The 143,868-nt window shown below is 44.1% G+C and overlaps 2 protein-coding genes and 1 long non-coding RNA gene across 6 annotated transcripts; 2 read left to right on the top strand and 1 right to left on the bottom strand.

Moving 5' to 3' along the window:
• The first annotated feature begins 37,156 nt into the window (after nucleotides 1-37,156).
• On the top strand, nucleotides 37,157-53,637 carry ALDH7A1 (aldehyde dehydrogenase 7 family member A1). Its single transcript, XM_082074065.1, has 18 exons — nucleotides 37,157-37,376; nucleotides 37,553-37,606; nucleotides 38,548-38,613; nucleotides 40,280-40,360; nucleotides 42,446-42,569; nucleotides 43,256-43,388; nucleotides 43,986-44,030; nucleotides 45,032-45,109; nucleotides 45,966-46,063; nucleotides 46,958-46,999; nucleotides 48,350-48,444; nucleotides 49,311-49,395; nucleotides 49,687-49,793; nucleotides 50,431-50,547; nucleotides 50,960-51,057; nucleotides 51,219-51,292; nucleotides 52,277-52,352; nucleotides 53,147-53,637. The coding sequence occupies exons 1-18, from the start codon at nucleotides 37,209-37,211 to the stop codon at nucleotides 53,199-53,201; spliced, it is 1,596 nt and encodes a 531-aa protein (XP_081930191.1). The 5' UTR covers nucleotides 37,157-37,208; the 3' UTR covers nucleotides 53,202-53,637.
• A 14,531-nt stretch (nucleotides 53,638-68,168) lies between these two features.
• GRAMD2B (GRAM domain containing 2B) lies at nucleotides 68,169-100,175 on the bottom strand. Of its 4 annotated transcripts, none has more exons than XM_082075517.1 (14): nucleotides 99,977-100,172; nucleotides 87,308-87,430; nucleotides 85,093-85,180; nucleotides 84,713-84,779; nucleotides 83,661-83,764; nucleotides 79,462-79,557; nucleotides 78,420-78,491; nucleotides 78,219-78,299; nucleotides 77,414-77,525; nucleotides 75,614-75,736; nucleotides 75,335-75,422; nucleotides 74,829-74,930; nucleotides 72,962-73,055; nucleotides 68,169-69,628 (listed from the first exon to the last, which is right to left on the bottom strand). In XM_082075517.1, the coding sequence occupies exons 1-14, from the start codon at nucleotides 100,066-100,068 to the stop codon at nucleotides 69,500-69,502; spliced, it is 1,371 nt and encodes a 456-aa protein (XP_081931643.1). In that variant the 5' UTR covers nucleotides 100,069-100,172; the 3' UTR covers nucleotides 68,169-69,499. The 4 variants fall into 4 exon arrangements, with proteins under 4 accessions (XP_081931643.1, XP_081931645.1, XP_081931644.1 ...); XM_082075519.1 differs by having other exon boundaries at nucleotides 68,169-69,369; nucleotides 99,977-100,171; XM_082075518.1 differs by having other exon boundaries at nucleotides 68,169-69,375; nucleotides 99,977-100,169.
• Nucleotides 100,176-100,238: 63 nt separating this feature from the next.
• On the top strand, nucleotides 100,239-111,608 carry LOC309451631. Its single transcript, XR_014186285.1, has 3 exons — nucleotides 100,239-100,669; nucleotides 102,373-102,472; nucleotides 110,541-111,608. It is a non-coding gene; the product is annotated as an uncharacterized lncRNA (long non-coding RNA).
• Nucleotides 111,609-143,868: the final 32,260 nt, after the last annotated feature.

Genomic DNA, 143,868 nt, shown 5'->3' with positions numbered 1-143,868 from the left:
AACTCTGCTTCTTTCCCTTGCAGCCCTTCAGACCTTGGCAGGAGACCGCGAGCCCTCCATCCGCTCCCTGGTAGCTCAGACTGTCATCATCATCCGGGACTCTCCGAGGGAGCAGCCAAGGCCACGATGGACCCTGCGAGCCCTGTGCTGCCACTGATGCTGAGCCCTGTGGAGGAGCAGCTCTTCTCAGGAGAGCGGCAGGATTTTAATAAAGAGCCCTTCTTGAAGCTGGGTTTGACATCTGCCTTTTCCAAGGACCCCAGAACATCTCTGAGTGCAGTGGCACTTTTGAGAGCACAACCCAGAATCACAGGCAAGGGTGATGGAGCAGACAGGAGCACTGGCAATGAGCCTGTCCGAGGCAGCGGAGACGAAGCTCACTGGGCCCATGGGGTTTGTGGCTCGAGTCACACGTGGAAATAGCAGGCTTCTCTCAGGCGTCCACATCTGAGCTGGCCTCATGCACTCCTTATGCACCCAGGGATGCTCAGAGTCTGCCCCTTTTGCACACAGAGGCAGGAGTCACAGTGTCTCTCTCACCTGCTCTTGCCACTCCCAAAGGATGGGAGGCACCTCAGCCCTGCAGTGTGTCACCCTGCCTGCACTCATCTCCCACGTCCCACGTCATGAGGAATGGACACGGGGACCTCAGTCCAAGGAAGCACAACCCAGTGCTGCATTCAGGTGCTTTCCTCCTAACGTGAAGTGACCTCGAGACACTGTCTGTCTTTCCCACAGACCTTCAGGGAACCCCAAGGAATAGCTGATGACATTTGTGGTCTCTCGGGTTCGGCTCACCCCACCTCCCGTACATGATGTGCAGGCTTGCATCTCATCTGTGCCATGCAAACACGGCCTGCTCACGCTCATGCTCATGCTCATTCACCATCCTTCCTCGGAGGGACAAAGGGCCCCTCCAAGCTGCGCTGAGAGGCCGGGGCTGGAAACGGTGGTTGTGCGGGGCCAGCCCAGGACCATTGTCCTGGGGCAGCTTCCGCGGAGTGCCCAGTGCTCACGGGCACAGCCCAGACCCTGCAGCTCTGCTGCTCCGTCAGGTGTCTGGCAGGAGGCCGGGCTGTGAGGGGACACTGCTGCGTGCCCTCCTGCCTTCACACTCACAGTGTTTAGCTCTGTACTGGTGCGTACTGGTGTTTTGACCTGCTGGTCACGTTCTTGGGCATGTGCGGAGAGAAACCTTGGAAGAAGACCTCAACCTTCCAGCATTGTCCTCAGGAGATCACCTTTCTTCATGGAAGGCTGTTCTGAGGCCAGCTCTGTCACAGAAGTGCCCATTGCCTGTCCCCGCCTGCGGTCACAGGACTGCCACGCAGCAGGACACTGACCAAGCTGCCAGAGCACTCAGGCCTGGCACCAACACAAGGCATGAGAAGGAGAGTGTGGGAGCGGAAGGAGAACAGCTCTGGAAGACCAAGCGCTGCTGCTCCCTGCCAGTGCTGATGTGCTGGGACTGTTGTCCTCCACCCAATTATCAAGGTGAAACTTCAGCCGCCTTTACTACTAGAAAAAATGAGCTTCCAAGGAAATTTAATGAGATTTCATTTAGTAACTATTTATTAACCTATGAACTAACAGTACACTCTTCTGCTTTGCAATAACAGTATTTCTCAAAGGCATTCTTTCCCAGCCAATTTGAGCTCTGACCGAAGGACGGGGATGTAAATAGTGGGCCTCGCGGGCACGATAACCATTGGGCTTTCCTTGTTCTCTCGTGTGTCTCTGTATCAATTGAAAAGGAGCACAAAATAATCTTCTCATTCCTTACTATTAGGCAAGCTTTGTTGCATGGTGAAGATTTGTTTATTTGTCAGTCTGGTGCAAGGCTGATAATAAAGTCCAGAGTTTGCTGGGGCTTTTTTAAAAAAAAACAATCCCTGAGATCTTGAGTAAATATCCAGCTGAGCTGACGTTGATACTGTAAATCGGGTAATTGCAGAAAGAAAGTTGTACAACCAAAAAAAGATGCAAGGATGATGCCAAAGCAAATCTGGATTTCATATGTACAAGGGAGGGCGAGGGCAGCAAGATGATCTGACATGGTTTCCTTACAGTAAAAGAATAGACAGGGTGAACGTGGGCCTGCTGCTGCACTCTCTAAGATTAGAAGCAGACAGGACTGAAGGTACTTCATGGCTCCTCTGCCTCCGTCTTCAGCAAAAGATCTCCTGGGACACTGTTCCTGAAGGCAGGAGTCTGGAGACCACCCAGGAGTGGATGGGGCTCCGTTCAGGGGTTACCTGATCAAAATGAGACACCGTTACAGAAAAGGAGATGGGTCATTTGATGGGTCAGCTCCCTGAACACAAGTATCGCTGTGCTGTGGCACCTGAGATTCCCAGGAACACCCACCTCTTGGTTCAGAGGAGTGTGACTCCTCTTGAGGTGTCCTGGACTGTCTCCTCACTCAGCTGGGGCTTCAGGCACCCCCTTTTCTGACATATTGTGCCTGCATCAGGAGATGCTCCAGATCCGTAAGAACTGAAGGCTGCTGATACCACCTCTTCTGGAAATGGGGAGGAGGGAGAGGGGGAAGGAAATAGAAGAAATACTGCTTCATTGCTATTTATTAGGGAAATGCTCTCTGTTTGGCTATTCCTGAAATCTCTCTCATCATCCACACCAGGCCTGAAGCCTTGAGGAAAATGCTGCAGAGAGCCTTGGCTTGTAAGGGCATTTTGCATGTTAATGAGCCCTCTGCTGCCATGCTCCTAAACTGCAGATCCTGAAACAATGAACAAAGCCCCAGCAAAGGAAAAGGCAGAAACAAACTCAAGTTTCTGAAGGTGCTTGGGATCCCACAAAGGGGGGATCACTGACACAGCTCTGAAGGAAACAAGCAGTCCGTGTCCCTGGGGGATGGTGAAGCAAAAGCCTGCAGACACTGGTCACAGGTGGTAAAGGTGATGTGGAGGTGGTTCTGATGCCATGTCAGCCCTTCATGTTTGTTTCTCATCAGAATGGCCGAGCCCTGACCCCCAGGGCCTGGCAAAGGAGACCTTTTCTCTCAGATGTTTCTCGAGGCTCTGCCTGTGGTCACTGCGAGGGTATTTGTGTTTGCGATGGGGTTCGGTGACAAGTGCTGTTGCTTTAACAACAAAGCTGTGGTTTTCTGAGGATTTGGCAGTGCCTGTGAGGTCCCCCAAACCCATCCAGCTTCTTTCATAGGCCTGGCAAGGGTCCTCAATCACCTAAGCTGTCCCAGTCCCAAACTTGTTTGAATCCTCAATTTGGATCCGTGCCCCAGCACTCAAATGCACACCTTCCTTCTCCTGCCAACCCAAAGTAAAAAAGAAAAGCCAATCTATTCCACATTAGCATGACCAGCCCATGCTCCTCAGGTGTTCTTCTTGCCTTTAACACACTTACTGCTACGCATAGACCACTCTCTTCCTGCACTCCCATGTCTCTCACTAACCTTTCACTCTCGTCTTCCAGTAATGGGCCAACACTCCAGGAGGTTCATGCTTCCTCCAGGCTCACGGATGTTTCCTGAGATCCATCGCAGTGTGGGGAGTGTAAGAGAGGAGCAGAGCAGGGTCACCTCATTGGGCATGACCGAGCACAGCCGCCTCCAGCAGCAGCCATTTTGCATCTCCCAAGTGCAGCCATGCCCACAAGATGAAAATATCACTGCCATCTATGCTTAGCCCAAGAGAGGCCTTTCTTCCTTCCGTATTCCCAGGAAAATCTTCCTCTTCTTCCTCCTCCACTTGCGGACATCAACTGCTTTCCATTTCTGGGCTCAGACATTCACTAAATGTAAGGATTCACTAAAGCCATCAGCCATCCCATTGCTTCTCCCTGACACGCCCCAACCCTCTCCAGTCACTGCTGCTCAGGGCCTCCCACTCTTCAGAAGAGGCCTTGAGCTTCTTGGTTCTTCCTGGTGCCTACTGTAAGCTTCCTCGCTCTCTCCAGAGTGCATGGTGAGCTTTCTTGTCCGTAACAGCACCTTTATGACCGTGTCTTACTGAATGCTTGTCTTTTTATGACCATCCGTGCAGCAAGTGTAGTCACAGGAAAGCACCAAACACATAAAACCCGACGCCGAGCAAAATGCTGTAAAGACCTGATGAGTCGCCCTCCGTGGCTGTGTCCTTCCTGGAAGGTGTCTGTCCCGAGAAGGGGATCCAGCTTCTGCCCTGAGAGGCACATGAGAGTGTCCATGCGCCTGGGCAGGAAAAGGGTGGCTTTTGCCAGACCACCCTTCATCTGAACCACTTAGATATCTTCTTCTGGATGGGGAGAGGGGAGCAGGGTTTTTGTTAGTTTATTGGTGGGTTTGGTTTTTGCTTGTGGTTTTGGTTTGTTTGTGTGTTGTTTTTTTGTGCGTGTGGGGGGGTTCTGTTTTGTCTGTTTGTGTGCTTGCTTGTTTGTTTTTTGTAGATGCAAAAATGTGCCTGTATCTGAGTAGCTGGCAAAAGTTTTTCAAAAAGGTCTCCTCATAGACGTTATTTGATTGAAATAATTGTATTTCTTTTTCAGAGTAGGCAAGATTCCCTTTTTAGGAAGCATTATTATTTTTTCTTTTTTTCCACATTGCTTCCTTTGAGAGATGGTGTGAATTTTGGGGTTGTCCTGGGCAGGGACAGGAGTTGGACTCGACGATCCTTGTGGGTGCCTTCCAACTCTGGACATTCTGTGATTCTAAGAACATAGAGAGATGTCAACCGAAGAAACATTCTCATTGCTTCCTCCTTCCCACGACCTGATCCCTTGGGCATTTTCAGTATCTCTGGGGCAATGCAAAGCAAAAATAGAACCAGAGAATCATTTTGGTTGGAAGAGACCCTCAGGATCATTGAGTTCAACCAGCCCTCCTGACCGGCCACCAACTGGATTTGGCTCCGTTCACCACAACTCCCAAAGAGCCCAGCCCTCCAGCCAATTCTTTATCCATCGCAGAGTCTACCCACCCAGCCCGTGAGCTGCAGCTTCTCCAGGAGAATGCTGTGCGTTATGGTGTCCAAGGCCTTCCTGAAGTCTAAGTACACAACATCCACAGCCTTTCCCTCAGCTACTACTTGGGTCGTCTTCTTGTAGAACGACATCAGGTTGGTCAAACCTTTCATAAAGCCATGTTGACTAGGCCTGATCATAGAGTTCTCTTGTAAGTGACGAGTGATGTTACTCAAGATCTGGGTACCTGGAGCACAACTCTTCTGAGGATTAAAGACTGAGGCGAAGAAGGCGTTTAGTACCTCAGCCTTTCCACCTTTTTCACCCCCTCACCACCTGGATTTGTCCTTTTGTGCTCGGCCAGCTCCAACACTTTGTCACGTGGTTACATGGTTAGTTTATCCTCAAGCCACTGAGAGCTTCTGTAAGCGGTGAGACAGCAGACACCTGAAACAAAGCCCACCCTCTGTGCTACCCACCCTTGGAAATCCCTAGAAATCTCTACAGAGCCACCAAAGGAGCAGCTTCGCTGCTGTTCTGAGCAGCCAGCCAGCTGAACACGAGGCTCTGCGACACCGCGGAGGGCAACAGGGAGGTCCCGAGGGGACATGAGGGCAAAGGGGGGCCTGGAGGCACCCCAAGAACACCCAGGTGCCCAGGGCTGAGCCGGCCTGTGCCTCCCAACGGGACACCCTGCCCCTCCCTGCCCAGGTGCAGGGTCACAGTGGGGCCCGTTGTGACCTCACTTGGTGACACCCACTGCACCGCGTGTGCTCAGCGCAGCTGCGAGCCCCAGCCCACACTGTCCGGCAGGACGGTGACAGGAGAGGGTGTGCGAGCACGGAGACGGCGAGTAGCCCCCGAGCGCAGCCCACCTCTTTCAGAGAATTGGAGAATCAGAGACTTCTTTTGGTTGGAAGCGACCCCTAAGATCATCGCACCCAACCATATCCTAATCCTAGCTGCCCCCGGCAGACTCCCTTCTGCCCCCGGCAGACTCGTGGCGAGGACTCCTCGAGCACAACCCACGTCTTTGCCCGCTGCCCCCGGCAGACTCGTGGCGAGGACTCCTCGAGCACAACCCACGTCTTTGCCCGCTGCCCCTGGCAGACTCGTGGCAAGGACTCCTCGAGGACAACCCACGTCCTTGCCCTCTGCCCCAGGCAGGCTCGCGGCATCGCGCCAAAGCTTCCCCCTTCACCAGCCCAGCCTCTTTCCTCAAACGCGAAAGATGGCGGAGAAACTTCTCAGGGTGGCCCTGAAGGAGGACAGGGCTCCTCAGGAGAGCAGCTCTCCAGTGGAGTCCCATGAGCTATGCCTGGCCCAGCAACTGGAGATGGGTGAGTGAGGGGCCCTGATTTTCTGCAAAGAGCGGGGGCCAGCGAGCGCTCCCTGTTCAACGCCACGATCACGTTTCCCCGCACGCTGGCAGGGGCGTCCCACGGGTGCTGGCCATGATGCCACCTGAATGCCAGGGCTGCTCCGAGCTGGGAGCCGGCCCCAGCTCAGCCTCTGCGGGCTGAAGCGAGTTCCTCAGCCGCTGCGCTGGGGCTTCCCGCATCCTGCCTGGCTCCAGCATCGCAGCCCGTCTGCCGGGCACCCTCCAGCACTGGCACGCAGGGGAAGACTGTGCCAGGGCAGGGGGCACAGGGCTGGATGGGGGGCAGAGCTCCTTCCTCTGCTCTCTCCTGCCTGCGCACCCTCTCTGTAGCCCTCCCTGCTCTCCTCCTTTCTTAGACGCCAGCTGGTTACCAGCGTACCACCTGGAACCAGAACATGTGGACGTCATCAGGGCCTTTGTCAGCAGCCCAGAAAAGGTAAGTGCGGCCATTTGGAAGGCGGCTGAGCTGGCGTCTGCCGACAGGGGCTCTGCTGCGGGGCTGCTGGAGGGCGCTGGCTGGGCAGAGCTGCTTCTGCCAGCTCTCCATCCGGCACTGCACCCCCGGTGCTGCGGTGCCACTGACCGTGTGTCCCCGTCTCATGCTCCCTGTTTGTCTCTCTGTCCCCCGGCTGCCAGGACGAGGAACGGAAGCTGAAGTTCCTTAAAAGCATCGCTATGCTCTTCAGAGCCGCAACGTACAACGGCTCGTGCCAGGGCCTAGACCTGTTCTGCCAGAGATACAAACTGGCAGAGCATATCAAGGTGAGGGGATAGCCGGTGGCTCCGGGGAAGGGGACAAGGCCCCCAGCAGCGGCGCCCTGTGAGGACAGCGTTGGGCAGGGCAAGGGGCTGCTGGCACTGGGTGCTGGCAAGCTGCCAGGTCCCATCCTGGCTGTGCTCTGCAGGTGCTGCTGGACGAAGAGCCCAGGGACCAACTGCACACAGCGGTGTGGCGGAGCGCCATGTTTGCCGTGACCGAAATGAGGTACCTGCCCAACCCTCCCGGGGACTCGTGCCCCAGAGCCCCGTGTCCACCTGCACGAGGCCTCCAGGCACTGCTCCCCGCACCAGTGTCCGACCGGCCCCTCTCTCTTTGCAGCTTCGTGGAGGCGGTGCTGGAGGGCAAAGAGATAGGCCTCCTCCAAGTGTGCTTCTCCGGCATCTTCCTGCTTCCTCCAAAAGAGGAAATGCAGGACCTGAAACCTTTCCTGTACTTCACGGTAAGTGCTGGGTGACCTACAGGAGCTCCGGTCCCTCGGGGCTGCTCCCTGGTCTCCCTGTCCTGTGCTGTGACCAGAGATGCAAGGCAGGGCACGGTCTCGGCTTTGCTTTCCCACTCTCGTCCCGTCGTCCCATTCCTGTGGGCCTGGCCACGTCCAGTGCCGCAGGCTGCCCTGCCCACAGCACACTGTTTGCCCCGGGCCTCTCCCAGGCACAGCAAAGCAGCCCCCGAGTCCTACCTTGGTGCTGGGACTTCAGCTCAGTGTCCCAGGGGTGAGCGGGACAGCAGGAAACATGGCCACAACTCGTTGTCTTCCTTGCAGACCATGAAAGGCATGGACACCATGCTGGTTGCACTGGTGCTCAACTCTCCGACCTCCGGAGTCAACGAGAAGATGCAGCGTATCTTCCAGGTCTGGCATGTGCAAAGAGTGGGCTTGACAAGGGCTCTTCTTCTCCCTGGGGGACGGGGTGTCCACTGCTGAGTGGACAGTCCCACCCCGTGCCATGCAGAGAGCGCACTGCAGGGTGGTGCCCACCTCCCCGGGCGAACCAGGGGCTGCCCACCAGGCTCTTCCGCAGCACAGTGGCCAGCCACACAGGGAGGCATCTGCCTTCCTGCCTGGCTAGAGGGCTGGCCCTGGGCATCTGTCCCAAGCCTGCCAGGGACCCTAGGGCACGAAACCACTACAGGCTTTGCTCCAGATCAGAGCAAGCCTTCATGGACTGGGCGAGTCCCGCCCAGGACTTGAGCACTGCTGCTTCTGCTGGAGCGGTGGCTGCTCCCAGGGCTCACCAGCAGCTTCTCTCTCCCCAGATGCTCTTGACCTTCACCACCTCTGAGAGGGCATCTGTGCGCGAGAGGGCCGTGGGCAGGATGAGGGTGCTCAGCTTCTTGCTGGCCAACTACTCCTCACTGAAGGTAACGACCAGGCAGACCCCGCTCTGCCAGCAGCCAGCTCTGCCCCAGTCCTGTGTCGGCCGGGGCTGCCCAAGGAGCCCGGGCGGAGCACAGGTCTGGCAGCTTTCCCCGCATGGGGCTGTTGGGCAAGCCGGGTTCCGCAGGGCCACGCAAACCTCTGACCCACCTGCATGCAACCCTGGGCACACACGTGGGTTCAGGGCCTCGGCCCCAGGTGCCCTCAAGCCCTCTGCTCTTCCTCATCCCTTGCCCAGGCCGATCCCAACGAGGAGAGACACGCCTCCTGTGCAGAGATGCAAATGCCAATCATTGGACAGCTGCTGGGACATCTCCTGCTACTCCTCTCATTCAAGGAAGAAGAGACCAGCCGCTTGGCTTTGGACGCTCTTTGTCTCCTCTTCCAATTCAAGTACCAGCAACACTGTAAGAGAAGCTGTGGTGGGATGGATCCCCCTGCACACCAACATCACCCAGTAGCTCTGCTCGTCTTCCTGACGAGTTTGTAACAGACAGTTCTGCTGCTTGCTGGAGGCACCACCTTGTCACCAGCACTGCCCTTCCTCTGCTCCTGACCCCCACGCTCTCTCCCGGGCTCTTGATGGTCCCATGTAGCTCAGCTGCTCCTCAGGAGCGTGGGAGGCAGCCCCAGGCCGCATCTTCCCATCTCTCCCAGCTAGCCTGTATCCCTGCCCCGCAGCACTCCGGCCGTGCGAGCCATCCCCCACGTCACCGTTTTTCCAGGCACGGGGGACTCAACTGTGGGACTGCATGCAGAACTCTGGGACCTTGGAGTTTCCAGGGCCAGAACCATTCGCACACGTACGCTGGAGGCGGGTCAGCCTTTCCGTGGCACCGTTCTCCACTGCCTCCTCCCCTGATGGCGGTCACAACCTCCCTCCTCGGGCATTCCAAGTTCAAAGCTGTTTCCAGTATGGGGGAAGCTGCTGCGTCTTGTCGACTCTTCTGTGTTTGCCCCGCTCTTCAGGTGCGACACTGACAGAGGAGAACACGCAGCTCCAAGGGGACTGGGAAGCCAAGGCCACCTCCTTGCGCACTTCGCCCAGCGCCACTCACATTATGGAGGTAACGAGCTCCCTCCCCCCTTGCTGGCACTCTTGGCCGTGGCATCAGCAGGGGAATGGTGAGAGCGAAGGCGTCCACGATCAGCGGGCTGGCGTGGCCTCCCTGTCCCTGCTGAGAGGCTTCCTGCTGTCCCCGAGCGGGGACGATGCGAGGGCTGCGCTCCAGTGTCCCAGCAGCAGCCCCCGTCCTCCTGGCCACCAGCAAGCCCTGGCTGGCAGCAGGGTGCGCACCTTGTGCCCGTGACCCCAACAGTCACTGCCGCCCCTGCTGCCAGCGTTGCTGCGGGCACTGCCGCCAGCACTGCCGGGCGCCTCTGCAGGGCTGCTGGCACTGCCCAGCTAAGCAGCAGCTTCAGGGCCCTCAGTGTGACATGGCTGCGCTGCCTCCCTTCCTCCCTTAGTCCTTTGCGGAGTACCTCCAGCCTTCTGAGAGGTCAGACGTTGTCCGGGTGTTCATCGAGGCAACGAGCGACTCCAGCACCTTTGACAAGGAGGCGGCCAGAAGTGTGCTGGACATGGTCAGGGGAAACCCTGACTTGTGGCTGGCGGATGTAAGTGGCCTACGGCCTGTTGCTGGATTGCCCTGCCCTTCAGGCCTGTCAGGATCTTGTTCCTCCCTCCATCCCTCTCTTCCTCCCAAAGCCCGCTGTCTCGGGCACCTGAAGCCACCTCAAGGCGGCACAGAGGGATGGCAAGGGCAGCTGAGGAAATGGCCGCACTCCAGTGGCTGCGCCATCCTCACCTGTGTCCCCTCCAGGTGCCAAAGATCACCAGCTGCATCCACAAAACCCTGGGATGCATCAAGTCAGTGCCAGCCCGGCAGAGCGTGGAGTCCCTAATGGTCCCCATGGCTGACAAATGCCCTCAGGAGGTGGTGACAACACTGCTGCAGGTCGCTCCCGGAGGAGACAGGTACTGTCCCCAAAAGCCACCAGGGCTTGTTCCCTGTGGGGAGAGGGGCCTGGAGACGCTCTGGCTGCCAGAGCCCAGGAATCCTGCAGGACACACCCGAGGAGCAGGACCCTCCATCCCACCATGCTTTCCAGCCCAGGGGGTCAGCCAGGCCCACAGCAGGCAAAGCTCAACAAGCAAGCCTGAGCCCACCCCACACTCCTGCCCACCCCACAGGGAGCACCAGCTCAGCCCTCTGCTGCTGCCCAGGGCATCCCAACCATCCTGCAGGGCTGAGCGCGGCCACGCTGCTGTGGCCAAGGCTGCCCTGCTGACAGAGCGCTCTGGCTTGCAGCACTGCCCTGGCACTGTGGGAGGCCATGTTCTCCGTGCCCCAGACTGTGCGGAACATTTTGAAGGAGCTGCTCAGCCAGCTCTGGGACCTGAAGAGCAGGCTCTTCTGCACACACCTGGAGGACTACTGCCTCGTTCGCTTGGCCGTGAGTTAGCGGAAAAAGCCCCCGCTGCCCTGTGCCTGGGCTGCGCTAGGAACCAGCAGCCCCACCAGCTCTGCCGCTCGCTCACTGCTGCCCTGCTTTCAGATGCTGGCCAGCAGAGATCTGGGAGACAGGGCGTTTGCTGCAACCTACCTAGACTTCAGGTTCCTGAAGCAAGAAAGGCCAGCCATGCTCTCCCTGGTGCTCAGGGCCATCATGACACTGTCAGAGAGAGACGAGATGGTGAGTAGGGCGTCACCAAGGGGAACCATGTTGGCAGCCAAGGGCTGGGGCAGGGGGTGAGGGCTTGGCCTTGGCCGGCAGTCGGGCGGCGGGGTGACTGCTCCAAAGGCCCTCCCTTTCGTGGTGGGGCCTGCTGGCTGCCTGGGGAGCTTTCCAGGCACGGACCTGGTCCCAAAAGGGAAACAACTCTTTTCTTCACACAGGCAAGAAAAATGAAGGTCATCCTGCCAGACCTCATGAGGGTTCTGCTGTTTGGCTATAAGGCTGCCACCACCAAGGCTCTGCTGGTCTTCAGAACCGTCATGGCTCAGCTGGAGAGCAGGGAGGCCAGCCACATCGCTGTGCAGATGGCGGAATTCCTCCTGCCCCTCTTGGATGACGTAAGGCTCATGTGGAAGCCTGAGCCCCACGGGTGGGCCCTGGGCTCTTGTGGGATGGCTTCTGTGTTCCGCAGCCCAGCACAGCTTCTCCCTGACAGCTGCTCCCGGAGCTCTTCCCACCGTGGCTGCTGAAGCTGGTGGCGGATGCTGGCTGGCTGGCTGGCTGGCTGGGGGGGCCCTTGGGGGGACAGGCACTCCCAGAACAAGCCTCTTGAGTGGCCTTTCACAGAGCCGGGACAGCAGATCTGGCCCACAACTCCAGCGTGCAGAATGCCGCCCTGGAGCATCTCCCCTCACATCAGCCATGCTGGAGCTTCTGCTCACCATGGGCAGAGAGCTGCTGGTGCTCCAGTCCTACCGTGCTTCTCCCTCGCAGGAGCTGAGCCAGCTGAGAGAGAGCTCCATCAGCCTCTTCAGAGACCTGATGAAGATGGCGGTGGGGAACGACAAGAGGGAGATGAAGAACATGGTGCGGCTTGGCCTGCTCCCTCTCTTCTTTCGGCTGAGTGACCAAACGCAGAGCGTGGCCCAGGTACAGGTTTCAAAGCTCAGCACTGCTGCGGGGAAGAGACCCCTGGACGTTTGGGCCAGGGCATGTCCCAACTCCCTAAGGGCAGAATTAGCCCAGGACCAAAGTCCCAGAGGAGGGAGACACAAGGTCTCCTGCTCCAGACTGTGGTGCCACCTCCCAGCTTCTGCTGTTCCGCAGGCTGCCGGGGAAGCCCTTCTTGCTGCCGCAGAGCTCCTCAAGTGGAAACCGCTCAAGCACCTAGTGCGGACACAGCAGACATGGCAGATTGGAGAGAGCTTGGTGAGGACAACCCCCGAGGCCCAGGGCCCAGGCGGGACGAGGGCTGCCCCACACGTCTGGGCTGTAGGCTCTGCACATGTGCCTCGCCTGCCCTGCTGCAGCCTGCACCTGCATCCTTGTGGCCTGTCCTCAAGAACAGAGCCCCCAAGGGCTCTTCTCTCTGCCCCGCTGCCCTCCCCGTACCCAGCGGGAGGGAGGGCTCTCGGCAACCCTGGGACACCTCGACCTGTGTCTCTTTTTCAGTCTCACCCCACAAGGCTCCTGGCTGGGGCATGGGAATGGCCGGGGGGGAAGGGGAATGGCTGGGTCTGGGAGCAGGGACTGGTCCAGCCAACTGGGAATGGACAGTGACGTGCCCATCCCCTTGTGCTCTCTCCAGCTGAAGCAGGACAGGAGCAGAGCTCAAGAATTCTTGATTCAGAGCCTGTCGTACCTGAAGGATGCTCAGGCCAGCTTGCGAGAGGCGGCCGTGAGGTTCATCGGTGGGTCACAGTCCCCAGGGTCCCTCTCTTGGCAGCCTGGCCCCAGTCCTCGCCGCTGCCCTGGCAGCAAGGAGCAGCCCTGTGGCTGCCAGAGCCCCGGCTGCCCCGTGCAGGGCGTTGGCTTCCCTCTCCCAGTCCTGCCCACGCAGGTGGCCATGGCTCCCGCCTTGCTCAGTCCCACCATCTTGGCCCCTGCTCTTCCCTGGGGCCAGCCCTGATGAGGGGAGGGAGCAGGGGCTGACGCAACTCTGTGCCCAGGGCTCGCTGCACGCCACCTGAGGAATCCAAGCGAGAAGCAGCTGGCTGAGATCTGCAGCGGTGAGTAGGGAGGGAGCATGGTCGAGAGGGAATGCCTGGGGGTCTCTGCAGACGTGGGAGGTCATCTCAACTCTGCTTCTTTCCCTTGCAGCCCTTCAGACCTTGGCAGGAGACCGCGAGCCCTCCATCCGCTCCCTGGTAGCTCAGACTGTCATCATCATCCGGGACTCTCCGAGGGAGCAGCCAAGGCCACGATGGACCCTGCGAGCCCTGTGCTGCCACTGATGCTGAGCCCTGTGGAGGAGCAGCTCTTCTCAGGAGAGCGGCAGGATTTTAATAAAGAGCCCTTCTTGAAGCTGGGTTTGACATCTGCCTTTTCCAAGGACCCCAGAACGTCTCTGAGTGCAGTGGCACTTTTGAGAGCACAACCCAGAATCACAGGCAAGGGTGATGGAGCAGACAGGAGCACTGGCAATGAGCCTGTCCGAGGCAGCGGAGACGAAGCTCACTGGGCCCATGGGGTTTGTGGCTCGAGTCACACGTGGAAATAGCAGGCTTCTCTCAGGCGTCCACATCTGAGCTGGCCTCATGCACTCCTTATGCACCCAGGGATGCTCAGAGTCTGCCCCTTTTGCACACAGAGGCAGGAGTCACAGTGTCTCTCTCACCTGCTCTTGCCACTCCCAAAGGATGGGAGGCACCTCAGCCCTGCAGTGTGTCACCCTGCCTGCACTCATCTCCCACGTCCCACGTCATGAGGAATGGACACGGGGACCTCAGTCCAAGGAAGCACAACCCAGTGCTGCATTCAGGTGCTTTCCTCCTAACGTGAAGTGACCTCGAGACACTGTCTGTCTTTCCCACAGACCTTCAGGGAACCCCAAGGAATAGCTGATGACATTTGTGGTCTCTCGGGTTCGGCTCACCCCACCTCCCGTACATGATGTGCAGGCTTGCATCTCATCTGTGCCATGCAAACACGGCCTGCTCACGCTCATGCTCATGCTCATTCACCATCCTTCCTCGGAGGGACAAAGGGCCCCTCCAAGCTGCGCTGAGAGGCCGGGGCTGGAAACGGTGGTTGTGCGGGGCCAGCCCGGGACCATTGTCCTGGGGCAGCTTCCGCGGAGTGCCCAGTGCTCACGGGCACAGCCCAGACCCTGCAGCTCTGCTGCTCCGTCAGGTGTCTGGCAGGAGGCCGGGCTGTGAGGGGACACTGCTGCGTGCCCTCATGCCTTCACACTCACAGTGTTTAGCTCTGTACTGGTGCGTACTGGTGTTTTGACCTGCTGGTCACGTTCTTGGGCATGTGCCGGAGAGAAACCTTGGAAGAAGACCTCAACCTTCCAGCATTGTCCTCAGGAGATCACCTTTCTTCATGGAAGGCTGTTCTGAGGCCAGCTCTGTCACAGAAGTGCCCATTGCCTGTCCCCGCCTGCGGTCACAGGACTGCCACGCAGCAGGACACTGACCAAGCTGCCAGAGCACTCAGGCCTGGCACCAACACAAGGCATGAGAAGGAGAGTGTGGGAGCGGAAGGAGAACAGCTCTGGAAGACCAAGCGCTGCTGCTCCCTGCCAGTGCTGATGTGCTGGGACTGTTGTCCTCCACCCAATTATCAAGGTGAAACTTCAGCCTCCTTTACTACTAGAAAAAATGAGCTTCCAAGGAAATTTAATGAGATTTCGTTTAGTAACTATTTATTAACCTATGAACTAACAGTACACTCTTCTGCTTTGCAATAACAGTATTTTTCAAAGGCATTCTTTCCCAGCCAATTTGAGCTCTGACTGAAGGACGGGGATGTAAATAGTGGGCCTCGCGGGCACGATAACCATTGGGCTTTCCTTGTTCTCTCGTGTGTCTCTGTATCAATTGAAAAGGAGCACAAAATAATCTTCTCATTCCTTACTATTAGGCAAGCTTTGTTGCATGGCGAAGATTTGTTTATTGGTCAGTCTGGTGCAAGGCTGATAATAAAGTCCAGAGTTTGCTGGGGCTTTTTTAAAAAAAAACAATCCCTGAGATCTTGAGTAAATATCCAGCTGAGCTGACGTTGATACTGTAAATCGGGTAATTGCAGAAAGAAAGTTGTACAACCAAAAAAAGATGCAAGGATGATGCCAAAGCAAATCTGGATTTCATATGTACAAGGGAGTGCGAGGGCAGCAAGATGATCTGACATGGTTTCCTTACAGTAAAAGAATAGACAGGGTGAACGTGGGCCTGCTGCTGCACTCTCTAAGATTAGAAGCAGACAGGACTGAAGGTACTTCATGGCTCCTCTGCCTCCGTCTTCACCAAAAGATCTCCTGGGACACTGTTCCTGAAGGCAGGAGTCTGGAGACCACCCAGGAGTGGATGGGGCTCCGTTCAGGGGTTACCTGATCAAAATGAGACACCGTTACAGAGAAGGAGATGGGTCATTTGATGGGTCAGCTCCCTGAACACAAGTATCGCTGTGCTGTGGCACCTGAGATTCCCAGGAACACCCACCTCTTGGTTCAGAGGAGTGTGACTCCTCTTGAGGTGTCCTGGACTGTCTCCTCACTCACCTGGGGCTTCAGGCACCCCCTTTTCTGACATATTGTGCCTGCATCAGGAGATGCTCCAGATCCGTAAGAACTGAAGGCTGCTGATACCACCTCTTCTGGAAATGGGGAGGAGGGAGAGGGGGAAGGAAATAGAAGAAATACTGCTTCATTGCTATTTATTAGGGAAATGCTCTCTGTTTGGCTATTCCTGAAATCTCTCTCATCATCCACACCAGGCCTGAAGCCTTGAGGAAAATGCTGCAGAGAGCCTTGGCTTGTAAGGACATTTTGCATGTTAATGAGCCCTCTGCTGCCATGCTCCTAAACTGCAGATCCTGAAACAATGAACAAAGCCCCAGCAAAGGAAAAGGCAGAAACAAACTCAAGTTTCTGAAGGTGCTTGGGATCCCACAAAGGGGGGATCACTGACACAGCTCTGAAGGAAACAAGCAGTCCGTGTCCCTGGGGGATGGTGAAGCAAAAGCCTGCAGACACTGGTCACAGGTGGTAAAGGTGATGTGGAGGTGCTTCTGATGCCATGTCAGCCCTTCATGTTTGTTTCTCATCAGAATGGCCGAGCCCTGACCCCCAGGGCCTGGCAAAGGAGACCTTTTCTCTCAGATGTTTCTCGAGGCTCTGCCTGTGGTCACTGCGAGGGTATTTGTGTTTGCGACGGGGTTCGGTGACAAGTGCTGTTGCTTTAACAACAAAGCTGTGGTTTTCTGAGGATTTGGCAGTGCCTGTGAGGTCCCCCAAACCCATCCAGCTTCTTTCATAGGCCTGGCAAGGGTCCTCAATCACCTAAGCTGTCCCAGTCCCAAACTTGTTTGAATCCTCAATTTGGATCCGTGCCCCAGCACTCAAATGCACACCTTCCTTCTCCTGCCAACCCAAAGTAAAAAAGAAAAGCCAATCTATTCCACATTAGCATGACCAGCCCATGCTCCTCAGGTGTTCTTCTTGCCTTTAACACACTTACTGCTACGCATAGACCACTCTCTTCCTGCACTCCCATGTCTCTCACTAACCTTTCACTCTTGTCTTCCAGTAATGGGCCAACACTCCAGGAGGTTCATGCTTCCTCCAGGCTCACGGATGTTTCCTGAGATCCATCCCAGTGTGGGGAGTGTAAGAGAGGAGCAGAGCAGGGTCACCTCATTGGGCATGACCGAGCACAGCCGCCTCCAGCAGCAGCCATTTTGCATCTCCCAAGTGCAGCCATGCCCACAAGATGAAAATATCACTGCCATCTATGCTTAGCCCAAGAGAGGCCTTTCTTCCTTCCGTATTCCCAGGAAAATCTTCCTCTTCTTCCTCCTCCACTTGCGGACATCAACTGCTTTCCATTTCTGGGCTCAGACATTCACTAAATGTAAGGATTCACTAAAGCCATCAGCCATCCCATTGCTTCTCCCTGACACGCCCCAACCCTCTCCAGTCACTGCTGCTCAGGGCCTCCCACTCTTCAGAAGAGGCCTTGAGCTTCTTGGTTCTTCCTGGTGCCTACTGTAAGCTTCCTCGCTCTCTCCAGAGTGCATGGTGAGCTTTCTTGTCCGTAACAGCACCTTTATGACCGTGTCTTACTGAATGCTTGTCTTTTTATGACCATCCGTGCAGCAAGTGTAGTCACAGGAAAGCACCAAACACATAAAACCCGACGCCGAGCAAAATGCTGTAAAGACCTGATGAGTCGCCCTCCGTGGCTGTGTCCTTCCTGGAAGGTGTCTGTCCCGAGAAGGGGATCCAGCTTCTGCCCTGAGAGGCACATGAGAGTGTCCATGCGCCTGGGCAGGAAAAGGGTGGCTTTTGCCAGACCACCCTTCATCTGAACCACTTAGATATCTTCTTCTGGATGGGGAGAGGGGAGCAGGGTTTTTGTTAGTTTATTGGTGGGTTTGGGTTTTTGCTTGTGGTTTTGGTTTGTTTCTGTGTTGTTTTTTTGTGCATGTGGGGGGGTTCTGTTTTGTTTGTTTGTGTGCTTGTTTGTTTGTTTTTTGTAGATGCAAAAATGTGCCTGTATCTGAGTAGCTGGCAAAAGTTTTTCAAAAAGGTCTCCTCATAGACGTTATTTGATTGAAATAATTGTATTTCTTTTTCAGAGTAGGCAAGATTCCCTTTTTAGGAAGCATTATTATTTTTTCTTTTTTTCCACATTGCTTCCTTTGAGAGATGGTGTGAATTTTGGGGTTGTCCTGGGCAGGGACAGGAGTTGGACTCGACGATCCTTGTGGGTGCCTTCCAACTCTGGACATTCTGTGATTCTAAGAACATAGAGAGATGTCAACCGAAGAAACATTCTCATTGCTTCCTCCTTCCCACGACCTGATCCCTTGGGCATTTTCAGTATCTCTGGGGCAATGCAAAGCAAAAATAGAACCAGAGAATCATTTTGGTTGGAAGAGACCCTCAGGATCATTGAGTTCAACCAGCCCTCCTGACCGGCCACCAACTGGATTTGGCTCCGTTCACCACAACTCCCAAAGAGCCCAGCCCTCCAGCCAATTCTTTATCCATCGCAGAGTCTACCCACCCAGCCCGTGAGCTGCAGCTTCTCCAGGAGAATGCTGTGCGTTATGGTGTCCAAGGCCTTCCTGAAGTCTAAGTACACAACATCCACAGCCTTTCCCTCAGCTACTACTTGGGTCGTCTTCTTGTAGAACGACATCAGGTTGGTCAAACCTTTCATAAAGCCATGTTGACTAGGCCTGATCATAGAGTTCTCTTGTAAGTGACGAGTGATGTTACTCAAGATCTGGGTACCTGGAGCACAACTCTTCTGAGGATTAAAGACTGAGGCGAAGAAGGCGTTTAGTACCTCAGCCTTTCCACCTTTTTCACCCCCTCACCACCTGGATTTGTCCTTTCGTGCTCGGCCAGCTCCAACACTTTGTCACGTGGTTACATGGTTAGTTTATCCTCAAGCCACTGAGAGCTTCTGTAAGCGGTGAGACAGCAGACACCTGAAACAAAGCCCACCCTCTGTGCTACCCACCCTTGGAAATCCCTAGAAATCTCTACAGAGCCACCAAAGGAGCAGCTTCGCTGCTGTTCTGAGCAGCCAGCCAGCTGAACACGAGGCTCTGCGACACCGCGGAGGGCAACAGGGAGGTCCCGAGGGGACATGAGGGCAAAGGGGGGGCTGGAGGCACCCCAAGAACACCCAGGTGCCCAGGGCTGAGCCGGCCTGTGCCTCCCAACGGGACACCCTGCCCCTCCCTGCCCAGGTGCAGGGTCACAGTGGGGCCCGTTGTGACCTCACTTGGTGACACCCACTGCACCGCGTGTGCTCAGCGCAGCTGCGAGCCCCAGCCCACACTGTCCGGCAGGACGGTGACAGGAGAGGGTGTGCGAGCACGGAGACGGCGAGTAGCCCCCGAGCGCAGCCCACCTCTTTCAGAGAATTGGAGAATCAGAGACTTCTTTTGGTTGGAAGCGACCCCTAAGATCATCGCATCCAACCATATCCTAATCCTAGCTGCCCCCGGCAGACTCCCTTCTGCCCCCGGCAGACTCCCTTCTGCCCCCGGCAGACTCGTGGCGAGGACTCCTCGAGCACAACCCACGTCTTTGCCCGCTGCCCCCGGCAGACTCGTGGCGAGGACTCCTCGAGCACAACCCACGTCTTTGCCCGCTGCCCCTGGCAGACCTGTGGCAAGGACTCCTCGAGGACAGCCCACGTCCTTACCCTCTGCCCCAGGCAGGCTCGCGGCGTCGTGCCAAAGCTTCCCCCTTCACCAGCCCAGCCTCTTTCCTCAAACGCGAAAGATGGCGGAGAAACTTCTCAGGGTGGCCCTGAAGGAGGACAGGGCTCCTCAGGAGAGCAGCTCTCCAGTGGAGTCCCATGAGCTATGCCTGGCCCAGCAACTGGAGATGGGTGAGTGAGGGGCCCTGATTTTCTGCAAAGAGCGGGGGCCAGCGAGCGCTCCCTGTTCAACGCCACGATCACGTTTCCCCGCACGCTGGCAGGGGCGTCCCACGGGTGCTGGCCATGATGCCACCTGAATGCCAGGGCTGCTCCGAGCTGGGAGCCGGCCCCAGCTCAGCCTCTGCGGGCTGAAGCGAGTTCCTCAGCCGCTGCGCTGGGGCTTCCCGCATCCTGCCTGGCTCCAGCATCGCAGCCCGTCTGCCGGGCACCCTCCAGCACTGGCACGCAGGGGAAGACTGTGCCAGGGCAGGGGGCACAGGGCTGGATGGGGGGCAGAGCTCCTTCCTCTGCTCTCTCCTGCCTGCGCACCCTCTCTGTAGCCCTCCCTGCTCTCCTCCTTTCTTAGATGCCAGCTGGTTACCAGCGTACCACCTGGAACCAGAACATGTGGACGTCATCAGGGCCTTTGTCAGCAGCCCAGAAAAGGTAAGTGCGGCCATCTGGAAGGCGGCTGAGCTGGCGTCTGCCGACAGGGGCTCTGCTGCGGGGCTGCTGGAGGGCGCTGGCTGGGCAGAGCTGCTTCTGCCAGCTCTCCATCCGGCACTGCACCCCCGGTGCTGCGGTGCCACTGACCGTGTGTCCCCGTCTCATGCTCCCTGTTTGTCTCTCTGTCCCCCGGCTGCCAGGACAAGGAACGGAAGCTGAAGTTCCTTAAAAGCATCGCTATGCTCTTCAGAGCCGCAACGTACAACGGCTCGTGCCAGGGCCTAGACCTGTTCTGCCGGAGATACAAACTGGCAGAGCATATCAAGGTGAGGGGATAGCCAGTGGCTCCGGGGAAGGGGACAAGGCCCCCAGCAGCGGCGCCCTGTGAGGACAGCGTTGGGCAGGGCAAGGGGCTGCTGGCACTGGGTGCTGGCAAGCTGCCAGGTCCCATCCTGGCTGTGCTCTGCAGGTGCTGCTGGACGAGGAGCCCAGGGACCAACTGCACACAGCGGTGTGGCGGAGCGCCATGTTTGCCGTGACCGAAATGAGGTACCTGCCCAACCCTCCCGGGGACTCCTGCCCCAGAGCCCCGTGTCCACCTGCACGAGGCCTCCAGGCACTGCTCCCCGCACCAGTGTCCGACCGGCCCCTCTCTCTTTGCAGCTTCGTGGAGGCGGTGCTGGAGGGCAAAGAGATAGGCCTCCTCCAAGCGTGCTTCTCCGGCATCTTCCTGCTTCCTCCAAAAGAGGAAATGCAGGACCTGAAACCTTTCCTGTACTTCACGGTAAGTGCTGGGTGACCTACAGGAGCTCCGGTCCCTCGGGGCTGCTCCCTGGTCTCCCTGTCCTGTGCTGTGACCAGAGATGCAAGGCAGGGCACGGTCTCGGCTTTGCTTTCCCACTCTCGTCCCGTCGTCCCATTCCTGTGGGCCTGGCCACGTCCAGTGCCGCAGGCTGCCCTGCCCACAGCACACTGTTTGGCCCGGGCCTCTCCCAGGCACAGCAAAGCAGCCCCCGAGTCCTACCTTGGTGCTGGGACTTCAGCTCAGTGTCCCAGGGGTGAGAGGGACAGCAGGAAACATGGCCACAACTCGTTGTCTTCCTTGCAGACCATGAAAGGCATGGACACCATGCTGGTTGCACTGGTGCTCAACTCCCCGACCTCCGGAGTCAACGAGAAGATGCAGCGTATCTTCCAGGTCTGGCATGTGCAAAGAGTGGGCTTGACAAGGGCTCTTCTTCTCCCGGGGGACGGGGTGTCCACTGCTGAGTGGACAGTCCCACCCCGTGCCATGCAGAGAGCGCACTGCAGGGTGGTGCCCACCTCCCCGGGCGAACCAGGGGCTGCCCACCAGGCTCTTCCGCAGCACAGTGGCCAGCCACACAGGGAGGCATCTGCCTTCCTGCCTGGCTAGAGGGCTGGCCCTGGGCATCTGTCCCAAGCCCGCCAGGGACCCGAGGGCACGAAACCACTACAGGCTTTGCTCCAGATCAGAGCAAGCCTTCATGGACTGGGCGAGTCCCGCCCAGGACTTGAGCACTGCTGCTTCTGCTGGAGCGGTGGCTGCTCCCAGGGCTCACCAGCAGCTTCTCTCTCCCCAGATGCTCTTGACCTTCACCACCTCTGAGAGGGCATCTGTGCGCGAGAGGGCCGTGGGCAGGATGAGGGTGCTCAGCTTCTTGCTGGCCAACTACTCCTCACTGAAGGTAACGACCAGGCAGACCCCGCTCTGCCAGCAGCCAGCTCTGCCCCAGTCCTGTGTCGGCCGGGGCTGCCCAAGGAGCCCGGGCGGAGCACAGGTCTGGCAGCTTTCCCCGCATGGGGCTGTTGGGCAAGCCAGGTTCTGCAGGGCCACGCAAACCTCTGACCCACCTGCATGCAACCCTGGGCACACACGTGGGTTCAGGGCCTCGGCCCCAGGTGCCCTCAAGCCCTCTGCTCTTCCTCATCCCTTGCCCAGGCCGATCCCAACGAGGAGAGACACGCCTCCTGTGCAGAGATGCAAATGCCAATCATTGGACAGCTGCTGGGACATCTCCTGCTACTCCTCTCATTCAAGGAAGAAGAGACCAGCCGCTTGGCTTTGGACGCTCTTTGTCTCCTCTTCCAATTCAAGTACCAGCAACACTGTAAGAGAAGCTGTGGTGGGATGGATCCCCCTGCACACCAACATCACCCAGTAGCTCTGCTCGTCTTCCTGACGAGTTTGTAACAGACAGTTCTGCTGCTTGCTGGAGGCACCACCTTGTCACCAGCACTGCCCTTCCTCTGCTCCTGACCCCCACGCTCTCTCCCGGGCTCTTGATGGTCCCATGTAGCTCAGCTGCTCCTCAGGAGCGTGGGAGGCAGCCCCAGGCCGCATCTTCCCATCTCTCCCAGCTAGCCTGTATCCCTGCCCCGCAGCACTCCGGCCGTGCGAGCCATCCCCCACGTCACCGTTTTTCCAGGCACGGGGGACTCAACTGTGGGACTGCATATGCAGAACTCTGGGACCTTGGAGTTTCCAGGGCCAGAACCATTCGCACACGTACGCTGGAGGCGGGTCAGCCTTTCCGTGGCACCGTTCTCCACTGCCTCCTCCCCTGATGGCGGTCACAACCTCCCTCCTCGGGCATTCCAAGTTCAAAGCTGTTTCCAGTATGGGGGAAGCTGCTGCGTCTTGTCGACTCTTCTGCGTTTGCCCCGCTCTTCAGGTGCGACACTGACAGAGGAGAACACGCAGCTCCAAGGGGACTGGGAAGCCAAGACCACCTCCTTGCGCACTTCGCCCAGCGCCACTCACATTATGGAGGTAACGAGCTCCCTCCCCCCTTGCTGGCACTCTTGGCCGTGGCATCAGCAGGGGAATGGTGAGAGCGAAGGCGTCCACAATCAGCGGGCTGGCGTGGCCTCCCTGTCCCTGCTGAGAGGCTTCCTGCTGTCCCCGAGCGGGGACGATGCGAGGGCTGCGCTCCAGTGTCCCAGCAGCAGCCCCCGTCCTCCTGGCCACCAGCAAGCCCTGGCTGGCAGCAGGGTGCGCACCTTGTGCCCATGACCCCGACAGTCACTGCCGCCCCTGCTGCCAGCGTTGCTGCGGGCACTGCCGCCAGCACTGCCGGGCGCCTCTGCAGGGCTGCTGGCACTGCCCAGCTAAGCAGCAGCTTCAGGGCCCTCAGTGTGACATGGCTGCGCTGCCTCCCTTCCTCCCTTAGTCCTTTGCGGAGTACCTCCAGCCTTCTGAGAGGTCAGACGTTGTCCGGGTGTTCATCGAGGCAACGAGCGACTCCAGCACCTTTGACAAGGAGGCGGCCAGAAGTGTGCTGGACATGGTCAGGGGAAACCCTGACTTGTGGCTGGCGGATGTAAGTGGCCTACGGCCTGTTGCTGGATTGCCCTGCCCTTCAGGCCTGTCAGGATCTTGTTCCTCCCTCCATCCCTCTCTTCCTCCCAAAGCCCGCTGTCTCGGGCACCTGAAGCCACCTCAAGGCGGCACAGAGGGATGGCAAGGGCAGCTGAGGAAATGGCCGCACTCCAGTGGCTGCGCCATCCTCACCTGTGTCCCCTCCAGGTGCCAAAGATCACCAGCTGCATCCACAAAACCCTGGGATGCATCAAGTCAGTGCCAGCCCGGCAGAGCGTGGAGTCCCTAATGGTCCCCATGGCTGACAAATGCCCTCAGGAGGTGGTGACAACACTGCTGCAGGTCGCTCCCGGAGGAGACAGGTACTGTCCCCAAAAGCCACCAGGGCTTGTTCCCTGTGGGGAGAGGGGCCTGGAGACGCTCTGGCTGCCAGAGCCCAGGAATCCTGCAGGACACACCCGAGGAGCAGGACCCTCCATCCCACCATGCTTTCCAGCCCAGGGGGTCAGCCAGGCCCACAGCAGGCAAAGCTCAACAAGCAAGCCTGAGCCCACCCCACACTCCTGCCCACCCCACAGGGAGCACCAGCTCAGCCCTCTGCTGCTGCCCAGGGCATCCCAACCATCCTGCAGGGCTGAGCGCGGCCACGCTGCTGTGGCCAAGGCTGCCCTGCTGACAGAGCGCTCTGGCTTGCAGCACTGCCCTGGCACTGTGGGAGGCCATGTTCTCCGTGCCCCAGACTGTGCGGAACATTTTGAAGGAGCTGCTCAGCCAGCTCTGGGACCTGAAGAGCAGGCTCTTCTGCACACACCTGGAGGACTACTGCCTCGTTCGCTTGGCCGTGAGTTAGCGGAAAAAGCCCCCGCTGCCCTGTGCCTGGGCTGCGCTAGGAACCAGCAGCCCCACCAGCTCTGCCGCTCGCTCACTGCTGCCCTGCTTTCAGATGCTGGCCAGCAGAGATCTGGGAGACAGGGCGTTTGCTGCAACCTACCTAGACTTCAGGTTCCTGAAGCAAGAAAGGCCAGCCATGCTCTCCCTGGTGCTCAGGGCCATCATGACACTGTCAGAGAGAGACGAGATGGTGAGTAGGGCGTCACCAAGGGGAACCAAGTTGGCAGCCAAGGGCTGGGGCAGGGGGTGAGGGCTTGGCCTTGGCCGGCAGTCGGGCGGCGGGGTGACTGCTCCAAAGGCCCTCCCTTTCGTGGTGGGGCCTGCTGGCTGCCTGGGGAGCTTTCCAGGCACGGACCTGGTCCCAAAAGGGAAACAACTCTTTTCTTCACACAGGCAAGAAAAATGAAGGTCATCCTGCCAGACCTCATGAGGGTTCTGCTGTTTGGCTATAAGGCTGCCACCACCAAGGCTCTGCTGGTCTTCAGAACCGTCATGGCTCAGCTGGAGAGCAGGGAGGCCAGCCACATCGCTGTGCAGATGGCGGAATTCCTCCTGCCCCTCTTGGATGACGTAAGGCTCATGTGGAAGCCTGAGCCCCACGGGTGGGCCCTGGGCTCTTGTGGGATGGCTTCTGTGTTCCGCAGCCCAGCACAGCTTCTCCCTGACAGCTGCTCCCGGAGCTCTTCCCACCGTGGCTGCTGAAGCTGGTGGCGGATGCTGGCTGGCTGGCTGGCTGGCTGGGGGGGCCCTTGGGGGGACAGGCACTCCCAGAACAAGCCTCTTGAGTGGCCTTTCACAGACCCGGGACAGCAGATCTGGCCCACAACTCCAGCGTGCAGAATGCCACCCTGGAGCATCTCCCCTCACATCAGCCATGCTGGAGCTTCTGCTCACCATGGGCAGAGAGCTGCTGGTGCTCCAGTCCTACCGTGCTTCTCCCTCGCAGGAGCTGAGCCAGCTGAGAGAGAGCTCCATCAGCCTCTTCAGAGACCTGATGAAGATGGCGGTGGGGAACGACAAGAGGGAGATGAAGAACATGGTGCGGCTTGGCCTGCTCCCTCTCTTCTTTCGGCTGAGTGACCAAACGCAGAGCGTGGCCCAGGTACAGGTTTCAAAGCTCAGCACTGCTGCGGGGAAGAGACCCCTGGACGTTTGGGCCAGGGCATGCCCCAACTCCCTAAGGGCAGAATTAGCCCAGGACCAAAGTCCCAGAGGAGGGAGACACAAGGTCTCCTGTTCCAGACCGTGGTGCCACCTCCCAGCTTCTGCTGTTCCGCAGGCTGCCGGGGAAGCCCTTCTTGCTGCCGCAGAGCTCCTCAAGTGGAAACCGCTCAAGCACCTAGTGCGGACACAGCAGACATGGCAGATTGGAGAGAGCTTGGTGAGGACAACCCCCGAGGCCCAGGGCCCAGGCGGGACGAGGGCTGCCCCACACGTCTGGGCTGTAGGCTCTGCACATGTGCCTCGCCTGCCCTGCTGCAGCCTGCACCTGCATCCTTGTGCCCTGTCCTCAAGAACAGAGCCCCCAAGGGCTCTTCTCTCTGCCCCGCTGCCCTCCCCGTACCCAGCGGGAGGGAGGGCTCTCGGCAACCCTGGGACACCTCGACCTGTGTCTCTTTTTCAGTCTCACCCCACAAGGCTCCTGGCTGGGGCATGGGAATGGCCGGGGGGGAAGGGGAATGGCTGGGTCTGGGAGCAGGGACTGGTCCAGCCAACTGGGAATGGACAGTGACGTGCCCATCCCCTTGTGCTCTCTCCAGCTGAAGCAGGACAGGAGCAGAGCTCAAGAATTCTTGATTCAGAGCCTGTCGTACCTGAAGGATGCTCAGGCCAGCTTGCGAGAGGCGGCCGTGAGGTTCATCGGTGGGTCACAGTCCCCAGGGTCCCTCTCTTGGCAGCCTGGCCCCAGTCCTCGCCGCTGCCCTGGCAGCAAGGAGCAGCCCTGTGGCTGCCAGAGCCCCGGCTGCCCCGTGCAGGGCGTTGGCTTCCCTCTCCCAGTCCTGCCCACGCAGGTGGCCATGGCTCCCGCCTTGCTCAGTCCCACCATCTTGGCCCCTGCTCTTCCCTGGGGCCAGCCCTGATGAGGGGAGGGAGCAGGGGCTGACGCAACTCTGTGCCCAGGGCTCGCTGCACGCCACCTGAGGAATCCAAGCGAGAAGCAGCTGGCTGAGATCTGCAGCGGTGAGTAGGGAGGGAGCATGGTCGAGAGGGAATGCCTGGGGGTCTCTGCAGACGTGGGAGGTCATCTCAACTCTGCTTCTTTCCCTTGCAGCCCTTCAGACCTTGGCAGGAGACCGCGAGCCCTCCATCCGCTCCCTGGTAGCTCAGACTGTCATCATCATCCGGGACGCTCCGAGGGAGCAGCCAAGGCCACGATGGACCCTGCGAGCCCTGTGCTGCCACTGATGCTGAGCCCTGTGGAGGAGCAGCTCTTCTCAGGAGAGCGGCAGGATTTTAATAAAGAGCCCTTCTTGAAGCTGGGTTTGACATCTGCCTTTTCCAAGGACCCCAGAACGTCTCTGAGTGCAGTGGCACTTTTGAGAGCACAACCCAGAATCACAGGCAAGGGTGATGGAGCAGACAGGAGCACTGGCAATGAGCCTGTCCGAGGCAGCGGAGACGAAGCTCACTGGGCCCATGGGGTTTGTGGCTCGAGTCACACGTGGAAATAGCAGGCTTCTCTCAGGCGTCCACATCTGAGCTGGCCTCATGCACTCCTTATGCACCCAGGGATGCTCAGAGTCTGCCCCTTTTGCACACAGAGGCAGGAGTCACAGTGTCTCTCTCACCTGCTCTTGCCACTCCCAAAGGATGGGAGGCACCTCAGCCCTGCAGTGTGTCACCCTGCCTGCACTCATCTTCAATGTCCCAGCTTTTGCATTTGCTGCAGTCAAAGCTGTAGCCCACAGCAGTCCTGAACAGGTATCTATGGACACTTGAATGTACTTTTGTCAGCAAAATGGTGCAAATTCAGTAATATCAGTTTGCCATAAGTGACCTGGCTCAAGCCCCTAGGATTTACTCCCTTTTTTTGGAGAGGCACTATGCGGGCACAATCAGGACAAGCTGCAATAATGGCTCAAGCTTGTTCCTTGATAAGTGCAAACTGTTTTCGGAGTGATGCTGAGGATTGATGAAAGAATTTGTGAGCTCGTCTGGCTTGTTCAAAAGCAGATATATCCGTTACTGCCACACGTTTGTCTATAATGCTGTTTCCCTTAACCAGACCACCTGGTATGTTAGTATGGCTTTTTATATGCATTATAAATACTGGTGCTGTCCTATAATCTAACACATTCCACAAATCTAACAATGCAACAAGGAATTGGAAATGCACTGCAAAAGAGCTCTATGTATTCTTTGTACAACTCCCACAACATAAAGACAATCCGCTACCAGATTACCTGGGCAGCTATGCCATTTTTGTAATGCTTCTAAGTGTATTGAGGGCAGTCTCTTTTAAGATGTCCTGTCTGTCCACAAGTAAAACATGCTAGGCCACAAGAAGAAGGGCTTCAACCTTTCATTGCAGGCTTAATTGCTGCAGCCAGGGCCGCAGCGTGGGCTTGAGCATGTATTTTTGCCTTTCCTACCTCCTGTTGCATAATTGGTACCCGTGTGCAAGCTTCCACCATCTCTGCTAGAGTAGCAGTTTTTCCCAAATAGGCTAATATCTGTTGGCATTGGGTGTTTGCATTCATCATGGCCAAATCTTTCCCCACAGCCGCTTTTGCCTCTGGAGTCAGGTTAGGAGAGGCATCTGTAGCTTCTTTTAAATGGTCCACAAACTTCATATAGGGTTCCCCAGGATCCTGCTTTATTGTAGAATAGGGTGGCACAGGGTTACCTATATTTGGCAACTCTTTCACTGCTGCCAGAGCAAGCCCTTGTGTTTGCTGCAAAATCCTTGGATGAAGTGCTGCCTGAGTGGCACCATCCGCATATCGCCCACGACCCATTAACTGGTCCATGCTGGCTAATCTCAATGGATCATCAGCTGGTAAATGAACATTTTCTAATACTGCCAATTCCACCTTCCCCTGCCACTTGTCCAACAACAGCAAATATCCCGTTGGATGAAGCAATAACTCCATCAATGCCTTAATATCTGTTGGAGTTAGTACTTGCCCCTTGAAAAATGAATTGATTAGCTGCATCACATGCTTATTATCCATACCATATTGCATAACTGCACTTTGCAATTGCTTAACCGTTTCCCAATCAAAGGGCGACCACTGCCTTTGTCCTCTATTATCTATGTGCACTGGCATTGCTATAATACTACCAAGTAACATGATCCCTTCAATTGTTGCATCTCTGATTACCCCTTGCCAACGTTGCCCTGCATTATAAGAATGATCTCGAGGCATATCTCCACCCTGATGCACAGGGGCAGCACCCAAATTATCATTACTATCTGTGCTATACAATTCCCTTGTGTTTCCCTGTGGATCAGTAAGTCGACGCATATTTGCAAACTGATCTAACTCAGTCTCCAGCCCTTTTCCATATCGCGATCTCAAATATTCATCTGCTTCTCTTACAGACCACATCCCATCTTCAACACATTGTCTAGCCCACTTTTGTATTCACTGCCTTTTAATACGGAGCTCCTCAGGAGTGAAGTCTAATTCCGCCCCCTCCCTTTCCTGTTTTCCCTGTTTTTCACATTCCCTGCCAATTGCCTCCAGCCCGTCCTTAATCGCATCTGACGCCTTTTTATATGCTATTAACCGCGAGGTTTTACTGTTACCGCCATCTAGTCGCTTCATAGCTTTTAGATCTTCTTGCATCTGGCTCTCCTGCCGTCTCAGTAAGTCCTTCAGGCTCTGCACGTGGCTCTCCTCCTGGAAGTCAGGGCGATTCTGCGGTGCTTCATCCTGTTGCTCCATTGAGTCCTGGTCCTCCGGCAATGGTACTTCAGCTGGATTAACTTGTCCAGGCTTGTTGAAACTTGCTGGTTGCTGCTGTTCGTCGTCGGAGGCAGGCGATGGCTCAAAGTGGGCAGAGGGTATAATTTGCTCTCCGCCCCAGAACTCCAAATCTGATACGGGACATACCACCGGCATTGATTTTTCGGAGTTCTCAGAGTGGGGGCAGCTCGCGGCGGGCGGCTCCGGGGGCACGGCACGCAACTCCGCCTCCTCCGAGACTTCCTGCATCAGCTGCCTGACCTCCCGCCAGGGTTCGGCGAGGTCGCGGGCCTCGTGGCTCCCCCTTGTGACCGCTTCCAATAGTTCGGTCCCTATGTCCTCCCTTGTCCCGGGAGAAAAAAATTCGTCCGTCGAACGGACACACCCCTTCCGCTGGGCAAATCGGAGCAGACACTTTAATGTGTCTTTTTCAAAATACCTTCCTGTTCGTGCAGCCAGCTGCAGAATACTTTTCATTATTATTTTTTCTTCCACGGATGCCGTGTTTCCTATGTCACCTGCTTCTCCGCAGACCTACTTTCCGCTATTCTTCGGGCGCTGGGCTGGGGTGGCCCACCAGGTGGCGTTGCTCGCGTCTTCACGTCCGAATGATCTTGCTTCGATATGAAGTATCACGTCCGGGTCACGAAAATGTTGATTTTTCAATGTGAGACACGGAACCAGACACACCAATGTGATGTTCACAGAGTTCACTTTATTGTCGGACCGGGCTAGCTTTATAGCAAAGCTGCCCTGCCCATGCGCCTTACAACAATATGGTTGGTTGTAACTCGTGCTATACAATAACGTGATAGGCTGCATGTACTACCCACGTGCTCTGCATGCATGTGTCCGGAGATTGCTCACTCATTATTACCTTCTAATGATGCTTCTTCAGTTTGTCTCTGGCTACACCTCTCAGCCAGGCTAGCGACAACCCCATCCCCCCAGGACGGGGGGGGCTCTGCCACTACAAACCAAAAACCAAACCCACCAATAAACTAACAAAAGCCCTGCTCCCTTCTCCCCATCCAGAAGAAGATATCTAAGTGGTTCAGATGAAGGGTGGTCTGGCAAAAGCCACCCTTTTCCTGCCCAGGCGCATGGACACTCTCATGTGCCTCTCAGGGCAGAAGCTGGATCCCCTTCTCGGGACAGACACCTTCCAGGAAGGACACAGCCACGGAGGGCGACTCATCAGGTCTTTACAGCATTTTGCTCGGCGTCGGGTTTTATGTGTTTGGTGCTTTCCTGTGACTACACTTGCTGCACGGATGGTCATAAAAAGACAAGCATTCAGTAAGACACGGTCATAAAGGTGCTGTTACGGACAAGAAAGCTCACCATGCACTCTGGAGAGAGCGAGGAAGCTTACAGTAGGCACCAGGAAGAACCAAGAAGCTCAAGGCCTCTTCTGAAGAGTGGGAGGCCCTGAGCAGCAGTGACTGGAGAGGGTTGGGGCGTGTCAGGGAGAAGCAATGGGATGGCTGATGGCTTTAGTGAATCCTTACATTTAGTGAATGTCTGAGCCCAGAAATGGAAAGCAGTTGATGTCCGCAAGTGGAGGAGGAAGAAGAGGAAGATTTTCCTGGGAATACGGAAGGAAGAAAGGCCTCTCTTGGGCTAAGCATAGATGGCAGTGATATTTTCATCTTGTGGGCATGGCTGCACTTGGGAGATGCAAAATGGCTGCTGCTGGAGGCGGCTGTGCTCGGTCATGCCCAATGAGGTGACCCTGCTCTGCTCCTCTCTTACACTCCCCACACTGGGATGGATCTCAGGAAACATCCGTGAGCCTGGAGGAAGCATGAACCTCCTGGAGTGTTGGCCCATTACTGGAAGACGAGAGTGAAAGGTTAGTGAGAGACATGGGAGTGCAGGAAGAGAGTGGTCTATGCGTAGCAGTAAGTGTGTTAAAGGCAAGAAGAACACCTGAGGAGCATGGGCTGGTCATGCTAATGTGGAATAGATAGATTGGCTTTTCTTTTTTACTTTGGGTTGGCAGAAGAAGGAAGGTGTGCATTTGAGTGCTGGGGCACGGATCCAAATTGAGGATTCAAACAAGTTTGGGACTGGGACAGCTTAGGTGATTGAGCACCAATGCCAGGCCTATGAAAGAAGCTGGATGGGTTTGGGGGACCTCACAGGCATTGCCAAATCCTCAGAAAACCACAGCTTTGTTGTTAAAGCAACAGCACTTGTCACCGAACCCCATCGCAAACACAAATACCCTCGCAGTGACCACAGGCAGAGCCTCGAGAAACATCTGAGAGAAAAGGTCTCCTTTGCCAGGCCCTGGGGGTCAGGGCTCGGCCATTCTGATGAGAAACAAACATGAAGGGCTGACATGGCATCAGAACCACCTCCACATCACCTTTACCACCTGTGACCAGTGTCTGCAGGCTTTTGCTTCACCATCCTCCAGGGACACGGACTGCTTGTTTCCTTCAGAGCTGTGTCAGTGATCCCCCCTTTGTGGGATCCCAAGCACCTTCAGAAACTTGAGTTTGTTTCTGCCTTTTCCTTTGCTGGGGCTTTGTTCATTGTTTCAGGATCTGCAGTTTAGGAGCATGGCAGCAGAGGGCTCATTAACATGCAAAATGCCCTTACAAGCCAAGGCTCTCTGCAGCATTTTCCTCAAGGCTTCAGGCCTGGTGTGGATGATGAGAGAGATTTCAGGAATAGCCAAACAGAGAGCATTTCCCTAATAAATAGCAATGAAGCAGTATTTCTTCTATTTCCTTCCCCCTCTCCCTCCTCCCCATTTCCAGAAGAGGTGGTATCAGCAGCCTTCAGTTCTTACGGATCTGGAGCATCTCCTGATGCAGGCACAATATGTCAGAAAAGGGGGTGCCTGAAGCCCCAGGTGAGTGAGGAGACAGTCCAGGACACCTCAAGAGGAATCACACTCCTCTGAACCAAGAGGTGGGTGTTCCTGGGAATCTCAGGTGCCACAGCACAGCGATACAGTTTATGTACTCATGCTGGAGTATATCCTTCCAGTCCTTCTGGGAAGTGTCAGGGCCAGACTTTGTGAGGAAGACCTTTGTGAAGGTTCACTAGGGTCGATGGCGGTCATGATCTCCAGCATGTGTTTGGATGATTTCAACACAAAGCTGTGGGCTTCTGTTCCCCCACTGTTTTATTGTGCTGGTGAATGCTATGCAAGGATATCTATAGCCACAGAGGCCTCTCAATTAAGTGGATCAGGTACTCTGATCCCTGAGGCACATGTGGAGCCACTGCAGCTCCATCTTCACCAGGTACAGCATCCTCTGCAGCCAGCTGGAGCCTGTTTCATCTGTGTATTTGATCTATATACAAAATTAACCTTTCAAGAAGAAGGCTTGCATTACGAGTAACGGTTATCAGGAGACAGAATAGCTCAAGGGGTGTGTCATGCTTCTGGGTCACTAGATCAAAACAAACTCACTGCAGGTCAGGTGTGACGGAAATCTATCTCACAGGGTTTTTGGTAGGCTCTGCCAGCCAGCCACTGAACAGCCAGTTCTGGGGACTGATCTACCATATTGTCCGTAGGATAGCTTCTTGAGGTCAAGGTTGTAAAAGCACCATGTCAAAGAAAGAAAGCCTATGCTGCTGTTCTCTTGTCAGCGTTTGTTCTCCAGGTGGATGTAAGGTTTCATCCCCCACTTAAAAGAAAAGACTTTTATCCTTCAGATGTACTTATTTCCCATTTTGAATTGATTTTGCTCGAGATTCTTTATATATTCCCCTCAAAGGGGAATGGATTTCTGCCTTTTTGAGTTTTATAGTATCCAAACCCAGCTTTCCCGTACAAGTGACAATGGCAACTTCAACTCTTGAACTTCATAATACTAACCTGTTGACATTATCCAAAGATACTTTTTGTTCAACAAAATTACTTGAACAACCATTTCTTAAAGAGTAAATTATCTATTGTTAATACAATTCACAGGAAGAAAAAGTGCATAGTTGTGGAAACCAAAATTTAATTATGACGCTCTTGAGATCAGTGGCATTTTAGTTGTCTCCTTTAAGTATGTACTAAGACATTTAAAGCTTAGTATCAGGCTTTATTCCTAATTTGTTTGGTCATTCAGAAAATACTGCATTCCTGAAAACGTTTTGTCATCAAAATAAGTCATCTAAATTTTGAAAGCTTCTCAATGGGAACAACAATTTAAAAATATGGAATAAAAATCACTTGCAGTTTTGCAAGATGAGTACACATCAGCTAAGGTGAGCATGTTAGTCCTGTGTTCATGAAAGGAGAAATAAAATTATTGTAAAATCGCAAACGCAACAGTGTGTTTAAGTGGCTGGCCTAGAAGCTGAAGCCACTTCATTGAGATTCAAGCATGATATTAAAGAATGAAAATGATCATGCATGCTATTACTTCTTAGTATTATTACTTCTTCGTTGAACAACAATAGCTATGTTTTTTCCCATGTTTTGATGCCTGTGATTCTGTGATTTTCTGCTGCAATTAGGAATTACTCACCTGCCCTGCACTGCACTCCCTGCCATGTGCTCTGGCCCTTGAGGGGAACCCATAACAGGGGAGGATTTTGGACTCCACTGGCTTAGGCTCTATCCCTTTTGCCCCCATCCAAGGTAAGCAGGGGGCAGGAAGGGAACAGGGCAGCAGGCAGGCAGGGAACCGGCAGGGGACTCATAGTGGGCAGGCAGCAGGCAGGCAGGGAGCGTGCTGGCAGGGGGCAGGCAGGGAGCAGGCAGGGAGCAGGCAGGATGGTAGGCAGCAGGCAGGCAGGGGACAAGGCAGCAGGCAGGCAGGGGACAGGGCAGTGTGCAGGCAGCAAACAGGCAGGAGGAGGGCAGCGGGCAGGCAGGGAGGCGGGCAGGCAGGGCAGGAGGCAGGCAGGGGGCAGGCGGGGGGCAGTGGGCAGGGAGGGGGCAGGCAGGGAGGCAGGCAGGGGGCAGGCAGGGGCAGACAGGAGGCAGGAAGGGGCAGGGAGGGGGCAGGCAGGGGCAGACAGGAGGCAGGCAGGTGGGGCGGGGCCCGGCAAAGGGGGATGGGGTTGTAGCTGGGCTTGTCCCAGTGGGACAGCATTCTAAAACTGATGAGGACCGGGTGGCCTCCTATGCCCCTAGGGAGAAATTGGTGTGCTCTGCTCGCTCCCTGAAATGCCTGTACACCAACGCACGCAGCATGGGGAATAAGCAGGAGTTAGAATCCTATGTTTGGTCGGGAGATTATGATCTGGTGGCAATTACAGAAACATAGTGGGACAGCTCACATGACTGGAATGTGGTCGTGGATGGCTACGCCCTTTTCAGGAAAAACAGGCCAGCCAGGCATGGTGGTGGAGTTGCTCTCTATGTGAGAGAGCAATTACAATGTACTAAATTCTGCCCAGGAGCGGATGACGAGCGAGTTGAGAGTGTATGGGTCAGAATTAAGGGGCAGGCTGGCAGGGGTGATACTGTTGTAGGTGTCTATTACAGGCCACCAGATCAGGCTGAGGAAGCTGATGAGGCCTTCTATGGGCAGCTGAGAGTGGCCTCACAGTCACAGGCCCTGGTTGTTGTGGGTGATTTTAACTTCCCTGATGTTTGCTGGAAGGACCATTCAGCCAGCCAGCCACAGTCCAGGAGGTTCCTCCAGTGCATTGATGAGAACTTCCTCATGCAGATGGTGGAGGAGCCGACTAGGAGAGGTGCTCTGCTGGATCTCATCCTCACTAACAAGGAGGGTCTGGTCGAAGCAGTAAAGGTTGAGGGCTGCCTGGGTTGCAGTGACCACGAGATGGTGGAGTTCAGCATCTTGTGTGGCAGGAACAGAATAGCAAGTAGAATTGCAACCCTGGACTTTAGCAGGGCTAACTTTGGCCTTTTCAAGCAATTGCTGGGGGAAATCCCATGAGCAAGACTGCTTGAAGGAAAAGGGGCCCAAGATAGCTGGATTGCATTCAGAGATTGCTTCTTCCACGCTCAGGATCAGAGCATCCCCACACGTAGGAAGTCAAGAAAGGGAGCCAGGAGGTCTGCGTGGTTCAATAGGGATCTGTTGGGTATGCTCAAGCAGAAGAGGAGAGTTTACAGGTCATGGAAGCAGGGGCTGGCCACTTGGGAGGAATATAAGGCTGCTGTTAGAGGATGTAGGAAGGCAGCTAGGATAGCCAAGGCCTCCTTAGAATTACAGCTGGCGAGAGGGGTCAAGGACAGCAAAAAGAACTTTTTCAAATACATAGCAGATAAAACTAATACCAGAGGCAATGTAGGCCCACTGATGAATGAGGTGGGTGCCCTGGTGGCAAAAGATACAGAGAAAGCAGAATTACTTAATGCCTTCTTTGTCTCTGTCTACTCTGCTGGAGGCTGTCCTGGGGTGCCCTGTACCCCTGAGACCCCGGATGAAGCCAGGTCAATGGAGGAGTTTGCTTTAGTTGATGAGGACTGGGTTAGGGAGCAATTAAATAGTCTGGACATCCATAAATCCATGGGTCCAGATGGGATGCATCCGTGGGTGCTGAGAGAGCTGGGTGAAGTCATTGCTAGACCTTTCTCCATCATCTTTGCCAAGTCTTGGGAAACAGGAGAGGTGCCCGAGGACTGGAGGAAAGCAAATGTCACTCCAGTCTTCAAAAAGGGCAGGAGGGAGGACCCAGGTAATTATAGACCGGTCAGCCTCACCTCTGTCCCTGGGAAAGTAATGGAACAGCTTGTCCTTGGTGCCATCTCAAGGCATATCAAGGATAAGAGGGTTATTAGGGGCAGTCAGCACGGCCTTACCAAGGGTAAGTCACGCTTGACCAACCTCATAGCCTTTTATGAGAATGTAGGTGGAATGAAGGTGGATGGATGATGGCAGAGTGGTGGATGTGGTCTACCTTGACTTCAGTAATGCCTTTGACACAGTCTCCCACAGCATCCTCACAGCTAAGTTGAGGAGGTGTGGTCTAGACAATAGATTAGTGAGGTGGGTTGCAAACTCGCTTAAGGAGAGAAGCCAGAGAGTGGTAGTCAATGGTGCGGAGTCTAGTTGGAGGCCAGTATCTAGTGGGGTGCCTCAGGGGTCAGTACTGGGGCCAATATTATTCAATACATTCATTAACGATTTGGATGAGGGAATTGAGTGTACTATCAGCAAGTTTGCTGATGACACCAAGCTGGGAGGAGTGGCTGACACGCCAGAAGGCTGTGCTGCCATCCAGCGAGACCTGGACAGGCTGGAGAGTTGGGTGGGGAATAACCTAATGAAATTTAACAAGGGCAAGTGTAGAGTCCTGCATCTGGGCAGGAACAACCCCAGGTTCCAGTATAGGTTGGGAGATTACATATTAGAGAGCAGTGTAGGGGAAAGGGACCTGGGGGTCCTGGTGGACAACAGGATGACCATGAGCCAGCACTGTGCCCTTGTGGCCAGGAAGGCCAATGGCATCCTGGGGTGTATTAGAAGGGGGGTGGTTAGTAGATCGAGAGAGGTCCTCCTTCCTCCTACTCCGCCCTGGTGAGACCGCATCTAGAATATTGTGTCCAGTTCTGGGCCCCTCAGTTCAAGAAGGACAGGGAACTGCTGGAGAGGGTCCAGCATAGGGCAACAAAGATGATTAAGGGGGTGGAGCACCTCCCTTACGAAGAAAGTCTGAGGGAGCTGGGTCTCTTTAGCTTGGAGAAGAGGAGACTGAGGGGTGACCTTATTAATGTTTATAAATATATAAAGGGTGAGTGCCACGAGGATGGAGCCAGGCTCTTCTCGGTGGCAAACAATGATAGGACAAGGGGTAATGGGATCAAGCTGGAACACAAGAGGTTCCACTTAAATTTGAGAAAAAACTTCTTCTCAGTGAGGGTGACAGACACTGGAACAGGCTGCCCAGGGGGTTGTGGAGTCTCCTTCTCTGGAGACATTCAAAGCCCACCTGGACACGTTCCTGTGTGACCTCATCTGGGTGTTCCTGCTCCAGCAGGGGGATTGGACTAGAGGATCTTTTGAGGTCCCTTCCAATCCCAAACATTTTGTGATTCTGTGCACGCACCAATCGGCGCTGGCTGCAGGGGGGGCGAGGCGGGGTGCGGCCATTGCCGCGCGCCCCTGCCCCGCCCACTCGCGCGCCCGGGCCTCCCCGCCGCGAGCGGTCCCGGCAATGCTGGGAACGCGGGTCGCTGCAGCCAAGTTGCTGCGGTGCGGTGCCGGGGCAGCCGCCATGTCCACCCTGCTGGTCAGCCAGCCGCGCTACGCCTGGCTGCGGGAGCTGGGCCTGCAGGAGGAGAACCCGGGCGTGTACAACGGGCGCTGGGGCGGTGGCGGCCAGGTGCGGGCGGCGCAGCGGTGTGAGGAGGGGAGCGGGACCGCGGGAGCCGGGTCCTGAGGGGCGGGGGGCGGTGCCACGTCGCGGGGACCTCGGCGGGGCCCTTGGGCCTTGCGTCCCCTCCTTGGAGCAGAGAGACGACCGCGGCCCCCCTGCTCATCCTCCCCTTCCTGCCGTAGGTTGTGACGACGTTCTGCCCCGCCAACAACCAGCCCATCGCCAGCGTCCGACAGGTGAGCAGGCCCGGCCCGGGCGAGGGCCCCGGGGGCAGGGAAGGGCTGGAGGCCGGAGTGGCCGTTGTTCCGGGGTTAGTTTGAGAGCTGCTCCTCCTTCCCACGGGGTTCGCGGGGGGCACGAGGCCGCCAGAGTGGGAGGCGGTGGGAGTGGGAACCCCGCGGCGGTTGTTGGAGCTCAGCCCGGCTCGGGGCCGCTGCTGGAGTCGGGTCTGCCGCTGTGCAGGGAGAAAACCGGATGTGCATCCCTGCATCCGCCCCCGCCCGCTCTTGCAGGGGATGTTCGGTAGAGCCTTTGCTGCCCGTGTTCGGCGGTGCAGAACGGGTCGATCGCGGCTGTTCGGTGGAGCCGACTGGCCGGGGCGGGTGTGAGGGAGAGCAACGTGGCGTTCACGTGGTAAATTTGTGCAGGTTTTTAGTGTAAGAATGGTGCTGTGGTGCTAACTGCCTGCTTCTAAATGTTCTTATTTCCCATCTGATTGGCCTATTATGTGAGGCTGATGGAGTACGAGAGTCCTCATAGCCTCTGTTTAGTAGTATCTAAGATAAAAGACTTGACCATGCCAGATTAACAGTTTGACTCTGTGGTCTTAAAGGTCTTTTCCAACCGAAACCATTCTATGAATCTATATGACTATATGATGAATGCTTCCCTTATAACTATTCTTTATGGAGCACCCTTTGTGATATGAAGGAAAGTTTCTGCTAACTTTTTGTTGTTGTTGCTTAGGCAGCACATATACTTTTTCTCAACAGTAACTTCAAGCAAATTGACATGCCATATTGGGACCAAACTATATTAATGTCCTGTGAAAGTGGTATTCTGTAGTGCAGCACTATCTACTAGAAATGTCTTACTTGGGATGCAAAAGCTTTTCTGTGGTGTTTGTTGTGGGGTTTTGGTTTTCTGAACTTTTCCTTTTGCATGCTTCTTCATGTAGGCTAATTTGGAGGATTATGAAGAAACAGTAAAGGCGGCTAAAGAGGCATGGAAGGTCTGGGCTGATGTAAGTTAACAGAGACTTATCTTTTATAGCATACCTCTGGCAGGTAAAGGCTATTCAATTTCCCTGTCAGGTGCAGTTGTAAAAACATGTTCATATTGTATATGTTGCATTAAAGCAAAAATCTGTAATGAGGACCTTTAGAAACAAACCCACACAAGTTGCACACATTACCATTGAGGTACAAAGGGCATTGACTTGTGGAAAATGTTTGTTTTGAAAAGCTGGGCAAATTTGCGTAGTTTTGTGCCTATAAGCCATTGCCAAGAGATCTGCTGAAGTTCAGAAACCTTGTAATGAGCAAATTCTCCCTGTGGGTGTGTTTAACTTCCTGTTACAGCATGGTTTCTCCCATGAGAACTCTGCAGAATATTTGGATACCTAACTTGTGGTGATAACCCTGTTCTCATGGGGTGAGGAAGACTGCTGGTTTTGAGTTTGTTTTTGTGGGTTTTTTTTGTTCACCAGCCGTCCTTGTATTTCATGAAACTGCTACATTATTCCAAAACTTTAGTGTTATGTTTCGGTCTCAGGCAGTAGCTCAACTTTTTCCTTAGCAAGCTGTAGTTCTCAGTGCACCTGTGTCCAGCCAGCATACATTCTCTTGCTGGCCATGCCAGGCTTGGTTTTTATAGGTCCCTGCTGTTTCTTTGATACAAGCTGAAACCTGAATTTCATAAGGGGTTGGCCATTCTGTATTTTATCCAGTAAATCCTTCACCTTGTCTGAAGAGAATAAAGTTTAGGACAAATGCAGTAGCTCCCTCAGGATATGTTAGTATATGTTCTTTTGTTACAATTTGGGAATACAATGTTGGTGAGTGTATACCAGTGCCTAATGTGTTTGGAAATAATTTGAAAGCAATCTAACAACCAACAGATCCAATGCTTTCAAGTCTCAAGGCTGTTTGGTTTTATTTTGTGAATTTCATTGCTTGTAATGAGCTTATCTGAAAGATTTGGCCTGTAAAGAGATGTGCTTGCATTGATATGTGTTCCTCACCTTTCTCTTTCCAGAGAACTGCTGTTCATCAGCAGTTTCTGACCCTGTAAATTGAGTTGCATATGTATGGTTTATTATTGACCCTGACTATTGATTGTTATCTAGCATACTGATAACACATTAAAAAAAAAATCTATTCATACATGGTATAGGGATTTCATTTTTCCGTGATTGAAGCTTCTGTCCGTCTCATCATCTGCTAACAAAATAAATGTCAGCAGCTGTTGCCTACAGAAAAAAAAAAATAAATAAAATGTGATATTAAGTACACTTCAAAAGCTCAGAAACTGGTAAGTGTGCTTTTATAAAAAACTCTTGTTTCCTGAGGTGCAGCTGATTGTTTGGGGGCATTGTGAGTGGTGTAGCTCAACAGAAACAGCATAACTAATAATCTGAATTATTCTGGCAGTATTCAGTGGAACTGAAGTTTTGAACAGACATAAATTTGTGTAGTGTTATCAGTCTCACTGAGGACAGAAACAGTTTCTGGTAAAATGGTGTGCATGATAAAAATGAACGAGTAACAATGTCTTGGGAAGATAGGGGGAAAAGCAGAGCAATTAGCGATTTCTTACTGTAGAAGTAGAAAACTAACCATATATATGCAGCAGAATTCACAGATTTTCAGTTTCAAATAGATTCTTTTGTTTTCTTTTGTTTTGACTAGATCCCTGCACCTAAGCGTGGAGAAATAGTGCGGCAGATTGGTGATGCCCTGAGACAAAAAATCAAAGTTTTGGGAAGTTTGGTAAGGTGTTTTAAGAAGCAGCTTAACTTAGTGTTGGGGGAAGGAGTATGTCAAGACCATTTTTAGCGTACTAGTCAGGAATACTAACCTTAATAATTGTTAAAATGTCATTAGTTCTGTTAGCTTGCCTAAAGAAATTTCAGGGTTTTTTTTTAAAAAAAAAAAAAAAAGGAAAAATAAAAACATGTAAGATTGCATTCTGGCATCCTAAACAGAAAATGATAGTATAAAATAGGAAAAGAAAACATAATTCATTCTGAGCCTGTGCTCTGGCTGGGAGGAGCATTACAACTGTCGCCCTGCTGTTTTCCCACTTGTCTGTCAGACAGGGCACTGTCTGATTCTAAAAGTGTCCTGAAAAAGAACTTCCTCTAATACAGAGCTTTTAACCTTGAAGTCTTTCTGGTGATCTGTAGGATTTTGCAGACTGACATGTGAAGGTATAAGGCTTCAGAAGGTGAGATAATCTTATTGACATCTTGCATTGTTGTGCAGGACATAAAGGCTGAAGGACTGCTCCTTTAAAACACTTGCTAGTTGCTAGGGAAGAAAAGGAGACAAGTGGGGAACTTGCTACTTTCCTTTTACAGGGCTTGCCTGCATTGCTGCTATTCAGACAGAGCTGTCAGTGAATAACTCCATGTGTAGTCAGGCCCATATTGTTAACCTACAAAACTTTGTTCTGCTGTTTCCCTTGATGTTGTCTCCACAGCAGAGTTTCCATGGTGGAATTAAGAGTGCTAACATACTTTTATATTAAAAAATGGTACAGCTTCCCTGGTAAGTGTGGGCAGACAGAACTTTGCTGTATGTTCCTTGGACAAAACTTGTTGCTTATTACCAGAGCATTTTTCTAGTTTTCCCAAACAGGTAAGTCTGTTCAGCTCTTCCAGGGCAGGGGGTGAGCTCTAGGGTGAAAGCTGTGTGGTAGGTTTTAGGACTTTTCCTGGCTTTAGAATATGTGAAAGGGAAAGGTATGGCAACTCACCTTTCCATATGCTGTTGGAAATTTCCAGCCTCGCCTCAATATGTCTTTGTCAAGTATCCAGATGTATTTCTACTGCACTTACAGACTCACTGCTCTTAGTAGATATGTCTCATGCCCCTCCATTTCTGGACACAGACAGGGGCTGTTCCTTCTATCTCAAGATGACCACAAGCATCATATAAATGCCTAGAAATACGCTTAGTCATTTTTATTTTGACCTTTTTAAGGGGAGTAAAATCTTGTGGCAATCCTTTGAACCTGATTCCTCACTTAACAGTTTATTCAAAGTACAGTCATCTGTCTAAATTGGTGGGTGATATCTCTGTGAAAGTCACACCTAGGTATTACAGCGTAACTGTAAAATCAAGTGGGGGTAAATGAATGACTTCTCAATTCCTAAGTTAGTGAATTTTCTCACTTTTGAAGGAAAATGTCTTTAAATACTAGCTTATTCTTGTTGATAGTCTATGTCTGTTGTGCACATCTAACATGCTTTCAACAGAAGGACATAGTTTAGGACTTCAGCTAGAAAAAAAATGAAAAAGCAATCCTAAACCTCCTGGGTTACTAAACTAATGAAGATGTGTAGACATTTTCAGCAATGTCTGAAAATGGAATCTCTCAAACTCACTTTAAAGTGTTGTGAAATGAGTATTTTGCTTATGAAAAATGTAAATGACCATTTCCTTTTCCTGGAGAAGAGTCAGCCCTCTTTTCCAATTTATTCCATACTTGGTCCACAATGTATGCAAATGTCCTGATGGAAATTCAGAGTATCATTGATCTAAACCTATGAACCTGATTACTGTTGGATACTCCTTTCAGCAGATTATTTTTAATTTCCTCCGTTCATTAATTTCTTCTTCTAATTTCCTGCTATCATATGGGAATTTGAGTCCTTTCTAGGTGTCTATTGCATTCTTTCTTTAAGCTGAGAATAACTGAGGAAGAAGTTAATCTCTTCTGATTAAAAAAAAGTGTATTAAATCTTACTTGGTGTACAGATATGCCTGACATTAGTGGGAGACAAAATGTGTTTTGGATGCAAGGGAATTTGTTTTTAAAAAATAATTTTGTCTTCCTCTTAATTTTTTCAGGTCTCTTTGGAAATGGGAAAGATTTTTGTGGAAGGTGTTGGGGAAGTGCAGGAGTATGTTGATGTGTGCGACTATGCTCTTGGTTTGTCCCGAATGATTGGTGGACCTGTCTTGCCTTCAGAAAGTTAGTATGTGTGTATACATGTTGTTTTCTGTTGTGGTGTGTTTTTTTTTGTTGTGGTTTTTGTTGGATTGTTTGGATTTTGTTTGTTTTGTTTGTTTTGTTTTTTTTGGGGGGGTGTTTGTTGTTGTTTTTTGTGGTTTTTTTGTTTGTTTGTTACAAATGCAGAGATGGAGATGTAGTGCAGCAAAATTTCTGTTCTATGAGTTATTTAGGGAGCATGTTGTCTAGGAATAGATGTGCTGGTAGGCAGTAGTGCCACCTAAAGAGCTATCTAGCCTGTGGCGTGTAGCAAGAGAGGATATAGATTTTTCTCTTCACTCTTTGAAGCATTAGATCCTCTTGGATTTATTTGTTAATTAAGGTGCTAGAGGAAAGTTGGTAAAAAGTCCAGCAGCGCACTAAGAAATGAGAGAGCTTTTTGTCAGTTATTGTTTAGCAAACAATCACCATTCCGTTAACTGAATTGTTAAAATAGCAAAACTTCATGTTGTCCTGTTATTATTTTTTTTCACAAGCTAGCTACCCTTGTTCCAGTGAGCTGTGGAGGACATGTCATACAGCGCTCCACAAGCTAATGGAGTGATGCGGTGCCCCTTGCTCACACAGTTTCCTTTTTAAAGAAACATTAAATGATGCATTGTTACACTGTTACACTGATGCACGTTACACGGTGTCTTTGCTTTCAGGACCTGGCCATGCCCTTATAGAGCAGTGGAATCCCGTCGGGTTAGTAGGAATCATCACTGCCTTTAACTTCCCGGTAGCAGTTTATGGATGGAACAGTGCAATTGCAATGATCTGTGGAAATGCTTGCATCTGGTAAGATATAGCTCTCCAATGTACTAACTGTTTTAAAATTAGAGAGTTGTTATCTCAGGCATGAAATAGTTATCTGGTGTTTCTGTCTCATGTAGGCTTAATTTCTATTTACTTTTAGGTTCACTGTAGTTAAAGAGCTTGGTTTTACTTTATGGTAACCTGTTTTATGAGACAGTGAGACTGAGGCTTGTCCAGAACTTAGCCAAATGGCCTGTTAATAAAGAAGCAGGTGGAGGTCTTGTGGCAGTTGTAGAGAACAGTTAATATTTTCAGAATTGCTACACCTAAAATTAAGAATCTAAGTTAAAAAAAAGTAGCTTTACTTCCTCTCCCAGCTCCTGCTTTGCTTTCATCTACCTGCTTCACTGTAGTGTCTAGCATGGTTCTTGTTCATGTGGATTTTGGCAGAAGCTCTGAATGGTAAGCTGTGGAGAGAAACACTTGAGTTTCTGTCTTGACATGCATCTGAAAAACGGCCTAACCAAAATGTGCTGTATTTCAGATAACATAAAAATTGCATGCTTGAATTATTTCTAATCCTCGAAGAACTGAAAAGAAAATAATTTCATTATTTCTGTTTTTCTTTTTTCTTTTTAGGAAGGGTGCTCCTACAACATCACTCATTAGTGTTGCTGTTACAAAGTAAGTTCTGGTTTCTTTGCTTTCTGGTTTGCTTTTTAAACAACTTTTCTGTTTGAGGTAGTGCTTTTGATCAGAAGAACTGCTTCCCCTTGTAACCTTAGAAATCACAGTATACATAGGATGTTACCTATACTGTTGGACAGTTTTTTCTGGGAGCTGAACTGTGCTTCTGGTGTAGTAGGGTTAGCTATGCAGTTAGGTTCCTTGTAGAAGACAAACTGCTGGTGAAATTCAGCTTTCCTTGATCACTTACTTGTGTTTCTTAATAATCCCTTTTTTGGGACTATCAGCCCAACATTAACAGTCAGTTTCTTTGCAAATTCTTCTGGCTGGCCATGTAGACCTATGTCCTGAAGTCTTTCCCACAGTCTTTATCCAAACCTAGTAACTCTTCAGCATGAGTTTCTAGGCTTCAAAAGTTAATAAAAAAAGAGAAGAACTCCAAAGAATAAATGTCATAGTGATAATGACTCTAGGTTTATTGCTACTTTGCTTACTATATCAGCATTTTAAAAATGTATCTATTGTTTGCTAAAAATAACATACATTTTTAAATGCTACATAGAAATAGGCCCCTTCAAAATAACTGATTATTAAATCTTGTAGCTTTAACATTAACTTTGGAGAACAGTGGCCCCAAACTACTTATGGGTATTTTGTGTAGCTCCATAAAGTTATATAAATGTCTCTTTCTAACGGTGAAAGACTGTACAGCCAAGGTTTTTACACACTGATCTATGCTTGTCTGTGCCAATTGTGTGAACACATAATGAATATATTTTAGAGTCTTACTTTTGCGTGACCTGTGGCTGTAACTCCAAAGTCTTTAAGAGAGAAATGTGTTATGTATAGTACAAACTACATGTCATTTAACTGCCAGACTGCTGATTTTTAAAAATCTGTACCTTCTTCATGTGCATGGTCAGACAGTTTTAATGGCTCAGTCCATTTTTACAGGCACCTGTCAGAAATCTCTGAAATTTTTATGTCTTTGATTCTAGGATAATTGCCAGAGTCTTGGAGGATAACAAAGTGCCTGGAGCAATCTGTTCTCTGGTTTGTGGTGGAGCAGATATTGGGTAGGTAACATTTATTGTGTCTTGTGAAGATGTGTAGAGGATGAATAATATTCTTTGAGGTATTTCTCAAAGTTTTTCTGATCTCCAGGAGTTCCCAGCACATGCACGTACTTGTTGCCATCATTTTAATCAACTGGTCTGTAACTCTGGCCCTGCTGTAAACATAACGCATATTTCTACTTGCTGTTGTGAGATCATATATTTAATGAAGAGACATGACTAAGTTTGTATTCTACTTTTGCATATGCTTACACCCAAAGAATACAGCTAATGTTAAATTCCACTCATGATGTTCTTAAGAGTTTCCATTTTCTAGTCCATTGGCCTTTAGGACCTCTTGTCGGGGAGAATACTTCCCCATTTTCCATGCTCAGATAGGACTCTGCACTTGCTCATAGATGCATACCTGTGCTTGGAAGCTGTACAAATCAAATTGTTTTGTTTGACTATTAAAATATGGAAGTTCCAAGTACAAATGTATATCCAGATTATTCTTTGGAGTATTTCAAGAGAAGACAAAACAGATGGTAAGCATTAAAAAAAGCCACAGGTATGCATATTTTCTTAGGGAACGTAACAATTTCAGCCAATGTCACTACTCACTTTAGATTGAATTTCAAAATTAGTACAGGTGATGCTCTTATAGTCTGGAAGGGGGAGCGAAACAGCCTTGTTCCTCTTTTCTGACTAAGAAGCAGCTTTCCTGACATCTGCTCAATCACCTGATGTTTCCAAAGAAGTGTCTCTGACTTTGAAAAATCTCCCTGGTTGAAGTTTGTTTATCTGGAAGGTGCAGGCAATTTTTTCAGCAGTCTGCTCTTCCATTGGACATGGTGGTATGTCTCCTGTTGTGCAGGACAGCAATGGCAAGAGATGAGAGAATCAACCTCTTGTCTTTCACTGGCAGCACGAAAGTGGGCAAGCAAGTGGCACTTATGGTTCAGGAGAGATTTGGTGAGTGTGTGGGGTCTCCTCTATTTCTTTCCATGGTTGAGAAAGGCAGGGGAGTGCTATAGGATTTTAAAATAACTCAGCATTTTTTCCAGGGCTTCCACAAATCCATGGCCCTACAGGTAATCTGGGGAGGTCCATGAATATAATTGTGTGGACATTGTCAAGATGAACAGCCAAGGCCTATGGTCTTTTGGCAATATGTTCATGGATAAAAGCCCCCTCACCTTTTACTTATAAATACAGGAGAAAAGTTAGGATTTTTTTAGGTGCTGTTTTTGTTGCAAATATTTAAATGTGTACAGGCATGAGTCCCTGCACAGCTGCTGGATTCTAACTTTTTACTTTTAAGTGGAAAACCTTGTGAATAGGATTTTCTCATTTTACACATTTGAAGTTCATAGGAGCGTAGAAAAACCAACCAACCAACCAACCAACAAACCAACAGATTGCAAATGTTCACCCAGAAGTAGATGGTAATTTTTTCTCTCAGTTTTGAAATAGAACAGTTGGCAGAAAAATAAATAAACCTATTTAAATTTTATGTTTGATCTCTGTAGCACTTCTTCTTCTTCTTTGTCTGTATTATACTATTTATGCTGCAACTTTTCCTGTTTTCATATTTTTCTTTCCAGTGCTACTTTTGTGTATTTTTTAAGCTTCTTTCTGTCGTAACTGCTTTCCAAGTATCTTTCTTCACAATATGTGATAGATGTAGCATTTGGTGTAATTTTCTGCTTTGCTTAGAGCTTTTAATTGACTGTAATGCCTAAAACATTTTTCTGTTGAGAAAAATATGTTTAATGAAACCTAGCTCTAGTTAGAGGTGAGCTAACTGAATGAGGTGCAGTGAATACACGTGTGCATGACAACTTTTTTTTTTTTCATTTTTATTAGGTCGAAGTCTGCTGGAACTGGGAGGAAATAATGCCATTATTGGTAATGTGCACTGTAGAAATTTAGTCCCATAGGTGATATTTGGAAGTTAGTATGCAAATGTTTGTAGTAAATTGTCCCTTTTTTCTTCCCTCCCCATCCCGGGGGAGTTTAAAAAGTCTAGTAGAATGCCGTGGGGTTTTTCTTCTGTCTTCAGTGTTGTGGAGGGGTAGTATTTAAAATAAAAAAATAAAGTTCAAGCTCTCATATGTATTCACCTTTGAAGTGAGGAAGGGAGTGGGAGAAGCAGGGAGCTTCAGTATTGGGACATGGACAATGCTAAATAAATTTATTCTAGAATAGTTCTTATCTTGTGAACACCACATTTTTACCATTTTAGAAAACAGGTACACATTATATAAAGTCTAACACACTTATGATACTTGAAATCAAAGCATGCAGGTATTTGTTTCAGTAGCACATGTTCCAGGATTAAGTAGCTTAAGGTATGATCCAGTTCCCAGAAAAACATAGCATAAACCCTGTGAAGCTGAGCAAAGTGATGCAAAGAAAATAAAAGCTAGATAAATGCTTAAATTGCTGTCCTGTTGTGTTAAAGCCTTCTTTTTCACCTTTTGTGTATCATGAACAAATGTTATTGCCTATCTAGAATATTAAGCTCTTTTGAAAACCACATTCGAGCAGGTCTTTCTTTTTTTCCTGTGCTGCTTCACAGCCAGTACCACAAACGTAATACTTAGAAAATTGTTTCCTTTTTCTTATGAAAGTCCTGTATTTTCTGGAATTGGTTTTGAATGATGGCATAAACATTGTTTGGTTGGACTTTGTCCCAAGTTTAATAATAATTTTGGATACTTAGAGAATTCTGTGGGACTGGCTAAGCTGAGGGATCCTTTGAGGCTTTTATGTACTAGCTTTGCTTTAAACATCCCAGTGTTTTCTAGCCAGATAAATTTGTTCAGCTCAGTTATATTTTACATTATTGTGTACTTGTATGTTTCAGCTACCTTTTTGCATGCTGTCTGGATACACTTTGCTGTTGTTTCTTTAAGCTTCTCAGCATCTAAGTGATAGGACAAGGTGATGAAACGCAAGAAAATGCTTGTAGTTTCTTGAATTAAAATGAAATTCAGGTTCTTTGCAAGCTTTATTGCAAAAGGTTATCTTTAGTTGTTCATACCTATGTTTGTGTTCAGTTGCAAATGTTTAATTCCAGGTGTAAAAGTAGTAGAAGTTTGGAGGTGTTTCTATATATCTTAGTGTTCTATGCTAGTGCTGCTATTCCTAATGCTTCTTGACCAACCTGTCAGTTTATTATATTGTTTGGTGTCTTAAGTCTTGTGAACTACCTGTATACTTCATTAACATGCTAATGTTTTTATTTTTGTTAAGTGTTTGAAGATGCAGATCTGAACCTTGTCATCCCATCTGCTCTGTTTGCTGCTGTGGGAACAGCAGGTCAGAGGTGCACAACTGTTAGAAGGCTGGTGAGTAAATGTATGTTGTCTGATTTGGGCAGTTGAAAATTAATTCCAAATTAGCTCAGAAAATGCGTGGCAATTCCTAATATTATGAAGAGCAAGAAATAATCTATGAAACACATTTTTGCTTTGTCAAAAATTGGTATGATGGGAAAATAAGATGGTCATTTGTCATACTACTGTACTTCTAGCTCCAGAGGGTTTTTTTCTATGTGTTTCTAAATGTACCTGGTGCTAGAACTCAGGAAAATAAAACTTATCATAATTCCGGTATTTCTTTCTGTTTTCATTGTCAGTGCTGCTTTGCTTGTGCCTGCTACAAATTTTGGTGCAGGATTTAGATTTCAGGAAAGCAAGAGTGTGTGTTGCTTACTTTATTATTAATTTTAACTCATAATTTTCAATAGGTTTAAAGGTGTTATAATGTCAGCCTGTGTCTGTATAGTCTTTTCAGGGTTGGGTTGATGGGGTAAATATTCACCAAAATTGATGTGGGTTAACTTTGGGTGTATAAGAAGAACAGTGATTCCTCAAATTATAGCAATAAAAAACACTTTAGTATTTGTCCTGAAGCATTTAACTGAAGCATTTGCAGCACACATAGATACCATTAATCTGAGAAGGTATCAGTGAAACCTAAACAGGTTTTTGTTTCTTGGCTTCTTTTAAATCTTCATGTTGAAGATTTTAGATCTTCATTCCATGGCGTTGGTGCTGTTTTGATGTCCTGCTCGTGGGTTTAATTTTAGGATTTGCTGAATATGAGCAACACTATCTCCACACTTCAGTCAGCCATTTTCAAAGTGTAGTTGTACTTCAGGAAGTTACATAGGCTGAGCTGTCTTACAGCCTTCTTACCATGTTTTGTTTAGTTCCTCCATGAAAGCATCCATGACGAGGTGGTGGCAAAGCTTGCTAAGGCATATGCCCAGGTCCGCATTGGTGATCCATTGGATTGTAAGTAGCTGTTTGCCAACTCATGGGTTTAGGAGACAAGTTTCTGTTTGTTTCTTTGTGTTTAAATTACAAAGAGTTTATAAATCAAAGCCATCCAGTTTTAGCAGTTTACCAGGGAGTGGGGATAGCTGGTTTCATTTAGAATACAAACTCTGAAAGGAAGATAAAGAATCCATCTACTACTGCTCATCTTGGACAGGTGAAATGATTACTCCCAAAATGTCATTCTAAGGATATTTTGAAATGTGTACAGTTTTGCTGAAAGTATGTCTTTGGATCTTTGGTTTTTAGCTGACACTCTGTATGGGCCTCTTCATACCAAAGAAGCTGTGAAAATGTTCCTTGATACAGTAGAACAAGCAAAACAACAGGGTGGCTCTGTCGTCTATGGTGGAAAGGTGACTTACTTGTATTCTCCCTACTACATTTAGTGCTCTAGGGAAAAAAATTCAGTGACAGGGTGGCTTCAGCCAAGATTGTACCTCAATTTGTCCCATCAGCCGTTACAGGATGTTAAGCTAGTCAGTCTGAAAATGTTTGAATTATGATCCTGTCTTCAGGGTAAAGATGGGTCTATTTAGGAGCTGTGTTCTTCTCCAATAAATGGCTAAGAGCTTTTGGCTGTTCCTTGCACTACTCCCTAGTCGCAGGTGATGGTAAAAATACAAACAGAAACATAAACGAGTATCAAACACGTAACAAAGAATTGCTGTTTTGTCCCTGGATTCATAATATCAAACTTCAGGAAATACTGAAGATTCAAGGGAGCAATTTGCGTATCTTCATCATATGGGACATTTAATTCTCATGGACCTATCACTCTAGCAATTCCTGTCTTTCACTGGCATCTTCTTTATTCCTAATACCTTTGAAGTTCTAATCAAAGTTACCTACTCTGATGACCTGACCTTATATTTCTGATTGCTAGGCACAGCTATAACAGTCAGACCATGAAGGATTCCCGTCCTACATGTGTACTAAGCAGGATGCTGGTTTGAGCTTCCTCACTTGTTTCTGCTTTTATGTGTTTTGAAGGTTATAAATCGCCCTGGAAACTATGTTGAACCAACCATTGTGACTGGCCTTCCTCATGATGCACCCATTGTCCACACTGAGACATTTGCCCCCATACTGTATGTGCTGAAATTTAAGGTAAAATAACAATGGGGAGTTAGTAAGGTGTCAAGGATGCCAACAGAAGAGGAGGGAGATTTCAGATGTATGTTGTGTTCATGTAATTGTCCTGGCACTTTAATTGTGGTAAATGTTGTTCTGCACTGTGAGATATCCACTGTAATAGCTTACCTCACTGTGTAGCTACATTTATGCATTTTCTGTGAAAAGCATTGGAATTAAGATGACAGTCTGTACAGGAATAGATTTCTTTTATTGCTCATGTATGTTTTGAGCAGCAGTGGAGGTGTCCTGTCCCAGATTTGTTGCATGTATATTTTTCAAGTAGCATACAGTGTATTTGCATTATGTCTGGTGCATTGGATTTTTTTTCTCACAGTGCTTATTTATAACTGCTGTGCTTTGAATGGTCATTTTATGTTCATTTTAGGAGCAAGAGGAGGTTTTTGCCTGGAATAATGAAGTAAAACAAGGTCTTTCTAGCAGTATCTTTACCAAAGATTTGGGAAGGATTTTCTGCTGGCTTGGGTATAATTTAAGTTATTTTTCTACCTTCCTGAAGCATATGATCAGAGTCTTTCATGTATTTTGTAAACCTATGCACAATGCTAGCTGCGCATTTTGTAGCCCTCATTTTAGGAAAGGAGCTTTTCCTGATCCTGAGGAGTAATTGTGTCTTACCTTTGTAGGCCAAAGGGATCTGACTGTGGAATTGTGAATGTCAACATCCCAACTAGTGGGGCTGAGATTGGAGGAGCTTTTGGTATGTTACTTATGCTTTTTTCTTTATCCTTTAAATGTTGAAATCCTCTAGTATCACATCTAGATACTTGGTATTTTTCCTCAAGCTTCATTTTTCTTAAAGACCTTTTTTTTTTTTTTCCTGATGACTCTGGATGAGAATAAAGCATTGCCAGTGTAAGACTAGTATAAAATAGGTCTCCCCATCTTATTTTTCAAGGTTTAAATCAGTCCATTTAAATGGCTAACTCTGAAAAAAATATTAAGTTAATTTTGAATGATACTGCTTTAGCAGAAAACAGACATTGACTAGACGTATCACAGAATCACAGAATGTTAGGGATTGGAAGGGACCTTGAAAGATCGTTGGATTTCAGCTTTTAAAAATCTATGTGTTTGCTTTTTAAATATTCCATGTGTAATTTTCCTCCCCCCACCAAGGGAATGCAACTCAGAAGTATGTTCTGAATGTGTTTAGAGATGTGGCTGAGTGGAAAACTGTTTAAAAAAAAGTTTAAATTAAAACAATCATGAGCATTTTTGTTGTGTATGCTTACATGTGTATATGAAAATGACAGCATAGAGCATTTTTGTGAGAAATTCTTTAAATACATTTTTGTCTTTGTTTCTCTTTTTTTTGTGTATACTGAAGGAAGTGAGGGGAGGCAAGAAGAAATATTCACTTTACCATTTAAATAGTACAAGAACAAGCACATTCTTGTACTCTTGTCTCATGTTAAAACAAAATATCTTCAAAACAAGGTCCCCTGGTGCCAGCATAATGAGACTTTCAACTCACAGATGTTTTTGGATCAAGCATGAGGAGAGAGCTAGCTGTGTGAGTTGTATGTGGTGGCGTTCTGGTAATTTATTTCAGATATAGAACAAGGGAAAGGGAATATTTTTCTCCATGAGCTTTTATAAAAATTATCACCTCCTGGAGTTAGTCCAGATTCCCATGCTCCAAAAAAATTTCAAGTTTTCATTTATAACATCTTTCTTACAGGTGGGGAAAAGCACACTGGTGGGGGAAGAGAATCTGGAAGTGATTCATGGAAACTTTATATGAGACGGTCTACTTGGTAAGACAGAGTTCTGGAATTCCAAATAAATGTAAATTACAGATAAACTTGCAAATGTTCAAAGTTTATAAATCCTGACTGTGGGAAGTTATCTTTGCTAAATGCAAGATAACCATGAATAAGTGTAATTGCCTTCATGCAAGAATTTACATCTGTGTTACTAGTAAAAGATGATTTAAAGGGTCTAGATAAAGACCTTTCTATACCCACTGTTCCTCAAGAGGGAAAAAAAAAAAAAAAAAGTCATTTTTTTCCCCTCTTGCCTGATTTTAACCTTGGCAAAAATCGAATTACTGAAACTTGGGAGGAAATACATGAAGTGGCAACCACAGTGAGGGGGCACTATTGCCAGTGGTGGATGATTTAGCCACGTTTTGGATATCTGTCCATATATCTCCTGACAGCCTGTAGTGGCTGGCTGTTCCCACTCTCTGCTACCTTCCTGTAGCCTTTACCTGTGCTAACATGCACAGGTAAAGGCTACAGGCTTATGAACATAAGTAATCCCACCTCAATTCTTCTGTGTGGATATTCTCCTAGTGAGAGACTGAGGTGATACTTTAGTTTCTCTTTGATCTCTCAAGGAAGAGATAATGAACAATGTGGTCTTTTCCCACACCTAATTACCGTATTGAAAACCAGAGTAAAGTCTGTTCATAGCTTTAAACAGGCGAACTGCTTACAGAAGTCTTGTGTATGTGTGACAGAAATCAGAAGCCTTGTACATAGGAAATGGATGGTATAACCTGCCTCAGTGGTCAAGCCTGATCTCTAAATACTTGTTTCTCTTCCAGTACGATCAACTACAGCAAGGATTTACCTTTGGCTCAAGGAATTAAGTTTCAGTAACAGCCTTACGAACAGACGTGCTATGAAGTCTCCTAACATTTCAGAAACAAGCACTTTCTTTCATGGTGAAGAAAATTAGTTATCTGGAATTTATCTGCAGCAAGGATACTAATTATGTCAAATAATGAGCTACTCTAAAATTGCTTCACTTTCAATCTATAAAGTTACTACTTTACTCTTCAAATAAAAGTACGTGGTCTTTGAGAAGAACACAGGGTGACTGAAACTAACAAAATTGGATTTAGATGGCCTGCATAATTTTCTGTTGCATTATCAAAACTGTATCCCCTTCCTCCCCACCATTTCCTGATATTTCCAGCTAGCAGGTCTATACTTCCAGTATGTGCTGGGTTTCCTACAGATAATTGGTGCTGTGGGAGGTGGGCAGTACAAGGCTATTTTTTAGTATATAAATAAACGTAAATTTTGTGAGATACCTTGGGCTTCTAGTTTTTTGTTTGTTTGCTTTTTGTTGTTGTTCATTGTTTTGGACCAGGAATATTAAGCCAAGTCTCCATTTTCACATGCTGAGGCTGCTAGCTGGGAGAAGTATCACTGGGCTAAAAGGACCACTTTCATTTTCCTGCCTCATTCAGAAAGGAGACTTTGACCCTGTGTGTTGGAAGGTAAGGGGTAAGAGCAGAGGCTTCCAAAGTCTCCTGGAATATCCTTCTAATGCTAGAAGGAGTCACAGCCAGTTCAGGTTGTCACAGCCCTTGTCACACTGTGCTGCCAAAGCAGCTGAAGAACTGAAGATGCAGCCAGGAGATAATACACTACCAGAGGGAGTTTGCAGGGAAAAGGCAAATTGTTTATTAGCTTATCACCTTACGTGGGGATTTCGCATGGCAAGTGAAGATCGCAGCGATCAGTAGCTCCTTTAGGAGCCTTGCTTTGAATCCAGGATGAGAAAAGACAGGGTGCTACTAGGCTGATTTTAGCTTTCCACTGAGCTTAGCTTTCCTTCTGAGCTTTTCAATCTACTGTTTTTGGAGGAGATTTATTTTCCTTTCAACCTTATGTACCAAATTTCCACAATCATCTCTGAATGTGGCACAGCTGTTCATTCTGGGTGCAGATTCTTGGACTCTGATTTGGCTTCTGATTTATTTTGTTGCTAAGATGTTATAATGGCAATGTCATCCAAATTGTGTTAAAGGTCCAACATACTGCAATGCTAGCTGGTCTTCTTTCACTGTAACATTTAGCTTTAAAATACATTGTGTTTATAAGTTTACATCTGTGTTATAGAAGGTATTTCAGGTTTGACTTTCTATGGAACAAACAGTAGGCAGCCAAAGTTTTTTCCTATTGAGTCTCTTACAGCCAGGTGAACTCTCTCCTGTAGCTCTTTGTGCTTGGCCATTTAACTAGGAAACAGATGTCATGAAAGAATGGTGCATATTTGCACATAGAAAGAACTGAAATCACCTAAACAGAGATGGCAAATAACCCAATTTCAAAATGTAATTATTCTGAAAATAGCCCAAGCTACAGAAACAGTATTCTTTACCGCTGTTCTTTTGCACTGAATGTCACTATGAAACTCTCAACAATTTAAAAATAACTTAAAGAGCTCCTGTCTTCCACCTTCTTGCTGCTTATTAGTCGTTTTGGTTTTTTTTAATAGTGTCATTACATAATATCTGTTGTTCTAGAAAACAAAAACATTTTTACTCTTCTTGGATAACATAATTTCACAAATCCACTGGTTTAATTTACAGGAATAACATTAGGTCTGCTGTCCGGCTTTAGATATGTGAACTCGGGCCATGGAACAAAAATGGGATGGTGAGTGATGTTTGGTCTTCAAATATTCTGAAAATGAGTGTGAATGGAAAAAATGTAGGAATGTAATCAAAAGAGTGACTAGTAAATGCTAAACTTTTCTTTTAAGTGTCAACTTCACCTTTTGATTTTACTTCAATACAAATTTCTGAGTAATCTTGTAGAGGATTCAGCTTGAAATAGCTCTGTGTATTATGAGTAAGCACTTTAGGCCCACTTTATGTAGGCAAATAACAGTCTCTCTCTGTAAGCAGATTACAAATCCATCCTGACTTTTGCTGAGTATGTGAATTACTGTTCCAAAGGTCTTGTTATCTGCGTTGTCATTGGACTGCTAGTATGGCATTACAGCAGGTGATCATTGTAGTTCAGCCCCAGCTGGCAACTCGGACCACGCGCTGCTTACTCACCCTTCTCATCCCCTCCTTCTGGTGGGATGGGAAGGGGAATCAGGTAAGAAAAGGTAAAACTCAAGTGCTTGGATAAAAACAGTTTCACAGAACAGCAAAGGAAGAGATAAGCAATCAGATTAATGACAATGAAAGAATATAAAAAATGAGGGATACATGATGCAATTTCTCTACCATGTTGAAACACTGATGCCTGGCCCGTTCCTGCACAGTGAGCATGAACATCAGTCCTGTACAGCTGATCCCAGAAGGGTGGGCACCCGGACCACACTTCATGCTCCAAGACAATTACACCACATCACTGGTCCCAGAAATAAAAGGCCTAGACGGTGGTGATTCCCCAAGCAGTGAACCCCTCCCCTGGCCAGCTCCCCCAGCTTTATACTGAGCATGATTTGGTACAGAATACAAATGGTGGGGAATACCCCTTTGGCCAGCTGGGGTCTGCTGTCTTGGCTGCAACCCCTCCTAGCTTCCTGTGAAAATTAACTGTAGCCCAGCCAAACCAGCACAGTAATCACAACGCATAATTTGCTTCCCAGATAGCTGGGTGTTCCTTAGGTAACTTTTGCAATTTGCTTCTCTCCACCCTTATATCTATTTAGTTACCTGTTGTTGAATCCTACCTGAACTGACTAGCTGAAAGACTTCCAGTGAAGTGGCTCTGGGCAGAGTACCTTTTAAAGACAGCTGCAGATTGTAACAGGTTTTGGCAGTGATTTACATGCCCGTAAGCAGTTATGATTGTGATGAAGTAGTAAAACTAAACAGGTTTAAAGATACTGTAAGCAGCATGTTTCTCGATTTCTGCTTGAATTTGGAAAGTCCACTTGGGAGTCTGTAAACTGCATTATCTGTCATTGGAGTATCTCACCCATGGAAAGCAATTTGAGAATTCATAAAGTGTGTCTTGGAGCTATTGGTATGTGCAACATGATGAAACTTGCAATTTTAATACAAATTCTGTCAGTGGCTTCCACTGTTGCATAAACTTAATTACTAACACCAGTGAGTAACAAGTGTTAAATGACATGTGATCAATAATTCATTTGTTAGCACAGTATTGCTTACTGTGAAATGACCTTGATGGGAACAGTATTGCAAGTAACCTCCTTTCTTTTTGCCTTATTAACTGAAGAAAAATGCAAATTCTCCTAGTGTCATTTTTACTTATAAACAAACAGAGCAATTGCTTTTTTAATGAATGGTGAAAAATCAGACCTGTAGGCTGTGAATTATAGGCTGCCTTTCTTACATTCTATTGCATCCTATCACAGCTTCTAACAGCAGATCTAAAAGCAGGTTGTTGGTACAGGAGCTGTTTTCAGGAATCAGGTAATACTACTTGCCAATAGTAGGTCTCAACTTGGGGTTTTGTGAATAGCTGCCATGCAGTGCTGAATTTGAAACAAACAACTGGGAAAGTGCTCACTGGCGTCTTTCAATATTAAAAGACCAACGCATTCATACTATAACATGTTGTTTTCTCGTGGTATTTCTGGCATTCAGTTCCATGTGTTGTTGCTGGATGGGTTCAAAATCACATAGCTGCCAGAACTATTAATTTGTGGCAGTTGTATTTCTCTATGAGATACTGTATGTATAGCTGCTGCATACAAGACTCATTAGCCTGTATTAATCCATCCAAGTCTCTGCATTATTTTCAACAGGAGCTGTGTAAAAAAGTGAAGTGTAAATTACAGGAGACTTCTTTGCCTGGATTGTCTTCTGAATCTTTTGCCGCATTGATGCTGCACTGATGTATTGGGCATGTATTGCACAAGTGTATACTAATTTTCCTATGTGGAAGGGGGCAGAAAGATAACTTAAGATGAATTAATCACACAGTATTAAATTCTTGAGTAAAAACAATGGCTTGGCAGTGACATTTTTAATGTATTCAGTATTCTGAAATGTGTATTCCTTGGTGGGCAAAACTTACTGTCATTCCGCACGCCTAGTGTTTGAAAGTAATGGATTAATCACATTCAGTTGTTTGCAAACTTCTGCTGATACTGAAGTGCTTCTTGCACCAAAAAGCATCTTGCCTAGACTTGCATCTGAACACGTTTGCCTGCAGGCACCTAGTACAAAGGTACATACTTGTTCACCGTCTCTCTTTCTTCTGCTAAATTATTAGCACTGAGTTTCCATACAGCTCTCCTCCAGATAACTGGGGAATGCACGTTGGGACAGAACTGGCACAGGAAGGCGCAGTGGAGGTGTATCAGCCGTGGTCTTCCTCTCGGTGTCGCTGTCGCTCAGGCCAAGCCCGTGAAGGGCAGCCCAGCAGCAATCCCTCCTGCAAGGCAGCTGTTGTCACAGGGGAGTAATTTAGGCTTCTGCTTACTGCAGAACAGTGTTTAGAATTCTCAAAGAGCAGTGCGACTTAAAAGAGTTCGGTGGCTGGTTTACTCTATTATTTACTGCATGGGGGAAACATGCCAAGCCGAATGCTGCTGACCTGCTCTCCAGGTGCCTGTACCTGTTCACAAAGCAAACTTTCAGGTGTCTTCCCTCCCTGATAACCATTTGCTCCAGAGTCTGTATTTTAAAGCTCCAAAGGCAAACTTTCAGAGGACACCTGTACCCGTTGCGGTGCAAACTTTCAGGCATTCCCTCCCTGATAACTGTTTGCCCTGGAGTCTGTGTTTTAGAACTCCAGAGACGAACTTTCAGCAAGGCCTGATAACCGTATGCAGAGCAGATTTTCAGGAAATAAAATTCTCAGAAAAAAAAATAAATAATAATAAGGTAGAATAGCAGGAGGGCGGGGTCAAGCTAGGTACCTGTGCAGAGGTCCGACCCAACCATAGAAAACCATAGACTTTTATATCTTTACAGACCATTCATACCATGAGCCAGTCCAATAGCAATATTTCACTTTGGGGTCTTCTTGCTTTTCATTGGATCCTTTTCACTGATTTCATATGTGCCTTTGTTTTGTTTAGCTGTAGATATTGTTTATAGTCCTTAGCCTTGCAGGTGCCGTTCTGTCTGAATAAATCCTTTCTTCTCAGCAAAGTGCAAAACAATCTTGCAAGTGTTCAGTGTAGTTTGTAATTGCTTTTGGTAAATAAAAGCAGAACTTTACAGCTTAAGATTTCAGCAAATCCAGCTTACTAAGTAATATGAAGCAGAGAGTATATTAAAAATCACACAACTTTATACTTCTAGATGATTCATTATATTCAGTATACATTTACTTAAGCTAGATGATTGATATGAAACCTAAATTGGGCTCGTCCACTGACCTGTCAGTAATAAAACCATCGCTATGCAGCCAGTTTATTTAGCAGAGAGAGGTCAAAGTGGGCTCACCCAGGCTGTTGTATTTATAGAATGAAGTGGTTGACTTGTGGTCAAATCGCATATTGGTGTTCAGTTGCTGTTCTGCTTCCTTGGGGGTTTCCCAAAAGGAGCTCTCATCCCAGCTACGGATGAGGCCTTCACCTCCTCTGGAGCCTGGACCAAACTGCTGCGGGTTTGGCAGCACAGCTGTGTAAAACACAAACGTCTTCGCCTGGGTGTCTTTTATATTCCGGCACATCTGGGAACACTATTTCTGAGCCTGTATTAAATATATTTTATTCTGCAAAAGCCTCAGCTGATCAGTGTGGTTTTTATATAAAACATTAACTCCAAAAGACAAAAGATAAAAATAATACTGTTTCAGCTGGTACTTATCTCAAGGGAAGAACAAAAAGTTTAATACATACTTTACTGTTCTCCAGCATTACTGCTGTTTTCCTGCAACCTGGTTCCAAGGTGGGGTTAAGGGGAACAAATGGTGCAAGCTAGATATCTCAGTGTCAGAGGAAGGCACATCCCCCTGTTACACTGAAGTCTGAAAAGATGGAAATAGTGGTAACTGTGTTTCGTGCTTCGCTGGCACTATCCTGACAGGTGTCCCAAGCCTGCTTAGATGCAGTAGTGAAATTAGCGTCACCCATTCCCTTATTCGGGGGAGTGTTATGAAGGTGATGAAATGACAGCATGCAAGTTTAAGAATGAGAGACTGAGGAAGAACAGAGGATAAATACCATCCCTCTTGCTCCTAAGACTTTTATTTAATCCCTAAACTATTAGTGAGTACTTATTGTCTCCTGTCTTTTGTGGATTTTAAGAGGCTACTCACTCATTGGCCTGTGATTTAGACTGACATACAATGATTTAAACCTCTCAGTCTGATGTGGCAGCTACATTTGAGAAGTATCTAAAAAGTGCAGCGCATACCTCTTCTTTGAGTTGTATTTCTTCTAACTACATTTTTTACCACAATTGTTTGTATTTTTTATATTTTTAACACATTTACCGTCAGACATATGCAGGATACTCCTATAACCCCAGAACATAAATGTCTTTCCGGCTCCTATGTGACTGTATTCACTTACAACGGTACATGCTCACAATTAGGTGTGTTTGAGAAACGAGGGATATCTTTTTGTCCCGTAAAAAGCAAAACCACTCCTCTTTCTTTGAATTTGACCCAGACAGTATTTGATTTATGCTCTTCATTTAAGGCAGAACAAATAGCAGAGTGAGGTAATGGGTGATGTTTCATGATACAGTGCAAGCTGAACTATCCTCCTAAGCTTTGCTATGGTATTAAATCCTTGTAGGTTGAAAAAACAAAGTGAGGACCTCAGCTGAAGGAGAGTGTATGTAGGATCATGGAGTGACAGAAACTTACGGCAATAAGTAAAACATCAGGGATAGAGCACAAGGTAGGAAATCTAAAAATGGTGAGGGAAGCATCGCTGTTCCGAAACAGGCTTAACCAATGCTGGCTGCTGAGACCATGTCTTGCCTGCTAATTTCCTTCCCGTATTTTTTGGTTAGCTGCATTACTGACTTTTTTTTCTTTTTTCCCGGCAATTTAATGTTGAAGTGACTCCCTGCAAAGTCTGGCAAGCACCAGGGAACCTGTAGGAAGGCAGCAACCGGTCACTGGCTGCAGAAAAATAAGGGGCCTTGAAACTGAGGAGGATCAATTCAAAACCACCGGCAAAGGATGTGGTGGAGCCGGGGTGAAAGACACAGGCAGCACTGCAGAGGAGCTTTCAGGTGTTGGATATTACACTGGAAACACTGGGGAAGATGAGGTTGGACTATGGCACATGGGAGGTGGGGCAGAGTGCATAAAATAGGGTAGACTAAAAGAGTATGTTTTTGAATATTGTACAAAGGAAAAAAAGGATAAGATAATTCCTGGATCAGGAGAAGAGGGAATGGTGCTAGAGGTAGTTTAAGCTAACATGCAAGCCTGCAATTAGGGCAGATAAAACATAGACAGACAAACATCATCCTAAACCTTCAAATCTGTTAAGAGTTCATTGATTGGAGTGTGAATCTAGCAGTAGGACAGGCTGTCAAAACTACCTATTGTGATTCAGGACAAAACCACCACAACACAAAGGAAAGCACCTGAAAAGAAACATTCTTGTTTTGATGGTTGTGTTTCTCTTAATGCTTTCTTTACTGTAAAAATTTTCCCAATGTCATTTAGCATGTTTTGTGTAAAACAAACAAACAAACAAACAAACAAAAAACAACCAAAACACACCAACCTCTTTGTTCTGTGGGTTTTTTTTTTTAAATCAACTCTGATGTATTAATCCATTCATTTCAAATCTCTATATTTGCTAGATTTATATTAACCAATATTTGTCTAAGTACTCTGTCTTTGTATGGGGATATAGCAGCAGATTTGGCAAGGAGGTTAGTTCAATGTAAATACGCTCAAGTGACTTGCACCTGTCTGTAGAAAAAGCACATACATCACACTAATTGTTTTACTGACCTTGTGTGCTTGGTGAGTAGAACCTCTGTGTTAGATAACATAGGCCTGTGAGAAACTCTGGGCACCTTATCACTGTGTCTGAGATTCCTGCTTTGTTGTGAGAAAGAGCAGGAGGCTGCTCCTGCCTGAAGCCTTGAAATACAGGCGAGCTCAGCAGGCCCAGTGATCTTCCAGCAGGGCTGAACTGACCAGAACCTGCGTCCCCGCCTGTGTCACCTCTGCCTGGGAGCTCAGGTGCTACTTCGGAGATCTCCCAGTAGAGAGGTAACTAAAATAAAACTCGCTCTTTGCAATGCACTTGTGGCCTCTGGCTCTTCTTGCGACGTGCCTGCGTATGTGTACACAGTCTTACATGCTGATCGTATAATTTACTCTTCTTGTTGTTCACTGCCTTCTTCCTTCTGAACAATAAATACTGAAAGTTCACAGAAAGGCTAATCCTTACCGGTATTTAGCCTGTGTTATTCCATCTTGTGTTGTTCTACAGGAAACAGAAACATGAAGCATACTTTGCACAACTATTTTTAACGAATTCTTCAAATCACTATTTTCCTTCTGGGATGGCCCAGGACATCACACAATAATAGTTTAGAGACTAAAGTAGCAGAGCTGTTACACGTTCACTCAAACATGCTTGGGGTGTATTGTAACAAGTTTTTACTTGTGAAAGAAAGAATGGATCAATTCAGACCAGTGTAAATACCCACACTCTGGAAATCAAACTAGCTTAAAGATCTCTCAACCTGAGAGTTCAGGAAAAAAAAATAAGGTCGGATTCAGAATTGCAGAAAAAAAGCTTTTGAAAAGAACACTGCATAGAATACTGCACAGTTGTTAGTGTATGTGTCCAACATGAAAAGAACCACATTTTTTCACCAGAGGCAGAAACATAAATGAAACTTCTAATATTAGCTTATAGAGCTTATTATAAACATTAAAACAGACCCAGGATTTGCTGGCTCTGCTGCTTATAGCTGAGTAGAGCTGATTCATTAAAAAGAAGTGAATGGGAAAACCAGTAAGCAGAGAAAGTTAGAGATGAGGGAGTTTGTTTCTGTTTGATGTTAATGCCTGGAGCCTAATTTCACTATTCAAAACAAGGAGGAAAAAATCCAGTGAAGTGTGTCAGCATGTAACTTTGCAGGAGTCAAACATTGCACTTAGCTTACAGTCCATCTTATCCTGAGGCACATTTGCTATGACAGACATTCTTCTAACTTTAATATTAAAGGCTGTCCCAACTTCAAAAAAAATCTGACTTCCATAGGTTGGACATAGTAATCCAGGTCTGATTGCATTAGGTGACTCCATTTGCTTCCTGAGGGAAAACAAACCAACCAACAAACAAAAAAACCCACAGGACAACTACATTTTTCTTTTGTAATCCCCTATTGTCATTTACATAAGAGGAGTTTTTTTCTGATGCTGACAGCTGAGGAGGGTAAATAGAGTTCTGCAGAACCCTAAGTTATTGCTGCTGGCGCATTTGGTTCACCTCACTCTTCTGTGTCCACGGCTCATTGGGGAAGCTTGGAGGTACAGGTCAGATGTACAGAGAAATTGCCTCAGAATGTTCTTGCGATTTCCAAGAGTGTTTCACTTAGCATGGAATAAAATTACTGAAAACAATAGAGGGGAAAAGTAATAATGTCAGCAAAACTCCTAAAATATTATTGCAGGCATTGCTTACCAGGTCTGTCTTTGATATAGGTTACTATTTAGCAGATCAGCTTCTGGATCTGGGTTACATCTGGTCGCGCAAGAAGGCAGAGGACAGGCTATAAGCAGAAGGAAGGAAAAATTAAGTATGGGAGCTCTCAACAGCCAGCTCTGAGCATCCTCGTTTCTTTAGTCCTAACCCTAATCAAAGTTTTCTGCTTTCATTCATTCAGTTAGACCCCAAACCACAAATGGTTTTCATGGGAGGGGTTACTGTGATGGTTAAAACATGATTTCAGAACCAGCAGTGTAAGAAGGGACTTGCCACAAAGTGTGGTAGGCGTGCTCCTACAATCAAGAAGCTTAAGCCTTTCAGCTCAACAACCACCTCCCTTACAGCCCTCACTGTTGATCAGACTCTTCAGAAGGCATTTCCCAATCAGCCAACGCAGATTTTGTATTTTTGCGATGTGTGCTGTTAGTGGCATTGCTCAGAACTGTTTTCAGGGAAAACAGAAGGACATCTCTTCAATGCTAGTATCATAACCCGGTGCCATAAAGCATTTATTTGCCACGCGATTCGCCTGTGAAAGAAGGTTCATGGTTCATTACATACGCTGTGGGAACAGCTGTCGGCACAAGCCAACTTTCCTCCCATCCTCCTGCCCCTGCTCCGGAGTGCAGCCACGTGTGCATATTTCCACGATAAAGAGCTGTAAGTGCGGGAAGGGTTTAGAGCTGTATTTTACCCTGTGTGTCACGTCCAGCATATAAGGTTATAATTAAGTTACTCATTAGCTTTTTTTTCTTGAAAGCATCCTTTATCTATCTGTAGACAGTGAGAACAGCTATTTTAATTTTGTCCTTCACAGCACATTGCAATGATTTTCCTTTAATCTCCTGCTAAGCACTGCTAAAATGCCTACTTAGTGGAAAATTACCTTATCAATACTGTTAAGTGAGAACAACAGTTGAAAAGGCCTTTATTGTACAGTCCAAACCACCTGCACTGCCAAAGACTAACAAGTCCTCGTTATGAAGCTTAGTATAGAGTTCCACACCTCCAGAATAGGATGCACTTACTACATCACAACGCATCGTGACATGAGCTTGCTGTTACGTAAAACCTGGCAAAAGATATCTTTTCAACTTCAAGTACATAATGAACTTTTAAGGAGTATACAAATGAATGTAGTACAGAAGTTGGCGAGGCAGGAAGGTCACATACACAATAAAATACATTGGCACAGGCTCCACACACAATGGACAAAATAAAAAAAAAAAAAAAAAGAGAGGAAAAAAGATATCTAGACTGAATTCACAGAGGCTGGCAGTTGGTGAGCCTAGCCAGTACAAAATGTATATGGAGGGCAATAATTCCTAGGACACTCTCTTTGAGGAGCTATTTTCCAAGTTTTTTGGCACAGATGCCTACTTAGTAGACAGACATCCAACTGAGGGTGGATGTCAGACATCCCCCATTCACCAACAGCTGGAAAGGTGCTTGGACCTTCCAGGAGAGGGAAGATTTTTGGTGCGAACACTGCCCATTGTGGGGATTCATGAAAAGCATTTGTAACTTCATTAGGGGACAGCTGGAATATATTCTTATACTCTTTGTATTAGAAACATGAGTCTGGGGAAGGCTTCGCCAATACATGATTGAGTTCCTCCTCAAGGTCTGCTTGCTAGGATGTGGCAGCTTGAACACTTGTTTGTGAATTATGATAGAGATGATACCAGGTGTGGAAGAAAGACAAAAGCTGCTGATTCATTATACCAGTCCTGCTGGTATCCTGTCAAAGCACTTTTCTAATCAGTTCCTTCTTGGGATCATCCCCTTTGAGGGTCCTACCAGCTGTGGGTATAGATAACCATGCTGCTGTAAGGATGTACGCTTAATCATACAAAGAATTTTAAACTTAATCTAAGCTGAGTAGGCACAGTATCACTGGACAGTTTGGCTACATGGAAACTTGAGGGTCAGTAGAAGACACCAGGAGGAAAAACAGAAGGTCTAACAAACAACTATGTATGTAGCAGTGAAATGCCTATATTTTGGACAGGAATAATTACAGGCATCGTAACATTGGGTGAAGCTCAAGGAGTAAACTTGCCTTAAGTGCTGTTTAGTACATGTAGTGTAGATTGTTTTATTGTATGTATTTGACTGTTTTTGTTGTTAAAATCTAAGAAAGCTACTGATAAACAGTAAATACAAGAACATTAAATGAAACTTACTGGCATGTATGTTGTTGCAACTGTTGGCTGAACAACAGGTTATCATTAAGCTCTACATCTCCAAAACTGTATTACACTGATTTTGCAACCTAAGAAAGCAAGACCCCATCCCTTCTGTAAAGTCTCATTACATGTAATTATGTTTTACAGGAAGCTCCACGGTGTTCAAACCATAAACCCGGAAATGTCACATGAGATTAGTCAATTTTCCTACTTGAGCAAATTTGCATGTTAGGCTCGGATAGTCTCATCGGGCAAAGTGAAAGCAAGTGTTGGCAAAATCCTTTCAAACAACATTATTCCTCTGCTGTTTACAGAAGCACACACACAGGCACTGAGCACAAAAGAAACTGTTTGCTCAGTTTTCTGTTTAAATAGCCAGCTTTTTCGTGATCTTTATTGCATGTGACACCTGCTCTGTAAATGCAAAGTCTGCTATGTTATTGGGAGTAACACCTCACCAGCAGCTGCTGCCGAACCAGCTGAGGAATAGCGCACAAAGGCCTGGTTAGCAGAAACCTGGAGATTTATTTAACATTTGTCAGCTCACTATGAGCTGGAAACTTATTTATGCTTATAACTATCTCAAGGGTGGGTGTCAAGAGGATGGGACCAGGCTCCTTTCAGTGGTGCCCTGCAATAGGATGAGGGGCAACAGGCACAGGCTGAAGCACAGGAGGTTCCATCTGAATATGAGGAGAAGCTTCTTCATTTTGACAGTGCCAGAGCACTGGAACAGGCTGTCCAGAGAGGTTGTGGAGTGTCCTTATCTGTAGACATTCAAAACCTGCCTGGATGGATTCCTGTGTGATCTGCTCCATGTGAACCTGCTTTAGCAGGTGGGTTGGAGTAGAAGATGTCCAGAAGTCCCTTCCAAGCGCAACCATTCTGTAACTCTCTAGTATGGAAGATGGGAGAAATGGAAAGGACTCTTGGTCTTGCCAACAGCCTTAAGATAGATGAGTTCCCAAACATCAGATAATCATACCTATAATATACTTCCTTGTTTGCCCACCCCTCTGCACCCCCCCACCTTGAAACTATAAGCTATTTGGTACACATTCACACCAGCAAGGTGGAGGACAACACTTTAAATGAGTCTCACCACACCAGGATGAAAGGCCACCACTTGCTGCATATTGGCCCAATGTCCATGGATAAGTTTGGTCATGTGTATAACTCCTACCCACAACTACCAAAGTGATTTGGGAGCTTCCTCAAAATTAATTTTCTAAGAAAGAAAATAAAGCACTTTTTTTTAAACTTTCTTAGAATAAGCACTCACACGAAATGTAGATGGTTGGACTAACACTCTTAAGAAAAAACAATTCAGTCACCAACTCCAACTAGAAAAAAAGATTAGTGATGTGCCTCTGTTGCCTTCCATACATCTGCAGTTTCAAAGCATCTTTCCAGAAACTGACACTACCAGATCCTTCACAGCTGGCAGAACCCTGTTGTTTTTCCAGCCTCTGTGCTGTGAGTGACAACAGACAAAATTTAAATTTGAAAAACAGAACCAAGACGAAATAAGAAAATCAGCTTTTAAAATCAGATTTCCAGGCAGCCTATGCAGCACACTATAGAAAAAGTTACTAACACCGTGCGCTAAGCCTTTGCTGCAGATTGCCCGCTTCCTTAAAGTTGCACATCTTTCCCATTTAGTTCTGCAAACTAGCACGTCACCTCTGCCAGACAGCAAAATGCTTCCTTGTGGCTTTTGTTCACACTACCCACTGCAGATGCTGGGAGGAAAAGCCCCCTCGCTCTTTGCCTGGCTCCCACCCTTGCAGGAAGAAGGTTTTTCCTGCATGTCACTGCTGCTGTTACTTCCCTCCCCTTAAATCACCAGACTGTATTGCAGGATTGGAAACTGCTGCACTCACACTTCTAAACTTCGCCCTTACAGGGTCTCCTGTGTCCTGCATCTCCTGGTCTGCATGTAACACAGTACCACACGCTGCCCCACTGTGCAGACGCCTTGAGACACCCTCCTCCTCCTCTCAGAAAACAAGGAGCAAGGGTAACAGGTGAAGAGCAGAGAAGACGTGGCCATGCTGAACTGCACCAGGGACCTGATGTGACCACAGAGTCACATGAGCCACACGCCGCTTCTTTCTTTGGAGGGTAATTTACCTCTCCTCCGCCTGAAAGAGGCTGTTGCAGCTCTGTCCACTCACCTCCCTCAGCATGCTGCTGCACCAGGCTAAAGGGCATGCACCCGCTTCTGATTACTCATTTACTCTGGTAATTACTCTGTTCACTTACGGCTAATGATAAGGGTTTAGCCAGCTTGCTTTACATAAGGCACATGCTAAATATTATCGCTCTCCCCTTGTTTTCCTATAGCAAAGCATGTCCTTGCTGATGCAATGGAGTAACAGGCTAACTCAGCTCAGCTGCTGGATACGATCAGGTTTCCTTGAAGTTCCTTTGATAAAGGTGACTTGTGGCATAAATTTTTAAACCATAAACAGAACTACAGACTTATGTTACTGCTACAAAATTAAAGGGAGTGAAGTAGAGAAGAAGGGAGAGGATGAGGCCAGAATCCAAAATGTTGCATAAGTGTGTAACTGTGGAAAGACTACAGAAAATTATGGAAAAAATAAGAAAAAAATAACTTATTTCAATAGTTTTCCTGTGAAACCAAGTATTAAAATAATCTCACAATAGCTGAGGAAGAAAAGGCAGAGGCTGCAACAGGTAGCCTGGAAACATGAGCCAGGAAGGCACATTAGAGAGCACATCGGGCTTCCTCAGCTGTCTGAACATTACAACACTCATCCAACATCCTTTGAGGACTGAACAGCAGAGAAAATGACTCAAAAATCTGGGGTCCAAATTTCCTCCACTGTTGCAATTGGGGAAGACCCCGAGCACAGCTAAGTAAAAGGAAGCACATCAGGAATATGCAGTTCCTAACCCTTTGTATTGGGTACCAGGTTTTGTGCAAAATTTGTACTGTGAGGTGGAAGCCTCCTCAGATCATGAACATCATGTTTGACTAAAACTGATAGATGGAATCGGGTTCATCCAAATTACAGCACTGAGTTGCTTGTTTTAAAAAGGTTTATTTAAACAAAGTAGGTACATTTCACAGAAATGGTTGTAAAATGCATAGCATATTATAAACAATACTGTTACTTTATAGATACTAGTTGTTATTATGTTAAATATTGCTTTTTTATAACTAACCCGAAATGAGAAAGGTAAAATCCCCATATAGCCCATCTTAGGCACTGTGAAAACAATAGTATGATATAACAAAGGAGTCCACTTTTTCATTCACTCTACTGATTGACTGCTGCATTATTAATTCACAAGTTCCCATTATATGGAAAGATCTGGTCTCTGAAGTCACAAGACTTCCATCACTTGAACACAAATTATGCCTCCTCAACCAACCAAAACCCCATGCAACTCCAAGGAAAGGTGACTGAGGGCCTTAACGTCAATTAACTTAATGGACAGAGACCATAAAAAACCTAGCAGTTCTAAGTTGTGCAGACATGTCGCCCTTACTGCTATTCGTAAGCAACTTGATCGTAAGCTGGTGAGTCCATTCATATTTCAAGCTTGGCTTCAATGGAAACTGGATGCCCTGTAGAAACAGATCTTACCCTCAGCGGTGATGCAATGCCACAGAAAGTGGAATTGAGCCTTTTTACAGCACCTGAGAACGGAGCACAACTCAAACATTCAGAACTTCACATAAGCAAATCCAGAAGTGCCTGTTTTCTGATCTTCGGGATGCTAGGGCACGACAAAGTAAAAATGAAGAGCACAGCCATAGCCATGGCTGAGACAGATATCAGCTCATTCACACAACACTTCAGCACGAGTCATGACTGAAATTCTTCCCATTTACGCTTCAGTGACAATATGAAGAAAGCAAATGCTGAGGTAAAAGGAGTTGCGCGAGGTTTGCACTGCTGTAAAAGCAAGTCTAGAATCAAGCAAGCTGTAAAATCCATTAATTCACACTCAACAGAGAAGGAAAAATCCCCTTATTTTCAAAACATATAGATACATATAGATCAAAAGATATGTTTTCAAAATATATAGACACATGCTCAAGAATAAACTTTCTGTATTTTGACATGAGCTTTACAGTAGTTTAAGCTTGGCCTGGACTAAAGAAGCCTGAACTCTGGCCAGCAGAGCTCCTTTGGAACTGTTTCTCAAGAGAGAAGAATGAGGTCTGAAGCAGTCCAAGAACATCGACATTTCATTCACCATCTTCAAGTAGTTTTTGTAAGTTGTTCTGTATCTTAGAAAAAGAGAGAAAATAATTGAGATGCAGGAAGTGTTATACTGCATTTAAAACAAAAAATCAAGATATACTCTTCAACATACTCCTTGTGTGCATAGTAATTCTGTCACAACTATTCATGTTAAATGACATTCATGTTAAATTCTTTCTGCACTAGAGTCAAAGGAAACATCTGGATACAATCAGCCAGCAGCACATCTAGCTTCTGTACTATGAGTAACTCCTGCAGTTTCCTCCTGTAGATGCTCTCCTGTATTGGGTATGAGAAAATAAGACACAAAAAAACAGAGCTAGAAAGAGACAAGGAACCCAATTATTTTGAACTTGATCAAAATCGAGTAAAAGCCTCAAAGTTGCAGCTCCTAGGTCTAGGTGGATAATTCAAATATTTTTATCCCCTTCAGCTGACATACACGCAGCAAAATAAGGTCTTCTAACCATTAGCAGACACGTCCCATTTGCCAGATTTAACATACTGATTGTGGGTTATCTTCCCTTAGTTGCACTGAAGGCAAAGTCAGCCAGTTACATTCTCAAGGATGACTTGCACAGACCTATTTTACACAGCCTATTTATCCACCTTTCATCTCCTTGTCCTTAAAAACAGAAAGGGAGGAATATAGTGGGTCACATCCCCTGGCTACATCTTAGTAACTAGCAGTCACTGGCTACAGAAGCTTTAGTCATAGCTACTTTCAGGCTCTAGTTTGAGGGGTCATTGTACTTTCTGTTCAAGGATATAATTTCTTAATCTTATCCCATTATTTCTAGTCCAGATACACACCTTTTTCAAGAGATGCATTTTGGGTAAAGGCAAACAGTAAGAAGCACCTACTTTTGTAAGAGTCACTTAACAAAGGAATTTCCTTTCAATGAGCTACATTAGAATAAGGGAATCAGTAACATCAGGCCATGTTTTCCCTCCCTCAATTTAATGCTTTATCCTCTGATAGACAAGATGCATTTTAACAACCTGTTAAATACACTTAAATGCCAAAGCAAAATTCTGATAAGCCATGGTAATACCTTGGCTCCAAGTGTAAAGCAGAGCTTGCAAAAATCACAAGGTCACACTGAAAAAGGCATTGCAACATACTCTTGCACTGAACATTTTTAAACTGGAGAGTAGTTTTTAACCTAGATAATTTTGTGCTCTAGTTTACCACGCTGCTGTCACACTGGAAGCAAGGGGAGAGATGAGAAGTGACACTGGAACTTTTATGCTTCCTTAGCAGCTGAAGCCAGGTGCAGCCCGTTGCCAGCACTTTCAACTACATCATATGAAACAGTTAAGCAACTGCAGTAACTTTGGTCAGAGAACATACAGCTCTTTGATTTCTACCAGTTTTGTAGTACAAGAGTAGGGTCAAAGATCCTGTTCTAAACACTTCTCATCTAGATTACAGAGGACTGGGATGTGGCCACGTGTGGCTGCGGGTGATACTCATTTAGCTTGTATGCACAGCATCGATTGTGTCTTGAGTGACTGGCAAATACAATGTAAGACTTTAAGGATCCAATCCTGTAGACAGTAACTGAAAAAAAGCACGCAACTAATTCAGGACAGAGGGCCATTTCTCTGGGAACAGCTGAATGATCTGATCATCGAGCCACCTTTTGCTGTGTCTCCAAGCAGAGACTATATAAGGGAGTGGGAAAGTGCCTCCTGCTGCTGCAAAGGGCTGCCTGGCTGGCTTCCCGCTGAAAGGAAGTGAGGTCTCCCATGAACCATCTTGCCAGCCTGTTTCAGAGAGCTGGAAAGCAGTAACCTCTTAAATTACCTAATTTGGCTAAAGATTCTATCGGGTAATCACCTGGTGAGCATTTTCCCCTCGTATTCATATTATTATCCAGAGAGCACAGAGGGGTTATGCTAGCATTACTCTAGACTTCCACAGTCAAGGAGGTGGAGATGTACGGGGAGAAACCTCTTTTTGGCAGTCTTTGTAAAACCTATGCCACACAGGCAAACAGTGATATTATATAATCCTGGCTTTATGCTATTCGAGAAACTGGTCCGGGAAAAAAAAAAAAAAAGGTGTTGCAAGACCTTGAAAGACCTTGACAGGCACTCGTTTTTAGAAACAGAGGCAAAAATATTACATGTGACTTAAGCACAAAGGAATTCAAGTAACTTTCATTTTCACTTCATGGATACTTTTTTCCATGCTTGGGCAGTATATGCGTTCCCAACACATAACATCACATACACCTGTACTGGGTGCAGGTGTCAAGGTCTGGGGGGAGGAGTGGGACAGGGGGCTGCAGGGGCAGCTGTTGTGTCCCTGTGCAGGACACAGCCATTCCAGAAGACCCCAATGGACCCACCACAGGGTACAGCCGAGTCCCCCAGCCACACCAGTGGTGAACCCTCTGAGAGGGTGTATCTAAGAACAGTGAAAAACACCAAACAGAGAGAGGAGGAGAGTAAGAGGGTGAGAAACAACAGAAGGAACATCAAGGTCTGAAAAGGAGGTGCTGTGTGGCAGAGTAGATGTCCACACCACAGACCATGGAGAACCCATGTCAGAGCAGGTGGTTATTTCCTGAAGAACTGGAGCCCTTAAAGGAGCACTTGTTGCAGCAAGGGGTAAATGGGGGAAGAAATGATCAGAGGGAAAGTTGTTACGTACTGACTATAAGCACCTCCCCAGCTGCACTTGGGGGCCAGGGAGTGGCATGAGGAGTCAGAAACAAAGGAGTGAAGTTGAGCCTGGGACAGGAAACATTTTGTTGTATCATTTATCCTTGTTTCTCACTAACCAAACCTATTTTAACTGCCACTATATTCAAGTGATTTTCCCCAGGTGAAGTCTGTTTTGCCTGCAACAGTAACTGGTAAGCAACCTCCCTGTCTTTATCTTGACCCAAAAACTTTCTCATCGTATTTTCTCCCCCTGCCCTGGTAGAAAGGGGGACTGGGAGAGCAGCTGTGTGGGCATCTGACTACTGGCCAGGGTTAGCCTACCACAACACCTAAAGTGGAAACAAGGTCTGCACACCCACTCTTGTTTTGCGCAGGTTTCCAATTTAAGTCAGCAAGTGCATTTAGTTTTGCAATTTGAGAATGGTAAAAAGTAAATGTCAGGTATAGGGAATTACACAACTGGTGCAGCAGCATTTGTGTTACTAAAGTGAAACAGGCAGATTCCAGACACTTCATATGAAGAGGCTGACTACATATGTAAGTCAGCACTGTTTTTCTTAATCAAAAAATCAAAACTCAAAAGCCCCAGAAAAGTTCATCAAATAGTAATAAAGGTTAAGTTCAGAATCCTTAGTTTTGATGGGGAAAAAAAGAAAAAAAAAAAAGAGTTCTTACACACAGTAATCACCCCTGGAGTATCTAGTTTATTAGTATTTCTGGTTGTAAGCCTCAGCTCAAGACAAAATATTTGCATATACCAATGCTTGCACTTGGGCTAATTTATAGTCCAAAAAGCAGTCCTTTGTCTAGGAAAACATGCCAGCTCCTGGTATCAAATCTGGGGGTAACTTGGCACTTTTCAAAATAACAGACTACAGAAATTCAGCAACAACCTGGTTAGTGTATCAGCATTTGCATTATATCACAAGAAGTTACCTTTTCCAATTTTATAAGATTAGCAGTTAACTCATCACAAAGGGCATCAGCATTAATTTGCAGATGAGATCCCAAGCCTTGGCGCACTGGATGTCTGTCAAACAGAATGAAGAAGTGTGACAGAAGCAAAATAGGGGAAAACAGAACTGAGAGATACATGCAGATGGGAATACAGTGGTGACACTGTGAACTGTACTTGTTTACAGAAACAAAGGCCTGAGTTGTTTCTGCAGTCTTGGGTACATTCTTTATGTGGTCTTATTCTCCAGAACGTTGGATGGAAAACTTTACAGCTATTTCCACTGGAAGTAAGTTGAAAAGTTGCATAAATTCCTTGTTCTGTGACTTGGAGGAAATAAAAAAAATCCCAAACCCTTGACATTGTAGAATTGTACAATAGATCACCCCGCATCTTGTACCATTTGGGATCAGAGCAACAGAAAACAGGACTTTCTTGTGTAAGAGTGCTTCAGAAGAGGGACACAGAGTCCTGCTAATAAAAACATGTCAAAAGTGGGAAAATGGCTTTTGATATCGCCTACTATTAGAGGTAGGTTTACCCTTTCCTTGCACTATTGGTAAAATAAAAATGCAAGCCTGTTTAAGAGTAATTTTCTTCCTATTCATTTTTTATCAACAACCTAGCTCAGTCTTCTGACACAAGCATAGAAGTCCTGCTGCCTTCCACAGAAGACAGCTGAGAGCAGCTGGATCCTAAGCAGCACAGTCATTGTTCAGTACGACCTCAAGCACATTGTCAGAACGACCTGTTTGTCATGGACAGGTCATCAGAGAAAGCTGAATTAACAAGCACACTTATTCAAGAGCTTGCTACAGGTCTGAAACACTTTTCAGACAGTTTCACCCAGTGTGGGAACAGCTCTGTCTTGAATTTCATTTGTCCTGTTTTTCAGATGGTGCTTCTCCAGCTGTCAGCATTCCCACCCATACTGCATGTGGCTGCTCGCTGTGCACTGACATTTATAAACAACTTTTGAAGCCATGTTTTTCGGAGCAGCTCAAGAAGAAATCACTTATAAGGAGAGAAGAGTTAATGCAAAATTTAATGCTAAATAAACTGATCAGTATTCTCAGCAGTATCTAGTTAACTGCCTTCTGTCCTAAGAGAGGAGCAGGAAGCTGATAAAACCTCCAGCAGCATATTGCTGTGATGTATGCCCCTGCAATGCCTCTCCATTTGTTGTCTGTGTATTTCCTATCCATGCAGCACGGAGATTAAAAGAAAAAGGCAGGGGCAGATGACATCCATGACTCTAACTATAAAATTTGCTATGGAACTATGGCCCGTTTCCCTATATCCTCTTCAAATACACAAAGGACCTTCCCTTGGTATGTCTGGATTATTTTTTTTTTTACTTTGTTTTGGTTTTGTAGTGTGTTTTAAAATCTTATTTTAGCAAGACAGGGTATCAGTTTCTAAAGAGAATATAGGCAGCCCAAAGCTTTAGAAAACATAAAAGCAAGTCAGATGTGTTCGCCTAAAGATGATAAAGAACCTTCTTTCATGTCAGGCTAATCATATGACATTAAGGCTGAGGACTGAAGTTATACCTTTTCTACAGAATCATTGCTCTGGAAAGGAATTGCTCAGTTCAGCAGTTTACACTGAAGTTACAGCTATCTGAAACATTCTCAAGACAGTAGTACACCATAATATATCACATTTGTACTAAAAGTCTTAAACAGAAAGCCGTGAGATGAGGCTAGTACAGATACAAGAACTACAGGACATGAAAGTATCACAAAGGCACTACAGTATCTCAGTGCTTTCTGAAGAAAATAGATGAGCATGATGGATACTGGAAAAAGATTTTAAACCCCTAAAATTTTACAGAGTGTATCTTACTCCTTAATATGTGAATCAAAGGATGTGATGGAAATAAGACGTTCCTCCAGGACACTGATTTTATATCTCATGTAGAACGTAGAAAATATTAATACGCAAACACTGTAAGAAAGAAAAATACGGTATCTCAGTTAATGGAAACTTTAGAGATATGTGACAAATTTAATGTTTAAAGCCTTAAACTGTTTCTTGTACATGTTGAGCAGTAAAGGTATCATTCTTAGAAACACCTCAGGAACACCCAGCAGTGGCATTAAGACAGTTATGAAATTCTCAGCCTTGAGTATAGCTTTGCTAAGCCACACGTAAAATGAACCTGCAAGTAGTTAAACTCTTTTAACATTCCTGAACCAAAAGACCCTTTGCTTTAAAAAGCAAAAGACCTGTAAAGTAAGCCTCCCCCAGTATTTCTACTTCTGAAAAGCATAAACGCCGAAATTATTAATCTATGTAAGCATAAGAAAATCTTAGTATTTTGAAAATCTTGGTATTAATTGCTAACTTACAGAATTGCGTAAAATATAAGTACATGGTTCAGAGATAAGAGCTTCTGGGACTTCACTTTGTGGAAGAACCTGAAGGTTTCAGAATGACCTGCAAGGAAAAGCACCAAATGTTACTTTTATCAAAGCAGACCATGGCACACAAATGGTTCTGAAGCATGCAACAGATAATATGAACAGAGGGATAAACAAGAAAGAGATCTTTCAAATTAGATGAGCTGACGTAACTATGCAAACTTATGTCAACTAACTCCAGCTGAAGATCTGCCCTTGACTCCTTACCATTTCGAGGACTGTTTTGGGCTTTTCCATCGGGTCCACGTTTATTGTGTGCATCTGAACGGACAGACTTTGCATCAGTCTTGGAAACTTTTAAGTGAGTCTGTGTCTCAACAAGATGATAATCTGTCAAAAGCAAGATTTTTAATAAAGCTGAACTATGAAGTCAAAGGAAGCTCCTGGTATCTTAAGATAGTCAAGGAGCAGGGGAAGAGGACGATTTTAAAAGGTGAATTTCTGGACTTGGACAGAAAGCAACAGTTGGTTTAGTAGCCTTAAAACAGTTTGCACAGTAACTCCACATCATCGTGAAATATAAAGAACACCTGGACTGGAAGAGGATGATTTATTCTGCACTTACATTCCCAGATAATTTGAAAGATGGCAACCTGTGCAAACTTTGAAGGTTATCACTCCGTTTCCAGTCACAAGATTACAGAGACACAAAATACATCTCTCAAAAGGGCCAAATATGCTGATGATTCCAAATGACTTTAATAGCAACATCAAATGGAGAAATGGCATTGATACATTAAAGAAAAGACTGTAGCTCCATTTCCTGACTGTTCTTTAAATGCAGATTATGTCTTGAAAGGGGTGGGACAGAAAAATCCAGTCACGCTCAGTTTTGTTCATGTTTTACTTGCACACCTTGGACTGCTCTAATAATGCACAAGAAATAGAATGACAAGTGACAGATGTGTTTTACCCTACCCCTCATCTCCTTTTTCTAGGGTGATTCTTTAACTGGATATTGGTTTTTAATTGTGGAAAAGGAAAATGGATGGGTTTGAAGCAGTTATTACCTGTGAAGAAGTAAGAGAGTACATTGTTATTCAGAAGCATTCATGTGGCAAGTGATGACACAATAATTTAGTCACTGCTTCATGAACACCACCAAACAATTAAAAATACACATACAGAAAACACCAAAGACCAATGAAAGCAAATAGCCCCAAATCATACCACCGAACAAAAGACAAGTAGGAAAATTAACAAGTTAATTAAAAGTAATAGGACAGAAAACTGTTATAAAGAAATGACAGTACTTCATTTAAAAGATGGAACCAGGAGTAATAATATACCAATGTATTGTTATGCTGTTAATATGTATCAATTGTACAGCAGAATAATACCCTAGGTTCTGCTAATAACATTCGCCTTGATCTACATAAAACTAGTTCTGCTGTTTCTACACAGCATTCCTGCTAATTAGGTGAAGAACGTGAGGCATATGAGACTACAAACAGTAGTGTTAAGAAAAAATAACTTTGGACAGTATCTTCAAATGTGTTAATAACTGCAAAGAGTAAAATGAGGGTTTAAAAAACAAAACCACAAAAACATGTTAAAAAGCTTTTTTTTGACAACCAAAAGCCACCACAGGACAGAACATTATTTGTATAGATCAGAAGAAGTTACACTGTGTCTGAAATACTATAAAATATGGGGTTTTGTTTGTTTTTTCCTTTTTTTTTTTTTTCTGAAGGAGGAATACCTCCTGCATTGTACCTCTGCCAGCATAGCTGATGGGTGATGTAGGGAGCAGACAGCACATGGATAAGCAGCTGGAGGCACTAGTGACAAATCAGATCTGCTGCTGACCAAGTAACTGCCTGAGTTTGGAATGCCAAGGATTATAATAACAGAAACGCAGCTATTGTGGCTTTGAGGAACACCTTAAAAACCATGGAATTCTCCAGGACTGTGGAGAATGCAGATTCCACATCAGAAGGGCATTAGAGAACCAAAACTGAGAGTTAAGCCCTTCTCATTTTCTTGGAGCCTCATGATCTCACGCACCTTGGAAGCATTCCAGCTCCGGCGTCTGAGAGCCTGTGCTGCTGGACTCTTCCATCTCTTGTCTCCGCTGCTGCACTATTCCATCTAAGTCAGAATAGTCTTCATTGAAATCCTGACAGGGAGAAAGAGTCATGAGAAAGCTCAGGCCTGTTCTAAATCTAATAAATCTTATTTCCTCTGACCTCCCTCTAGAAATTGAACCAACAATTACAGATTTAAAACTGCTCAATCAGGAACAATCTCTGGTATCAAGATGTTGAGATCAAGTTAGCAAAATAAGCCCTGTATGACCACCAGAATTGAAGCATCATCCTCTGCCTTCATTTAAGTGAAGAGATTAAGTCTGTTAAGACTGTCAAGTTAGACAAACTCACAAGTCCAGGACAGGCATTACTAGAATTAGACTCTGGTCATCACATGTGGCTACAGAGCTCTTTCAGACATCTGAACTGCCTCACAGAGGCAACTAGAAACACTTCAAAAACTGTTTATGGCAGAGGAAGAGGCAACTTGAAGTCAGTACAGAGCTCTGTGAAACCTGACTGCTAACAAGAGATATGCAGAGCATGCAAACTTTGGAGTATATCCAAAGCATACACATGTATATATATATGTACTGCATGTGATCAGATCAACTTACTTCTATGACAATTTTTCCCCATTGCTTCCTGATGTTGAAAAAACTCACGGAAGTTTTAGAAATAGATGTCACTATTTCCTTCAGTTGCCTTTCTTCAGACATTGTAAGCAGTACTTGCAATGAAAGGTGCCATGCAATGAAAAAACAAACATCTAAGCCATTTACCAAGGACAGAGTTGTAGGATGATCAGCCCTGAAGCTGTTTTCTAGAGAAGAGGGATTTGGACTGTTGCCTGTGCTTGTATCCTGAAAGAAGCAGCAGTGTTAACAAGGAACACACTCAGAAACTGCCTAGCATTTAACAGTAGGAAAGTAGTAATAATGAACACAAAGCTATGTACCATCTTCACTCCCATTAGTTCTTACCTCAAGATGTCTACAGATAGATTTTAATAGCTTGTAAGTGGTATCTCTGGAGAGTAAGGAGACAAACATGTACTGAAAAACAGAAGTTTCAAAACTGTTTGAGAAAAAACATACAGTACAAGCTTCCTTTTATCAAAATGAAATTGATAGGTGGTTTTGCACATCAAGTAACTACTTTCAAGAACTTTCATAGAGCAGTAAAAACCCCCACCCCTTCTAACCCTGCAGCTAATCACAAGGAATATAGAACTTGTGCATTAAAAGTTGTCATGTTCTGCTGCAGGAACCAGAGCAGACTTTGCATACTATGTTTTACCTACCCCTTTAAAACAAAACAAACAAACAAACAACCAAAAAAACAGAACTCACTTTTTTGGTACATTCTCCTGCATCCACAAAATACTTGTGCAATGAAAATGGACTGGTTCTAAAGCTGCTTGTAGGATAACCATATTTTATACTGATCGATACAATTACTAGTCTGGAACATTACTGTAAGCGTCTGTATTTTGTCATCTAAGGTATTGCTGGTCAGGTAAGAGACCCAAGTAAAAGAAAGAGTACTCTCAAAGCTGCCACAGCAGGGCAGGTAACTCCCTGTGCAGGCACTTCCTGACCTAGCTGTTCCAGTTCTCCCAGAGCCACCACACAGCAATCTTGGAGAATCTGGAATGATGGGTTACAAAGAACAGGTGGCAACCAGAGATTGTGTCTCTTATTTCCTCACAGAGTTCTACCTAGCTTTGTTTACTGCAGATCCAAAGAGAAAATACAGGGAGTTAGTAGGAAGAATAAAAATAGTCCTTGACAAGAGAGGAGACAGAAGATGACAAAATCATCTCTTAAGAAACCAGATCCTCCAGGGTCCCAAGTTTAAATGCCCATATGCAACCAATTCCTACAGCTGTTTAAACAGCCACTCAGCACCTTCAAGGATCCCTCATATTACTGCCAATAAGTAGGGAGAAAAAAAAAAAAAAAAAGGCAGAAAAAAAAGAAAAGCGGATGGAGTGCAATAGCTTTGCCCTCTACCAGTACTTACCCTATCTGTGACTGTTGCTATGATCAAAGCATTTGGCACAAGAAGAGCAGTTTTTGTTTTCTTCAGAAGTGTCACTGAGAGCACAGGTATACTAATCTGAAACAAGATCAAGGTAGCGTTAAGAATCCCAATAGACACATACAAATCCGCATGCTCTCTCACAAAGAAGCAATTTACCAGCTGTGATAAGCCAGACCTTCTACACTCTTCATACAAAGATTTCTCCATTATGTCTCTGATTACTAATGTCATGCGGAACAGATATGGTTTCAGATTATTACTATTTCTTAACTATTTTTTCTTCTATTTTAATGAAATGCCAATCCAGGCTTTTGCTTGTGTCTTCCTTTCCTCATTTGTTCCGGCTCTGGCAAGGCTAAAGGCTTAGTTCATTGTGTATCTGCAGAAGAAACCAGTCTTAAAGCTAGGCTTCTTTGTTTAGAAACAAAACATTTCAGAACACATCAGACAAGAGAGGGTTGTTGAAGAATGAACAAAAGTATTCTCACCACTTACAGATCCTTCAGTCTGCAACAAGCAGCTGAGTAAACAACTCATCTTTTAGCAATGTTGAAAGATCCAACAACCACACACGTACTGACGTAAAATTGATTCTGGTGTGTGCCATCCAGACAGTCTACACTTACACTGAAAAGTTCTCAGTTTTCCTTCCTGCTTTGTGTTTACACCCAACCCCATCAGCTTAACGCCTGTTCAGTTTCAGAGTACTTCACATATTCTGTATGGCCTCTTCTGGTAAACTCCATATTACAAAGGACTGAATACCAGGTTTGACGTTCAGTTGAAAAGCCTAGAGCTTAGCAAGTTAGTTAGACAAATACAATAATTCTGGATACACATGATTACAAGGCAGCTCCTGTTAAAAATTCCTTTGGCACACACTGTCACAACTACCTGAGAAATTTGGAAGCAAGATTAAAAATGTCTGAAGATTCTTTGACAAGTGATCACAGCACATGTCAGTGCAGAGGCAGAATGAATTTACTCTGTGCACAGTTTCATAAAACCTTGTTAACTTTTGTTCACAACAGCAACACAAAGTCATGAAATGAAAAATTCTGCCAGGTAACAAAAATGTACTTGTGTACATTAGTCTGGGTGCAAGATTGCCAGCCACTGTTCAAGAATGGCTGGCTAGTCAAGTATCTGCTTGTCATCTATGGGCTAGAAACTTACTCTTTAGTTGGTGCTCAGTTTAGTTAAAAAAGTGTGTTTGCAGACAAAACCAACGCCACCACAAAACAAAAAAAACCACACACCTTCCCCCCCTCCCCCCAGCAAACAAAACCAACCCCCCACTTCCCAAGCAAAAAACACCCAACCCAACACATATAATTTTAATTATTCTTAGTTCCAGGCCTGGGTCTAAGAATCTGTAAATCTGGGCATCATCTGTTCTACTGTTTTTTTTAACATGTAAGCTTTATTTGTCCTGCTTCAGACAATGGGTAATTAAACAGGTCCTCCACTATACCTTTTCTTCTTGAACTAAATATTGCATAGTTCCACAAAATTTTTGCAACACTTAAGTGCAGCTTTATCTGGGAGTGGGGAGAAGGGAGCCAATATGATGTGTGTTTGACAGGAAAACCACAGAAACCTCAGGTAGTCAGAAGAGATTCTGCATCGCTTCTTTAAAAAAAACCCAAACAAACAACAATCCAAACCAAAACAGAAGATTTTTCAGCAGAAATTCTGCTAATAGTAATGACAAAAAAGCAACTTAGAAGTTTTCTAATTGGTTCAGTTCACCTCAAAGAACCTTAAATCACAGACGTTAATGGCATTCTACTGCATGCTATTTTGACGGATAACATTACTGTAATCAAGTCTGAAGTGTACTTCAGCGGGATTAAGCACTTGCTAACTGCACTGTTAACACAGCACTAGATTAAAATGGTAAAGTCACTGCAAAGCACTTTATGTCTATCTGGAGTAATAATTATTTCAGGAAAAAGGTTTACCTGCAGGCAACTTGGAAAGCAACTAAAATGTAAAGACTCAAGGCAAAGACTACAGGCAAAACAGAACTATCTGGAAAAGGCAGGGATATGTTTCAAAGCCTATTCAATCCCACTTTTTTTTTGGTGAATTTGCATAGTGTTTACACTGAAGAATTAAAACCTCCTGACTTGAATGGCTACTCCCTCCAACAAAGCTTTCGATGAAAAAAAAAAAAAAAAAATCCTGCAGGTAGAATTCATTTTGAAAAATTTATTACAACATGAAGGCCTGCTGTTTTTCACAATAAAACACTTTATCACTAAGCTTAAATTGTTTTACAAGTTCGAAGCAATGAACGGTTTTATGTCTTGGAAACTTTGTCAGTGTATCTCACTGCTAGGAAGGTTCCCCTTCCTGTTAAACTTGATTTCCTGCTCCCCCTCCCATTACGTTGTTGTTCATTATATCCCTGATTTTCCTGCTTTTTTGTTCATGGCATCATAAAGCTTGTGCCTGCTGCATGTGACTGAACAAAGCTTTAAGTGTGTGTTGCAGGGGTAGGGGAAGACAGCTGGAAGTAAACGATCAAGCCTATTCCCTTAATTCTTCATTTTCCCTCCAATATATATTGAAAACAATGACCCAAAATTGAATAATCTAGACTATCACTATAGCCACAAACACTGTCCACTCTATGCTGTCTTCTAATATGTTTTCCCTTTTCATCATATTCACAAATATGTATATATTCCTGCATGTAAAACCTTGTTCACAGGGAGAATTTCCTAGTACTACATTATTACCATTCTGCATCTTTTTTTCTCGGGTCTTCCTAGTCTACTTGGTGGAGTTCTGCTGGATTTTTGTAGACATTTAGCTTAGCTTGGATTTAGAAAACTGTCCACAGTTTGAAGTAGTCACACTTGTTCGTGATGAACGGGACATTGGTAGTACAGCAGCTTCAATTTTTATGAAGCTAATTGTCAAGATAGCTGTTACTAATTATGAATTACAGTATCCAACAATTTGGTATCTTTGGTTTCCTTGTTCGTGTCATCATGGCCTTCACCCGCACACATACCATTCACTTTAACGTACTACTATCACTAACAGAATCCACTACCTAGGAATTAAAAATAACTCAGTTTCTTGGGCCAAGCAGTAAAACACAATAACCCATACCAGCCACTATGAACAATATGTTGTTAATAATATTAGGCATTCTTTAAACCTATTCCAGCTTCTTAAACGTCATTTAAAAGACAGACAGTGTTCCATCAAAATGGTTGACAGCAGAGAAATAAGATACTGTCAACTCCTAAACTGGTTTCAGCACCCAATTCACTGACAAAGGGCCTTGATCTAACCAGGAACTTTGTTCAAGGAAGTACTTCAGAAAGAAGCCAAAGAAATCCCCACAATAAATCGAGCTGTTTCCCAATAAAAACTCAAAACCAAAGCTGAGTTTATGTAAACAAAGAAAACCACTTCAAAAGCTTGGAATCAACAGAACTAGAACACAAATCTTCTTGGCAAGGTTTTATTTTTATCTGTATGTGTATTGTTTGCCACAGGGGGCTGAAGACTTAGGTGAGTCATATCTGCACAAAGAAAGAGTAAATGATGATCTTGTAATTTAGGATCTTCCCAACTGTTCATGTCCCATTTCTGCTCTTCATACTAGGCTTACAAGTAAAAACCTAGCAAACTGTTTTTAATTTCCCCATTCTCTGTTTATGCAGAACACAAGGAGTGCTAAAGAAGCCCTCAAAGACCTTTGCCATTCAACTCAGAAGCCAGTTTTAGTTCTTCCTCTTTAACGCTCTCAATACATTTGATCTTCCTCTCTGGTTCCTCAACTACAGTCTTGTGGTCCTTATACTGTTCAGGCTTCTTTCCTCCTCCTCCTTTCCATACTTAATTCAAGAGAATAATTTTTTACAGTTTGTGCTACATGGGCTTGGCAATGTCCTCACCACTGCATGACAGGTCCTTTTATCTATTTTTTTTCAGACAGGACATCCTTAAGAGAGAAACTTAGTCTTTAATAATAATAATAATAGTGCTCCAGTTCTAGAGTGACTTTCAGGCATTGTTTCTGAATATTGATTGTATTCAATAACACCTGGCAGTATAACAATTAATAGTATTATAGCCTAATAATGTGAACTTCTGGTGATGAATAAATTGTTTAGGAATGGCATTACTGTTCTGTACATAAAGATTTTACTAACCTTAGTGTCTTTACCAAAAACCTTGGAATGGAAGCAAATCCAGTTTTCAGAAAGGAATAACTTTCCTTGGTACAGAATTTCTTTCTGCAGAGCACAGGTAAAACCTGTAATAGATAGATACTCTATAAAGGTAACCAGAACCCAAGTCAACTGTCATCAGTTTGTCTTCTGTTTTGCTCTTTTTTCAAAACTATGATGTTTCAGTTTATACATTTTGACAAACATCATCAAACTCCGAAATGTTCGACAAGTTTAACTAATAATGATGAGTTCAGAAGATTTCACAGGCCTAAGTTTAGACCCAAAATATCTGAAGGACAAAGACTGAAATGCATAATAACATGAAACTGGTTCCCAGAAAGCCAAGAATCCTTTCCGAGAGAGTACCACCTAGCTTCCTATAAACTTTTTGACTAGCTTTCAGGTAAATGTAAGGAGCTTAATTAAAGCTTTAAACTTTAAGCTCTATAGCAGTTGTCTGGACTAGGTGACCAACACAAGTACAACACATAAAGCAATACTGCTGTTACTTCACAGCCACCAAGCAAACCATTTCTTACTCATGAACTGCATTCCTTGTATTCCTTTCAAGAAACATTTGTTATATATACCTAAGTAGAACTCATTTGTTATAGCTACCACAGAGAACAGCAGAATGTTTAAACATTTGAAGTTCTTTTCCTACCAGTATTTTTAAATCTTAAAGTATTGCCAACAGCAAAACCTCAAGCTAGTTACTTGGCCAGTGCTGTCCCAGTTAAGTAGTGCCTTCAGCAAGGAAGCTTCAGTACCAAAAAAATGTTTAGGTTACTCTGCTAAGAAGTGCAAAGGAGGCTACAATTCCCAAAGATGTCCAATATCTGAAGACTTAAGTCTTGCAAGATTATAACAAAAACCACCCACTGCATGCAGATGAAGGCCATATAGCTCCAGGTAGCTGGGGTTCAAGGTTTTTAAAATTTAGATGGTCCCTCTTGCATAACACCACGGTTGGCAGGTAACACCATTATCTTAGACCAACAGCTAGCAATGACAGCAAGGTTAATACTTACTTTGTTTTAGTGGCTCATCAATGGGAACATCTAGAAACAGCTTATGAAATTGTGCATTTGCCTTCAGCTAAAAAACAAAAGCCCCACACCCAGAGACAAATACTTTATTAGATATTATTGCAATCAAGTGACCCATTCCACTTGCTGTCCTCCCAAAACCTTCTCATTTTGCCCACCTGCTTTACAAAAAATCCTAATTTTTGCTATGTGGCTATTAAGTCTGTATCCTGCTTTACCCAGACTCTGACACACTGATGAAAAAGGAATCCATGTCCTTAAACAACCATGAACTATAATATTGCTAAACAAGGGGGTTCTCATGGTACTTATGTATTTATCTGTACTATTATATAAACAAACAAGTCCAACCTCTGCCCTACCTGATTTGAGGCATATTTTTTCCTTTCAATCTTGGAGTCACTCTTGATATCCATCATCAGGAGTGGACTATCTGTGCTGCTCTTTGTCCTGAAAATTAAAAAAGGCATCCCACATAAGCCTGGCCTCAATTCATTAGTCTTGGTAACATCAACAGGAGTGCTTTTCCATGAAACATCTTAATACTTTAATAATAGTTATCTGATTCATCAAGGATTATGCAGCAATAAAGAGGAGTATATCTTACTCTTAAATCATGCCAGCCCTCACTGAGTATCTTCTTTTAATTTAGAAGGAATATTCTAAATTACTAGTTGTAAGGAAGTGAAAAAAAGTTGAAGACATTTTTACACCTTAATGAATTATCACAGTGCTTAGTTCCATGTTCATTTTGTTTCTGGGTAACATATGAAATACTAACATTAAATATGTTACTTACTAGTGCGAGATAAAATAAAACTTAGTGGCTGAGAGTGCAAGGTAGTGTTCTGAAAGCTATGAACTCGTACTACAAAATGGGAGTTTATTTGGAAAGTGCAATGGAGAAGACACATAGGTGCACATGTCAGAGGATGGCCAAGAACTGTGTAGTCTAACGAAACCATTAAGATAGCCAGTAATCCTAGAGGAGATGAAAGAGAATTTTGAGTGCCAGTTATACAGAAAGATGCATCTGTACAGCCCTAGCCATTCATATTGGAAAAAGAAAATCAACCAAAAAGCCAACAAATCTGGAGTAGGACAAGTACAGAGAAAAACCCCTGTGGACGGCTGGGAAAATACATTTTATTTGTTTTACACAGAAGAAATTAATGGCATTGACTGTTCAAGAAAAACCATCCAACCAACACACACACACAGAAAAAAAACAAACCACAAACAAACAAAGAGAACACCAAACCAAAAGCAGAGGTAGGATAACAGTGTTTCATAAATCAGGAAGAGAAGAACATTATACCTGAAAGCTATTTAGCACTTAAGCATATAAACAGGCTATAAAAATAAGGCAGCTGTGTTCTAAGAGTCCTTCAGATGCATACTGAAGAACAGAAGGAAAAAATACAACACAGGACTCCTATAATGAATCATCTGATGAACATGTTGTGCTAAAGATTCAATGGGGAAAGAAAGGTGCTACAAAAGTTTCCATTTCTGCATCTTATCCTGCACAATAAGTGTTCTTTACTGTCCTAAACTTGAGATTCAGGATTTCCAGTAAAAACTGTAAGTGTGAGAGGAAGAGAATCTCCAAGTGTAAAAGAGATATAGCTGGATTTAGGAAAGAGATTGTACAGCAGAAGTGGTTTAGATAGCAGGGGGAGTTATTGCATATCTCAAGTGGCCCTTCATAGAAGAAAACTACAAAACACATGTGTACATGTATTTGTGTGCCTATGTAAAGTACTGGTCAAACTGAAATGAACACTGGGCCTTAGAAAAAAGTTTTGCCAACAGCTCACCAACAAACAGTTAATTACATTGTATGTGAGAGGTAAAACTGGAAGGAGCATTTGCACCAAAAAAAATAAAATTAATCACGTATTTCTTCAAATACTTTCTCCTCAAAGATGCTTCAGGAAGTTAAATGATGTTTTCTAAATATCTTCCCTGTGACCAAAACCACAGTGCAGGGTTGACTGCTGATTTCTGCATTGGCTGCTTAATTGACAAAGTAAAAGGGATGTAAAATTTGTATTCAAGCCCTCTGAGTGGCATTTTAGTATTATTTACTTTTCTTTTAGAAGAGTTTCAAATGCATTCCATTTCCCCAACAATGCATGAATGACTGGTTTTGTAGAGACATTACAATAATCTGATGCAATATACAGCAGAGAGTCCGAAATGAAAACTTCCGTCATAGCTTTACTGTGGACAATGAATAATCCAGCAAGAAAGCTCAGTTTGACTGCCTGTCAAATCAAGTGTGAAAGGGATATAACTAGCAGTGGCACCAAACAGTGCCATGTATTTTTTTTCTTGGAACAGGGTAGCTAAGCCCTCCCAAAGTCAAAATTCTCACTACTGTGACTGCTGGTGGTGGGTAACAGAGTAACCACTGGAGTGGCTCTGATTCCTGTTTACCTGCATAGTGTGCAAGCTAACCCACAAGGGGGATGTCTGATACATCTTGCTACTCAGCATAGCTTCTTGAATGGGTTGTAACAACTCAGATTATCTGATTATCTAGAAGCAAACTGACAGCATTTCTTACATTACCTAGCAACATCAAGTTTTTTCCGGTCATCAAAATATTCCATTTCATTGGCAGATGTCTGCAGCAACACAGTAGGCGATTTTCCTGCCTTTCTTTTTTCATCTGTTCCATTTTCTCCATCTGAACTACAAAGACAAAAAAAAAAAAAAGTATTTTAGAAATGTGTATTGCAAGATACACATCAATGTCAAACTCCACTGCAACACATGGACAATACAGCACATCCTGAAGAACAAAATTATTATGTATCTTTTATATTACGGTAATGCAAAGTTTTCATCTACTGACTTGACATTATTATAAATCTGAGCAGCATTCTGAGCTCCAGTACTAGAATTTCAGCAATGAAGAGAGGAAAACTGAAATACTGCCATGTGTATTTCAGCACTCATAACATTTGTACCTCTAGCTTCTGCTCCAAAGAGAATGTTTAATTTAGGAAAAATGCATTCCATGTTCAGTACTCAGACCTGATGCCTAATGGAAATTAATTGATTGGCAAGTTGAGAGACAAACATCCTGCATGACAGTACCTAGTGGTTAGCAGATTTGCAGCTCAGTGTTGCAAAAGGAAGCTGGGTCCTATTTTGCTTCTAACTCACCTCTTCTGTGAGAATCCACCTGAAGGATTCTCAAAATAAAGTGTCCTCTCAAAGTATCAAAAGTGCTTCCCTTTTCATAACTTTCTAACAAAACGTTAACTCAGAACATTTAGGGGAAAAAAAGCTGTCATTAATAGCAGGGTCTGAAGAATGAAAATACTTTAAAATAAAAGAAGAAACCCAATCTACGTTGCCCATTAATTTAATGACTGACCTGAATTACCCCATGTAAAGAAGCTTTCCTTCAGAACTTCTGCAATTTTACACCAACAACATAGCCACTGCCACCATGTGAGGGTGTCCAGACAAGAAACAGCTTGTTTTCCTACTAAGACAAAAGTTTTACTGACAGAGGTTCCCAAACTAATTCAATCCTATTTTTCTTTTTGGAAGGGCATAAAAAGATCCATTGATTTGATTACACTTCGGTGAATAAGAGCAGAAGACACACCTCACAACATCTTAATTGAGATCTAAGTGGGTGGCATCCCACCCCACAGCTAAACTAGAGCTTATGTTACAGGACAAAAGCCATGGAGTTTTGCTTTAGTGGTGCTGGTTCTCAAGGAGTCTTACGTTTACATACAGCAACAACTGCCCTATCTAATTCTTCCTCAACCCTTCACACCCCCCACCACAGGGGCATGGAATTGACACCTCCCAAGTCACACTTCTTGTGTACTTGGAAGGGTTACAGCACTAATAAAGTCAATGAGGAAAAAAACAATTGTTTTCCCACTGCTTCATTCTTGGATCAGCCCTGCCTGACCACAAGGCACCAGCTTTTATTTTCAGCCAGTAAAAACTACAATTAAATGGGCAATTCAAGAGATTTAAGATTAACCCAATCTCTTGCCTGAAAAACCCAAATAAGTAGTTTTATGTTTGAGATTTTAAGCAAGGAGAACTGCCAACCCAAGGTGCTCCCCACAGCATACAAGAACTTGTATCCCAGAAATCTGCAAATCCTGCAGTCTTGCTATCTGTTATTGTTCTGTCCTCCAAATTCCTGGGCTTCCAGGGAGGCCAGAGAATACCAGACATGAGTGGGATGAGGAACAGGGTGAGGCAAAATAGTCAGGTTCAATCACACCTGCATTTCAAAAGAGCAGCACAGCAAGGAACCTCCCAAGTGAGTAAGACCACACGGCACAGCAGTATTTTTAAGATGGAGTTGCTTGAGCCTGGAGCCTGGTTTGTGTCTGTCATTGCCTTGTGCAGCCTTCTGTTCCTACACGGCAATACTAGTATACAAAGCAGCCTGTATCACTGTATCACACCCACACCTCCATACCACCAATTTGTTTCAAAAATACCTATAACACAGGCTTTAGTGTTCACTCATGCCTGCGAGCATGGTTAGATATTCTGTTGCTCTTAAATGCTTTGCTTACTTACCACTCATATTGCCCCTCCCAGCCATTAATGAATCTCTATTTTGCAGTTAAACCTATGAGCCTGTTCTGTCCTGTCCATCTTCCCTATTAACTACTACTGTTCCTGAACCTCTACCATCCGAACTCATCCCTTCTAGTTGCTTTCAGATGGTAGAAAGCTAGGGCACCTCAACACGCTGACCCTCCTGACTGTTGTGTGTGGAAAAGCTGAATTACCTCATGCCACTCCGGTCACCTCTCCAGGATCACCTTGTGCAGCGGAGAACAGTGAGAACGTACTGAAACACAGCATGAGTTTCCCCCAAAACATCTTGGGTGTGATGAGATTCACCCACGTAACACATGTCACTGCCAGGAGCAATCGGGTATAATTCCTACTAGCTGATATGGTCCTGCTGTGTCTGTCCTTTACCCTACCTCTCATGTGCCGCATTCACATAATGAAAAACTACATAAGGATTTGTCCTTACATTTGTGATAACTACAGCTCCACACAGCAGCTAAGTTCCTAGTAGGTGTCTTTAAAGTTCAGAAGAATCTTAGCTGACTTTCTGGAGAAGCAAAGTTCATAGGTATAACCTAAAACCAGTACAGTTTTGCTAATCAAGTCACAAGCAAATTAAAGCACTCCTTACATTTTCATATGTGAGTCAGGATTCGTAAATGCTTTGTACAAAGAACCCAAAAGTCAGTAACCCATGAAAAAAAAATCAGATCAAGTAGACTTCAGAAAAATTGATCCTCACTACAAGTGCTAGCAATAAGTGAACTGTATTTCCAAATATCACAGCAAAGCAGGTAAAATTTGCAAAATTAGCATTTTCTTGATATGACAATAAACATTTTTCAAATTGAACACATATAGTGTATTTGGTACTACAACCAAGCCTATTTAAAATAACAGCTAAAAGTAAAAGGCTGTCTTTAGTTTCCAAATAAAGAATAGTTGTCATGGGGAGTATTTTCAAAGCCAAAGCTTGTGCTTACTACAGGATCATATCTTATATCTAAGCAAGTTAAAATAAACAATAATTGCAACAACTCTAACTAAACTTTTTGCAAGAAATATTTCTTTTCATTTTTTATATATACACCAATAACTTAGCTAAGTAATTTAAGATTAAATCACAGAAAAGGGAAAGTGCTATCAAATACATTAATCAAGGCAGTGGACTAAGTTTCACTCCATTGACGTGTTTAGAAGTATGCTATTTGTCAATGTATTTTAAAGTCTGAGGATTTTCCTCTCTTCTGATTTGATTTCTGTGAAACAAAACCTTTCTGACAGACAGGTGTGTCAAGATTCTCACACTGTAGGAAGTTTTCTGAACTTAAAAATATTTTCCTGTTTGGCACTGATCTTCTGCAGCACCTGAAAAATTTAGACTTCCTGTGAAAATTACGCTGTGTCACACTAATGAAAATCTGGAGTGCTTTAATTAAAATCTGGAGTGCTTTAACTGATGAGCTTGTTTTCATACCTTAACCAGCTGAATTATTTAATCCCTGCACTGTAAACTCTGCTGCCGCCCTCTTCACAGCAGATTAGAGTGGTCTCTGTACTGGATCGACTAACAACAGTGCTCAAGTCAAGGATTTAGGTGTTGTCTGTTTCTACAAAGTCTGGTCACTCAGAGACAAAATGCCTCTCTGGTAGATCTATAGCCACACTCCAGTGCTATGTGGCACAATGCACTACTCATGAGAGAAAAATATATCTCCTAAAAAAAAAAAGCCTGAGAATAATGCTATGACCAAATATCACTTTTACTGTGCAAATGGAAAGCCAAATATTGACTATCATTAAGACTCTGAAACTATCAAAACAGGCAAAAAACGACCTACAGCTACCCTCATCACAAAGGAGAAGAGAGCTGCTTAATGACTGCTATAACAGATGTAAAGGATAGCCATAATGCATGCATTTGGTATTTGTGTAATTCCATATACTTAGTACACAGCACGTACTTAAGTCTGGAAAGTGAAGAAATAAAGCAGCTAATTCCAAAGCACAGCATTTCTTATGAGTTTTGTATGACAGATATACAGCTAGCAGATGTATTTATACCAAATATGGAGAACTGCAAAGCATTAATGAAGGAGCAGAGATGCAAAACCCTGCACAAAAGAAAGGGTCAGTTTGTTAATATGAACAGGTATGAACCAGACCGAGATTTAACTATTTCAAGTTGTTCAAGGAGCAGGCTAATGCTCTTCTCATGAGATCCCAGATAAACATGGCATAATGGAGTCAGAGTTATAAAGATATACATTAATTAAATACCATATGCATATGGATGACCATACATGCATATACACCACATGTTTCCCTATGGATTTCTAAGATCAAACACATCTGTAGGCACAGGTGGAATCTCAGTGTCAGCCAGCACTGAAAGAGGAACCAATCCAACTGTTAAAGACTTTTCAAAAATTGTGAATCTTTTATATATCAAGATAAATAATTTCAGAAATATTTACTGTGTTCTGTTTCACAGCTGTCTCTTGGAACACAATTATTCATGCGTGAGTAGTTTTGTATGTCTGTGTTGCTAAATCTTTATTTAAAGGATGAATGAAATTTTGAAGTTAATATTGAATGGAAACCCCTCCAACACTGTTAGGGATAGAGGAAGTTAGGTTTTCTTCCCCAGCTGAAGAGACATTTCTCTTAACAACCAGATCAAGTTTCACACTACCTCACCACTTGGACATCAGCAAGATCACTGTGACATTGCAGACGTCACTAGCAAGTATGTAAATTCTCTGCTCTAAATACCATCTATTATTAACTGGCTGCATTCCCTGTCTAATCAAAACCAGGCTGCTATCAAGTTCCATAGAAAAAAAAAAAAAAAGGACACAGAAGAATTCCCTGTGCTCTGAAACATGAGACACTATGACAAGATATTTTATTAACTTAACACGAGAACAGGAACATAAGCCATTTAGCTCTCTTGTCTTTTCAGTTTCCGTTTCAGATATCCACTTCAAAAAGCAAAAGCCCTCGCCCATGTATCTTCATTCAACGCCACAATATTGCAATTCATGTAGTCTCAGCAGGGTGACCAGCAGCTATTTATCTCAACCTAAGCATGGTCAAATCTAGCACATGACACGAATCTTGACATATACATTTCTGAAAAAAATGTGAAGCAAAAGATATTACGGGAGACACTGATTCACATCTACTTTGTACTGGAGCATGTGTTCTTTTCATTCTCCAACTCACTGGCAGCCTTTAAGGGGAAAGTTTTTCCCACCTCCTAGTTCTAGCCTACCTTCTAACCCAGAATAAGACAAAAAACCAGGATCATAATTCCTACTGAACAGGAAGCATGCAGCCTTAGATCACATTTTACCTTTAGCTTCTAGAGGTAACAGGAAAAGGGGGAAAGAAAGAATTCCTGATCCATTACTTGTTCAGCATGCAGAAAAGACGGCAAAGACAGGTCTACCAATTGTTCTATACCAAATAAATTGATATAAATTTAATAAATAAATGAAATTTAAAAATATAAATACTGCATCTATACATAATCCATGTGTTCAGCATGACCTCAGAGACATCTGTCACTCAGATCTGCTCCATAACTCAGGCAGAAACAACACAAATCTCTCCTTGGAACAACACAGGCATCTTTACAAATTACGCCTAACCACCAGGGTATAAACATAAAGGTTTGTGCTCATTAGTTGAAGCTACGTCTATGTTTCTTTGGAAGAACAACTCCAGAGCAACATGCCTCCACACGATACAAGACTTGGCTGTCAGTATTCCAGCACTGTGTTTTTGAAAAATATCGAGTAGTTACATCAGAGCTGAATTATAATATTTAAAAAACAACAACAAAAACCCCCAGACACCAGCAATTATATTAACAACTGCTACTAAGAATGCAGAAGGGTTATAGATGAGAGCAGAGGTTTGGGAGCAGTCCTACCAACACCCTTATTCCTTTTTCCACTGCTTAATTAAAAAAAAAAAAAAAAAAAGAAAGAAAAAAGAAATTACCATGAACCACTTGATCAGAAGCTTCTGTTTTATGGCACTTTCAGAAATAATGATTCAATATCTTGCATAGAAATAATGACTCAGTATGTGGCAAAGTGTTTTAATCAATGCATGAGGGAAAAATAATTTTGGTTCTTCAGACAGGATATACACAAAGAGAGAGATGATTTTGTTTGATCATACAGCACTTTCTTTAAGAACTGGAACTGACAACAGATAATCCACAATTACTAACAAGGTTTCCCTGTTTAAAAGGCAGTACTAACTGAGTACAGAAAATTTAAAGTAGATATTTTAAGAGATGTTCGAGTACAATGTTTTTTTCTAGGCTCCCCAACAAGAACACTGCACAAGAAGGCCTAATGCAAAACACTACCTGAGATGAAAATATGCATCTAATTGTGTTCATCCACGCTGTTTCATCACACCTTCCATCAGGGATAGAAGCAGATCAAAGTGGAATCACTGCTGGAGGTTCACAGTTCACCAAGGGTCTGATAACACTGAATTCCTGTAATTACCTTTGCAATGTTTTTTTTTTTTTTTTTTTTTACAGACCTGTCTAGTGTTCACGGAAAAGACTAGAACAATGTAGATAACCTAATACAAAAGCTATTGTTTCACAGTAGGAAATATTAGCTTCCAACAACGAGTCTAACAGACACCAACCACAAGAATGCCTTTGACTGCAACACTGAATATGAGGAACCGTTTTCCTTCTGAAGTCTGGGAAAAAGATATTCTTAATAAAATCAGATGTGACAGGTGGTGGCCAGATCCCTGCTGGGGCCAGCTTGACTTTATATTTTCTGTGTCACCAGGACACGGAATCTGAATGCTCTGTAAGCCACCTTCTTCAGTACAAGCCTTTCCACTGTCCACAGGCTGCCCTCCACTGCAACACCCACTCTCTCCTATGTTGGCCATAGTGCATTTACACGTTTTGTAAAATTTCACAAAACCAAATGGACATGGATATAATTTTGTTATTTACTGGACTTTTGTGCTATCATGTTCCTTCTTGTCCAGGAAAAGGCTGACCAAACCTACATGGTTCTTGAACTAATGTAGCATAAACGGTAGCTACAAAACTACCAGCAAGAGTCTTTCACCTGGGTGGTCTACCTTTTGTAAACAGCCTAAACTAAGATTCCCAGAGCTCTAAACCACTGATGGGCCTACAAGAATGGATCTTTGTAGAACACATACCAAGCTACCATTTTTTTGGGGGGGCTGATGCCAGGAACTGTTGCTTCATCGTAAGGGAACTAGAAGGCTTCCCCCATCTATCCACAGAGAGGAATGCTTCAGTTTGCCTCTATAGCCTCTACCCTGCTGAGTTCCCCTGCTGCCTGCCTGCAACCTCCAGATTATTTTCTGCCACTACTTCTGGAAACTTATTAACCTCCCTCAACTTAATGTGCTGTTTTTCAAGGATGGAGGCAGAAGCCAGGCAGAAGCCAGTTAAAGGAGGTGAGTACTTCAGTAAAGCACTGAAGCTCAGTTACCAGGGAATCGAGAAGAAGCAACTGTGTTCTCTTTGTACGAACCCTACAACCCCTGGTTCTCCCTTTTATTCAAGTGTTCTGCCTCCCAGTACTTAATTTCATCACTATGCCAATCACCCCAGCATGAGACAGCACACTATGCCATTTTACAGAGACAAGGGCCCTGTACAGTGGGCTAGCATGGAACGGTTGCCCATGTCCTCCCTGCAATCTCTCACTGACCCTCGCATTACTAAAAAATAGGTGTTTTAAATATTTGTTTACAGCTTTCTGGCAGGAAAACATAATCTCTCTCTGTAATTCTGGGTAGCTCAGAGACCTAGATCAAGCAAGAAGTTTCCTTTCAAGGAAAAGTGGAAAAAGAGGGAAAGCAAGCTTGTCCTGACGTATTCCTATTATCTGTGGAGAAACTATTTGCTCTGTGATGACAGTATTTGAACAGAATTTTGGTGATAGGCCTGGCTGGATCCAGGTGGCTACCCATGAATTTTGGTTAAAATATCTACTACAAAAGAGATCTGTAAAGATTGCTAGACCAAACACAAGATCTCTGGCATAACAGTAACACAAGTGTAAAAAAAGCTAACTGGAAAGGATATATATGGACTTGGCAACAGCTATGTACAGAGCATGAAGAGTATTCCTCCCAGCAGTGGCGTGATTAGATAAACACATAATTTCTAACCACATGACTGCAGCATTTATGGAGATGGTGGTAAGAATACAATACTCTGATACTATGTTTATGCATCACCTGTCAAATACCAGCAACAAATCCTGCTGCCCAAAGCTTATCTGTAGTATTATGTTGCCTAACAAACATTTCTCACAAACTGCATATAACCAGTAAAGCCAGCATGTTTGGGAGTATTTCAGGTTTGCCACTGAGGCACTTCAGTACAAAGAAAAGGCTCTTCAGATTCATGGTGTGCATTTACACATGGCACAATTATTTTTAAAAAGCTGCTTTTAAAACTTAAGTATGTATACAAAGTGAACAAAGTAAGAATGACTGGAAAAAAAGGAAAAAAAAATAGGAGTGATTAAAAAAAAATCACTATGAGCAAATACAGGTCATCCAGATTGGAAATCTCTTTTCTGTCACACATCAAATTTAAATGTTTCACTTTGCAAGCCTATCCTTCTTTTCAGATCACACATTACAACTTTTGCCAGAAGAAGAGGGAAGAACTACTGGGGAAGAATTAAAAACCATTATACTTAGGATGGTTTAATATCTTCATCCACTGAAAGTACCTAACATGAATACTGTATGCACATACCTACATCTCTTTTCCTCAGAAGTCTGGCTGCTGGAAAGGAGTTAACCTAGATCAAAGCTGAAATGAAACTCTGAATCAGTAATAAATAACCTTCCATTTCTGCTCTGCATTTTGTATTTCTCTCAAATAAGAGAGTTTAGGAAAAAAAGCTAGTGAGTCATCATAATGCACAGGTCAGTAAATTGTCTTTTAAGTTAGACCGGTAAACAATTATTGGGAAACATCTCTTATGAAGCATAACACATCAGACAAACAAACCATAAAAATCACTTTCTCTCTTTTCTCAGAAGCACATAATTTGCCCGTAAGTATTTTCCACTGCTTTTAGTAGCATATTTTCTCCAGTATCTGCAATTGTATTTTTGCTCAAAAAAAACCCCAAACAAAAAAACCTTTCCATATCTTTTAGAGTCTTAAGTCCCAGCCTCCTCTTTTCTTTAAGTTACACTCAGTTACAGGACATTACCTTATACTGCCACTGCCAGAGGACAGAATGTGCCACTTAATGTTAGCAGTATCTTACCACAGAGTAACTCAGCACATTGCCCTAATACAGTCAGATAGTACTGGTAGTAGGCCAAACAGTACTAGGCTGTGGAAACCAGAAAATGCTATATTGACTTCTACAGAAGCAAGTGTGCGTGAAGGCAGAAGGATGCCGTCATCGAATATGAACTGCTTGTTATTACACCGCTGCCATTTCTCCTTAACAGACCACAGTGTTTTCAACAACACAACTGTTTCAGCAGCTGTTCCTGTAGTGGGGCCAGCAGCTTCTGAGGCAGGTACAGTGACACCACAAACATAACACACCCCACTTTCACATCAGAAAAATAAATGTCCTCTAAATATAATGCAAGGTTAATTCCTCTTTGGTCCGAGGCCCCGTGAGGTCATGGAACACCACTTGAAAGATGTTTTCTCTCCAGGAACGTTTTATTTGCTTGGGAGGAACTCTACATAATTGCAAACTTCTGGCACATCACTATTTTGGCTTCACGTAATAACAGCGCCCACCATCCACACGGTGTTATCTCTGGGGTTGTACAATCCACAGAGATGCACTGGAAACTTTGCAAAGATATAACTATCACTAAACATGTCAGAAAAGCCCATTTTCTATATCAGTATGAGTGTAATTAACTCTTTCTGTATAATTTCCAGATTCACTGGCAGACAATTTAATCTTCCTAGATCTAATATTGAAATAATTTTAAAAAACCCAATCCAACAACAACAAAAAAAATCAAAAAAACCTCTACAGATTCAATCTTCCGGAAGCACCTATCCTCCAAGGACACCTATATGGTGGCAACAGAAACATACTGAGCTAGAAAGTCCATTTCTAAAATGATCAACATTTTAAGCATACCTCCAGGAAGTACAGATTACAGTACAAACATAAATCTCTCTCTCTTGAGCTTCGAAAACACTAAAGGCTCTCTGAGCCTCTATAAGTCTGCAAGGATTTTTTTCAAATAGAGGTCAGCATGAGCTCTGTTGGGTGCATAATGTTCCCTGGAAGTAAACGAATGGAATGAAACTCCACCACAACCCTGCACACTTATTTATGGAATTTTCTAGAAACAAATCTTCATCAATTCAACTTTTGGCAAGTTTACTTCTAAGGGAATAAAAACCAAGATCCTGTTCTTCTTCTTCAGCTAAACAATCCTCACTGTAGTTTCACATTAGTCAAACGACTACTTGGTTTCTGAGACTAACTCACAGTCAACTGAACATGACATTTTCTCAGAAGGATCCAGCAACCAGTTAAATGTGATTGGGAAAATAAATTTCAGCTTTGTTTCCAGCCAGCAAATGCTTAAACAACTTTATAGTTCAAGACAAAGCATTTCAACTTTTTGACTACCCCAGCCTTTGCACTCTCCTGCTGCTGAGGCTAGTATTGCTGAATGCTGTAGCTTGCAGCATAACAAACTGCCTAGTTTTCCCCTCCGTGACACCCACCTTCTACTGAACAGCAAAAATTGACAGCTACAAAATGGAGAGTCATAGCAAGTGAGACTTCTTAATTTATCACACTTGTTAAGACTGACCTGACTTCTACAACTGTAGCTGATTCAGCACTTTAAAATTACTATAAACACCTGGGGAAAAAACAGAGGGTCAGTCAGTCTGCATATGTGCAATGTCTCCGACATCAGCCTTTCTTGGGCTCTTAGTTCTGTTCTCAAGAGAAAAATCAGATACAAATCTTGCATACCTGAAGAACTTCATTAAATTCATTGCCATAATTCTGTGTGAGGGATCAGGACCCAAGGCTTGAAATCAGAAGGCTCTAGAGAAGGTCAGGGAATTATGTCCCATCTGGAATGTGAAGTCACTGATGTGACTACACCATACCGGATAAAGGACACTTGTAAGATACTTTGATTCACAGTGCTCTCTAACAAGCAAGATGTTTCTGGCAACATATTTCACTGTGATACACACTTTGAGAATACACATCTGCTCAGAGAGAAGAGACTGGGAAAAGAAAAAAAAAACAACAAAAAAACCCAAAACAAACAAACAAACAAAACACAAAAAAACAAAGAAACAAACAAACAAAAAACACAAAAACCAGACCTTCTTAGACTCTCTTTCCAGAGAAAGAGCTAGCTGCTGGTAACCTGTTCTCCTTTCTCCTGGAGGTTGTTGAAGATTAAATCTTTGTGAAGAAAAGTGCTCTGGGGACGGTAATCTTTGTAGGTTAGGAGAAAGTCCCTTCTTCTTTTCTTTTGAGGAGAAAGCCCCAGATTTTTTAGTTTCTTCTTTCACAGATGCTTAACTTCTCAAACAGCATCCTTGGAACTGTCAAGTCCCACATGAATTGGAAGTCAGCTATGGAACCAGACAGCTGCTTGATGCCAGCAAGATTTTCAGGTGATGGTCAGTACCATGGCATACAAGCATCTAAACCACTTAAGACCTCCACAGGAAGCCAAAGATCACTGCAGGAGATGCAGCATTTAACCCCTGACATCCCCAGCCACCATCAGAGGATGGGAAAGGTCAGTGGCCTCAGGGGAGTGCACAGGGAGTTCTGTCCATGGAAGAGGAAGCCCTCTGACTTCCCTACTTTCCATCAGTCAGCCTTAGCAGCCTTTATCAGCCAGCAAGGGAAGTACTTCTAATCTCTTAATCTGCTCAATTTCTACAGTACCTCTCAGGTTAAAAAGCAGACCGAAGCCAGGTGCGGGTATGGCCGCACTGGGTGAGAAGCGTGACGGGGAACCACGCCGAGGCAGGGAAGCGCCCACCGCCTTGCCGGGGTGGCTTGTCCCACCTCTGGAGCAGAAGTCAGGCTGAACTTCGATTTGACTGTAGTAAACAGTTTGCGAACTTCTGTCAACATTCTGGGTTCCGTGGCACCCAGAGGGGATCACAGCTTCCCACTGGAGCCCATGTACACTACTCTAAGTGATAAAGCACGGCTGCTGGATTTCTGTGCCACGGCAGAGAAGGATTTCCATGCTGATGCGTGAAATTAGAAGCAATATTTATATGCCTTCCTCCTAAAAGTACGACATCAGAGTTTAACGCTGTGCTCGGGCCGCCTCCTGAGGAGAGTGGATCCCGGCTGAGCGGAGATATTCGTGCTTAATTTCAGCCTGGACGCAGAGACCCCTCGGCAACTCTTCCCCACGAACTTCAAACCAAAGCCAACGCCCAGAGCAGCGCAGCCCCCGCCGCGCTGCACAGGCACCGTCCGGGCTGCTCCCCCCGCCGGGGCTCCCCCGAGTCGCTCCGCGGCCGCCCCTCCCCTGCGGGGCAGCCCGGGCAGGACCCGCGGCCCCCGCAGCCCTGCGCCGGGTCCCCGCGCGCTGCCGGCCGCCCCTCCCGCTGCGGGCAGTACTCACAGCCGCACGGCGCCCTTGTTTTCCCGCCTGCCGGCGGCCCGCGCAGCCTTCGGCTCCTCCGCATCGCACCGCTGCTCGCTCATGAGCACCATCGGCACTACACCGCACGCCGCCGCACGGCACTCAACCGCCGGGCCGGGCCGGGCCGGGCCGCACCGCCCTCGCACCGGCCGCCCCGCCCCGGGGCGGGCGCCGCCGTCCTGGGCCGGCTCGGGCCGGCGCGCGGGCCCGCGGCGGGAAGCTGCTCACAACCGGTTCCGCCCGTGCCCGCGGGAGCTGGCTGGCGGCCCGGGCCGCGGCGGGCGCGCCCGTCCCGGTTGCGGCCGCCAAGTGACAGACGCGACCCCCGCGTGTCCGATCCGTTACGCGCCTTAAATTATTCAGTCGGGCCGCTGTCGCGTGAGCCGCTGTGTCCCGCCGGCTTGAACAAAAGACGCCCTTAATGTTTCATACGGGCGGGCAGGAGATGCGGTTTCACACAGACACGGTCTGAGGAGGAAACGTGGCCGTGACCGTGAGCCGGAGGGGAGGGCAGCCACGCCGGGCTCGGCGCAGCCTGGCACGGAGTTAGCGGGCCGGCGGTAGCGGACAGAAAATGGCCTCCCAGGGGTTTCTGCGAGCGTTTCACTGGTGTCGGTGTGAAGCGGACAGCAGTCCAAATAGCGGTGGTGGCCTCCAGGCAGCTGAACTAAGGTGAACGCCTGTGGTGATTAGCTGACATTTCCACTGGTGGCTGCCACAGGTGGTTTTTTGTTTCGTTTCTCTTCAGCAGCACCCCAGACTGGTTTGTGTGCCCCGGAAATGACTGGTGTAAGAGACAGGGCGACCGCAGCCTCCCCCGGCCTCTGCCAAGGCAGCTCTTGGGGAAGCTGCATTCCCTCAGAAATGTTGCATGGCAGAATTTGGCACAAGTCGTCTGGTGTGGCAGACACAAACACAAATGCTCAATGTGTGTGTGAGAAGTGTTTTCATCACCTGGTTAATGCCTTAGTTGGGGTTCGGTTTGGTAAAAACGTTTTCACGTAGCAAAGATGGAGTCCGTGGCTGTAATGATACAATCTAGGGATTTGAGATTAGAGTTCAAAGTGACATCTCTAGAAAAAGGTCCATTTTCATGGCTTAACGTATTAGAATAGATTAACAGAATTACTATAGAATATATTATTAAGTTTTCTTCCTATTTAAGTTTTCTTAATATATTATTAAGTTTTCTTCCTAGCTGCTGGACTATTCACAGGAGGCAGGGGGAGAATACATACAGAAGAGTGGTCTTACTAAGTGGACATTGGGGTGGGAGATAGCTACTAATGTACATTTCAGATAAAGGTGTATGAAGCAAATCAGTCAGCCTTCCAGTGTCATTGTTAGGACTGCTGGATACTTATACAGTATTTTGAAGGTACAAAAACTAAGTATCAGGTATTGTTGCAATATATGCAGGAAATTGGTAAAAAGAGATGTTCATGATGAAAAGGCTCAGGACTGCCATAGCTGCTTGGGCACACAGGTCCTGCAGAAAATGAGAGATTGCTGTATGGTCTTAGCTAGACGAGGTGGATTTAATTAGCTTCAGTCCAAGAAAATTCAAAGACTGTGTGCCAAGCTGCATGGAAAAAAAAGACATTTTAAATGGTTGTATTTCTGGGAGACAGCATTACCTAATGTATTATTTAACATGAAAACCAAGGCACATGTGGAAAAGAAATTAGATGTAATTTACAAGAAGGATTCTTCAGACCTCTTGGGTCCTGTGCCTGTGAAACTGTGCCTTATGCTTCCCCTGTGAAGCACCTGACCAGGTTTGGCAGTGCATTGCAGAGCCTCTCCCACCTCCTTATGCCAGATGCAACCTGTGGCTATATAGCAGCATCCCATTTATCCAAGGGATAAAAGAACAGGCCCCATTTCACCTGTCTAGCCTGTGAACAGAACCAGAACTGAAAGAATCAGGGCAGGCTGAGTTGGCACCTGTGTCTGTTTGGGCCCAGGACCCTTTGCTAGCATCTAGCAGCCTGTGTGAGGTTTTGGGTTCCCTGGGAATTGGTCTCATATCAGTGTGCACTACCAAGGCATGTACAGTATGTCCAAAATCAGTGGGAAAAGTGACTGCCTACCCTTTGTCTCATTTTTGGAGGCCTTCCATTGCACTAGAAAGGCATCAGTTGCTATTTTAGTCCTAATTTTGAGGCTGAAGGCAGATGTGTGGTTGAATAACTCTGATGTAGCTTTACCCACTCCTGCAGAACAATGCTAGTTTACAGTAGATGAGAATCTGACTTTTAGATATTTAAACAAATAAAATCAGCTGATTTTTGAGTGCTTAGATTTTCAGTCTCTGGCAAATTTAGCTACAGGACATAAATGCTACCACTGACTGCTTTTTCACTCACCTCCAGAGTTTATTGCCTCTACCGCAGTAGTGCAAGAACTGGAAAGGAACTGCTTGATCCCAGGAGCTCAGTCTCTGTTTTAGTTTCGTCTGGCTCCATTCTCAAGGTATGCAAAGCTCTCTGTTTCAATTAATCGAGATACAAACTGTAGAAGAAGCTTAACAATCAAACAAATTGATGCCTGCAGCCTAGACACTAAAAATGAAAATACTTACTAAATAATTCGCTCCATATCGTGATAACTTAACTTCTGACAGGGACTTGGTTCTGGCAAATTTTCAAGACATGCCTCTTTAGTACCTTTTGTTATAACCTATTAGAGGCAGTGGAAGTAATAAGCAATGACTACAGCTTAAGTTTTTGTGAGGATTTGAGAAAGAAACGCTGTGGGCAAGGTTTGTCGGACTGTGCATAGTGCAGCAACTCCAGAGCAAGAGGACGTACTCCCAACTGATAAAAGTCCTGAATGCTAGGATTCTCAGTAATATGTATGTGGAGTGCATTATAAAAAACAATCAAATGTGCAGCTGCTCATATGAGTGCAATATACCTGAAAACCTTATATTTTCTTTTGATATGATGTGGCAAGTCCTAAATATGTAAACAAAAAAACCCAGAAAGGATATTTTACTGTACAGTTATAATCGCTCACAAATAGAGGTGCAATAAAGTAAGTATTTGAAGACCAAGCTGTCACCAACAGAGACCCATTGTTGTGTGAAAATCTGGACTGTGTTTTTCTCTAACTGGTGGAGATTAGGCAGAGAAAGATAAATCAGTGTACTATAAAATTACTGATTACTGTTTAATGCCTGCATACCAGTGGTGCTATGGTGCTACGTAGGCAAAAGTTGACATGTTCCAGCTCTGAAGAGACTACATTAAGCCTCAGAGAGGGTTGAGGGTTTTGGATAGTCAGGAGCTTCGATATTCTGTATAACACAGCAAATGATGAAGAACTAGAGATGAAAAGACAGGAAAAACTTTCATTGTAAAAAATTATTTGAGATACATATGAAATCACAGAAAGGCAGAATGGGGAGAGACTCACTGAGTCATGGAGTTCATTCCCTATCCCAAGGCAAGGCCTGCTTTTCCCGTGTCGTTGCTGACAAGACACTTGTCTAAGTTGTTCTTAAAAGTCAGCAGTGTATCCAGGAAATCAGTTCCAATGTCTGCTGGAAGGTGAAGTCTTCCTTAATCTCTAACATGATTCTGAATCCTTCCTGCTGAAATTTAAAGCCATTGCTTCTTAATTTATTCAATGTGAAGAACAGTGAAAACCTGACTCCCATTTTCCCCCATTCTCTTTACCCTAAGATAAAAGTTACAAATTGTATTTTCTGGATTTCTATTTTTCTTGTCAAGTGTCTCTAATAGGTTCAGATCTTTTTGGAAGTGCAGTTGCCCAAGCTGGACACCAGAAACCTTATAAAGGCTGAAGAGAAGCAAGATTAAAAGATTACTTTATCTGTCCTATGCACGCTGCTATTGTTTATGTTTTATAGTAAAGTGTTTACATGTTTCACAGCAGTGTGAGGCTGGCTCAGGTTTAATTGTTGAAGCACTATGACCTAGTGAAGCTTTTACAAAGGACAACTGAGATGTTCTCCTCTAGTACATTAGCAGCCGATCATTCAATTTGACTAAGTATGACCTTCTACATATCCTTTTTGAATTTCACTATTGTTTTTTGTTTGTTTGTTTTCTTGTTTGTGGTTTGGGTTTTTTTGTTTTGTTTTCAGACTGTTTCTTCAATTTATCAGAATAATTATGAATCCTGTCTTGAATGACATGAGCAAAGGAAGAGTAAAGGAGCCCAATGAGACATGCTGGAAAGGCCTAGAGATTCTTGGATAGGATATTGCTGATGAAAGATAAAAAAAAGACAACCTGGTTGGAAATAAACAGGGCTAGAGATTGTCTTAATCAGCAGTATTTTAGTGCCCTGGGGTTTTATTTCAGTACAGTCATTAAAGTTGTTCATAAAGTATTTCTTGGCTTATACGGTGTGTATCACCTCTCGTACATGTGAGGAATCTTTGTTGGGAAGGAGCAAAGCAGAAGATTAGTATAGTGATTTCTGGCATTCTGTATACTTAGAGCACATTCTTTCTCAGTAGAGAATCTTCTGCACTTCTTTGCAGGTGCAAAAACTTACAAAGTGATACAGCCTGAACAACCCGGATACAGGTACTTTTGAATTAGAGGTCATATGTCTAGTCTCCAGTTTTCTATATGACATTCGGCATTGGTAGGATTCTGTGAAAGCTACTCAAATGCCTTGGAAGGCATTCAGTGATTAAAGACCCACTAAATACGTCCTTATATTACTCCATTGAAATATGATAGGAAAGTAGACTTATGCTAGATACCGTGGAAATAGGATTTGTGATAGTAGGAGACACAAACTCATAGACATTTGGAAATATGTTGAAACAGTGACAGATTTAAATTTCTAGAATACATGTAAGTCACCCACAAGCCAGAGTGAAATGGTTTACTGCATAGGAGGTGCAGAACAGAAGAGACAAAAAGTCCCCAAACCCTGCATTAAAATAGTGGTGCCCAGAGAGGCTGTAGAGTCTTGTCTTTGGAGGTTACAAGACCCAGCTAGGCAAAGACCTGATCTGGCCTGGGGTCAGTGATACGTCTCCCTCAAGCAGGAATGTTCAGAAACATCTGCATGTCAGGTAACATAACCTGAAGTATGCTCAAAATTAAGAGAGTAAATAAAGGTCCTGAATAGTCTGTAGAATATAACTAGGGCCAGAACACTGTGAGTGGTGTAATTCTGTAAGGAGTGGAAAGCAGTTTTGGCCAATTGATCCCCATTCCTTGCCTGGATTAAGAGTCTAGTAATTTACTTGGTTTTAAAAAGAGCAGATTGCTTTATAGACACCTATGTCAGGTGATTGGTTTCTTCTGAGTTGTTCGCTAGAAGTCCTATCTGCCTAGCTGTTCCTGTTTTTTGTTTAAATGAGCCTGGATTATTGTATTAATTGAACTCCTCTTTGGACAGGGAAGTGCACAGGGCATACAAAAGCTACGTAGAGCCTGTGTCACCACAGATGCTGAGGCGTGCTGAGACTGTTTGTTATGGCTGAACACTGAAGCAATTGGATGAAATACATAACACTACAGTTATGTGCTGTAGCAACCAGCAGGAAAAAGGAGAGAAATTCTCACACAAAAATTCTGTGGTATTAGTAACGTGGTGTCAGCCTCCCTCATGGTGAATGTGTAACACATTGTATGTGTATGTACTTCCATTTCCATACCAGTGGCCTTCACAGAACTTACTCTGTAGAGTCACAGAAGACACACTGCATGCTATGCATCTAACTGGTGTGTCTTACTGTGTGTCATACTGATCAAAAGAACAGTATGGGAAGGAGGGTTAATGACAAAACACAGTAGAACTAGCGAAATAAAGGAACATTCATCTCTCTCCAAATTGTTAATGGCAACCTTCTTATATTCTGAAAAAGCAACCTGTGATGTAATAGTTCAGTTCTGCTACCTGTGAGGTGGCACTCAGCCAGTTGGCACTTTGCTGAAAAACACAAGTCATGTCTCTTCTTGGTTCATGAAAAAAAAAGTAGTCATGCCATACTTCCCAAGCTGTGGATGCCTCATGGATGGCATTAGTAGAATGCTGTGATGCCTAGATCTTGTAATTTATAATGAAAGTACCAAATCCCATGGCAGTGAAATAAATTTTTCTGCATTCATAACTGTCATTTACTATATTGTCCACCTAGGGAGGAAAAGATAAATAAGTATATTACTTGTTCTATCCTGGTGGATCAGTTTAGCTTGATTTGTCATCCTCTGCTTATAAATGTCCAAAGGAAATCCTGGGTGGCATCCAAGGGTGACATCTCTGTGTACAGATTTAAATTTTAAATGAGGTGCAGCAGTATGTTTAGGACATCAAACACATTACATTCATCTAACAATATGCATACACGTGTCCTGGTTTTGTTAAAAACAAGACCAGTTCTCTTTTAGTGAATTTTCTTTTCAACTAAGTTCTTCTAAGTAACTGCATGTTTTTTGGACACTGTGCTCTGAAATTGATAAGAGTGACAATGGAATGCAGAAGAAGTTCATGTTTAGATTTATTGCGATACCAGCCAAGAAGACTGATAAGATTTCACACATCCCATAAGTGACATGGGCGTGTTTGCAAGGAAGGGTGGACAGAACAGGTGACTAAAACTGACCAAGTATTCCATCCCATCCATGTCATACACCCTATAAAAGAGGGTGATCACGAGGGTCTCACTCTCTTCGACCATGGCCGGCATCTGAAGAGGACCCTGCCTGTCGTGCCTGCAAATCTGGGGCCTGGCTCCAGACATAGCATCCCTGAATCCAGTTTGTTTGCTGTGATGTCCCACCCAGGACTTCTGGGTGCCAGCCCTGCAGCTGCTGGAGTGACACCAACTCAGCTTCGAGCAAAGCTGCTACCCTGGGAATTTCAAGATTGTTTTTGTATATTTTCTCTATTAATTAGTAGCATTAGTAAAGCCTTTAAAACCTTTCCAACTTGAAGCCTCTCTTCCTTATCCTTATCACTTTTTCCTATCTAAGGAGAAGGTGGAGGTGGTATTAACAGAGAGTATCTGCCATGGTTTATTGTTGCCTTGCAATTAAACCTTGACAACATGTATGTAATTATTTGAGCTGTGTGTCATAAAGGAATATACATGGATATCTCTTTGAAGCAGGTATGCACACATGCGTGCAAACATTTATGGTATATCTAAATATGGTAACCATTTTTTTGAGAGAAACCTTTAGTCATCTGGCAATCTCTGAAGAGTAGCAGTATAGTGTGTTAACTATATAATAAAGTGAAAGCACAGCTTCTTTGAGGATAAGTTGAATCTTCCACAAGAAAAAATAGTGCCCAGACTTGCCGGAGATTATGAAAGGATTTTTGTTACTCTGGGGAGAGGAAGGTAAAAGTGAGGGACAGAAGATAATGTGAAAGAATGAATCATGCTATCAGTTCTGTCACAGTCTTTGCATCACATGGCTTGTGAATAATAAGCTATTCTGCTAAGCTGGGTAGACTTACTCTTTTGTCTCATTTAGAAATAGGTACTACATTACTCTGGGAGAAAACAGAACAAAACAAAACACAAACAACAATGTAGATATGCTTTGCATAGCAAGGCCACACAGAGTGAATGCCAAATCCCAGGTGCAAGCCTTTGAGCAGCAAAGTGGTTGCCAGTGTTTTGGGTGCTCATAATTGAGCTATAAAGACAATATACCCTCTAGAAGATCATAGAATCATTTAGGTTGGAAGAGACCCTCAAGATCATCGATTCCAACTGTAACCTAACTCTGGCACTAAACCATGTCCCTAAGAACTTCATCTATATGCCTTTTAAATGGTGACTCAACCACTTCCCTGGGCAGCCTGTTCCAACCCTTTCCGTGAAGAATTTTTTTCCTAATATCCAATCTAGACCTCCCCTGGTGCAACCTGAGTCTGTTTCCTCTTGTCTTATCACTTGCTACCTGGGAGAAGAGACCAACACCCTCCATGCTACAACCTCCTTTTGAGTAGTTGTAGAGAGTGAGAAGGTCTCCCCTCCAGCCTCTTTTTCTCCAGGCTAAACAAACACAGTTCCCTCAACTGCTCCTCATGAGACTTGTGCTCCAGACCCTTCAGCAGCTTCGTTGCCCTTCTCTGAATGTTCTCCAGTACCTCAATGTCTGTCTTGTAGTGAGAGGCCCAAAACCAAACACAGTATGCAAGGTGTAGCCTCATCAGTGCTGAGTACAGGGGGATGATTGCTTCCCTAGTCCTGCTGGTCACACTATTCCTGATATAAATCAGGATGCTGTTGGCCACCTGGGCACACTGCTGGTTCATGCTCAGCCACTGTTGATCAACACACCCAGGTCCTTTTCCACCAGGTAGCTTTCTAGCCACTCTTACCTAAGCCTGTAGCATTGCATGGGTTTGTTGGTGACCCAAGTGCAGGACCTGGCACTTGACCCTGTTGAACTTCATACACTTGGCCTCAGCCCAACGATCCAGCCAGTCCAGATCCCTCTGTAGAACCTTCCTACCTTCTAGCAGATCAACACTCCCACCCAACTTGGTGTCATCTGCAAACTTACTGAGGTTGCACTCAATCCCCTCATGCAGATCACTGATAAAAGAGATTAAACAGAACTGGCCCCAGTATCGAGCCCCGGGGAGCACCACTCGTCATCGGCCATCAACTGGATTTGTCTCTGTTCACCACAACTCTTTGGGCCTGGCCACCCAGCCAATTCTTCATTCCTCGTAGAGTACACCTGTGCAGGCCATGAGCTGCAGCTTCTCCAGGAGAATGCTGTGAGATACGGTGTCAAAGGCTTTACTAAAGTCTAAGTACACAACATCCACAGCCTTTCTCTTGTCTGCTTGGTGGGTCACCTGGTCATAGAAGGAGATCAGGCTGGTCAAGCAGGACCTGCCTTTCATAAACCCATGTTGAGTGGGCCTGATCACCTGGTTGTCCTGTGTGTGCTGCATGATGTCACTCAGGATGATCTGCGCCATGACCTTGCCCAGCACCAAGGTCAGACAGACAGGTCTGTAGTTCCTTGCATTCTCCTTCTGGCCATTCTTGTAGATGGATGTCACATTTGCCAACTTCTAGTCAACTGGCACCTCCCTGGTTAGCAAGGACTGCTCATAAATAATTGAAAGTGGCTCAGTTATCACCTTTGCCAGTTCCCTCAGCACCCTTGGGTGGATTCCATCTGGCCCTATAAACTAGTGTGTCTCTAAGTGGTGTAGCAGGTCACTCACCATTTCCCCTTGGATTATTGGGGCTTTTGCTCACCATGCCTGTCTTCTGGCTCAGGAGACTGGGTACCCAGAGCACAACTGGTCTTACTGTTAAAGACTGCGGTGAGGAAGGCATGTAGTACCTCAGCCTTTCCCTCATCCTCTGTAACTATGTTTTTCCCTGCATCCACCAGAGGACAGATTCTCCTTAGCCTTCCTTTTGTTGCTACTGTATTTATAGAAACTTTTGTTCCCTTTTAAAGCAGTAGCCATGCTCAGATCTAGTTGGGCTTTGGCCCTTCTAATCTTCTCCCTGCATAACTGCACAGCATCCTTGTAATCCTCCTGAGTTGCCAGCCCCTTCTTCTGAAGCTTATAAATTCTCCTTTTATTCCTGAATTCCAGCTGAAGCTCTCTACTCAGCCAGGCTGATCTTCTTTGCCACCAGCTCGTGTTTTGGCACATGGGGAAAGCCTGCTCTTGCGCCTCTAAGATTTCCTTCCTGAAAAGAGAGCAGCCTTCCTGGACTCCTTTGTCCTTCAGAAATGCCTCCCAAGGGACTCTGCCAACCAGCCTCCTAAACAGGTCAAAGTCTGCCCTTCGGAAGTCCGAGGCAGCAGTTCTTTGGCTCACCCTCCTTACTTCTCCAAGAACAGAAAATTTGATAATTTCATGGTTGCCATGGCCTAGGCGACCTCCAACTGACACATTACCCACGAGTCCTCTGTTCACAAACAACAGGTCCAGCGGGGCCTGTAAGTTTCCTTAAAAAGGTTCACATTCCTGTTTCCTTAAAGAGGTTCACATTCCCACCCAAAAATCTTCAGGGAAAAAACCTGTATGTAGGTATTTTTTCCTGTGTCCAAACAAAAATCCATCTGTAATAAAACAACCAGTTTATGCTATAAGTTGTTACACAGTTTTTCCTCTTATTCTGCTGCATGAAAAAGATAGGTAAATATTAATACTGGATCACAGACGAAAATGCAAGTATTATATTTTAAGTGATTTATACATGGCAATGCACCATATGAGCTTCCAAGCAACAATTATAGTTGAGGACCCTTTCATCTTCCATTTCCATGACTTTACATTTAGAAAACATACCTTTACATACTGTATTTTTTCTGTATTTTTAAAAATTATTCACAAACTTTACCTAATAATGTTACTGTCAAATGATGAATCTTCAGCTTTCTTTTTTTTTTTTTTTTAACAAGTATTTGATATACAACCTGCATTTTATTATTGCTAAGGTTTATTTTAACATTTGTAGCAGTATGACATTCAAAGAGCTAGTGGCCAGTAGTCCTGATCTAAATTGCTTAAACATTTCATTCTTTTGTGTTCAATATGTTTTTTTTTTCAGGTCATTCTGAGGAGTGGTCGAAACCATAAGGCTTGAGAGTTTTCTGAAGTTTAGGAGATCTGGATGCAGGGATTACACATACATTTTAGAGATGGGCTCCAAAGGGAAGGCTGAGATCCCTGTTGTTTTCGCCAATGTTTTGATCTGGACTACTGGAAATGTTTTGTTCTAATGTCAGAACAACTTTATATGTTCATGCTGATAAAATGCTGCATACACGTGCGGCCAATACGTTTATCAATACAAATCTGTGATCTGTTATGCATGGCTGACACCTCAGCTGTAACTCCAGAGTATTGATTTGCTTCTGAAATCATTTCCACTCTGTGTCAGGAATAACATGCTGCCATGGTGATAAACTGTAAGCTCCTCCATCTGAAATGTTAATAACCTCCTGGATTCTGTAAGCAAATTTGTGCTTACCCACATGGTGCCAGTTACAGTGAGGTGAAAACAGAGGTATATAAAAACTTAGGCATATAGTCAGTTTTTGTCCTCAGGCATGAATAATTAGAATAAACAAGAGCAATCAGTAATTCAGTAAAGTTTCTCTGTGGATGTATCTTCATATAGGGGAAGTATGCCCTAAGTAAATAGGACTGTATTGAAAATAGTACCTAAAACCTCAGAGCCTTGAATTTCTTTTTCCCGAAAGCATTTTCCCTGTTTTTTCATGTGTCTGTTTTTGGGTGAGTGTATCATGACTATGACAAACAAGTGAAAAGCACGTTTGGTGAGAGCTCAGTCCAGCTGCTAGCTCATTGTGTGCAATCATGCATTCTTCTTGTTAGATTGTCTAGTATTTTCAGCCTGCTATGCCACCTTTGCTATTGATAGAGGTATAGTTTCGCAGCACAGCTTTATAGTCATATTATCCTTCTTACTGAAACAGCAGTTGAGTAAACTGGGTTTCTAGGTGGCCCACGCCCGCGGCTTGCTACTTAGCAGGCAGGTTGATTATTGAGAAATCTGAGGCAAAGGACACTGTTCTTTATATGGGCTGATTATGTTGCTGTCGAAACTTAAATGGTAGCTTTTTGTGTACTGGTTATCTAATAGTAAATAAAAGAGTTGGTAAATCTGTCTGCCCAGTGTTCAAGTCTGGACAGAGGAAAGAGGGCAAACTTTCTGTTGCTCAAATTAGAAGTGGTTAAACATCACCTACTTGTGTTGAACCCTGCATACGCCACTGTATGTACTCATGTCCCATAACTAATCAATAAATAAGATCAAGAGAGGCATACAAAACCACATGTGGATGTTGTTTTAAAAAACAGGTTCTAAGTTATTAGTTCTAGGTAAGAGCCTTTGAGAACTCTAATTAAAACTTTAATTTTCTGATTCCTTATTTGCTGTTCAAACTGTTGGACTTTATCTCTTTGATGTTTGAGTTGGAAGAAGGGATGTTGTGCAGATATAATATCAAAAAGCTCTAATAACATTTCAAAAGAGAAACAATGAGGCCAGCAAACTTATTTATACTTGTGACCCAATTAGTGATATGAGCCATTACCCCATATAACAAATTAGTGCACAGCTACAAAGATGTATCATTCAATCAACAGAAAGAATATACAGAGGTGCTCCTTCCAAATCACTCTTTAGGGTGGCTGGTTGCTGAGCAGATATTAGGAACAGTGCTTGGTAAAGAATTTTCAAGTTGGTTAAGAACCAATAAATGTCTAAAGCTACTTTGAGTAGCTTTTTAAACCTATTTTATTCATAATGGCTTGACATAAATACTATGGATGTTTGCCTCTCTTCTACAGTAGATGGGAAAGGGTAGGTGGTAAGAGCAAGTAAACCTCTGACGCTGCTTTCCCTCATTTGTCTATGCTGTGTAAAATGCACATGATTTATCCAGACCTCTTCATTAAAATGAATTCCACCTCAATGTGAGTCCACAATCCAAAGTAAGAAAACAGATTTCCCCTTAAAAACTGTTTGTGATTTTTTTTTTGTCAGCAAACCCTTTAGTAGTATTTGTTCACTGAATGCTTGCATGAATGCTCCTTGTGATTCTGGTAGCATTTCTCTTGAAAAATAACTTAATAAGCATTGTAAAGTTTCATATAGCCCAAAACACACATGAAAATATTTTGTTAAATTCCCTGTTTTAACCAAGTTTACCTTTGTTTTACACAGAGATTCACTCAAATAGCATAGATAGTATTCGATGACCTTGCAGAGGTAATTTTAAGACTTGAGTATATTAGTGTACAGTGCTATACTCATTCAAAGCCCTACTTCAGTGTAACAGGTAAGGAAAGAGAGAACAACACCCCCCTCTCCTCCCTTAAAAATCTCTTCTTTACAGTAGCATTCCCCTTCCCAGTGCAATCAGTACAATGAGTGAAAATATCATCTCTGCATGCATTGCCTTCTCATATTAACCTTCCTCTTCAGGGTATTTTCACTGGTATATATGCCCCTGTGCCCTTGTCCCAGTGCCTTCCTGTGTTGCTGCCCTGAACCTCCCAACATCAAGTACATACAGAACATACAAACGCACCAGGATTTACCTTATAAATACTGATCCGGAGGTCTCTGTAGGGCTAGCTGGCGTGCTATTACTTGACTTTTGGAAGCTGCTCTGACTTGCAGAGTGAAAAACTGAGTCGTCCAAGGAACTGCCTTTTCTCATCATTTTAATGGAGTTAACTGCAGAGTTAGGCAAGTTCAGTTCTAGACCGATTCTTCACATGCACAGCCTTTCACTGCTATAGGAAGTGCAATGCTCATGTGACTGCAGCTCAGGCTAGTTTTTAAAGCCTGTTAATGAGTAACACATTGATGAGACATTATAAGGTGGTTTTCTTTTTCATCTGCAGCACTTCATAGCTTTACTTGGAATAAAAAATCATTAAATTTATGTTCACTGTGTCTTTGGAATATAATTGTTAATAGCAATAACTTGTTTTGATTAATTAGGAAAAATAAGGAATGCAAAACGAGAACTCCAAATGATGTTTCATATACAGGTCTGTACCAAAAACTGTAACATGGTCTGTCATAAATTCTACTTTGTGAATTATCAACCTGTCTATAACTACCCATGACTGAATAACATAATTGTGTCTCTTTCAGGATTGACTATATCCACCTGTGCTGACACAGTGAAAAACTGGTGCACTTGTTTTCACGTAGTTGCTATAAAGTCAAATCATTATAGTTCAGCTTAAATATAGATAATCTTTTAATTCTTGATGCACGAAAACCAAACTGAGCAAAACCAGTTTGCCTAACATTTTTTTTTTCCATAGGAATTGACAAACATTAACTGCAAGCTTGCCCGGTTTTCTGTTTGTTGAAGATGGCAATAATGATTAGGTTAGTTAAGAAAATGCTAAGTGATGTTTCTTTGGATTGCAAGTCCTCTTATAATACCAATTAGCACCAGAAGGCCTCCAGATATACTGTTAAACTTCATTTGGGACCTGCATGGTAATAAGGGTTTGACTATGAGACTGAACAAACATACTGAATGTAATGCTCTCTTTCTATTCTCAGCATCAATTAATAGATTGTGAAGGCATATAAATGCATTTGGACTGTTCCCGTGTTTTACTTGTGAGCTCAAAGACATCTAGTCAAACTGTGATGTGTTTGTTTCTTCATGATTTTTTGGTTGGTTGCTGTTTGCTTTTTTGGGGGGGTGAGGGGTGGGTCTCTGGTTTCTTTCCCCGACTAAACAACTTGTCTTTGCTTATTTAAATATAAAATTTATTTTGTGACCAGTATTAAGCAAACTGTAATGAAATCTGTAAATGTCAGGAACAACAGCAGAAACAGTAACTATTAAAATACAGGATAAGCATAATAGCTGAGAAGCAAAGGTAGAAATGAAACAGCAATTTCCGTGAAGAGAATATTCTGAATAAACATGAGAAGTCTTGAAAGTTAAAAGACAGAAAAGGAAATACACACTCCTTATCATCTTAGGTATTCCTTGTGAAATGGAAGAAATTGAACACTTGTACTTGGGAGCAGTATTTAAGCTGCTTGGAAACTGAGATAGACTGGGCTTTTTTCTTACTCTGATTCTACTTAACCCTGTGTGATCATAGACTACAAACACAGGGCTGGCTGTCTAGGCAAAGTCTCTGTACTTTATTCCTCCTCCATAAAACAGGCTATATAACCTTCAAAAATACAGTAAACAAAAGCTGTTTTCCTCCTCTAGTCACAAGGAGAATTGGCCATGGCTCTGTTGTGTTGTTCACATCTACCCACTTAGGATAGGAAGTCTTTATTCTTGTTAAAGAAACAAGCATCCCTAAAACTGATTAGAAAATTTAAGTGACATAGTGAGCTTGTAAATCATTAATATGAAATATTTATATTTGAAAACAATCTCTTTGTATAGTAAAATGTAAAGAAAACCCTTCATTAAAAGTCAGAATGTCAACTGTTTTCCTCTGGTATGTTAAAGTACAGAGAGAGGGTAATTTAATTTTTCCCTTAATGGGCAATTGCAGGAGCATTTTTAGCGAGTAGCAACCATGACACGATTTCCTTCCTTCAAGTTCAGGCATCTTTGCTGTTGTCCACAAAGCAGTGACATTCATTTACAGAGCACCATGGCCCCCTCTAAACTACTGTATGTTGCCACACACTACCACACCGTACATCTACGCTTTCTAGCTCGCAGTTATATGACCACATCGTGTGTGCCTGTACTGAAGGGCTTCTAAGCTTGCCCATGCTAGTGCTATACTAACCAGGCCAGGTACTTAGCTGGTGAGTTAAATGCTCCTGCGGCTACACAGATGGTATTACTGAGCTAGTTTAGGACTAGCTCAGGCCTGACTACATAGAATCATTTTGTTTGGAAAAGACCTTTAAGATCATCAAGTCCAACCTTAAACCTGTCACTGCCGAGTCCACCACATGAACTTTGTTGCAGTGACGCTGGTGTTATGTACGGTCATGTGTAGCAAAACGGGCTTGTGTGGGGGTGCCCTGAGACTCTTACTGCTGCTGCTTGTTAAGAGGACTCACCTTTCCTGACTGTTGCAGCTGTAACTGCCTGGATTGATGGAAAGGAGGGGAGCAGGCCTGCAGGGTGCGTTTCTGGTGGGAGCAGAGAGTTACAGTGGTGATATAGATGTCATTATGTGCCCAGGGGATCAGACAAACCAAGTTTACTATTGATTTCTAGTGACTGCACAACTGTGATGTCGAGATGTTCTGGAGATTGTTTTGCGGCTAAAAAAGGAAGGAGGTGCTAGATTGCAGTTAGGAGCCCAAAAGGGCTGACCTGATGGTGCCTGTGTAAAATAGTAATGTAAGACCTGAATTCATGTCATTCTTGTTGGAAGGGGATCTAACCTGTCTGATCAGCCTTGGGATTGCCCTATTTTGATGCAAGCATATGCCAACCTTGAAGTTTATAATCACTACGCAAATATTTACAGCAGTCAATCACTCCCTGTCTTTCCAATTTCAGGTATCCATACAATTTTCCAAGGGAGATTTAGATACCTACAGAAATTTTGCCTATAGAGGCATGTGGTAGCAGTACTTACTGAGCTCCTTGCTTCAGATCTCTTAGCAGTAGTTAACAGACACCAATATCTTTTTCTGGTGCAGTGGATCAGGTGTGGGGAGAAGCTGATACTCCTGATGGTGTGGCTATCTGCTGTACACGGACTTCTCCCTAGAGAATTGTTCTTCATCTTCTGAAGAAATTGGTAGCTCTGTGGCCTGTAAGCTTGAATACATTTTTTTTACTGTCTCTTGCTATCCCATATAATTAAAATAGTTTTTCCTCTCTGTTTCTTGTTTCTCTTCCTGTAATCTATTTTACTTCAACTCCACATGCATTTTTGGCCAAGTGTATCCTTATTTTTCTCAGATATCAAACTATGCCCTTTAATTCTGACCTTTGTCACTGACACTCTGTTATCGCTTACCTGCTGGACTATATCTTATGGAGGCTAGCACTTTTGCAATTGTTTCTGTTAGGCAGACAGAGGGAAAAAAAAAGTTGTTGGTGTCCTTGAACCTCATACAGTTTTATTATCGATCTGCAATCACCAGCTGAAAGGTTAGAAATTGTCTGAAAAGTTTACAGTTCTCTTTTATCCTCATGATTACTGTGAATCTGTTTTCAAAGTGAGTTACTCCAGGAAAAAAAAAAAAAATTGGTGGTTTATTTTTGCTTTCTTAATTCCTGAATTCTGAGGAAAGAGATACTGGGAAATATATTAGGAATGAAGTTGTGTTGCACATATTTTAAGTCCATATGTCTTTACTAAAATGATCTCATGTTATTGATAGGAAGAAAAAAGTGATGAATTCTGGGTATTCAGAGTGAGAACTTTCATTTATGCTAGGAAAGCCTTTGTGCCTTGTGATAGGTAACTGCTAAAAAACTGCATAAAGATTGCAAGTTGAATTGATAATAATGGGAGACTTTATTAAAAAAAAAGGTAAAGAGATGGCTGGAAATACATTCTGAACAAAACAGTTTTATTACAACCTAAGAATCAAGTACTATTTGTCCAAATCAACAATAAAACATCCATTGTACTTGTGGCAGAATGTCATACAAGTGATTTGAGATGGTAGTGAATGTTTGCATGTTTTTATGGACAGTCTTAGAAGGTTTATGTCTTGGCTGGAGTGCAACCACAAAAGCTCATAGCTTTCATAATAAAGAGCAGGGTCATGGATAAGTGAGGGTTTCATCTGTTTGTTCTGAGCCTCAGAATTTACAGGATCCTCGAAAAACTGAGGGAGAGCAGCAACATTTAACTAGTAGCCTAAGGTACTGAGTTCTTGCTTTATGTGTTTGGCTTGCACAATTTTTGTTTTCTGTGGTATATAAAGAAGCATCTGCTCTGATTCATATCTGACATTGTTTTTTGTGTTTAGGATTGCCACCTGTTTTTTTTTTTCTTTTTTGTTGCCTGGACCAAGCCTGTGTAAAAACTAGTTCAGGCATTTTTAGTTGACTTTTATGTCTAGGTTCCTGTGTTCTGTTCCTTGTCTAATCTTAGATTTCTTGGTTTTCCTCTGGAACTTGTATTTGATCTGTTCCACCCTATGCTTAGTCTGCAGCCATGAGATACACTCAGTCTGTATGCAGTGAGTTTTGAGTTGTGCCTGTTTCTGCTAAAATTTACACCAGTTGTTTGTTGAGTATGTGGATGCTACAGGCAGATACCAAGGGTTGCTGTGGCTCCTTCTTTGCTGCTCTGAATGCCGGATGAAAGCAGAATGGTAGAATCACAAAAGCATTTATGGAGCAAAGAAACAGAAAACTGCCTCAACTGGTCAGGTCCAGTGAGAGGTAAATGAAAATGTAGCACGAAAGAATGATACCTAGAGGTATATACGAATGAAGTGAATGGTGTGGTGTACATGTTTGTGGAAGCCAGTGACTGTTTTTCTCTTCAGTAATGTTTTTGTAGGAACAAGCACTTAAAACAATGTCTTTTTTGGTCCCTGGCATGGTGGTCACCTCAATAGGTGCCGTTGTGCTTACTCTGGTGTATGAATGCTCACCTCCCTCCATCTGGCGCTCCCTTATGCTCAGGTTCTGGAGCCACATAAGTGAGACTTACCCACTTGGAGTATTCACGCTTATCTCTGTTTGGGAGCTTCTGCTTCCAGGCAGGAAAAGAGTTTTTTGAAAAACAAACTCCCACACAATGAACTTGGAAGAAAGCCATGGGGGTGGAGATGAGAGTCTGATGTGGTCAGGTTATGAAAGGCAACTCTGACTTGGAAGACAGGGTTTTGTAAAATTTTCTTGTAGCAGTAGGAAACCCTGAAGTCTGAAAATTTGGTGTACGTACAGCTTTAGTGCTTGAGCACCAGAACCCAATAAAGAAATATAAGAGAAAAAGTGTCTCAGTTTTTTTCCCCGTGTGAGAGATTTGGGGTTGTTAATAACAACAAAAACGTACATCATCTGTTTGATTGAAGAACTCCAGCTTTTAATAATGCCTGGCCTGGGTGGCTTGGGTAAGAATGAGAATAGAGACTTTGTGGCAGTAAACAAGAGAATATAAGCATATAAAGCAAATAGGCTACTAACATCTGATTTTTGTAGGGTGCTGCTTACTTGAGTGAATGGCCCATTCTTTGCCTTATGGATGTTTGCAGGATATGCTTTAAAAAGATAAAAATATCAGCTTTGTAAGTGGCTACGTTTCTCATTCTTGAAGTGGTATCTAGAGGCCAGCAGTACTATTTGTCCAAGCATTATAAAAATATAAATTGATTTTGTTTCTGTTATCTGAATAGTGTAAGAAGATAATTAAAAAAAAAAGAAAAAAAGTTTTATTTATGCATTTGAATCTGTTAAGCTTGTCAAGGTCATGTTTTCAAACCTTCTGTGGTAACAGTGAGGATTACAGCCAGGCCTGGAGTAAAATATTTTAAAGAATGAGTGACAATATCTTACCAAGCTGGTGGTTGCTGACATGAAAGGAAGAAATAAATTCAGTGAACAGCATTGTAAAATGTTGAAAATTTCTGCTTACCGACAGTAATGTCATCTCTCTGAGGTAAGCTTATGCTAGCTGTCTTCTACCCAGACCTCTGCTTTACCAATCACTTTGCTTGGTAAATGAGGTACTGGTCTGCACAGTGTAAAATACCATTGCCAACTGTGCAATGACACCCCCTCTCAAGGGCCTCATGGCGAAAGGCATCAGTGAATAAAATAGGAAATTCCAGCAAAGTTTAGCTAGCGTAGCAGCACCAGGAAGATGCAGGAGATAGTAATAATGTTGGTGAGATAGCAGCTGGTAATAGAGTTGTCAGTAAAACAACAACAAGGTGGTAATAGGAATAAAACTCCAATGAGGCCAGCTGGAATATGTCAGTGTAACGTATTGTTAAAACAAGGTGTTTGAGACATTATGCAAAAACCTCACTGAGGTGAACAGAAGCTTCATCAGACGTGATCAGATTACTGTCAGACAGCCCTGTGCTGCAACAGTCAACTTAATTGTAGGTAGGAAGCGTGGAAAAAACCTCACTTGACAGAAACTTGCCTATAGTGATCAATAAAGATAGCCTGAACAAATCAGGGATTTGATTACTTTGATTTCCTCAGGAAAAGTAAACAGATCAGCAAGTTTAAGGACTTCAACCCTGTTTTTCTGTACTTCTTAAGAAAAGTGGCAACTTACTGCTCTGATGTAGTCCTGATCAGAATATGGGCCTAGATATTACATTCCCTTCCTACCCCTTACCATATATAATATTTAACACAAACAATAGGAGGAAGTGTTGGAGAGACAAGTTTAATCATGCGATTGCACAGTAGACTGCTTCCTGAAAGTTAAATAAAAATACTTTTTTTTTTTTCTAAAAAAAAGGTTTCCTTTTGAATATCTTTTCAGAGATAAATTTCTGTCTCTGCATATCCATCCATCCGTTTTAATCTTCTGTCTTTTTCTGTGCAACTGCTGAAAGCAAGACTTTTTTTTGCCAGGTATGGTAATTAGAAGTAACCTTGTCCATGCAATGAGGGAGCTAAGGTTTAGGTGCAGCTCTTTTCCCTTGAAGATTTTATTATATTTAGCCATGTACATGATTTAAATCACATAACCCTCATGTTTTTCCTTCTTGAAGGGCAAAGAAAAGCATAGAAATTACATTGTTCAGAAACAAACTGTTTTCAGAAGCAAACTTCCTGTTTTGCAAACTGGATATTTATTGGGTTGGTTTTGCTTTTGTTTCTCCCTTGATTTGCTTAACTTCTTTCATTTCAAGACTCTCAAACGTGTTGTGCGTGAGTTATTGTATCTACCTGTCCTGCCTAGAGCATTAGTTGCTGCATTTGCCAAGTGGACCGATTCATTGGGTCCCTCCTGCTTGCGAGAGCACAGCTGCAAGAACACGGGTTTGGGGACTGGTCTGTCTGTCCAGAGGTGGCTTCTCTTCTAGTGTGAGAGAAGCCAGTGAAATACCTGAACAGAGGGTGCCACTGAAGCTGCTGCTGAAAAACACGGGCGGGGTGAGCTGGACTTTGCCACCTCTGTATCTGTAGAGCCTTTGTGCTGCTGCGTGTGCCCGGCCAGCAGGCCTGGCTGTGCGCTGGGCTTGCAGGGAAGGCAGGACGGGCTGCACTGCTTGGGAACAAATGGGCAACATGTTTGTCACATGTGTGTAGCTTTCTTTTTCTTATTTTATTTTCCTTTTTCTTTTCTTTTTTAAAAAATATTTTTGTCTGAAGCTAGTAGGCATGCGCTCTGCAGCCTAACAGGAAGATTTATTGAAAAGTGCACTTCAATGAAAACTGATTGCTGTGCCAGGATTTACCATTTAAGAGAGTTTGTGCCGCATCAGCTACTCAGAAAGAAATGGCAATTATGCAGTGGTAGGTTATACCAGTAGTGCCTCATTAGTCTAAAATACCTTTGTGCATGTTCTAATGAGGAGCTTAGAACAGTGTACGAACAGCATCTAATGCAGTTGATGCCACCCTTGAGAGTTGAATAACAGTACACCTGTTTTTACAGTTTCATTAAGTGAAACTTGAAGATGTGAGAGTTTTTGGAGAAGGTTAAAGAAACTCGGCTGATTTTGATCTAATCTCTGTTAACCAATTAATGCTGAGTGTTTGAAAAGCCTATTCAAGCCACCCATGTCATTCAGAAAGTGAGGCAGGGGGAGCCTTCAAAGCTTCAGCTCCTCAGTTTGACCAGCAATATAGGAATGTGTCCTTGGGGTCTGTAATACTTCAAATGAATTACATAAAGCTACTGTGTGGCTCAATTTGCAGTAAGTAGCATCGTGTAAAGGAGCTGAACCATGTTAGTTTTGGTCCACTCATCTCTGCATGTAGTCCTCAGATGGTGGTGACTGGGCCTAGGTTTTTAGCAGCCTTCTTTACATATCTGTTTTAATATTCTTATGGTAGTTCTTCCTGATCCTTGAATGAGACTGAACAAAATATAAAACAGATTAATGAAACTAAGTTGGCAACTTGCAGGACAGACATTTGTACTAATCATTAGTATATGCAGAAAAGTTTGAAAATATAAAGAAGCGCTTTTAAAATCTGTACTAGATCTGGCATTATGGAGCAAGCATTTTTAGTTTCCAGTGGTTACATAGGCTATAATTTAAAATTAGAGGAATTACAATTTCTGTCCAGACCATTACTGTATTGTTCTGTATTGAAAAATACCTTTCATAGTGAAAAAAAAGGTCACAAGCTACCTAGTAATCTAATTGCATAAGAAGCCCAAATAATTTGTTGATCTGCCCAGAAAAATCTTTCATGTTTAAACCTAAGTATAGATTTGTAGGTCAGTTCACTATGCCCAGCTATCAATTTGTTATTGATAATATACTAGTACCATAAGTGGAAAAAAGTCTGTTTATGCTTAAGGAGTAGACATAGACCAGTGTTCCAGAGAAACTGGAAACAATACTACTAGGCTTTTTAACATCTAGCAATTTGAAATGAGAATAAATATTACGTATTAATTTGCTTTCTGAGCGACCTAATCTAGCAGTAAAATATTTGTGTTATGGAAAGGCAGAAAATATCATAAATGGGGTTTTTTATCTCCCTGTTCTGTTAAAACTCACTGTTTTGTTCTGTTTTGTACTAGGTTCTTGAGGTGTGATGGTAACTTTCCATGTATAATAGCAGTTTTCATCAGCAGATTGCTGTTTATTGTTATTCAGTCAAGCACTGGGTTTGTTCTTTGCCTGTCATATGTTCAGCCTAACTTTTTGAGCTTTCCCTTAGAAGCTAGGAAAGGTAGATTGTAATGTACTTCTTCACTGACCATCTGCATTTACTGTCATGAATACCTCTCTAACTTTATTTAGGCCTTCAGCAATAAGACACCTATTTTCTAAATTCTGATGAAACTGCTAAAGATTAAATCTCCACTGTTTTTTATTGTGAATCTTTTCTGATGCAGTTTGCTGTGCTTCATCGGCTTAGTACTTTCCACACTTCTCTGCCCCCCTGCTTCAGTAGTTTCCCTGTGACTCAACTGGTTAGCACTCCCCTCGTAACATTTATTTTTGTGTGTGGGTATGTATATATATATATATTTTTTTTCTTTTCCTCTCAGGAGAAAATTAACTCCTTTTGTGGTTCAGCTGCCATTTTTACACCAAAATTTTGTGCAAATATTATCTTTCCTGCCCTCCCTTCCCCCCTTCACCTATATGCCCTCAAGGGTTATGAACAGGCATAGGCTATTACTTGGAAGTGAAGACAAAATGGAATAGGCTGTCTATAAAAAATAGTCTTTCTCTTTCTGTGCAGTGAACTTGTGACATTTAGCACTGTATAGTCTGCAAAAAGTTCACAAAACAAAAGGTCAGGTTCTGTTTCCTACAATCCAGATTATTTTTTCCTCACAATCTATTTTTTTCCCCTACAATGCAGATTATATTTTCTGTGTAAATTATTTTCAAACATGTTGAGTGGTGTTTTTTTTTTTTATTATTATTAATAAAATAAGAACACTCTTCCATAGAATAATCTAGTATTTGCTTGAATAATATACATTATTACTAGAGCAGTGTAGGCCTTGAATTATTTTAGCGAACAACAGTTAAAAATGAGAAAATACTTCTCCATGCTAGTAACACCAGGACAAAGTTTAATTTTGTGATCTAATGATTCCTCAAGAAAAGGATGTGGTGGAGCCAGTACCACTCACACAGGTGATAAGGGCAAAACTGATAAAATATTATTTTTCTTTTTTTTTTTTTTTTTTTAAGTCACGCTTCTCCCCGCCCCCACTTGAATATTTTCCTGTTGGTATGTTTTTTGTGTTAAAAAAAAAAAAAATAAAATTCCAAATGTTCCAAATATCCGGAGGAACAGCACCACCTAGTGCGTGCCGGCCGGCGGCGGCCGCTGCCGGGGGTTCCGCTCCCCGCTGCCGCGGCCCGGGGCCCCGCAGCGCCGGCTCCTGCCGCTGCAGCCGCTGCCGCCTCCCGTCTGCTCGGGGTGGTGGCGCATACCAGCGACAAGCGGCCGTCGGCTTTGGAAACGGTGCTGCATAAAACCTAGCGCATGGATTTTCCTCAGCTTGGAGTGAGTCAGGATATATATGGGGTCCTTCTTCTTAACAGAAGAGTGTCGACAGCAGGTCGAGGGAGGTTATCCTCCCACTCTACTCTGCACTGGTGAGGCCACATCCGGATAAGTGTGTCCAGTTCTGGGCTCCCCAGTTTAAGAAGGACAAGGAATTACTGGAGGGAGTCCAGCAGTGGGACACAAAGATGATGAGGGGTCTGGAGCATCTTTCTGATGAAGAGAGACTGAGAGAGCCGCGTCTGGAGAAGAGAAGCTGAGAGGGGATCTCATCGATCTTTATCTCAAGGGTGGGTGTCAAGAGGATGGACCAGACTCCTTTCAGTGGTGCCCAACAACAGGATGAGGGGCAATGGGCACAGACTGAAGCACAGGAGGTTTCATCTGAGTTTGAGGAGAAACCTCTTCACTTTGAGGGTGTCAGAACACTGGAACAGGCTGCTCAGAAAGGCTGTGGAGTCTCATTCTCTGGAGACATTCAAAACACATCTGACACATTTTTGAGCAATCTGCTCTGGGTGAACCTGTTTTAGCAAGTGGGTTGGACTAGATGATCTCCAGAGGTCCCTTCCAACCCCAATCATTCTGTGATTTAATGATTAACTTAGTTGTTCTAAAACCTATTCTGATAACATTTCTGTTAAAGAGCACCTTTTAAATAATCCCTATTTGAGAATGCCCTTATCTCTGCAGTGCACTTATTAATAGTTAACACAGCTCTTCAGCAGTGGTCTTCCTTCCAAAGAACACTTTTGCAACTGTGATCCATTAGTCCTTCTGACTCACATAAAATAATGCCTAAATACAGCTTATTTTTGCAAGAACAGAAGTTAAAGCTACTTTAAGGGGTTGAGCCAAGAGTGATGGAACAAATGAGAAAGTTGAGATCTGAAAGCAGCCAAGGTCAAAACAGGTGCTTGATAGGTTACTTCTCTTGAGTTATTTGCTAGTTTTATAGCAAAAATCATAGAAAATAATAAATTTACACGTTGAAGGAAGTAATATATTTTTTTTTCTCTGTAGAAGAAGTATGTTTATTATGCTGCCTTTTATTCAACATTGTCTACATTCTGTGACAAAGTTGTATTTTCTACATCTGAGGGTAGAACATGGGTCCACCTGGGATAAGTGAATATTAGTGAGATCCTCCTACATCAGCTGTATCTCATTTGTGATGTGGATGTTTGTGGTTTGTTAATTATAAGGGAGGCTATAAAACTTAGGGTAAATAAATCATACATTATATAGTGGTTGTGGTGAATAGTAACTAATTTCTGTGAATTAATTGCTTGAGCCTTCAAAAAAAGAGGGAAGCAGGGAAAGCAAACACTTGGGCAAGTGTAGAGTTCTGAGAAGGTTAGTTATCTGCAGAACTGCTGAGTCTGTGCTCTGCCTTAGCTTCTTCAGCTTGCAGGGTTTAGTTGTCTTGTGCTTTTTTTTCCCTCCTCCCCAGTCCTCTGGGAGTGTATTTCTCATGATCCAATTCATATGCCAGAGCTTTAAAATATTAGGTGTTTGGTATATGAAATTATATATCTGAAATTAATTATGGAGAATGACACCTAGTGGATCCTAATCTGATTTGATTGCAAAATGTCAGAGTTGAATATGTCCTGTATATGATGGGGGAAAAAATGTAATCAAAGGTTGTTTAGCTCTGGCATCTGAATTTAGAAATAATTGTTTTTGCATATGCTAGAGAATTTATGCTCAGTCACAAACCCTTCATGATAACTGTGTAATCCATAGCTTGTCTGCTTTCTGGAATACACTTGTTAAAATGACGAACGCTAATCCAGACTGCGTGTTGTATGGTATAAGCTTGCAGACGCAGATAATGCAGTAGTCTGACAGTGGATCAAAGTTGATGTGAAGGCTTTTGCCAAGCTTGCATTTGAAGGGGTCCCATTGATTACAGTGCTTCATGTGCTAGGACGGTCCACAGAAACGTGAACAGGACATAGAGCCTGATTTATGGAACTGAGAGATCTCTGGGAGCAATTCAGTGATCTGACTTGTGTTCCTTTTTCTCCTGTAGCAATATACCTAATAGTGTGAGGCTCTTCACCTCTTACACATGGAATGTCCATGTTAGTTGTCTTCATATGCACAGATGTGTTTATTCTGGTTATTACTTCCTTCCTTCCTAGTTCCGCATAGTGCAAGAAGTTGGAGTATGGTAGTAGTAGAACATGTTGACAGACTGATTCTCTGCCTGTAAACCTGAATAACAATCTCACAACTATATTCTGGAAACACTGAGTTTGTGTAGCTGAATACAGGTCCACTTGAAGCCAGAGAAGGAGATGACACAGTCCTGAAGCTGATGTAGAAGTACCTACAATGCTGGTTGATAGTAGCAAGCAGTGCTGCTCATTGAGTACTTGACATTACACATGGAACTATGTATGTATCTTGAATTCTGAAAATTTGATGGAAACTTTGCACTAGAATTATTTATGGGGAAAAAAAAAAAAGTTTGTGTGATTCCCTTGTTTGCCTTTTGTGTATTTAAAAAAGCCCCTTACCCCATAGGAAAAAAAAAAAAAAATCCCAAACTAGCTTTTAGCACCTTTGGAATGAAAAGTCTCTGAACAACATTTTATAAATTACACTTTCTCAAAGGGGACAGATAGAAGAGGGATCAGAAATATCACCTTCACTGTAAAATATGCTGAAGTGTTCTAGTTTACCTTTACTTCATCTACATCTATCTGTTTATGGACCCCTGGCTTTTGAAGACTTCTTCACTGTGTAACTTCATCTCCTGATCTGGAGATGGAATTTTTCTGCCCAGTTTCTCCTCTAGGTAGGGAGTAGCCCTGCCTCTTGCATACAAACAGCCACACAGTCCACAGTCAGGGCTCTAGATTGCTAGAATTGCTGCTGCCTGTATTTGCATCATATTTACCTTAAACATTTTATACCTTTGCTTATAAAAACAAGCCATGTGGTCTAGAGAACAACACTGCACAGCCTAAAATAATTTAATGTGCTTGAGTTCTGTGTCATCATAAGCACTAAATTTCATGGTTCAGTTACACAGATATTGGTCCAAGCATAATTTTAGTGGACATTAAGTATGTCTTGGCATGGTTCCTTTGACCTCAACCACAGCAAGAGTGTTTAGGCTAACAAAAACTTTGCTATGCATTTTCATAATCTGTCTATTAATGTATATTTTGCCCTCTGTTATATTGTATGCTTATTCTTGTATGTTTCCTTCTCTGAGTTTTTCACAGGTTTTGTTGAAAAGAATAATGTGTTGGCAATATTTAGAAATGTATGTAAAAAATTGACACAAGCAACTGCTATATTCATCAGGAGAAATGTACATGTTTGTCAGTGAATTATAGCAGCAATTTGAAAAAGAGCATTTTTCAGTCTGTAACCTATCAGTATATAACATCTGTGGAGGGAGAAGAAGCTCTCAAATCAATTTGAACCACTTTGGTGGGCTTTTTAACTGTCTGACTGATGAAAAGACATTATATATGCATGACACTCATCTGATTTGTTTTGTGATTTAACTTGATCTTAAGTGTTATGTTAGAGATATGAAGAATGTATTCAGTTTGTCATGTACTTAAAGGCCTATCTGGAATTCCTGGCTTGCATGCGGGCTAAGCTCTAATAGCAAATTAATCTTCTGGCTGGATTATATTGAAAAGCATATATTTAATAGTTTACCTCTTGAAGACATGCAGAGCAGTTGCTTTGAGAGCTGGTCGTTACAAATGCTTGAGGAAAAAAAAGATTTTTCAGTAAGTAAAAAATGTGGGTTTTTTGAAGCAAGTAAACTTATACAGTTCTAAATATTTTAATTCTTTGGGATTTTGTGTGTTTGTGCTACCCAAAACTACACACAAACACTTTGAAAGCAGCTTTTCAGACTGTAGGAGCATACAATCCTACCACAACTGAAGAACAGTATATTTGGTATCCTTTTGATTATTTTCCTGAGGAAAGTAGTTATTCAGATATTTCAGAATTAAAAATAACTCCTAATCCCCTGTGTCTTTTGCTCTTATGGTAACTTCTGGATGTGCTTTTGCACACTAGGAAAGACTCAAGATGTTTCGATATTATGGTATACTTGACCTTATTGTTTGAAACAGGAAGGCAGAAAGTTGTCAGCACACTCCCTGCAACAATCAACACCATCGCCAAGAAAGAATTATTAATTTTGGTAATGCTGCCCATGTTGCTTTTTGAATGGACTTCATTCTAATAAATACAAAACTCTTCCTTCATCGGGCAGTCAATCAAAATGCAGGCATTTGTGTGTGCTGTTGGAGAATTGGCCTTTCAGCTTGACCTAAACCATGGAAATTAAATCCAAAGTGTGCAGGTAGTGATATGTAATCTCCAGGGCCTGTTATAAAGCTAGATAAAGCTGTGAGCTGAAAATGCCTGTGTTTACTTATCCTCAGAAGAGTTTCAGCTGGTGTGTTATATTAAGAGATTACTTGCTTTCATTCCAGGGTTCAGGCTACCCAGTCTTTAAAAGGTTGAAGAGGTTATTAGTGAAATGTGCAAGGAATGCAGCCAAAGTTGTGCTGGCCTGCATGTACTGAGGGTCTGAAGGTACAAAGGTCGGCTTGAGTCCTGGGTTGCGTTTTGTTTTTTTTGGGGGGGACAGCATCAAATCATGTCTACCCTGTGAGGCACCAGCTTGTATTCCTGATATGTCATTCAGTCTCTGTATAGTTGTTTTGGTTCTTTTTTTTTTTTTTTTTTTTTTTGGGGGCGGGGGAAGGAAAAAAGAGAAAAAAAAAGTTGTGCTCTTGCTGTACTTAACTGACCAAATTGTCTTTGCAATTTCACATGTAGAGTTTCAAATGCCATTCTAAACTGAGCTAATGATCACATCATTAAAATGTAGGTATATCTGAAGATACATCTAATACCGAAAAAGGAAAGTTAAAGAACTTGAAAGATTATTTATTCTTTTAATAATCCACAGAAATTTAGGGTTTGTAGAGTTCAAACACATTTTTATTTAATCAGATAGTTCAATATTTGCAAGATTAGGAAGGTGTTTTCATTTTATCAGAAATTAAGGTGCAAACAACTGAGGCTTGCCAGCAAAGTAATCTTCACATTCTTGAATCTTCATATTGTTTGTACATGATTTCAGCAGAATAATAGAAGACAGAAGGAGAAGACAAGTATAGCTGCATACCCTGAACTGTGAGGACCGTTTGTAAATTTCCAAACTGACTTTATTCAGGTGCTTAAATGCTGATTACAATTTTAAGTATGTCCTTATCATTTCAGGTATGTTCTCAGGATGGAGGCCTTTTCTTGTAAACATGCAGGTCAAACAACTGTTGCAAAAAAAAACCAAACCAAACCAAACCAAACCAAAAAAACCTAGGAGAACTGTTTTCTTGCTTTAATATTCCCATAATGCTAGAAAGCAATAAGAGATTATGTTTTACCAGACAAGTAATGCCAAACATTTAGTCAGCCCCACAAATAGAACCAAGGTGTCACTATGCCCATCATCCCCAATACAGTGGGGCTGCAGAGAGGGAAAAACTCCTGTTATAAAACACAGTTGGCAAAAAACATTGTGCAGAGAGTGGCCTGGAATGTCTGGATGTATGTCCCACTGATGTATATATAAGAAGACCTGTAAGTAGAAAATATGGGCTTTCACCTCATGAGATTTTAATGGGCAGACCTACATGACTGTCTTACCAGCACACCCTACAGTCAAACATAAAACTAACAGATAGCACTCTTCTGAAATGTTGTCAGCTATTAATGAAATGTTTAAGGACTTTCTGCAGAACACTGAAAGATGTTCTACCATTACCCAACACTGAAGTCTGTCACTCGTTGAAATCAGGAGGCTGAGTCTACATTTATGTCTATGAGTTGAGAACCTGTGTAAAAGGGTCACACCATCTTCAAACAGAATGCAGTATGTCACCTGTCATGGCAGAGCTGGATGAACTTCGTTTGATCAAATGTAAACAGAAGTACAGTCTACAACCCTGCAATTAGACTTTGACCCTAATCTTCTTTGTGGCCTGCCACTGGACTCCCTCCAGTAATTCCTTGTCCTCCTTAAACTGGGGAGCCCAGAACTGGACACACTACTTCAGATTCAACCTCACCATTTCTAAGCTTGCAGCGATGACCGTAGGACCAATATAGTCCATCACTTTTCTTTGGAGGAGAGCTGTGGTGAAGCTGATGACTTTGCATCCCTCACCTTTCCAAAGAAGCTCTGGAAAGTTGTCCAAAGCCACTGTTTTCAGTCCATTCAGTAGGCTGATGATATCATCTATGTTGTGATTGATGAAGAGGCCTTCTAAAAGGAAGTGCTGGCACAGAGAAGACCTCACAGAGTTTTTGAAACTGGCAGCATGAAAAATGTCCATTGTCAGCTCAGTCTCTATGGATTCATCAAAGTGCAATGTGATTCTGAAACATCTGGCTCTAATGAATTTCTGGTAGAAGAAAGAGCAGCACCTTCTGCTCACAGTGGAGTACATCACTTCCTCTGCACATGAACTGACTCTCAGAGTGATTCTGTTTTGCATGTGTAGTCTCTGCACCAGAAGCACTAGTGGTATGTTTAACAGCTGTTGGTTAGCTTGTGGAAATACCATAACTTGGTCTTAATTACCAAAGTTCATAGAATCATAGAATAGTTTGGGTTGGAAGGGACCTTCAAAGGTCATCTAGTCCAACCCTTCTGCAATGAGCAGGGACATTTTCAACTAGATCAGGTTGCTCAGAGCCCAGTCCAGCCTGGCCTTGAATATTTCCAGGGATGAGGCATCTACCACCTCTCTGGGCAACCTGTGCCAGTGGTTCACCACCCTCATTGTAAAATATTTCTTCCTAATATCTAGCCTGAATCTCCTCTCCTTTAGTTTAAAACCATAACCCCTTGTCCTATCACAACAGGTCCTGCTAAAAAGTCTGTCTCCATCTCTTTCGTAGGCTCCTTTCAAGTACTGAAAGGCCACAATAAGGTCTCCCTGGAACCCTCTCTTCTCCAGGCTGAACAACCCCAACTCTCTCAGCGTGTCCTCACAGCAGAGCTGTTACATCCCTCTGATCATCTTTGGCTACAAAGATGGCCCTCTGGACCCTCTCCAATAGGACCATGTCTTTTCTGTGCCAAGGGCTCCAGAGCAGGATGCAGGACTCCAGGTAGGGTCTCACCAGAGCAGAGGGGAAGAACCACCTGTATATATGCGAATAAATGGAGCCCACTGGAGAACCCCTGTGAGTTGGTCTTCCTTGGAGCAATGGGTCTGCAGTCACAGACTCTCCTCCCTAGACTGAGGTGTCATCTAAGGAAATTTCGTTGAGGATTGAGTCACCTTGCCTTATTGGTAGCAGTCTTCTGTGTACTCTTAAGAGCCCTCATTTTTTATGAGTCGGAAGATGTGCATTTTGAATTATCATTCTGGAATTTGGGATCTCTGCAGTCTGAAGTGGCTCTGTAGTAATTGAACTCCTAAACAGTATCCGAATCTGTGTTTTATAACATTGTCAGAGTGCTGAATGATTTTGAATAAAGCCCACTTATAACTGGCTCTCTACTAAACAGTTCTGATTAGAATAAAGTCTGTTTGGAACTTTTTGCCTACCTAAATTGATTTTTGGGGTGTTTCCATGACATTTAAATTGGTGTGGTCAGCAGGATACCAAAAAATTGAGAAATTATTATGGAGGCAGAGCTGTAATGTTTCCCTTCCCTGTACACAAGGGACAGAAGTTGAATGGGTCAGTCCTAGCTTGACCTCAACCACATGTGCTATCCTGTGTACCATTCTGTGTGCCCTTCTGTGCGTCTGCTTAAAACAAGCATGGGACCTGCAAAAATACTATAAGCAATTGGAAATGACTGTGTAAAGGTAGAATTGCGAAGAGAGCTGACACGTGGGTTGGAACAGAGGATCAAGATTGCTCTGGTGCAAGCACTCCCTCCTCTGCATTGCCCAAAGTCCAAAGTTGACTGCCGGTGCAGATTCCAAGGATCGTGATGGAGAAGTCTGGGGAGACCCTGATGCAAACAGTTCTAACAAAATGGGAGAATTGGAGGGAAAAAGCATGGGACATCTTACTAAAACAGAGAGGCACGCAGGTCCACAGGGTGGGAAATCACAAGCTCTTGTCTTTGCAGCCCCAGGAATGGGTCCCCAACTTAGTGAATTGCAAACAAAGTTTTTGCACAGAGCGGGGGAAACAGATATGAAGTGCTGTTAAGCAACAACAAGAAGGAAGTGTGGTGGGGTCTTGCTGAGTTTCTAAAAAAAAGGATTGTCAGAGTTAGCGGTGGGAATACTAAATCCACCTGTCTGCGTGCTCGCATGGGCAGGAACGCTGCATGATACAGTCATTCACGGGCACGAGAAGCAGGGGGCTATCCCGACGGATCAGGAGGGTTTGTTCTCCTCCCTTACGGAAATCATGAAGAACACATCTTTGACATCTAAGGTGGCCATTCATGGATCTTGCAGAATATGGAGGCCCTTAAATTGTAAAAGACAAACTTAAAATCTACCAGAAGGTGGGCTTGCTGCGCCCACAAGACCCATTAAAGGTGGAATGGGGTTTCACAAAGCATGTGTCCTATTGTGGTCTGTTCCAAAAGGGACCACAAGCGCTGGCCAGGCTGTTTACCAAACAGTGTGAGTATTGTGTGAGTAGTTCAGTGTTTTGCCCATTCCTGTGAGTTTTCAAAGTGATAACAGAACATGCTTTATGGCCATGGTAGTTTGAGATTGAGCTTGTGGGGAAGATATTAAATGGGTGTTCATACACCCTATTATCCCCATGCCACTGGGATCACTGAACAGACTAACGATCTGATTAAAAAGCATACTGATGTCTTGCAACCCAACTAGGACATATGGCTAGCACAAGCCATCCTCATTGTCAATAACCACTGGGAGAGTTATGGAAGCCCCAAGGAACCACCAATAGACAATGACTCTGTACCAAACAATGGAAAGGACTAGCCTCCACTAAAAACACACATGGGCTAACCTGTTAAGGGGAAGCTGCCCTCTGTCAGTATGGTGATCATGACCCTGGCAAAACCCAGAGGTTTATATGGCTGGAAAGCTCTGGATGGGAGTGGGAAAACCCAATGTATTAGCATCTGATGGATAATTCCTAACTTCTCACCCTGAAGGCTGGTTTCCAAGCCCAAGGTGAGTTTTGTGTTTTCTTACAGGATGAAGGAGAAATGGATCACCCTTTCACTCCTTCTAGCAGTGGTGACAGCACTTTGAAGTATGACAGAAGCCCTGATGCTGCAACAGAGGCTGGAAATGTTAATGGCCAAATCTAGAGATAACATGACCTTCTGAAGTCATGGGTAGCTATTGTGTTCAGCCAGAAAGTGTGGATTGATTCTTTGTTGCTTTAGGATGGGGAGCTGATCTTGACTGTGTCTGAGTATTAGCTGTGAGTCAGCATTCGTGATTGGTGCTCGGGGGATCACTGGCTGGGAGCAGTCTGGACATCATTTTTCCACATTGGTGAGTGATTGCATTGTGTATCCCTCACTTTGTATATTCTTTCATTATTATCATAACTATATTGTTGTTGTTTATATTTTCGCTTTTGTTGCTCTGTTAAACTGGTTTTGTCCCAACCCACGAGTTTTATCTTTTGTTTCCCTATTTCTCCTTGCAAGCCCACCAGAGTGAGGGGAGGGGTGAGTGAGCAGCACATGGTTCTAGTTGCTGGCTTGGTCTAAACCACAACAGATAGTATTTCCAAATTGGTACTGTAGCAACATATTCTTGGTTAAGTAAACTGAACATAAAACTTTAATTTTGTGCTAATTTGTTGGAAGGGAGTCCAAGGATATCACAGGAAACTGAAGATTAAAAATTGAGTTCCAAATCTGGAGAACTACAGGAGTCATATTCACCTGGTCTTTTGATGCACCAATTAATGAGTTTTACATGAAATACAAGCTCTTTTAAAATTGCAGGTGCCACAAAAACTGAGACAGCTGTTAATTTTGCCCAGAAAAATGCCTGTCTGCGTTCATAGTATGCTTGGTAGTCACTTAACTGAGTAGCACAATAATCAGTTACCAAGTACTGAAAAATGTAAGCCATTGAACAGTTGTAAATCCTCTGCCTTGCTTTCCTGCGCGGCATTGCCCTCTTCAGGAGTGGCCTGTGTCCCCTCTTGAGTGGTTGCAGGCAGATTCCTCGTCTGCTTCCTGCAGGAAAGCTGCAGATCACAGACACGTGAGGCAGTGCTAAAGTCTGCTTTTTGTAGCTTACAAGTGTTTGGAATCAAAACTCTGTGAAAACCATCTTATTTCTGAATAATTACTGTGTACCATATGTGGTGGTGTACCAACACACTTCCGGATGGAGTGATTAAAAGGACAAGATAAGCTGAGAAAAATTAAACCATGCTTGGCTGTACAAATAGGCAGTGTGTGATAATGCAGGTTTTCAGGAAGCAGTTTGTGTGGACACATGGCATATCTGAGCGGCTTCCTACATGTAATGACATTCAGTTACATCAAAGGATCTGTTCTGTAGAGTTGACTCTTGATGTAAACAGAGAAACTTGAAGAATTCAGTGTTCTTTGCAAAAATTAAACTTGAAGGAGAGATTATTTTATTGAGCAGAGGGAGCTACAGCAAGATTGAAGTGGTTAAGCTTTGAAAGATGTATTCAATAAAAGATTGGAATTAAGTGAATTAAAACTGGAAAAACAACAGATATTTGACAAAGCAGCTAGAACTTGCCTCATAGAGGATTTGGTCCATTTCTGAAGGTAGACAGTGCTTGAAAAAATAGAGATGATCTGAGAATTTGGAATATTACAGTGAAAGAAACAGCATACGAGCATGTGGAGATCCAAACTGTTGTCCAGCAAAAAAAATACGGGCCCTTACAATTAGAAGGAGAGACACACTTTTACTTATAGGGTGGGGAAGGTTTACATCATTATTTGTATTTCCAAACCTCAGCAGAGTTTGCCCAGTATGGATGAAGATCCATGAACTACAATACAACTATCCTGAGGTTTCTTTTAAGTGTAACAGGCATTCCTCCAGCAAAATGTGGAGTAGTGTATAATGTATTGAGCTGGTTTGTTTGTTTGTTGTTTGGTTGTTTGTTTTTTTAAATATCAACTGTACACTGTTTAGTGTCCTGACAGAACAGTAGAACAGTAGTCTTAATAATACTGAGGGAAGCCACTAAAACAAAAGGAAGGGGTTTTTTTTTGGTTCCAGAGAACAATTTTATGACCTCAGAGAGAAGCAGGACTTGACTTCCATGGGCAAACAGGGAATTGGGACAGATGTTACATGAAAAGACACTGGGCAAGAGAGCACCTGCTTCAAGATAAATCTGTAAAAGCCTCTGACTTATTTCAGAGAGAGTACTTGTAAGACAGAGCCTGAGAATATCTTCCCACACTAAATAAAAACAGCCAGGGCAGTGACAGAAACAAAAGTACGAAAGCTAAAAGGATCTAAATGGCTTCAGTTCTTAAATAAAATTTAAAAAAAACACCAACAAACCCATCTTCCCCAAAAGCAAACAAAAACCAACCAACAAACAATCTACAAACAACAACTACAACAAAAAAAACCACCAGCCATCAATGAATTGTGTTCTTCAGCAGAGAATATTGCAAGGGATTGGGAGAGGACATAGACTCCTTATTATTGTTAAATTTCCATTATCTGCCAAGGAGAAATAACTGGGAGCAGAGAGCCTAATGATGAATATTTGCTTAACTGGAAGCTTAATTGGGGTTCTTGGATGTACTGCAGGGGGAGAGGAGAAAGGGGAGGAAGAACTATGCAACACATTTCTGTTGCAAAACATTTTCACCAAATGAGCTTGTTTTGTTTAGAAACTAAATTAAATCCCCTCAAGATGCAACTTGATTTGACTTGCCATCATCTCACATTGAAATATTTCCCTCTGGGTACAGTAACACTGTTCTCTGTGATTATGCCCTATTAGCCGTCAAGTCAAAGGCATGTTACAAAGCATCTCAAATTGTTTGAGTATTATTGATGAATTTTGTAGGTTTGGTTATATGCGTTTGAAATAGTTATGTGCTGGGAGAGAAATGCAGGGGAACTGTTCCTTTTCATAGTTTCTCACATGGAACATCGAGGCTTACGTTATCAAGTTTGAGGGTAGTTGGGCTATTACTAAGCTCTCTAAAAAGTTGATTTGGGAATACTACAATTTCCAGCAACACATACGATATCGTAATGTGTAAGTGAACTAAGACTCTCAAAGAGTGCTCTTACTACTGTGTTTTGAACAGCCCATACACTTGCACTGTACCCTGAACAGTAACGATGTTGATGAGAAAATAATAAACATTGTGGGTATAAGGTCCAAACTTTCACAGACTTCTGGAGATTGACTAACACTTAACAGGAACACTTAACGACTGATGTAGGGAAGAGAGATCTTAAAACTACAGCAAATGAAACTTGTCCTTGAGAATTTAATTTTCCTTGCACAAAGTCTTACAGGAACCTTAGTCAGTCACTTAAATAAAATTCCTACAAACAAACAAATAAACACTGAACAAACTAAAAGCAGAATCCTGAGCCAAACCCCCCACTAATTGCATGCTCCTTCTTTCCGAAGTTTCCCAGTTCACAGATATGCTGTGATTTCACAGCTAAAATTTAGTGAATGGGAAATCTGTTCCAAAAATGTGAAGAATCATGCTGTAATGATTTGAAAAAGTTGTCATCCTAATGTTAACTTTGACTTCCATGCTTTGATTTAACACTGGTAAAAGGAAAGGAATCATAATGCCCTTTTTACTTTATGGAGTGTTTGGAAGGGAACACTAAGACAATGTGACGGGTGACTAACACTTCACTTTCACACAGAAATTAGTAGACTATTCAGGTTAAGTGTGAATAATATACTAAATTGTGAGGCTGCACACTGAGTAATAAGAACAATAACGAAAATGCTGAGTACCCTTTATTCAGTGAGCATCAGCATCCTGGACACTGAATCACACAGATGACTGTCTTGTAGAAAGAAATTTCTATCATGTAATGAAGACTACAGTGATTCACAAAGGAGACATAACTTGTCTGCCTGACCCTCTTTGCTTATATCACAACTGAGGTAAAGAGAGTATATGGAGGTATATGGAACTGGAAGGATAGGTTCTTTTTCTTTCAAGTCCTGAGTCCTCCCTGGCAAAGTCTTACATAAGGGGATCCAGCTCTTTACTCCTTTATGGGTATTTTTGTTTAAAGACTCTATTAAAGGGTCTTCTAGATTGTGGAAGAAGCCATTGAAGACTGCAGGAGGCTCTTCTGGTGTAGGGAAAGTGTGCCAATGTATCGCCAGGAGAATAAACTGACTTCTGAGTGCAATTTAGAAACAGTATGCTTGCCTGCAAGAGTTAGGAAAGAAGAGATTATGACATGGGGAGGGGATGATGATGTTTTTCTTTGCCTAAACTGCCCATAAGAACATCATCTTGGCCCACAGTCTTCCAAACTTCTACATAAATTATAGAAAAGTTTCTAGGCAGTATGTCTTTCTGCATTATTTCTCTAAATGAGGAAAGGCAGCAGTAAAGATAGCTGAAGAAAGTGGAGACACTGTGATCCCGAGGAGGGGATCTGGGATTCTAAGAGGAGTTCATGTTTCCTGTGAGGCACTGCTGTCTCCAGGTGCTATGTCACGTATTAAGGATATTAGCTACTCTAATTAGCTTTTTGAGGATCTTGTTCTTTACTTGTTTCGCTTCCTTCTGAGAGCCCGTGGTACAGTTCAGTGAATGAGGATCATATGAGCAAGGTAATGCTGATGTCTACTGGACAGCTTATTCTGCACTCTAGGAAGATCCAAGTATTTTGCAAGACAGCATAAGTCTTGAGACATTCTCAATTTAAGAGCAAAATGTGTTACTGGTTATAGAGCTCCTTTTTTAAAAGAAAAAATTATAATTTAGGCTGAATGACTTAGACAAAAGACTGGAGCTGAAATTTCCACCTAGATCACAGTGTAATTATGCCATCTACTGCTGCATTTCTGGTATCACATTTGAATTGTCTGCCCAAGTGACAAATACCACCGTGGGCGATATATAGAAGTAATCTTAGCAGAGATAATGGCTTGGCATGAAAGAGCGCTGTATGCTTCAAGTGATGTGTAGCTTTAGATGAGACTTGAACATCAATCATTTGTCTTCTGTTTCTTTAATCCCATCTTCCAGTGACAAAGTTCACAAATACTAACACAGAACTACATCATTGCTTTCTTATTTTTCATGATTCAGTTCCTGAAGACAGAGGTAATATCAGATTTGCAAAGAATATGCACCATAAATTGGCAGTCTAATGAGATTTAAAGGTCACTACAACACAAAATCTGGATGCAAAAGTCACTGACAATCAAAAGAAAAGGGAAAAGATGCCTGCCTGAAGTAAGTGACAGCCTTACTGTTGTGGTGGGCTTGACCTTTGCTGGACATCAGGTGCCCACCAAGCTGCTCTGTCCCTCCCCTCCACAGCAGAACAGGGGAGAGACAATACAACAAATGGATCCTAGGTCAAGATAAGGACAGGGAAATGACCCAGCAGTTACCATCATGGGTCAAACAGACTTGGAGAAATGAATTAATTGCCAATCAAATCAGAGTATCTAATGAGAAATAAACACCTTCCCTCTCCTTCCCAGACTCAACTTCACTCCTGATTTTCTCTGCCTCATCTCCCTGCATCACTCAGGGGGATGGGAAATGGGTATTGTGGTCAGTTCATCACATGTTGTCTCTGCCGCTCCTTCCTCTTCAGCGGGAGGACTCCTCACACTCCTCTCCTGCTACAGGGTGGGGTCTCTCCCATGGGAGACAGTTCTCCATGAACTTCTCCAACATGGGTACTTCCCACGGACTGCACTCCTTCAGGAGCAGACTGCTCCAGCATGGGTCCCCCATGGGTTCACAAGTCCTGCCAGACAACCTGTTCCAGTGGAGGCTTCCCATGGGGCCATAGCCTCCTTCAGGCATCCACCTGCTTTGGCGTGAGGTCCTCCCCGGGCTGCAGGTGGATATCTGCACTACTTTGGCCTTCCATATGCTGCAGGGGACAGCTGGCTTCACCATGGTCTGCACTACAGGCTTCAGGGGAATCTCTGCTCTGGCACCTGAAGCATCTCGGCCCTCCTTCTTCACTGACCTTGGTGTCTTCATAGTTTTTCCTCTCACATACTCTCGCTCCTCTCTCTGACTGCCTTTGCACAGTTTTTTTTCGCCCTTCTTAACTATGTTATCCCAGAAGTGCTGCCACTGTTGCTGATGGATTTGGCCTTGATTGGCATTGGCTCTGTCAGACACAGGAGAAGCTTATAGCAGCTTCTTACAGAAACCATCCCTATAGTCCACCTGCTACCAAAGCCTAGAGAATCAGCGTGATGCCGCTTCTACCTGTCTGTCATAGAGATTTGTCCAGTCTGCTCTCAAACAGGAATGGTGGTAGGCCCTGTCTTCCATTTCAAGAAGTCCTGGATGGTCAGACTTTCTTTAGTTGGCATGTAAGATAAAGCTTTCAAGCTTTAAGATTACTATTATCCTGTTGACAGTGGACCTTAAGACTTGATTCTAATGTATGTATTTTTTTTTTGCTTCTTCATCCCTCTAGACTAGAGTAACTTGAATTCTTTCAGCCTTTCATGTTGTGCAAACCTCTGATTATTCTTATTGCCTTTTCCAGCTATTTCACAGCTTTCTTGAATTACTGCCCAGAACTGACTCTCCAGCTGAGGGCAACTCTGTCACTTAAATGAGTGAAGAGATTCTCATAGGTGATAAAACCTAATCCATTATGCATTTCCCCTTGGATCACAAAATGCAGCAGTTAACTCCTAGATCTCTTTCTGCAGTGCAGCTGTGTGTGCAGTCATCCGTTACCCTATGACTGTGCAGCTGATTACCTCTAAATGTAGAGCTTTTAATTTGCTTTTGTTTGAGTACTGCCTAGCTTTTGCCGTAGTCAGTAAGAATTCGGTTAATTAGGATTTTGAATTCTAATCCAGCCCTTCAACTTTGTCCCTTCCAGATTGATATTGCCTGTAAATTTACTAAGCATCCCTCTTATTTTGTTTGTCTAATCTAGTAAAGAAATACTGAATAGTTCTAGGCTTGGGACAGACTTTTTTAAAACCGCATTCCATACCCTCTTGCACCTTGTCACTAACGTGCTGATAATACTTCTGCTATTTAGCTTGTCCTATGTGCTTTGTTCTCCTAACTTGCTTTCTTATTTCTTACAAGAACACAATCTGAATCAGTGTTATATTTGAGGCTTGAAGTCCTGGTATTAACACTTGCTATTTCTACGCCCCATTAGAGGAAAGGAGGAAGTGAGAATAACTTAATCCTACCCTGTGGGGCACTTTCTCATTCACTGTTTGCCTTTGTGGTGCTTATACTTTCTTGTTCTCTTGTTTTCTGGGAGGCAGAGGTAAGCTGACACAGGGCTCTGAGACGTAAGTTTTCCCCTTTCTTCGTCCTTGTTTCAAATGTAAACACGAGGTGGTTTTTCGTCCTCAGTTTTCTGAGCTCATCCAGATCCGTTATGAAATCTGAAAGATAACTGCTAGCCATTGGGGAGTTGCTTGCTTTGGCCTTTTTCAAGCACTGGTTTTAGGACAGTAGAGCAGGCTGATGAACCACCGATGGCTGACAAGGAGGCAGGTTCCCCTCCTCCCCCCTGCAGCCCCAGGGTGCCCATAGATGGCTTCCATTCTTCATGGAGGCACTGGCTTCAGTGTATTTAAAGGTGAATTTCAATGGCATTTCCATCTTGAAAACGTCACTGGTGCTGGTCACATTAAGCATTGATCACATTCTGAGTGAAGAAGGGGCAAACTGGTACAGAGTACATCAGTCACCAAGAACTGTGAAGCAGCACTTCCTCCCCAGTGCGTAACAAACCAGCTTTTTCATCATTGTCTTCTTATTCAATTACTTACCAAATGAGTATAATTTCTCCTTAGCTATTAAAAAATTGGTCTTTCTAGATTTTCGTCTCGTGTTTGGTTAAGTTATTAATGCCATTAAAGAATAATCTAACCTAATTTCTACTTAGAGCTTTCTTTTTGAAATCACTAAAAAAACTGAATTAGCCAAATTGGTGTCTTCTAAACCTTCTTTATCTTTTCATTGCACTGTGCTAACTTGGACTTGTGCCCTTTAAGTATTACCAGCTGTACTCATTTCCTTCTCTTCATTTAGACATCCATCCTGTGAGACTCAGCGGCCATGTATGTAAGGATGCGGAAGTATGTTTTCCTGAAGGCTATTGATTTTTTTCTGTGCCTTCCTTCCTTAGAACCAGAAATGTTATTTCATTATTATCCTCACCTAAGTTGCTTTCCACCTTTATTCTCTCGATTACAAACTGAGCTGCTGTCTCATATTTAAAGAATAGTCCTATGTTTGGGAAGAGCTAGCCTATATCCTACTCCGCTCTGGTGTTAAACATTGGAATTGCCTATTATCACCAACTCCTGGTGCCTGGCTGATCCTGCTAGCACCCACAGAAATCAACATGCAGTTTAGCCTTGCCAGGTGAATTTATATTAGATTTCTGCTATGTCACCTTTGTTGTTGTCCTCTTCTGTTATTTAGCAGTTTCCAGTTACTACATGCCTTCTGTAATTTGGATGTAACAGCAGGTATACACATTTACAATATTACAAGGCAACACTTCTTATTGGTTGGCTTTCTGGAAAAAAAAGATTAATTGTTCTAGATTTCACATAAAATTCATATGAATTACTCTCTAGCAGGTATCAAATAATGATCAAAATAATTAATAGAGTTCTATGCTGTTGTATTGATTCCCCACAGTTACTGCGACATAATACTATGGGTAGAATTGTCCTTTTATTCTTTTAGGGCCCCATGGCAGAATTTGTTTGTAACAGTGACTGCATGAATGCAAAATAATGTAGCACTGGAAAGGGGGAGATACATGACTTAATTATTTCTTTATTTTTGTTTGCAAATAGTCTTTAAAGTGCTGCCTATCTTGTAATGACTATGCAAGTGGGAATGGTGGTTTTAGGAAGAGCAGAAAAATACATTTATGTTTCTTACAAATTCCACTTGAAAAATGCAAAAGAAATAATAGGATGTTCAGCTCTCTCATGGCTTCAGGATTTGGACTTAAGCTACTGGTATCTGCAAAGTATGATTTACAGAGTTTGTAAATCCCAGTGCATTGCCAGAATAAAAATGAAGTAAACCTGTCCCTATGCCTGCAAAAGTCACAGTGAAGATACAGGGATGAAAAAAAGTATTAAAACATGAGGGTTACGGGAGTGCCTCTGATCCTGTTATCTAAACCCCTTGATATAAATCAAAGGCAGGATTACCTTTTAACATAGTCAAGATGTATACAGATATATAGTTTTGTGTATATAGATATATACATATCTATCTTGGTTGTGTTAAAATGTAGTATTGCCTTTGATTTATATCAGTTTGTCCTATATACTAAGGGTCTGGATTCAAAAGTATCTGAAAAACCCCACAGGTGTTAGAATTCAGTAAGAATGTTTATTTCATAGAAGCACATCCTTCTAATAACTCTTTCCTATTCTGAAAATATTTTAATTTATTGGAAAACTTTAGGAGTATCTTTACATGGAAAGGTTGTAAGCTAAAATGTATTGGATTCTGTAAAGTGAAGGAGTGGATATTCACTTGCATAGCAATGGAAGCATGGTGGGAAGGTAATAATTGATGAATGGACATTGGAGCTTTCTGTGTGTATTATACATGGATATTTTTGTGCATTATGTTTATGTATGTCAAGTGGTGCTTCTGTAGATTCTGGGACCTGTAATCTCAAACCCCCATAAAATACAGGAAGAAATCTGTGACTTGCAAGAGCAGAGAGGTATGTTCACATGTCACTATGTTAAATCTATATTAATTTGAAACATAGCTCTTCTAAAGACCTGTCTGTAGAAAATCATTGGGGCACACATGGAGAGAAAAAAAGCAATGCATGGGAAAAAAAGGTTGCTTTAAGTGTTGATTTATGTTTTTCTTTAGACAGGTATTGGGTTTTTCCCTGTCTTCTGAGGTACTGGTTTTTTGTTGTTTCTACTGACTGTTAATGAAAGTAGAGAAAACCTGGACCAAGCTCAGTTGAACGTATCAATAAGCTTTTAGTAGCTTTAGCAGATGGAGAAATTATGTTTTTGCATTCATCTAAATCAAAGAAAACTCTAGCATATTTTTGAGCAAGCATGCAGTGTACATGGAAACTCACTGCGTGTGTAGGCATAAGCAATTTCTTTCTAACTGATGCTAGAAACTTTTTTATTTTTAAACGAGCCTATGAGTTAAATGAGCTTACCAGGGTTTATTTTAGTTCTTGTTTGTTTCCGTACTTGTTCATTTTTCTCTGTTTTAACAAGCAAGTAGTAGCTGCAATCTTTATGGTGGTGCAGTTTGTGTAGCAAGAGCTTCTTTCTTTTAACATGCTACATGACTCTTAGTCCCTCAGTCAGTTCACTCCTAATCACCTACTTCAAATTAAAGAGAGACAGCACAAAGTATGTACTGCTTTGTACACAAGCATGTGTGGGTACAAAACCTATACTCTCACCTCTAAAATGTACCCATTTTTTCTCTTCGTACAGAAGTAACTTGTTGAACTTCTGCATATGTCTCTACCACTTCATTTATTTGCCCATTGCATTCTGTAAATAAATATGAGGATATGAGTACATATATTGAGTTTTTGTCATTGATCAGACACTTCATTTCAAAATAGCTAGGGATTAATGTATTTTCCCTTCCTCTTCTTCAAATATATCTTGAGTGGGTTTACACACTCGTGTATATATGTTTGGCTGCAGGTCTCAATAAGAATTGAATTCCTGAGTATATAAACCACTTCAGGCAGCTGAATACAATTAGCTGCTAGTTCTGTTAATGCTGACTTGCAGGCAGCCCATTGCTGTTGAATGCTTTCAACAAATAGTGTTCTTTCTGCCCTTACATTGAAGTATAAATTGGTGTATCTAGCTGATCCAGTGATTGTCTTAAAATTCAGTCTCATGCTAAGAAGACACGCTCTAGGAAAACTAAGTGGATGCCGGCTATTTAGCAGTCACATTTTATAGAGAGACTGAGGTAGCACAAAGAGCAAGTCACTGACAAGAGACAATAAATACAGTAAGGTGATAGGTTTATGGTTGAAGACCATAGCACTTTTCTTTTGTCTAGGCAATGGTTTCTTACACCATTAG

The sequence above is a fragment of the Streptopelia decaocto genome (genome assembly GCF_964273445.1).
Source record: "Streptopelia decaocto genome assembly, chromosome: Z".
NCBI lineage: Eukaryota > Metazoa > Chordata > Aves > Columbiformes > Columbidae > Streptopelia > Streptopelia decaocto.
The sequence above is the reverse complement of the archived record's forward strand: the minus strand, read 5'-3'. Positions and strand labels throughout refer to the sequence as shown.

What these genes read in the sequence shown, in the direction of transcription:
- ALDH7A1 (XM_082074065.1), top strand. Translation starts at nt 37,209, where the DNA reads ATGCTGGGAACGCGGGTCGCTGCAGCCAAGTTGCTGCGGTGCGGTGCC. An exon ending in CCATCGCCAGCGTCCGACAG is followed by an intron (nt 37,607 to 38,547) that starts GTGAGCAGGCCC and finishes TTCTTCATGTAG; the next exon opens with GCTAATTTGGAGGATTATGA. An exon ending in CTGTCGTCTATGGTGGAAAG is followed by an intron (nt 49,794 to 50,430) that starts GTGACTTACTTG and finishes TGTGTTTTGAAG; the next exon opens with GTTATAAATCGCCCTGGAAA.
- GRAMD2B (XM_082075517.1), bottom strand. Translation starts at nt 100,068, where the DNA reads ATGGTGCTCATGAGCGAGCAGCGGTGCGATGCGGAGGAGCCGAAGGCT. An exon ending in CTATCTGTAGACATCTTGAG is followed by an intron (nt 78,300 to 78,419) that starts GTAAGAACTAAT and finishes TGCTTCTTTCAG; the next exon opens with GATACAAGCACAGGCAACAG. An exon ending in CTTATATTTTACGCAATTCT is followed by an intron (nt 74,931 to 75,334) that starts GTAAGTTAGCAA and finishes TCTTTCTTACAG; the next exon opens with TGTTTGCGTATTAATATTTT.